This window comes from Populus euphratica, unplaced genomic scaffold, assembly GCF_000495115.2.
Source record: "Populus euphratica unplaced genomic scaffold, PopEup_1.0 scaffold181.1, whole genome shotgun sequence".
NCBI lineage: Eukaryota > Viridiplantae > Streptophyta > Magnoliopsida > Malpighiales > Salicaceae > Populus > Populus euphratica.
In genome coordinates, this window is record NW_011499958.1 from 622,222 (window position 1) to 764,314 (window position 142,093).

Consider the following 142,093-nt stretch of genomic DNA (forward strand, 5'->3'; position numbering starts at 1 on the left):
AAATTAACTTAGTTTTCAGGAAAATATTTTTTTTACTTGTTTTCAAGAAAATGGTTTTTAAAAAATTACTTTCCAAATTTTATTGTATTTGTTCACTGTTAGGAAAGTTGATCAATAGAAAACACTTTCCAGTTAAAGAAAACTTTAACTTGATTTTCAAGAAAGTATTTTCTTAAAAAATTTAGACAGAAAACACTTTCCGGAAGTTATAAAAAATTTAGAAATATCATTGTTTGTTGATTGTATCAAATTTGATCCTCAAACTTTTGATTGTTATACATATTTTGTTTTGGATATTTATTTTTTAATTTTATTTTTATATTAACTTTGATCATCATTTTTATAATTATTATTTGCTTTTCTCTTATTATTTTTTATTGGTCCTCGTTCTTTTTATTATTACTTATTTTATTTGAAATAATTTATGAAATGTTAATTATTATTATTTTAATTTCTTTATTTTTTTTAAATTTAAATTTTATTATTTTGATTATTATTTATTTTATTTGAGATAATTTATGAAATTATATTTTTTTCAATTTCATTCTCATTCAACTTTTTAATTTGTAAGATTTCTTCTTCATTATTTTAATAAATTTGAAAAAAATAAAATTTTAATAAATTATTTTTTAATTTATTTTTCATAACATAATTAAATACTGTAAAATATTTTTCAGTTTATTTTTCATATTATTATTAAATATTATAAAATAATTTACTTTTCAAAAATTTATTTTTCTTAAAATTTATTTTCTAAAAAAAATAATTTTTCTACGCACAAACAAAGCTTTAATCACAAAATTATCAAACCATCTCCTTATGTCTAATTTGACCACAGTTTTTGCTTTCGGGTTGTTCCAGAGCACTTCGACCTATCCTCGGAGAAAGAGGAGAGAAAAAAAAGAAAAAGCGGGAGAGAACAGTTTAACTTGGTTTCTTCTTGCCGTGATTCCTGCAAAAGCTTTCCCGCAACGTCTGAAAGCCATAATAAAATCAGGGAAGCTGATAATCCCACGAAAGAGAGCAGGGTCCCTCTTTAACGACTATGAACCCATTCTAGCTTTTGAGAAGCTGGGCATGGTTAACACGTCATGAATAATATAAAATAAATTTAAATTATAAAAATAACTTATAAAATTATAAAAAATTATTTTTGTATTTTAAAAAACTATTTTATTTTTAAATTAATTTTTTATTATTTGAGATTATTTTAATACGATGATATCAAAAATAAATCTTAAAAAAATAAAAAACTATTATTTATATTTACTATTTATCAAGTAAATATCATTTAAATTGGTTGATGAAACAACTTGATTAATTAATTGTTATATTATAAGAATAATACAAATCTTTATGTATAAAATTATAATGAGTGTTGTTTTTTAAAATAATTTTTTATTTAAAATATATTAAAATATTTTTTATATTAAAAATATTCTTTGACGTTAAAAACATTTTAAAAAAATCTAGAAATACAAACAAAAACTTTACCCGTTAGTATGAGTGATTTTAAAAACTTGACCTGACCACGTCATGCAATAAATATACTATAATTGTTATAAATATAATCTTTAGACTCTTTACAACTTTAAGTATAGTCTCTATAAATATAGTCTTTAAGGTACAGCCAAAGCTAGAGCCCAAAATATATTATTCTTAATAAAATTATAAAAATAGTTTTAAAACCATGATTTTATATGATTTCAAAATTTTAAAACAATTTTGTATATTAAATATATATTAACTTATAAAATCATATAATTATAATTTTAAAAAACAACTCGTAATTTTAACCATCTTAATTTTAAAACCTGATTTTACTTAATTTTAACCATTTTCAAAATTTTAAGACAATTTTGTATATTAAATATATATTAACTTATAAAATCATATAATTATAATTTTACAAATCAACTGGTAAATTTAACCATCTTAAAACAGGGCAATCCATGGTAGTAACAAGAGGGCTGAAAATAATACGAGACATTAATTACGAGAAAACAATGGCCAGGGCAATCACAAGTAACAAAGAATAAGGTGCCAAACAGCGTGAAGATTAGAGTAACAAAATGAAATCCTCATCAATTAAATACAGGCACAGAACGATCAGTCCAACAGGCGTGGCCCGATATAGAACTTCTCACTTAGTGTGCGTTTGTTAACAAACGGACCCTCGCATAGAAAGTGTGGCCAGATGCAGAACTCCTTTCTATGGTAACATTTCATATGCAACCAGGTACTCGCTTTTTCTTCAGCACAAGTCAGTTGATAGCCAGGAAAAAGCAGATGAACTCCATCAGTAGCAGCAAGTCCCGTGATTTGCCACGGCATCTTGAGAAAAACTGGGCACCCAAAAGTTTTTGGTAATTGATCACATAATCACGCACGAACAACTTCTTTCATTTCCATTCTCGAATTCATCATCTGATCCACCTGTTTCACTGCCATGGATCAAGTTTTCGAATCATTAACATGGTCATAATGAATATTCACCAGATGAATTAAAAACCTAAGCAAGAGTGGAATTAGTAAAGAAGGTCATCAATGTTTCTGCATAATGAATAACCAAATGCTTGCAAAAATCTTCATAGAAGTTAGTGGACTCCTTCAAAATTTAGGACCAGAAATTACAAAAAACATGTCACGTAGGAAACTCGCTTGCTGACTCCAATGTTACCATTGACACTCGTAACATTCTTCATGTCATATACGTACACATAATGCCTCCCCAATACAGCTATCAAAAGACATATCAAAAACACTTTGGTTGTGTAGATAGAAGCGAAACAAATAACCATACACACTGTGGGACTGACAGAAGATCAAGTATAACCAATCCAAGACAGATTGTGCAAAAACAGAACCAGAGCCAAAATAGGAAAGAGGCTTAAGGCCACATTGCTATTTAGGGCTGTTAATTCCAAGAGCTGCCACTCTCACATGACAAACATGCTCCATGGTCAATATAAAATTGTTTGGTATCAGAAAAGAAATATCTATTGGCGAATATCAGAGAGATGCATAAAATAGGATATATCATCAACTAGTTTGGTCAAATGCATGGAAAGCAAATAGTTTAGTCGAACAAAGCTGATTTACACAAAGGAATGTATGAGAGAGGTAACAATGTGCATGAACGAGTGGAATTCGAATCTAAATGAATTGGCAAGGAAAGAAAGGGACATGAGAAGAATATATCTAAATAAAAATATAGAAATAAACTCATAATAACCAGTAAAATAAGAACCCACTATAAATAAAACAATTCATCACAAGGACATGAGAGGAATTAATGTAAATGACATAAGAAATCATCCCCTGCTCTCTCGCTTTTGAAAGTCTGGTCTGGAACAAGGACACAAAGCACCTTCCATTATAAATACAGTCAATCACGATCATATATCCTTAATGCTCTGCCCCAGTTTCAACATCTCCAAACACATCCCATCCTTTTTATCACTTGAGCCAAGGCCCAAGTTAAATGATGACATTATCATATGGATTACTTAATTCCCTCGACTTGCTTGCCAAACTTACAGAAAATTTTACTTGTTTACGTATCAGGCAACCAAAATATAACCATCACATTTTAAGGTTGCGAGGAACCTGAGTCACTTGATACAAAACGACTCAAAAACAAATCTCTCGTAAGTATTCAACTGAAAGACTATGAACCCTTTTGAGAAGCAGAGTCCATACTTAGCAATATGGGAAATTTATAACAGCACGAAAACTCGTGCAGATGTCACATGGAAATTACAAAAGCGTAGTGGTAACACCAAAGGTATATACATATAACTGAGGCTTATGCCACATGCACAAGAGCACACATTAAAGAGATTCCAAAGGAGGTGTTAAAATCTCCTCAATATGCTTGAAACATGAATTAAATAAATTCAGAGCTCATAACGTCAAAACTAGGATCAAGATAAGGTACTCCCGTACCTTGGTTCAAATTCCCTGATTTCAGCTAGCTCACTCCCACAGACATCAGTCCACTGCACTTTTCTCCTTTCTGTATGACCAGGGATATCACTACCTTGGTCATTCAATGGCTCGCTCTGATTAACATCCTCAACAGGAACTGGAATTCTTTTTGATGCCTTCTTCAGATTACTCTTAAGAGTAATTTTTCTTGCATAATTATCAACTTCAAGCTCGGTAGTAAGATCTTTTTCCCTGTCGGCAACAAGAGGATCTGGCAAGACATCCTGCTGTTGGGCAGGGCCTACTTTGAGAGGTGACGGGGATTCATGTCCCGTGGAAGCGCGACCAAAGCAGATAAAAGAAGCGCAGCCGTGGGAAAGCCGGTTCTTCAAGGAAGCCAGCTGGAGGTCAGAGTCAGGTTCTTGGTCCACCAACTGGTACTGATTCCACGGCGTAACTCTCATGGGTTTGTCTTCGTGCTTCTGACCCAGGAGAAGAAGGGTCAAGCCCTTACTATACCCAGAAGCTGAAGATGAGAAGAAACCTCCTCCTTCCACTGCCAATAACATCAGTTCTAATCATCTGGGCATCAAAATATGATTCTTGTATCACTCCACCCACTGCCCCCTTGCAATAACTAACAAAGACACCAGCCCTTCATTCACCAATTATTCCATAGTTAGACAGGTTGCCATCAAAACATCACAAAAGAAGAAAATATTAATAAATAAAAAAACATATAGTTGATGTATCACTGTTATCTTCCGACTTTAAATCCCAAAAACAAAACCAAGAAAAAAAAAAACATAACAACCCACAAAAAGCTAACCAAAAGTGGCCAAGAAAATGACATTAATATCAAGAGTTAGATCACCAAAATCAACAATCTGATCAAAGTTACAAGAGCCCATTTAATACAGAGTCATCAAACAAAACGGTCAGCCCAAATTTTGACCATAAAAAAGGCTATCAATCATGAGATGCTTAAAAAAAGGACTTGTAAGCATCCCAAACAGGATTCAGGAATTAATAAATATAGCATCACAAACACGCTTAAATACTGCGTTTGTAGTCATTAATTAACATTGAATGCAAAATCAGGATAGTTTTTTGCACAGCTGATCTAAATTCAATACCAAAAAGAAAAGAAAATCGAAGGATACCATCACAACATTTCCAAAAAAAGTGACAAGTTTTTTTCTTTTTTTGTTAAAGATCTGTCTAACGAAAGAAAGATGGTAACATGCATCACTTCACTTCACACTTACTCCTTCAAAGGGGAAAAGAAAAGACAGAGCGAAACGAGAACAGTTCAGCTACTACCAACTTGACTCACTTTTGGATGGAACAGAGTGGTTTTTTCCTTTTTTCTTTTCTCGGGAACCAAACAGAAAATCTTAAGAGCACCTGAAAGCGACGCAATAGATCTGCGAGAGAATCTGGTGGCCTAAAACGGCGGCGCCGGCATGTCTGATCCAATAAATCGGCGAGGAATTGGAGAAATTGTCTATACGGCAAGTAAATAAAACGAGGATTATAGTTTTCAGTGAGTGGGAAAAGGATTTAATGAGAAAAAAAGAAAACAAAAGGAAATTGTACGAGAGGTTGGGTTTACCCCCCCCTGGTTGGTTCGGAGTAATTAAAAGGTTGATCCGGATTGTGACTCCATGGCGCATGATAGCGATGGGCCCAGCCTCCTTTCCTTCTTCTTCTTCTTTTTTTTTTTAAAAAAAAAATTATGAAGATTTTTTTTCTAGTTATTTTTGGTAAAGGTCATGGGAAAGCTTGCTTTTGTTTGCTTGCCCTCCCTCCCTGTGCAGATGATTTGAAATGCTTGTAAAACTTATTTAAAATTAATTAAATTGAATTATTTTTTGAATTTATTGAATAGTTTTGATTAAAAAATTTTAAAAAAATCCATTCAGTTGTGGACTTAAAAAACTGAGAAAAGCAAGCATATATAAATAAGATTTATTATTAATTAAAAGCTTATTAAATCAAAACTCATAAAAAATAACCCAACTGAAGGTATATTGATTCAAATTAAATTTATTTGATTTTAATAAATTTAAAACCAAATTAAACTAAAAAAATCAATTAATTTCAGTTCGGTTAAAAAACTAAAATAAAAAATCAATTAAATCTTTTATTCAAGTCAAATTGTTTGGGCCGATGCTGGTCGTCTGGCAGCTTTACATTCTTTGAACAAGTTCACTTCACGCTTTTAATTACTTGATTAATCAATTAATTGATTGATCGGCTGTCTTTCTAAATGACCCTTCTGCTCTTTCTACTTTCTTTAATGAGTACTCCTTTCATTCCTTAATTGAGTTTAATTGTTGGTGCTGCCTTTGAGATCAAACAAAAAACACCATCTATTTAGGGCAAAAAAAAGAAGCATGAGTAACACAGTGACTGATCAATGATTATTGGGAAATCGACAGTGAGAAGAAGGGACTGTGGGATTTTAATGCTTAGAGTTGTTTCGAACACAGTTCATGTTTGTTATCGGAGTTGCCTTGTACGACCAGGGCTTTGCTCTGTGCAAGTGAATTCGTGAATCAAAGCAGAGGTAAGAGAGAGCTGCTTTTTCATATGAGGTTTCCGCCGAGAATTCTATACAGAAAGGCTAGAGGCGAGATTACCATACCGGCCCAGACATGCAAACCTTGAGATCTTGGACGAGATCGAGAGATTTACCTAATATTCTTACTCCACCCACCAGCTTTCAAAACGATATTTTAAATGGAAAACAATTCTCTTAAATATAAAAATAGACTCGTTTTTATTTCGAAAATTCTCTTCGATTCTACCGAATTCGCATCAGAGAGAGAGGCTTTTTTAATTTAAACTTATTTTTTTAATTTTAAATTATGATAAAAACTTGATTTTTAAAAAATTATAAATTATAATTTTAATAAGTTTTAAAAAATTACAATTTATAATATCTTATTTAACACGTTGTTTCGAATCATATCCATAAAAGCTGTCATGCTACCAAATACACCCTATGACGGAAAGTCGAAGAGGACCCACACTTGATGCTTCACTGACGCTAGGAAGATGATCTCAGGATAGGTAATGAGAGCCATCAGACGAGAAAAGTCGCTGCTGCCAATGAATGGTTCGGCTAAATTTCGGGGTAATAGCTTTTCTTTATTTAATTTATATTAAAATAATAATTTTTTTAATAACAAAAACATATAAACAATAAAAAAATTTCTACACAGAATTTCAATCGCCCCTTGAAGTCATGGATGACTTGTTACTTTTCTTCTCTTTTATTTTTTTACATAGATTACAAGAAATATTACGAGACTTATTACGAGATAAAAAAATCAGGGTTTATGAGTAAATCTCATTTTTTAAAAATAATGCTAAACTTTAAGAAAACATAAGAAAATACTAAAAACACACATGAAATATTAGATTATAATCATACAATAAAACCATTAATTCAACCGTGCATAAGTTTTTTCTTATAATATTTTCTTAATGTATATCATTATTTTATCCTTAAATATCATCGGCCATAAGAAGTAATTTTTTTATGAAATTCTTTAAGCTGATTATTGATAGTCAGCTTAAGAATCCATCGAAAAAAAAGTTTATTCTTGATTTGTAAAAGCAAATAGAAAATATTTATAGCATGACAAGAAAAATGATTACTTCAATTTGGGTGATGATGATCTTTCCAGACCTTTTATTTCCACCTTTACATGTTCAAGTTTCTTGAAAAACAATTCACTTCGCGAGTTGATAAGAAATAATTCTTATTTATTTTTATATTTCAAAATATTTTAAAAAAAATTAATTTTTATTATTTTTATTTTAAATTAATATTTATTTAGTGTTTTTATATAATTTTGATTTACTGATAAAAAAATAATTTTAATATATTTTTATATAAAAAATACTTCAAAATTAATTATAACCATACATCCCATCTAAGCATGCCAGAAGTAAATTGTGTGTGTGTGTTTTTTTTTTGTTCTTAAATTAAAAACTAGGAGACCATAGTAGTAATAAATTGTCTGAATTTGTGAATTTGAGCTGGGCCAAAACTCTTTTCGAAACTAACGTTATGCAGTCGAACTCCCGCACCATCAACTTGTTCCTCGAGCTATTTGTCCCACTTCGGAGCAGAAGCAGACATGAGAAAAGAACAATAATCAGAATGCCTGACAGACGAGACCTGCTCAGCTTGCACCTTGAAGTATTAGTATTTCCGATCTTTGACATCAATCCAAACCAATTAGGCGACGGGATCCTTGATTTCCGATCGAATTTGGTAATGCTGCATGCCCGCGCATCCATATATAAACATTATCCCTCTTCTACAATTTTATTATCATCTGTCCTTTTCTTTTATTATTTGGCTCGGAAATGTTCCTCTTTTCAGTTTATCCCTTTTCTTACTAGTTAGATCTGCATACCAAGCTAGTTGACAGTTTAACATTATTGATCTAATCAGATAACGTAACTTCAAAGTTAAATAAAACCAAATGTACTCCAAGTTAAAGAACATAAATTAATCTAGTTATTGATGTATTAAAGTTTAAGAATCAACTATAAACTTATAAGGCAACCACTTTGACATTTTAAACCTCATCCAAACTTTTTAAATAAATAAATAAAAAGTGAGTGTTTCACACTCAATATATAATAATTTATCTTGTTAGTTAAATCAAGCATGTCAAAACTTACTAATAATACATATAGCTTATAATCAATTCATTTATTATATCAAGATTTTAATATTTATAAACTTAAATAATTTAAACCAATCATTTGAACACAATCATGGATTGTATATTTATATTCAAAGTCCCACAATAACAATGAATTATATTTTACTTTATAACTAAGCATCAAATTTTAAATAAACATGTCTACAGATGATAATGTATAACCTCTAAATATCAACTTCAAAGCTTAATCAATCAAAATCATATTCATATTTATATTTATATTCAATCCATAAATAAATTCACAAAAACAAAACATATTCATATATTTTTGCAATCATAAAGATACTTTCACAAAAACATGTACTGTTATTTACAAATCATTTATATTGTCCAATTCACCTTATTTACAAAACAATAAATGTTTTAATAAGGAAAACTAATTTAGTATATAAATATATATTTTCTAACTCAAAATAACTAATAAAAAAAATGAAAAATTACTTATATAATATGAAAATCCAATATTAACCTTAGAAACAACCAAGCATTTTTAACAACCTAACAAGAACAATCACCATAAGCTCACTAACATCTAATATGACACATGACTAATTCTTAATTTAATCAAAACTTAGATATATTATTAGCTTAAATGACCTTAAAATTCCCATAAAAAACTATCCAACAGTACTAAAACCATGTTATTAGATCCCCCTTTCTTACATATAAAATATACATTTTTAATAATTAAATATAAAAAATAATAATATAAAACATATGCCAATTATGATCCAAAAATAATAATATTATCGAATTTGATTAAAAAAATTTTAATTTAAGAAAAGAAGTATTTTTAGCATAATTAAAATGTTGGTATAAATAATTATTAACTTCATCTATTTTTAGAAAACTACATATCAAGAAATAAATTAATTCCTATAGAAATCAACTTCTTTATGAAATGCCTTCTAACGTATTAAAATTCTACGTAAAAATAAATTTATTTTAGTTTATTGAAATGCTTAAAATAATTTTTCATAAATTCTTAAAAATTCTTAAAAAAAATTAAAAATACACTAAAACTCTTTGGTAACATTAACAAAAACAATAAATTTTGGGGCCATAGATATTTGGGGTGAATTGTACTTTTCAATTAACCGAGAGTGAGCTTAAAAACATTTATATTCTTATAAATTTATAAATTACATATTTAAATGATATACTCTTAATCCACAACTATAGTTTAGGTAAATGACCTATCAAATTGAAGAACTCACAACATATTATAACTAGGTATCAAATTTCGACCGTAATGCTTATCAAAATATCAATTTTTGATGACCTAAAATTATCAACTCATCATCTATTTTTTTTTTATGTCACTATCACTTCAAATTATTCTATAAAAAAAATGTAAAATCACTAATGACTTCCTATCAATATAACACTCTATTAGTATCCATCATTCCTTAAAAGTGATTAAAAATCAAAATAGAATATAAAAAACATACACTTTAAATTAATAAAAAAAACAAAGACTTTGGTGGTGATTTAAATATCCTCCTTGATCTTCCTCTCCTTCTTTTTATATAGGTTTTAATGTTAGACAAAATAGAATATAAGTTCCCTAGAGTTTTGTTTTCTTTTTATTCTCAAAATTATTATGTAATTACTAATATATTCACCATTATTTAATTAATAATAAAAAATATAATAAAAAGCCTGATTAATTATATTATTTTAGTTATTATTATTGTTTTATTCATATATATTTGCCAATTTGTGAGAAACATCATAATTAATTATTGCCCCTCAACCATTGTCACTTGTAATTATTCATCAAAGGATAATCTTGGCATCTTCTATTAAATTCTCAGGGTATTATAAATCTGATACCACCCATTGAAATCAAATATATTTTTCTACAACGAGTGAAAGTAAATTGATCACAATATATTTTTCAAGGATATTTTTATAAATTTGATGGTCACGGCTGCACCCGAAAAGGTCTCAAGTTCATTATTACAAGAAATAATAAAAGGTCAATGGGCTGTGCAGAAAGTAGTACAGCCACCTCTCAAAGCAAAAACATTGTTACTTTAATGCATGGAAGAGGACCACCACCTTTATCAGAAGGTAACTTGTAACTTCCAAATAAATGCTGGATTCCCGTGAAAGGCAAACGCGACTTTCTTGTTGAAAGGAAAGGGTCAGACAGAAAACAAGGCAGTAAATGAAGCCCGTGGTAAACTTCTCACACAGGCAATAAAGCTTTGGCCATATTCAGATTCCACTCCACTATGGAGAGGAGTACTGTTTGGTAACATATTTCTACGATAATTTTGCTGGTTTTTCATTCTCATGTTGGGGACAGTATATCCAGTCTTTTTGAAGTGGATATACGTTTGCTTGGTAAAGCAGCTGGGGGAACGCAAGATGTGCAAATGATGAAAATATGCTAGATTGAATCAGATTAGTCGAACATGGAATTATCTACGTTCTATTCTTCATGTGGGATTCCCACTGGGAATAAAGGATCAATCAATAAGTTCTTCTAAGAATAAACTTGTGGCCTTGGAAGTTCTTCGATAATCTTCACCGAGACATTCTTTAATTTAGCCTCTTGTTACCCTCTTATTCCACTTTCTTGCGTGACTGTGGCCATGGTATTCTTTTTGTAGGTTCTATTCTTCCAGGTCAAAACATCCATAACCTAGCATTCTAGGTATTTAACCAGATACCTTTCTTTGTGTTGTCAAAAGATTTCTCCCTATAAAAGAAATGCCCTAAAACCAGCTTTATCAATTCTGTATATAAATCTGGGTCCGGGGATCAGATTTAGATTTCATAATTTAGATAATATTGGATGTGATTAGCGCCTAAAGTTGGAATATGATAAACTCTATAGGAAACGCGTGTTCGTCAACAAGCACTCAAAAGCATAATGCTACACTAGCTAGCATACTAATTGCAATGCAAACCCTACAATAAACTGTTAAGCATGGACTATGCCTTTGGTAACGCACCTTTGGTGATGCAATGGTGGTTGTGATAATTGTTAAAAGCCAATCTTGTTGGATCAATGATTGATGGAGTGGTCAAAAAGTTGTATAGCATATTTCTCTTCATCTGTCTTCTCAAATTTTAGATCAAATTGAAGTCTCTTAAAGTGATTTGTGGATGTGCTTTTGACAAAAAAAGACGAGTTGTGGGTCATGTAACCAACAACACCTTTATCTACAGCCGAGGAGTCCAGGAATTGCAGAGATAAAACTAGATCGAGGAAACAGAAACATCAATCATTTTCTAATGCAAGGTTAACAAGTTGCGTGGGATTCCTTAACGGAGGAACTGATTATGAGAGCGAGTGATATTGCTGGTAGCTAAGCTACATATTCATTTCTTGTCAAGCCAATGCAAGGAGAGGCTTGAGCATGTGGGATTGGAATGACTTTGGACCCCATGATCATTGTCTGGTATAAGATTACAAATCGCGCCTGACGCTTCTGCTCAAGCAGCTACGCTACTCTGGCAGCAATCAGAAGGTTCATATCTTCTTCTGCTACGTTATTTGTTTGTTTCTGAGTGGTGGTACAAAATACAACTCGAGGTATTATTGCAGCTTGAACTATGTACTCTGGGGACTCACCAAACAAGCATCGACGAGTTCTTGTAGCGGAAGAAGATACCTGCAGGGTTAAATTTTTTTCTAAGTTTAATTTTTTTTTTCAGGCGATACAATTATTTATAAAGAAGTTAGAAAAATCTGAAATCTAGATTAATGATTTGGTTGTGTTCAATAATTTATATTAATAATAAATAAAATTAAAAGAAAAGTAATAATTAACTATAAACAATAAGCTCTCAATATTATACTTAGTAAGAGAAGAAGAAAAAAATTATTATACACTCATCAACGCTATGTTAAAGACACCACTCCACCACCCAAAAGCTTCTTGAAACGGTTTTAATGTTACTAAAAAAGATTGCACAACATATCACACGGGTTATTATTACATTGACCCATAAAGCAAGTGAAATAACATATTATAAGTCAGTCTCATGTTTATAATTAATTAATTAATTTAATTTAATTTAATAAAAAACTCGAAATAACCCATATTATTTTTAAAATTAGTGAAACATTCTATAAAAAACAAATAAAAAAAATAATGGAGCTTGATCTCCAAATAAATAAATGTTAAAGGATAAAACTAAACAAACATAAGCTTATAAAGGCAAAAAAAAAAAATCCAAATAAATTTCCTAAATATGAGTTAATCTCTTAAATTAGTAATTTGTGAAATTTTAGACCTAAACGCAATTGAAAAGCTCAATTTTCAACCAAATTTAATATTGAAAATGAAATTAAAAAAAATATTAATTAAAAAATAAAAATCAAATCTAATAAAAAAATAGTTGAAGATTAGTCACAAAAAACAAGAAAAAAAATAAAAAAGACAAATAAAAAACAAAAAGATAATTAGAACCAACCAGAGGTCAATAAACTATATAAAGCACCTAAGAAAAGAGAGGATACTAAGATAATTTCAATACCATCAAGACCATCTTGAATAATATTAAACACCTTGTAATGCAATCCACGTTTAGTTTTTGAATAATATTTTATATTTATTAAAATATTAAATTATTACTCAATTAACTTGATTATAACTAAAAAAATCAAAATCAAAATATGAAAAATTTTATATCCTAGTTAATTTTTTTTTTAATTTTAAGAGTAATATAATTATTTTATTATTCTTAAAAAATTAAAAATTGAAAAAGCCCCTGAATATTAGTTAAATACATTTTAATTTTAAAAATAATTTAATAATTTTACTGTAATTTAAAAATATAAAAAGATTGTGTTGTTGTTAATTATTTTAATAATGATTAATAAATATTATAAAAAATTATATTTTTAAACTTGTTAAATCCACAGTTTAATAAATTCGTGCGAACAATAAAATCCTAATCCATTTTTTTTATTTTTTAATAATTAGCACTTCTAATAATTAAGTTGAGGTGCAAGATACCTTGGGCACCATGTAATGCTGATTTTGAAGGCATGAAACTGGGCGATGATGGGCCATGCCATAATCTAAGGAATGACGAGGACTAGCTGATCTTACTTCTTCTATTTAATTCTCCATGACATGTTGTGGGATAAACTATTATTTTTTTCAACAAAAAAAAGAAATTGGTATTGTTAATTATTTTTAACCATCGAGAAGAACTTTACTGCAAGCTAAAAAGTTTATAGGTATATTTAATAAAATAAATTGTTGATTATATATATTAATAAATAATAATAAATTTGTTAATCATAATCAAAACTTAAGTAGGAAATTAAAATAAAGATATTATTTTTTAAGATAAAATATTTGTTTTAGTTTGAAATTGAATCTGAAAATTTTAATTTATTTGAATCAATAAAATAAAATTTTATTTTATCAAATCGAGTATAAATTTAAAATCAAAACTTATTATTAACATTGTGATTGCCCTATATAAAACTAACTAAAATAAAACATCAAGTTCAATGAATAAATTAAAAAAAAAGGTCAAGTGAAAAAAAGATAAAGGAAAAGAAAAAAACACAACCCACTATAAATTATATTTTTTTATATGTTCTATTTTCATTATTTTTTGTACATTTCTTTTATCTCGCATGTTTATGATTTCAAATAATATTTCATGATATACCAACTATTATTTTTACAAAACAAAACAACTTTAAATTAGAAATAAAATGAACCACTAAATAAGCAAAATAAAAAGATTGAGGTTCGTTAAATGAGAAGCAAAAGTACCTAATTTTATTAAAAAAAAGGCTTGAAAAAAAGAAAAAGAAAACGACTAAAAATACCCTTCGAATGAAAAAAAGAACAAAATTAAGGTGGTTCGCCCCAAATTTTTTAATTAGGTTGATAATTATAATCGATAACAGTTCTGGAGGTGAAACGAAAAAATTAAAAATAAATAAATTTGCAGTTCGAAACGAGATGCCGACAGAGATTTTCACTCTACGCTAGTTAATATGATTTAAAGACTTTTTCAAGCAGCTCCCTTATTTAAATAGTTCATAACTTTTCTTACGAACTCCTTGATGGCATCATTGCTTCAGACTATCTTCTTATTTGCATTTTAGTTCAAGCTTCAATAGGATATCACGTTCTGAAAGTAAGACCATGGAGGCCTCATACTACACCTTTCTGAAATGATCATTTATCAAACACATCCTAATAAACCTGAACAACATGAAAAACAAAATAACAGAGGACAATGCAACAGCTAATACAAATTAATTTATAGGTAGTATAATCAATTCAACAAAGCACTTTACATAAAACATAAACCAAATTTACCATTTTAAAAGGACAACGAAAAGGATAAAATGATAGGTTATGGTGCTCATTATATAAGCATTCTGCTCCATGAGAACTCACCCACTAAGCCTTTCTTCTTCACACGCTTCACAATTTAACAGCATAAAGTGATTATTCTTGTATGGACTAACCATTCCATGTGCTTTCTTCCTAAGAAGATCAGGAACAACCTAAACAGCAACACAACTGCAACAGCCATCCAGATCCTTTAACCAAAGCATGGAAAGAAGCTTGCAAGACCTGCTATCTTAGATGTCCATCGAGGAATCATTGGAACTGGGAAGATTAGGATCCCTATTATGATTTTGAAGAAAGTTGGGCTCATTGGCGCGGGTTCCATTTCCTGACGGTGAACCACCAGGTGGACAGTAGCCTCCCTGAGCAATGTGATAGTTCTGGAGACTCCTGCGAACAGGGCTTGACAAAGCATTTGAGAAAACTGTATTCTTAGATTGTTGATCACATTGTTCAGAGCGAGTGCCCTGACCAGAAGCTGCCAGGCCAGATGACCCCGAAGAAACTAGAAAGGTGGAATTTGTGAATGGAATAGGTTGGGAACTCTGATGTTGGTGTGGCGTTCTAGGAGACACTGATGGTTCTTCTCCACAATAGTCCAATTCATTCTGCATCATGACCACAGCATCACTCAATTTAGATACAATCAAGTTATTATCAATACACATGAGCAAAATCCACTTCATTTCAGATCTCGGCTAAACAACATATCTAACATATAACTGTCTTAGTGACTCAACATATCTAACATATAACTGTCTTAGTGACTCATAACATGTGCAAGCACACCTACATACATGTGAATCGAGAGAAGAATATAAAACCAGCAAAACCAAAAGATAAGGAATAAGGAAAAGACAATTAAGCCAAGCCTAACAGGCACGCATCAATATTTATCTGATAGCTCTGTGTAGAGAAATATCTCTGTTACACCAGTGCTCAAATAAGAAGGTTTTACATGTTCAGGTGACTGGAGATTACTATTTAATTGACAATCAAGTTCATAAAGTTATCTTTTACGTTGTGTTAGCAAACAATGCCCGAATAAAAAGGATCTACAGTGTTCAGGTGGCTAGAACATGGTTAATGTCTAATAAGGCAAAGAAAAAATGGAAGGCAGTTATAAGAAATATTTTGGACACTTGACAATAATGTTCATCTTAATGTACCACAATATAAGTAAGATTTCCATGTTATATATGATGTTCTCTGTATCATAATGAACAATTAATTCCAAGAAGAGTATGAATTTGACTTTACATAGATATTTCATATATCCAACCGTGGTTTCATTGCTAAGGAAGTATCAATACATTTGCACAAACACAAGAAGCAAGCATATGGTGTGTGTTGTATGTCAGTACACACACAGAGACAGTAGATTGAAATAGATCCGGCAAGAAGAATAATTGACATGAACCTGTATGTAATTGATTATATCAAATGTTGTCACCCGAGATCCTCCCTCTTGTTGTCTCCAAATCCATTGATAAAGTTTTTCCTGAAAACAATATGACCCGGCTAAATAAGCAAATTCAACAAGATAACTAAGCTTGAAAGACATCAATCAAGGTCAGTAGATAAGTCTGGCTGAGAGTATATATGTGATGTGACTGCTTATACGGCATTCAACAAGAGATAATCTTCCAATTTGGAAGCTAAAAGCATCAAAAGAATAGGAGCAAGGTCAAGATCACGTGTTTTGAGTTATTCTGTAGGTTCTAATGAAAGAAAAATTGTAATGAGTAGCAGGGTGTGTTTTGAGCAGGTATCGGGAATGGCATACAAATCTTTTATTCTTCATTTTAGAGTTTCTCATGGTGCTGTCCCATTGTCTCTTATACTCTGCAGGTGAACAAGAGCAGCAGGCTGTTTTGGAAGGAAAGTCCATTGTTCTTCATGTTAACTGCATTTATTTTGTGAAATTTCATACTGAACTGAAGAGACTATCTTAAGTTGAAAAGAACAAAACAAATTTAAATGCAAAACCAAAACTGACCAACCAATTGCCCTACAAATCATTTTCATAACCAATCAGTCATTTTCGTCTGTAATTTTTAACATGAAACACTCTGATATAATCTCAAACACAGCAAAACGTTTTAGTTTTGAACCAAAACCACCACCAAGCTCCGTAACCACTCTCAGATAAGGAATACCCAGCTCAGGACTACTTCAAAGCTTGTTCACAGTCAGTATTCTTAGCAAACGCCCTATGTATGCCAAAATCATATCTGTATTTATTGAGTTATACAAACAGAAATTTATTTATGAGCTCATGCTCCACAACTTGAGATGCATGAGAAATGGGGAAAAGGCCTAGACACTGGAGAATGCGATGATAAATGGAGGTGTATGGTTAACATGAGAAAAAAGTTTGCAGTCTTAACATCTCACTAGAATCACCACAGAATGCATACCCAGTGATACATGCAGAGAAGGACCATCTTTACTGGTTTTACTGATTAATATATTATACTGCTCTAACAAGCAGGTGCTTAACCAAATTGAAGAAGGCGATCCCATTCCCTGAACTTAGAAGTAGCCAGCCTCACGATTATGCTATAGGAAAAATGATTTTAAACTTCTACATGAAAAGTGGAAAGGTTGCACTTTAAAAACATGTGTAAAAAGGCAAAGTACAAAATGAAAACCATGACAGATTTGTTTGAATTTCAAATATTTATATTTCTTTGATACCTTTATCTTATGCCACCATTTAGCTTCACCCCCACAGAAATTATAGTTCAAATTTTCACCTCGAGCTCTTCCATAAACTTTTTGTTGACTATCAAATAATCAATGAGTAGCTGTCATCCAAGACTGAGAAAACATGTTCAATCTTCAGGCCAGAGCCAATCAACAAGAGAACTACATTTTCAGCTTCACCAATCTTCCCAAGACAGACCAGTTCCATCCCAACTAGACTTACTTTACTTTTAACTTTCAGAGTACTGAAAAGTCTATCTCTTTGAAACCCATTGATCCAAAATTATAGGAATATGCTTTTCTTTCTAATCCTTATGCTGGCTTTTATAGGAATATGCTTTTCTTTCTAGTCCCTATCCTGGCTTTCTAACTGACTCATCCCCTTAATTAATTGGAAAACACATTCCATAAAAACTATCTATTTTGTCTTGTTAAAGTACTGAGCCACCATTTCATGTCTCTCACTCACATAAATCAAATTCAAAACTGTTATTCCTGCAAAGCAACTGTTTGTCAACATCAAAGTATCACTTGACACAACCACTTGGAAACAAGGGTGACCTTCTACACCACCAATCAACTAGATTACCGTCTACAAATTGAAACTATCAGAAGTTTACGAGCTTGTTTCTAGGTTCACAACAAAACTCTTCCATTTACAAGTATTACACGGCCATTAGCACATATTTACAAATTCATAATCCAAGAGAAAAGGTACTCCAACAACTCCAATTTAAAAGCGAAGTCCCTTAAAGACTAAAACCTTCTTTTCCAAGGCAAACGAGCCATGATTCTATTGTTTCTCCATCACACAAGGTATCAAAATACTCAAATCCCGCTTGCTTCCTTAAATGGGAATGTTTAAAAAATTGATGCTTCAACAAATCTACCTCCTCAACAGTCAATTATAACGCCAATCTATTATAACCATTCAAAGCGCAAGCCACTCAGAAAAAAGTGAAAAGTAAAGTACTACATTCAACTGCAATGATAATTAAAAACGCCAATTAACAAAAAAATAAAAATAAATAAATTAACAGACAACTCCAATGTGAATCCAATAACAAAACCACATAATGTATCCATCCAGCCATAAACTTCCCAAATCAACCAGAATCAAACCACCCATGTAAGTTTACACCAAAAAATCGAAAGGGGTAACCCCTGAACTAGACTAGCAATAAAAAAAAAAATAATCAGTGAACCAACAAAAGGAAATGAAAATGGTACGAGCTTGATTGATAAAAAACAATAACTTTTCCATAAAAGAAAACAACCACACCAAAAACAAGCACATATACCCACAAAACAAGCGCATATACAAACAGATATTCAATAAATCAAAGAGATAAAGAGGGAATCTTACAAGACCATGACGTTCACCGGCTTGGAAAGAGAGTTTTTGGTGGTTCATGGACTGTGTGTAAAGCTGAGACAGAGAGTTTGCAGCACTGCAAAACGAAGCGTACATGGTCCGATCCACCTCTTCCAGGCTTGTTGCTATGGATTTTCTCTTTTTTCCCATCGTTAATAACAGTTAGTTAATTAATTAGATTTTATATACAGGGATAGATTGAATTTTTTTGGCTAAAAAAGGAAAAGATGAATAAAAAGGGTCTCTGGTTTCTCCTTGCTCATTCTCTAGAGAAGAGGAGAATGTGGCGTGTTCTTGTGCTCCTTATTATTTATTTTTTTTATATGAAAGAGATTAGAGAACAAAACAAAAAAGAAAGGATTTTAAAGCGAGAAGAAAGGGTGTGTGGTAAGGATCGTGGGTGGTGGTGGCACGGTACCCCAACCCTTCGCCCAGTGTTCCTTCACGCGCATGCCATCTCCTGGTCCGTTTTTAAAACATGTTTAATATTTGAGTTGTTATTTTTTAAAAGTATTTTTGATTAAATATATATATATATATATATATTTATATTTTTCAAAATTTATTAAAATAATTTAAAATAAAATAAAAAATATTTTTAAAATGTAAAAATAAACAGAATGTTAATTTTTACCATGCCTTACGAGGATTGAAATCCAATTGACTATATGTATTCAACATGAAATAGTCTCTTTTTTTTTTTCTAAAATGAAAATTGTATGTGTAAGTTTTTTCAACATGTTTTTGTACATTGAATTTTTTTTAAGTATAAATCAAAAAACTTATGTATATATATAATCAAATAAATTAAGAATTATATGTGTTAATAAAAAATTTATTAATAATAAATGATGATTAAAAAGAAAAAAAAATAAAATATACATAAATCAAGATATTTAACTTCGTAACATGGTCATTTGACCTTATTGTGTTTAATGACTTTATTTACCAAAATTAAATTTTTATTTAATCAAATGATAATAAAAATATACACAAATAAAATTGATTTTATAAGAAAAAAGAAAGAAAAAATATTATATAAGGTTACACATATTAGAAATATTATCCAAAAATAAATATTTTCTATTTATACACAACATAAAAAAAAAATTATAGATGAATTAAAATAATCTTTTTAAAAACTAAATGTATACGTATTGGCTAAAAACTTAAAACATGCTAAATAAACAAAATAAAAGAGAGAATGGATATTAATTTAAATATAAATTAAAAAAATCATTTTGAAAAAAAATAAAAAGATGTGAAAAAAATTAATTTAAAAGAAAAAAAAAATCAAATATTATTGGACCTAACAAGTTATACCAGCAAGTTTGGGCCCTTTAATTTTTTTATAGGAGATGGAGCGGAACGTGTCATCTATTTTAATAAAACCTAGTATAATTTTTTATTTATCATGATGATTATAGTGGTTGTAATAAAATCCTAGCCAAGATTTTATTTGGTGAGAGTTAAAATAAAATGACCAAGTTAAAATTTAAAAGAGTTAAAAGGTTACGTAAGAGGTGAAGTTCAATAGGATTAAAAGTCACATAAAAAATTAAGCTAGATGGAAAAAAAAAAAAAAAAGATAAGTGGGTGTCATTTCTATATCTAGAGAGAAGTTGGAGAGAAAACCAAAAGGGACAACCTATATTTACCATCAAATATTTTCTAGAAAAACATTATACATGATATCTAGAGTTGTAAGACTTTTTCTTCTTTTTAAACCGTTAGATCATGCTAAATTTGAAATATGTGGTGAGATTATATATCCTTTTGATTTTCTTTTCTATGTTGAAGATCAAAAACAAAAACTCCGACAAGAAATTAACTTATCGTGAATAGAATGCCATCAATTTCAAGTCATTTTGGTTTATTCTCGATCTACAAAGATTGAACCGTTTAATTTTTAAAAATTTTAGGTGTGTGTTGCCAATTATTATGGTGCATGGTTTCACCGTTGGGTTTAGATTGACTCTTATTTAATTAGGAGTTATTGCCATCAAAACTTACTATTCAGTTTTGTGTGTATTGTTACAACTCATTTTGTTGCTATTTGGGCTATTATTTCAACATCATTACTATATCCTGTTACTCTAACATTTAAATCCATCATTATTTGGGTTACAAGGCGGTAAGGACCTTTATAACAATTAATTATGTAATTTTTACATGTTATTTATTTTTAAAATTGTTTATATGTTGTAAATGTTGAGTCAAACCTAGTGAAAGTATTGACGAAGAATTGATAATGGTTTAGTGTTTGAATGTGTGAAAAAGTAAGGGATAACCATTTAGTTTGTTATGTTTAAATATATTGTGATGTTTTAAGGTTTTTAATAATGATGAAAGTGTGATTTTGTTTTTTCATGATAGGGTGTATATATTGTTGAAATTGTAATTAAGTGTTATTATGGTACATAAATAAATTATCAGTCAAGTCTTAATATGATGAATTATATAAGAATTTTATTTATGTCATATTAAGGTTTTATTTAGTGTGAAGTTAAAGTTTTTGAGAATTAAAGTTTAATGATGTTTAAGGTCAAATGAACAAATTAAGTAGTAAGTTAATTGAGTAAATTAAAAATTAAAAATTTATCTTTTTATTTTTTTAAGATTTCAGCAATAAGGAAAAAAATTATTGTTATAGAATATTTGTTAGAATGTGTTAATATAATTGGATAACGAGTTAATTGTGAAAAAAAAAAATTGGTTACAGTATTAACTCTTTACCTAATCATCAATTAGTTACACTAATATATTATAACCAAGATTCCACAACAACAATTCTTTCCTTTAGTTATTTTATGTTCATATTGTTGAAATTCTAAAGAAATAAAAATATAAATTTTCTCTTTTTAATTTACTCAATTAACTCATTACTTAATCTGTTCACATGACCTTAAACATCATTAAACCACCTAATTTCTAATTTAAAGTTTTAATTTTCAAAAACCTCAACTTACGTTACACCAAATAAAACCTTAATATAACATAAAATATATTCTCATATAATTCATTAATTTGAGATTGATTCATTGTTTATTCATGTACCATAACAACATTCAATCACAATTCCAACAATCTAAAAACCCTATCATGAAAAAAAATCACATATTTATCTATATTGAAAATCTCAAAACATTACAATACATTCAAACATAACAAATTAAATTATTATTCACTACTTTTTCATACATCTAAACATTAAATCATCATCAATTCATTTATCAACACTTTCATGAAGTCTGACTCAACATTTACAACATATTAATAATTTAAAAAAATATATAACATGTAAAAGTTCCACAATAAATGGTTATGGCTATGAAAGGTTTACTACCTTATAATCCAAAGAAAAATGATGAATTTTAATGATGGAGTAATAATACATAGTTGATATAATAATCTAAATAGATGAGTTGTAACAGTACACATAAAACTAAATAGAAAGTTCATATGACAATAACCCTTAACCAAAAAAGAGTCAATCTAACTCAATAATGAAACTATGCACTATAATATTTTTCAGCACAAATCCAAAAATTAGAAAAACTAAATGGTGAGATTTTCATAGATCGAGAATAAATCTAATTGATCTAAAATTAACAATATTTTATTCACAATAAGTTAACTTTTTGTTGGAGTGTTTGTTTCCAATCTTTATTGTTTAGACTCAAAAGAAAATATAATCTCACCACATATTCCAATGTTAGCATGATCTAACTCTGTAAGAAAGAGAAAACATTTGGCGACGTAATTACCATGCATAGTGTTTTTTCAAAAAAACTTTTGAGGTCTATTTCTCTCAAATAAAAACTAATTACAAAGATCCCAACAACAAAAATATAGAGACTAATAAGAAAAATAACATATCTTAGTATGAACTAAATCCAATAGCAGATTAGTAAAGATATAACTAACAAGTAGGTTGCTCCTTTAGTTTTGTCTCTAACTTCCTTTTCGAAAAACACATAAATGACCCCAACTTATTATTTTTATTTATTTAGCTTAATTTTTTTAATTTTTACCCCTTACATGACCTTTTAACTCTTTAAAATTTTAATTTAGTTATTTTATTTTAAATTTTATTTTTAGAACACAATCCATTAAAGTGTTTTCACAAAGTGTTTGAAACAGTGATAAAAATTATTTTTAAAATATTTTATTTAAAAATATATTAAAATAATTAGTTATTTATTTTTTAAAATTTATTTTTATCATCAATACACCAAAACAATTTTAAAATACAAAAAAAAATTAATTTAAAATAAAAAATAAAAATAATAAAGCAGCGGTTGAACTACCATGCCAATCGGCACCTTAAAACTTTCAATTAAAAAACTCTTGAAAAACTTCAATTTTTTATTTCAATGCACTTCAAGTTAGTAGGCTCCTTGGCTAGATTTGGCGTGTTCAATTTGTTATGTCGATTTTCGAGTATATGCGAAGAAGAATGGCTATGAGGAGTCAAAACAAAAAAATGACGAGTTTAACGACTGGATGGATTTCAGTCAATTTTCATGTTTTTTCCCCCCCGGTTAAACCTAGAAACTTCTGATGCTGTGAAACTGTGCAAGTAATATACAATGTGCACAAGAAGAGAGGGAGAAATTGTCACTTAGATACATCAATGGTACATCTAGAAAGAAATCAAATTATTTGTAATCAAATGGAACATAAAGTAATCACTAGCAATTTCTTTCCCCTTTGACTCTAATAAATTACCATGAATCATATTCGTGTGACAGAAGACGATTTTGCAGGGAACCTAATCTTATCAAAAACATCATTTTCCCTGATAGGATCCAATACAAATAAAAGCAAAATAAGAATTACAGAATCAAGAAGAAAGAATTAGAATTGAATGGCAAGGTTTTCTAATCTCAAATGATTAAAAGTTCCTGGAATTAGCTACCCTTGTATGCTTAATTTATCCTACATAAACGCTTAGACTTTCCCATCATGTTCATCGGATTCTGACAAATTACTTTGTTTTTGTGGTCTGTTTGTAGGTAGCGAGAGGCTCCAGCGCTCCTTACCTCCAGGCTTAGATGAGGCGTTGCCATACCAAATCATCCCAACTACGGCTATGATCATGCCCAGAACCACATGTAGATTAAGACCATCTTTTCCAAAGAAAAAGAATCCCATTATCAGCACAAGGATCGTCTTCATATGACCAAGTACTTGAAAGGACACAGCTGTGAATCTGCCTATGCAGATGAACTGGCTTAAGTTGGTCCCTACCGCAATGGTGCATGATATAACAATAAACATCTGCAGAGACCAAGATTCAGAGAAAATGTGAGACGGGGTTCTGTAAACTCAGGTAAGAAAATCATGCTCGAACACACAAACACTAGTAGGTAAAGAAAGTAGGAAAAAATTGCCATCGGCCTTTTATAAGAAAATAAAAGGCATTCATGTACAACATTATGCAAAGCAACACTGCCATGTAAAATGGAACAGCAAACACACGAGTTAATGCAAACAGGAACCATAAAAAATAAGCAGCAGCATAACTTGTATGTGAGATTAAAGTCATCGCCAGACTTGATTGCAGAAAATGGAGAGGTGAAACTAATATTATACTTTTTAAGAGCACGGCCAGACTAGAAATTTTTCACAGCACAGATCAGGGTTGCTTCTTCCTCACTGTTTAACTTTTCTTGTTAAGAAAATGCATCCAGTTAGCTTTTAAGTCCTAATCACACATATATTAAACTGCATCGAGGACTTCATAGTTTTCTGCCCTTTCAAATTGGCTGCCTCAATTGTAAATCCCAACATAGCCAAATCATTCCACCTTGTGTGCCGACGTTCAAATTGGAGTGCACAAGGCAAGAACTTATTCAAGTGCAAATGTAAACATGAGCAACCATATAGGCACATCTGGAGATCACAATGACAAGCCATGTGTCCACAGCTATGTAGACAACTAGAAGTGCAGATGCATCTATAAGGCATGTTCATGCGATCCCTAAGCAAACATACGGTACAAAAATCTCAGCTACTCTACAGCATGCATAATAATATGCAAGAATGACAGATGTATCCAGATTGTAGCAAAATCATGAAGATGATTATTGAAAAAACATAAGTCAAATTTTGCTGGCTATCTTACCACAGAGACCGCACTATAGTCATAGGTATCAATTCTTTTGTTTGTCAACCAGTAGTCCAAAAAGGGGCCTAATAATAGCAGTGTTGCAGCCTGGGCTGGAGCAGTGTGACCCAGTAGGTTGAAAGAACTCAGTGAATACTTCCTTTGGAGGTAATGTACATACTGCAAGTAAATGATTCAACAGAGTTATTAGAGGAGTTACTTCTCAATGAATCATTTTAACGAGCTTGATTAGTTAGCTTTGCAACTTACAATGAATAAGCTTCTTTAAATTGAAATGGAATAGGATAACACATGTAAACAAATAGATGTTCATAAACACTTACATACTGTTGCAGCGAAGTGCTCCAGACTGCAATAAAGGCAGCAATGAAACCTTTGGCATTAACACTCACATCAGTGACAGTGCAAACACCAACGCCCAACAAAACAACTCCTATACTCAGCTTTGTGTCTCGTGAGTACCGAATCTTGTCAAACAACACTTCCAAAAGGCAGGATACAGGAATCATAGTCAGCTTTGCAATCTGACATTTAAAATAAACATGTGAGTAACATTATTGCAATAACCAACTGCCAAAACACAGCAAAACAACATTTACCTGATAAAATCCCACTGAATTCCACATTAGACTAACGTTCATTCCAACAATTGAGAAGTTTGCAAAGAAAACAAATTTCAAAAGCTCAGGGTAGGGTAGATGAGAGGCTTGGATGTAACCCAACCACCTTAAAACACCAGTCATCAAAGTTGTGGTAGCAAAATGCATACCAGTTAACGTTGTAGCTGCAAGAAACCATAAAAAAGGAAACTTCAAACTACGAAAACCTCATAAACGTACAAACAAATAAAAGAAAAAAAAGAGCATGAGAAACAAGCTCACCATAACTAAAACCATAAGTAGCCATTAAGGCTTTATTGACAATGATAATCCCAACAGAAGTGACAACATTGAACATCCAGGCAGCCGCATCGGCAGCTCCCTTTTTATTTGCCTTGCTGCTAGATGGAGCCATCCTAATTTACTTCTCAAAACTTAAATTTTGAAACGCCTTCAAACGCTTACCCTTCAGCCTCTAAAACTAACCCCATCCACATCACAATGACCAGCCAGCAACACGCTTCTCTGCAAACATCAAGAACGGATGGAAATCAAAATTGTGGTTAACACGTAAGTTAGCAAACACTCACTCTTCCTCCTCCTCCTAAATTAAGCTCTCTCTACTTAGGGTTTAACTAAATTAACCTAAGAATTTTTATATATAAAAAAACGACAGACAAAAGCGAGCTATTTTATAATTACAATGGAAACTGATAGTTTAACTAAAATCGTTAATCAATTTCCTTAACAGAAAGAATCAAAGGGTAATAATCAAACAATGCTGAGATCAAATCATAGAGGGCAGATCTCAGGTAAATCATGGGAAAACTACGAAAATTCTATAAACTCAGATCTGTATTACGTTATTATTTTTAAGATCGCAACATAATCCAACAATCACTGCAACAGATCGTAGAAAACAAAATCACGATTAAAGTCACTTTTTTTTACGGTGTGCAGAAAAATGTGCGTACCGTAGTAGCTCAAGAAGAGTGAAACGGAGAGAAGGAATTATGGAGGAGAGGAGGGCGTTATGATGTGCGTTTGAAGCAATTTGCAGTTACTCTGTTTTTTCTTTGCTTTGGAAGGTACTCTGTAATGTTTTTTTTTTGTTGTTCAAAAGAGTCCTCAAGATTCCGAGAGAGAGGGGGGGGAGGAAGTGAAATTCTGTTGCGAAATGTAAGAGTCGTGGGGCGGTGGGGAATGGTGTTTTCAGCAGGCAGGAGGAAGCAAGCCAAGCCAGCAACTCATAACGCGGACGTTTGCTTCCCTGCATATATGCTTTTATATATATATATATATATATATATATATATATATATATATATTAGTCAAAATAAGTAATCATTGCTGTTAATTGGGATTCGAATGCAACGCAGGAGTCCGAAAAAATAAATTAAAATAATTTATTTTTTATTTTTTAAATTAATATAATTTTATTATTTTTATGTCATTTTAATATAATAATATCAAAATAAATTTTAAAAAATAAAAAAATACTATTAATATATATTATAACATAAAAATTATTTTAAAAACAAACACAATTAAGTTATAAAAAAGCTATTAAGTATGAATTATATACTATATATTTATGATTGCATGTTTGAAAAATAATTTAGATTTGATGTAAAAACTAATGGATAGCATTCTTACACCTAAAAGTTAAAAAAAAATTGGTCATCGAAAATCCTAATTTTAAAAGCAAAAAATGAGAACAAGATTCTTTAAAGGCATGCTTAGAAAAAAATTTAGTCGGAAAGAAAAAAAATATAAACTAAATCTGTTTTAAAAATTAATTTTTCTTCTCGAGACATTAACCAATCCATCTCCATGCCCGTAGCAGCTCCAAAAATATGGTTCATGCGCACCTTTTCCACTGCAAGACCACAAGTGCCCTTCGGTTGTCTAAAATAACACTTCGAAGCTGCGTTCCATGGAACGCCGAAGCAAGAATGAATATCCAGAAGCTCACTCAAAAAATTACAAAATCAAAAAGGAAAGGAAAGGAAAAGAAAGAGCAGCAATATGCAGAAATCTGAAAGTAGATGCAAGTGAGGGCATCTTTCTCACATAATGAAATAAGAATTTGACACCGATTCAAATAGACATGGAGGTCATGAAAATAAAAACCTTTCCAATATGACAATATCACTTCTAGACTAGTCTACCACAAACATGAGGGGCAGGTTTCGGCCAAGCCATGTATAAAATATTTGTTCAATGCTGCAATTACATGCTCAGCGCTTCCTCGAGACACCAACAGTCTCTCCACGGCGGCCAGTAGTCTGTGTGCTGACCCCTGACAATAAGATCCCAGTAGTGCCTCAGAACGCGGTGGTTCCTGCATTACGAGGTTCGAATCAGATCGCAGGATTATGTTTCAGTGATAGTAAGTTTCATCAAGGCCATCCAACAGGCTCAGGGTACTAACTTTATCACCTAAGCCTTTAACAGAGATGCATTTCCCTCAAGAAAATTACACATGGAGTGGCATTACAGCTATTTGACATTAACATTAAAAATGAGTTGTAAGATGGTGCAAGAAAGATTTTAAAAAAAGTTCTCCAGCCACATGGCCAGCCTAAACGGGTAGGAATGCTGGCCAGATTTCTACCCAGATGTGCATGTCCCACGCCCAAAATGTGCATTTCTTCCCTTCCCATGAATTATAATGAACATTTGACAGCCTAAAGGAGTACGAAGATCCAATGACCACAGGGGAAACAAAGACGATCCTACAGCTAGAAAAGATGAGCAAAGAAATGAGTTGGCACCAACAACAATGGCAGGGAGAGAGAGAAAGAAAAAAAACGAATGGGAAACAAAAAGAATGAGGCACCAAAGATAAACTCCACCTCCCATGACAACAATTTCAATATCATTAAAAACATCCCAATAAAAGTAATTTAGGACACATCATGGAAAGTCATTATTATTGTTCAAAGTGGACCACATGTGCTGCCCCAAGGTGACAAGTGACTCACTCGCTATCCATTTGAGTCACGCCTAAATGGTTGAACTCTCTAACTGTTTGGGTTTGACCCTAGCAGCTAGACCTTCTAGTCATTCAGATCAAGCTCAAACAACTAAAATCTTAGTATTTCAAGCCCCTCGCTCAATCTCAACTCACCTCGGGCTATCCAATCTTACCCTAGCATATACATCTATGCTTTTTTTAGTTCCCAATAAGTCCCCACACATAATTCTTCAAGGCAACACCACATTTCTATGCCAATTACAACATTACTACTTTATGAGACTATAGCGGTCATCTTTCACATGGTAGTCAGTCTCTTGTGTCTACTTTTCATGCCTACAATAGCTAGCCACCCTCTCCACCAATTGCTCAAAACACCACGACAAACACTAACATCTCCACCAATAGAATAGTAAAATATCACAGCCAATGACAATAACAACAATCAACATCTTGATGTCTCTCTTTACCATCAACAATTAAACTGCTCCTCATATTATTTTCCTTCGCGTGTATTATTTTTTGCTTCTGCAATTACTAACTTAAGTATTGAAAGGTCCCTAATTCCTATAAGGAACTTGTTTTTTCACGTGAACAACAACTAGACCAAGGTTAAGACCACTCTGCCAGCCCAAGAAACGCCATTGAAAACCCAATTCTTATATGCAGTTTTGCACGACTTCATCACATACAAATGATGAAAACCTACTAAATACTAAAATTAATTTCAGTTCAACATGGCAGAAGCAAATAGTAATTTGAATGACAAGATAATTTAAAAAATCTAAAAAGCTAAACATGTTTTTAGTGAATACACTTGATCCTATATAAATTAGTTTATATAAAAACATAGCAAACAAGAAATTATTGAATCTTCTTCAAACACTCCAAATCATCTCTCAACTTCATGTTCAATGCATTTAACACGACCTGAGAATACTTCCCATCCGTGTAATCCTTCTGCCTATTTAAAAACCAGTCTGATATTTTAAACTAGCAAGGATTTGTAACAATGGTCATAAGGTTACTCTGCTGCTGATAGATCACTAGTCCTAAGAATAACGAAGAAAATTAAATTAGTTTTCTGGAAAAAAAACTAAAATTATATTAAATCATAACTTTTTCAGAAATTAAAACGCCTAACAAATCATGATCTATTAATTTATTCTCTCTTGCTTTAACACAGCAACGACAAATGATCTCAGATATTTCAACTCAAATTTCAAAATACACCATCTTTCATTATGTTATTTACCCTTTAGCATGTCATTAATGCCCCTAAAGCAAAATCTTACACTTCCAATCAATTAAAAAACAAAACGTATTTCCTTAAACGATATTTGATAACTAATATGTGATTAAGAATCTAACCAGTGAGTACAAGCCAAGATTTGAGGTAAAATCTGAATTAACATAACCTCTGATAGGTAAATTCTAATCCTCTATAACATAATACGTCATCTAAGGTATCTTTGATGTATCTCAAGATCCTCTTAATGGTATTCTAATACAAGGTATCTTTGATGTATCTCAAGATCCTTTTAATGGTATTCTAATGCTCTTTACCAGGATTTGTCATGTATCAATTAACTACTCCTACTATCTGTATAATGTCTGGTCTTGTTTATATCACAACAAACATCAAACTTCTCATTGTTGATGCATACGATACTCGAGACATCTTCATCCTCTCTGCTTCATTGCTAAAAGACATACTTGAGGATAATTTAAAGTTAATAAGAAGTAGGGTGGAAATTGGCTTACAATCTTTCATGTTAAAAAGTTACAAGATTTTCTTCAAATAAGTCTTCTAAGAAAGTCAAATCTTCCTCTTACTTTTGTTTTAGTACATGCCTAGAATCTTGTCTGTTAATCTCAAGTCCTTCATATCAAACTTTCTTGTCAACTGTGTCTTCAATTCTTGGACTTAAAATTTATTGAGGCCTATTACCAACATGTCATCCATGTACAATAACAAAATGATGAAATCATTATCTTCTTCAAACCTCTTGTAATACGTACAATGGTCTTAACTGAGTCTATTGTAACCAAAGCTAATTATAAAGGAATCAAATCTCTTATACCAACACCTCGACACCTGTTTGAGATCATTTAAGGATTTGTTCAACCTGCAAACCAAGTTCTCCTTGCCTGTTTCAACAAAACCCTCTGGTTAGAGCATATAAATTTCTTCTTCAATTTCTCTATGAAAAAATGTAGTTTTCACATCTAACTGCTTTAAGTGAAGATTAAATATAACATACATCACCAAGACTACTTTGATTATGGTAAGTCGTACTACCGGAAAAAAATATTTCATTGAAGTCTATTCTTTCTTTCTGAGCATATCCTTTCACCACCAATCTTGCACGATACCACTACACTTGATCATTGTCATTGCATTTTATCTTGTAAACCTATTTGTTGCCAATGACATTCCTTCCTTGTAGTAGAGGAACAAGATCCCAAGTGTTATTCTTGTGTAGAGCTTCAAACTCCTCTTACGTTGCTATTATCCATAGGGATACATATGTGCTTTTAATAGCCTCATAAAAAGTTAATAGCTATTCATCGCCTGTTAAAAGATAGTATGTAATTTTTCTCTTATTAATATAGTCTAAGTGTCAAGCTGATGGTCTTCTTTCACGAGTTGACCGTCGAACTTTAGGAGTTTTAGACTCTATTTTTTATTGTTCTTCATGCTCTGATGTAGCTTCAAAAGAAATATGATTCTGAGTATTTTCTATCTGGACTATTATAGTCTCTTTTAAAATGTTATTATGTTCTTCCATTTGCATTTTATCTTCTATAAATATGGCATCTTTATTTATGACTACCTTGTGGGCAGTAGGATCCCACAAACGGTATCTTCACTCTATCAGCATATCCCAATAATACATATTTTCTGGATTTTAAATCCAGCTTACTGACTTCTTGAGACATCACGTACACAAGACTTCTAAATATATACAATCGAGAATAATCAGCTAGCTTTTCAATCCACATCTCCATCGGTGTCTTCAGCTCAATTGCAGTTGATGGAGATCAATTTATCACATAACAGGTGGTATTGACTACTTCTGCCTAAAATAACTTTTCTGGAATTGCAGCCTTCAACATTGCTCTTATTATTTCCAATAGAGTTTTGTTTATCCGCTATGCCACTTCATTTTATTATGAAGTGTATGCTGTTGTGAACTGCCTTTTAATGCATTCATGTTGACAGAAGTTATTAAATTCATCATTGGTATATTCTCATCCATCGTCAGTCCTCAAACACTTAATAAAGACTACGAGCACATATGCCTTCCTTCTAATTGGATACATCCACATCTCCTAGAGAAGTCATCTATGAATAATATAAAGTATCTTGCTCTTTTTAAATATACAATCGATGCTTGCCAAGCATCAAAGTGAATCAAGTCTAAAGATGTCTTTGCTCTTAGTTGTTGATATGTCAAACTTTAACCTATATTGTTTACTTATAACACAATGCTCATAAAAGGGTAAAGTAATCTTTGTAAGCTCAGGGAGTAACTTCTTATCAGAGAGAATTTTCAAACCTTTCTCTGATATGTGGCTTTGTTTTTTATGCCACATCATCGTTTTCTCTTTTGTAGGATTAGCTGATGCGATTAACGCCTCTGCTTCATGATGTGTTTCTTCCATTAACACAAACAAGTTCATAACTATCTTACTTGCCTTTAAAACCACCAGCGCTCCTTTGATAATTTTTATGATTCAATTCTCTATTCGAATCTTACAGCTAAGACTACCAAATTATCCCACATACAGCTCCTTTGATAATTTTTATGATTCAATTCTCTATTCGAATCTTACAGCTAAGACTACCAAATTATCCTACATACAAGATTTTTCTTTAAGTCTTTCACATGTCGTACTCCTGAAATAATATGAATTGAGCTACCATACATCTTTAATTTGATGGTGCCAATGCCAGCCATCTCTAAAGCATGATCATTACCTATGAATAATGAGCTTTCAGATATGGGTTTATACATATTAAACTAATCTCGATTAGGAGTTATATGTTATGTTGCTTCTAAATTCATTAACCAAACCTCAGTGAGCTCTTTTATATATTTAGAGACTTTCGTTGATGAACATCATCAAAGATTAAATATCCTGAGACGATATTATTGATCAAGTTGATAATGAACTAATCATACGAATTATGAAGACTTTGAAGTAGAAGCTCTGCACGTTTATTTTTTTCTATTTGTTGACCCAACGTAATGAGTTATGAAAATAGAGTTTTTATTGTGTTGGTGTGGTCAGTCACCGACGTGGTTTTTGTCATTCGAAGGGTATAAAATCTCCACTTTAAGAAAATCTTATTGTGCAAAGACTTGGACTTGTATAGCTTTATCAGAGTATCTCATATCTCTTTAGTTGTTTTCTTCTCTATCACACATGATAATACTTCATCAGCTAATGCTAAATATATATTAGCAATAGCATTGTCATCCATCTTAATTCATTTTGCATTATCAGTGATCTCCGCGGGTCTATCTTCAATTACTGTCAAGCAATTGTCTTTTTTTTCTCCAATTACTGCCAAGCAATTGTCTTTTTTTAAAACTGTCTTGATTCTCATTTTCCATAGTAAGAAATTGCTCACCTTAAACCTCTCAATCTCATACTTTATTGTCATTTTATTCACTGAGATTTATTCAACTATCATCGTTTAACTTATTTGTAGCATGTACAGAAATAGTATCATGTGAATAATACTTCACTAAGTAAATTCCTATGAAAAATTGGAAGGGTCACAAACGATCCCGCTTAAAAGTCAATCTCTTTAGACAAAACTTCTTAGATTGTATTTAGTCACCACACTGACTTTCTTTATATGCCAACAGTAACGTGTGCGAACAATACCATATGGGTGAATAGTGTTGTATGGGTGAATAGTATAGTAAACGTGAATAGTAACCGTATACACGAATAACTTTTGTGTGTTAACAACATCAACCAGAAGGTTCTGATACTACTATTAGGATACTATTATATAAACTCGACAAGACAAAAGACAAGGGATAGGATAAAATAAGAAATAAGACACATAATAATTAACGTGGTTCACCCAATTTAGCTCCATTTACAGGCAAGTATAAAAGGATTTTACTAAGTAATGTGGTAATTACAATCTCTCTCTACTAACAGAAAAACAACTAAAATCTCTCTATTATTAGGAGAAAACACATCACTTACTCTCTCACAAATACCTCATAATTTTATGGGATTACTTTTCCTCTCTTACTTTCCTCTTTTTCTCTCTTGTGGTGCAATTAAAACTTGGATGTATTATCTATTTATAGATAAGCATCCATATAAAAAACAAAAGACATTAATTAATGCTGTAAGTGGCACCGAATTGGTGTCCAACATTATTGATTTTAGTAGTACTAATTAATGCCTTACTGCCTAACTGGCTTCATATTAGCATCCTCTATAAACGTATACCTGGTTTCCACGCTTTCATTTTCTTCTCAAACAAGTCCAACAATAATAGTAGTAATGCCCTTTTCTCTTTCTCCCACAAAATGCAAAAATGCATATGTTTGTCCACAACACCCCTGGTCTCAACAACAAAAGATCGATCGATTTTCCATCACTCCAACTCGACTCTTAATGACTTCTGTTCAAACTTGTTACTAGTACTAACTCGGAGGCCAGAAATGAAGACAGCTTGATTTATGTTTGCCTTCATTGGTAGGAAAGAGAGAGGATGAGGTGACTGGTGCACCGGGTATGCGTTGGGTTTCAGGTCTGATATAGAAGTAATTTGCTTGTACCCGATCCAAATATAAACATCCGACCAGCCCATTCAGGTTCATCTAGATGAATATCCATCAAGTTTGTTAACCAGTGACAACCACAGCAAGGCTATTATCGTCTCAGAGTTCATGAACCAAATTAAAACTCGCCAATGATGAACCCTGTGACCTTCCAGGTTTCCAGAGAAGAAAAATAAATTTTAGGGTGAGTAAAGAGTTTTGTCTCCATATCAAGGATCCCAACACCCATTTCTCGGTATGATGATTTAGTTACTTCTCGGTCTCTGACTGTGTCCTGGTGTCTGCTTTGTATCGTGTAACAGGGCCACGCCTGAGTCCAGACTTCCGAGCAAAACTTGTTCCTGCCACTGGAGATTAAAGTAACAAAAACAGCGAACCGAAACATAAGATAGAAAATTATGATTTAGCCCCGAAGTTTTCATTATTTTATAAGTTGACTGTCAATTCTTTAACAAAATTTTAAATCACCCTTTTTCAATGCATTTTTATATTCGCCTATAGTAATATTATAAATTTTCGAAGGATATTTTTTAGGGAGAAAAACAATAAATTGCCAGTAGATGGATTCAAGTTACAGATAAATATTAGGGTTTTCAAACTAATGGGACTGGCGAATTATTTCATTACAAATACAGAGACCAAACCCTAATTTACTAAACAAAACAAAGATAAACCGACTTATTATAACTCGGATGTAACCTTATTATGCCTTGTGCTATATACCAATCTGTAAAAGGAATCATCAATGTTAAAGTTTGGCAGGTAACATAAAAATCTAACCTGAACAAAGATAAAATTAATCACAACACGAGATCTTGTCATGGCCCTGTTCACTGGTTTCACTACACACTGTTATCCTCCGGGCTTTAAACCTAGAACAAAGTGAGAGTTAATTTTCTGGCCATCAGATCCTTAATCGTTAACATGGTCTACTTGTATCTGAAAGTCTCACTCATGGAAAGCGTAATGATAAACCTGAAATGGTTGCCATAAGCTAAGTAGTCAAATGGAAATAGTACAGCCTAACTCCTTGGCAGCAGTATCAAGATGATGAATGGGCATTCCTGTGGCAAGTCGGCTGTGAGCTTCCCAGGTTAAGCACTTTTCAATATCAGCTTGCCAGTCGATTTTATCTGGGCTGAAATATTGATACGAGGGTCCGTGGATTCCATTCCTGTCCGCACGCTTAGAAGAGGGTTTTATTGAACCAGTTCGAAGAATATCACGAAGAACAGATATGCTCAGAGCACGGACATGAGCGCTTGGATGAGAAAGGCATTGGATAGTAGCTGGTAGACGACACTGCATGAATTGGCCCAAAAAAATCAAATGAGCATGTGTCATATATATTTTCTTCCCAAGCGGCATTGAGTACTCCATTGCCTCTCTTCTTAGCTTACATGTAATCTGTAAACATGGTCGTGTACATGCGCGCACAACATCCATACAAAATGAAAATGGATATGTCAACAGGGTATATTCACCTTTAAGAGGTTTGAAAGGCCATCTGCAACAGCAAGTCCAGACTCTCCCCACTCCAGCACTGGCTGAACTGCTCTAGCTGTTGCTTCCAGTAGCTGCCAAATAGAAATTGATAGATTAAAATCATTTATTATAAGTACTTTTCTTTTGTTGAGAAAGGAGTGCTGACTACATCTTCGGGTGCCATAAGCCTCCAGTCAGTATTTTTGATGTGTAACTTCTTTTGAGAAGAAGGTGAGGGAACATTATAAAGATCAGGTCACATATTCCAATGTAAAGTGAAATATTCTTCAGTAAGTTACCTCAAGCTGTGGTAAAGTGCAAGCTTCTCCATCAACAAGCATCCCATCTGTGGCACGTAAAAGTAGGTCTGATGAACTAGCCAAAATTACCACAGATTCTGGGGTATCATGATTTCTCATCAGCTCAACAATCAACTTGATGATGCGCTGATTGACTCTCCACATCTTCTGACCTAAATCATCATCTTTGGCAATCCAAGGATGCAATTCCTTCTCCGCCTAACAAGAACACAGGCCATGAGAGTGACTAGACACTTGAAGCAACTGAATATTACAGGAAAACAGAACAGAACAAAAAAAAAGGGAAAAACAGGATGCTAGCTTGAACACCCAATAGGCAACACCTCCAAATTTGAGATCAAAACAATAGCAGAAACCATTTAATTAATAAGCTTCTTTTTGCACCTTTCCATTGTTTAGGTGAGTATGTTTTGTACTATCACGATAGGTAGTTCTGATTTTTTATTGCATTGCCCTACTCTGAAGGTGGTGCCACCTTTAGAAAAAATAGGTTGTTTCAAAATGATTAGCCAAACAGTAACAGGTAAACAATTTCATTTTACAGCTTGATTAAAGGCAAAACAAAATTTGGACCTGAAGAACAACTGCTGTAGTTGCTTTTGTTGGCGATGCTGATACAACATTGCATAGTGCGTCCACAACCTAAATACAGATTGACAAGTATTTAGAGAAGCATACTTAAGAGAACATAGTGAGAATCCAGATAAAATATAGGCAGTTGGATCTATCAAATCCATTTCCCCATAATTGAGCAGCGTATCATGCATCCCAGTCATATATGCTAAAAACTTTTAAATGTCTATTTTTTATACATATAGCATGAAGCATTTTACATTAAGTACATCAAAGCTTCTAATTTTTATTTTCAATTTGAAGGAAAAGTGATTAGAACATGGAATACTACCTGTCTCCATCCTTGTTGAGCAGAAGTGCTTTCTGCACTAGGTTGAGTTTCGGGTGATGCAATTAACTTGTGCCACAACAGAGAAACAACAGAGAAACATAACTCTTGCTTCTCTGGAAGCACTGATCTTAATAGAACTTGTGCACTGCAATTAAATCCAATATGCCTGTCCAATGTTAAGTAATTGGCCAAATCTGAAGCATCAAAGGGGAATCCCACAATACCCTTCCCCAAGGTGCTTCCAGAACCTTCTGAATGTGATGCTCTCTCACATTTAAGTTTAGTTTCTGAATGAACTAATTCTTCGCATTGATGGACAGATGATCGCCCTGAATTAAAGCAGACTGTGCTTGCACTTCTATTTTGCTTGTTACCATCAAAACACATAAGAGAATCTTTCCAAACTGGTGTATGCAAATGTGCTCCTAATGGCTCAGCCTTGTTAACTATGGATGCAACAGCCTTACTGTGAATATCAATGAGGTTATATAGTGAGGATGCCCTAGTGTAAATTTCATTATCCCACTTGCATCGCATCAGAACAGAGAGTGCATGCATGCAAGCCTTTGAACGTCTAAATAGTTCAGAAACATGAGCAGCAACCATAGCTGCAGCTACTATCTCAGTTGAACTATAACTCCAAGATGTTCCAATAGAAGATGGTTTCAGAGAAAAAAGTGCCTCCAAAATAGCTAAAATTCTGTGAGTATGATGGATTGCAGAGTCAAGACTAGTTTGGAACTCACTAACAGATCCATTTAGTTTTGCAGGCTTGGCTACGGTCTCTGCATGTTTAGAAGTTGAATGATTACTCCCCCTGGAAACAAAGGGGAACATTTGAAGCTCACAAGCCAGAGCACATACAGCAGCCAGAACATAAGAATCAAATGCTGCAACTGGACCTTGTTTCTTCGTCGTCCTAGATTTGATGTTTCTTGGCGTGTCAGATGTCGATTGTGAGTCCTCTGTGCCATCATCAGGTGGATTGTTTTCTTCACCACTTGGTCTCTTGCTGCCATTGGAATGAGCTTCATGGCTGACACACACAGTTAACACAACAAATAGGAGTCGTGATGCAAGCTCTACAGAGGCACATGATTCTAGAAAGAGAGAGTGGACCATTGTCCGAAGCTCTGCCACAGCAAGGTTTATGGAGGCAGGCCCTAAGCTAGAAAGATATCTTGTTTTTCGGGTCTGTGCTCTAGATGATTCTGGTGGAAATGTTCTCTGAAGAATTGCTTCCACTGTGGCAACAAATATCTTCATGAGGCATGCTTCAGAAGGACTTCCACTAGGAAGATATTCCAGGACCTTAAGGAGAGGTATATACAGATTCCATGACAATATTGGAGGTTGCAATGGTGTTGCAACTATGATTTCAGGAAGATCAACTGCAGAGGAACTTAAAGGAATCAAACCGTAAGCAGCTTCCCAAATGGTACAAATTCTCCATTCAACCTCAGGTCCATGGGCACATAGCATAGATGCAATTCCCTGGGCAGTTGCTTCAATAGTCGCTTCAGCTGCAGGCACTTCTATCTGTAACCATGTTTAAAATGAAATAAAGCATACAATTCAGATCTTTTTCGTGGCTTGAGTCCCAAAATGTCAACTGACATCAACAACTAACATTTCTATTACCTGCTTCCTGTAGCTTGAAAGATAACCAACCGAAGGTTCATGTTGAACTTCCACCCCTTCCACTTGCCTTAGTGGAGGAAAAAGCAATGCAGGCTGCGAGAGGATGCGGAAAAGTAAAGCTGCAGCAGCATCAGCTGCTATACCTGCTCTCATGGACATTGCAGTCCCTATTGCACGCAAGAAATGCAAGTGCATCCAATTCCGGGGAAGCTGCATAAATGAACACAAAAATTAAGAAGAATGAAATAGAAAGGCTATGGGAAAATAGATAACCATAGATTGACCAAAGAAATTAATCAATTACAAATATAATGTCTCAAGTAACTCTCACTTCTTTTGGGATTGAGAAAGCTTCCTTGTGATGGAAATAAGTGAAGACATCACAAACAGAGAAACAGGTGAATAAAAAAATAGGACTTTTGAAATACAATGTGTACATGTTTTGTTTCCAATGACAAGTTATTTCAGAAGACTCCAGAAAGGGGGAACAGTTATCTTTCATGGCTTTGCAGAAGCTAAGTACAAAGGACAGAAAAGCTGATTCTTAATTTAGGTTCTCTTTTGCATTCTATGGGAGAATGACTTGTATGCCTCGCAGTATTTACTCTTCTCTCGTTTAACAATACATTCTTCTTTTATAATAATAATAATATTTCGTGCATGCAGTCACTCTAATGATAAAATCAGTATCTTCATCTCTTGACAAGATCATATGGAAAATAGCATAAAGAACATCAACTAGGTAATAAGAAATCAACAGAAAACACAGCTGGTTGCCAAGGTGAATTACTGTAATAAAGAAGGTAGACACAGTCCAGAACAAGATTGGGAGAGAGATGCTTGTAAATGTACAATTAAATGTCAGCAATCAAAACTATGCAATTTACCCTTATGCCAGATGCATGATCTTCAGCAGCTCGAAGGAGTTCCACAAGTTGTACAGCAGCATCAAGAGCATCGGGAGCCCATGATGGCGGTGCTTCAAGAAGTCCAAGAAGAAGTCGTTGAGTGGCACTTGGAGTTGCAATGGCATAATACCTACCCAGAATAGAACACATTTAACAACCACTAATAAGAAGAATGCTTAAACCTACTAAAACTAGGATTGTCACACTTGTAGACAGAGGACTCGTGTCCTGCTGTCTTTAAGACCTCTATGATCAATTATATGCTAGACTACAACTTCGTTTATAGAGTTTTTCTGCATGCTAAAAAACATTGATAAAGATAATTCAATAAAAATGCATAAGGGCTGGAAAAGGCACACAAAGAAATGTGTCCCCACAATCAAAATAGCATGTCATTTATTCGAGTCCCTAGATGAATCAATTACCACAAACAAAAGTTAATTTAAGACGCATGTAGATTCATAAATTTTTTTTATAAGCATTTAGTTTCAGAAAGTTACCGGTGAAATAATCGTGCATATGGCTCAAGAGCAGGTAGCCCAGCAACTAGATGCTCATCCAAAGCTGTTGTTGGGGGAGGGAGTAGAAGTGCAGGAACAGCTACCGCAGTTAATGCAGCAGTCTCATAACGAGTAACTTCCTCATCGCACACACTTAATATAACCCCAGCACCATTTGCCACAGCCCACCTTGGAGTTGATGGCATGAGCTGAGGATGCTTTCCAGACCCACGAGAAGAAGCTAACATAATGAAAAAGAAAATCAGTGGATAGTGATATTTGTCTTAGAGTGTAGACTGCCATGTTATCCTTGTAGACTGTAATAAAACTTAAATTATCCTCATAATAGCTCCCAGCTATATTATACGTTAATGCTTACAACCCCAATGGGATCATTAGGAAATCAATGTTCCAAGGAAGCAACAACTTGTGCCTACAACTACAATCAAGGATTATGTTTACAGATGTTGTATGCTAGATCTTCACTTTCAAGGGAATTCTGACAATGGAAACAGTGCAAAGACAGTGCATTTCTCTGCCTTCAGTGAAACTTTTAAAGCATTGCTGATTGTTTTGTTGACAATTTGAGCTGAGCATACTATATCAACACTGATAATCTTAGAGACAATGGTGGAAATAACCATAAAAAAAAGGACAATGCTATCAAAGTAAAACATCAATCATTTTGGTGGGAAAAAAAAAGACAGTGGAATGCAAAACAGGAAAATGACATGTACTTTTCACTTTTCTAAATATGTTCCAGAGATGGAACTATCATTGTTCGCATCAAAAAGACCTGCATAAGAAAACAAAATCAGAATTGCCTTGCAATATTTCTCTTTAGACACTTATCATGTCTTCCACTATCTCATATTCATCTTCAACATTGCAAAAAAGAATAGATTCGCATGCATTTTACATGTAACGCATGCCCGTCAATTTCAAATGAATAAATAAATGATCTTCACCATTCTCTTCATCCAAGTTTAGGTGCTTACTTTTAGAATACACCTATTCCTTAAATGAGATGTTTGCCATTCAGTAGCTTAACTACCTGTACAATACTACCAACTTTTCTAGTAAAATCACTATCAAGGAAACCAGAGCTCGTCTATAACATTTGCACCTTTTCTGGTAAATCTCCTTAACATTGAGATTTCACCTCATCATGCAGGAAGCACCCCGGAATATTAAAAAAATGAAACAAACCATAGTAACTTGATTAGATGCTACTGGAGCAAAAGGCCAAATTTTCACATGCTATATTTCTAGAAAAAAAAAATTAACTTACTGGTTGTTGGTGGCTTGAGCTCTCCAGCAGCATATTTACCCATAACACCACTGCACCTGAAAATGCATGACGACATTTGAGGTTAAGGGAATCCCCGTGACGAGAAGTTGATAAGAAATAAATATGATTCATTGCATTCCATGACAAGTTCACTACGAATTCACTACAAACAGTGTCAATGCAACATTGCGAAGTTAACAGTGCCAATGCAACAGGGGATAGACACCCCCCCGGGGGGGGATTGCGATTGACTTCCTGCCCTGGATTTCGATCGTTGTCATCATTGGATCTGCACTTCCATGTGGAGATCACCATATGATAGAATCCTAGAGTGGCTTCAATACCACATGTGACAGTCTTGGCTCAGTCCCTATGAGGTATTGTCTGCTTCTGCCATGTGGCATACATTTTTATCCCATAGAAGGCGCCTCACAGGTTTAAAACTTTGGCCATCTATATAAATCCAAGATTATTCTAGTGCACATCCTATATGGGATGGTGAAAGGATCTTTTCCAAACCAGCCTCATTCTTCTATATCATGTTTGAGGGACAAAAAATTTCCATCCAATGCAAGGAGTTCACATTTTTTGTTATCTATAGTTTTAAACCAGTAAAAGAAGAGTGCAGTTCGAGATATTCAATATTTTTAGTTGTTGCACAAACCATGAAAAATTGTCCCTTTTTTTTTATCCGAAGGAAGTAAATCACTCTCTACTTTCAGTGATCTCCTGTGATTAAATTAATTTTCTTTAGATATACATCATCATGTCCATTCTGATCTAGGACATTTTTTTATGTCTAGTTTCAATCTCAAAGACTAGTTACTAGGGGGGGAATGGAGGAATGTGCACCATTACAGAGATTATTTCTGATGCCAAATAACTTGAGCCTTTCTAGATCAGGACCAAGGAGTTGCAAAGCACTGAGCAGGGAAAGCAGGACTGAAGATTATCCCGCTAAAATTTAAAACATGCAATTAAGTCCAGTTTTAGAATTAAAATGTAAAGAAATCATACTGTATCTTTACATTTCCTATCATGTTGATTACTTCCTAACCAAAACACAACAATTAGCCCAAATAAAATATTGCACTCACCAACGAAAGTAGTCACTTCTGATACCCAGAGGTGCAGCAAGCAATATGTCAGTGATCCAGGGAGACAGGGGCCTGAAAGGTTTCCTCTCATGTTGTACCAGAGGTATGGTGGAGGATTTCCCTTCTGATTCAATACTTGTAGAATGGCCATCACTACTGCTTCTGTCTGTTTCACTATTCTGTTTTTCCAGCTTGTATATTGGGCGATTGTAATGAGTTAAGATCCGCAAAATCTCTCCACACGCCAGAGCCCATTGTTCAGAATATTCATTCTGTACAAGTATCAAAAGATATGTCATAAATATGAAGCTTCTTTTCAACCCATACAGAAATTGCATGCTGTAAACAAATTAGAAAAATTGAAGACAAAAGCATAACTTGTGAAATGAAACATGAATCAGAAATTATTGTTTTGTTTAACGAAGAAAAATGAGAAATTTCTACAATAGAGATAGAGAGAAACTTAAAAGGTAGTTCATGGTTTCGCTTTGCAGACCTCGCTGCTAGGGCAGACTAGGGAAATGAAAGAAGCAAATGGAGGGCTGCTCCCATCATAAACTAGTGTACCATCTATAATACATGAAATAATTGGAAGAACAACAGCATGTCCATGCTCCGGATGATGAAGGACAAACGTGGCTGGGAATTGACAAAAATATGTAAATCAATAATAGCACAGCTACCAAATATTGAAATGATACTCAACAAATGCAATTAATTATTTTTATATAATAGCATTGGCAAAGAATCATTACCCAAAACATCATCAAATAGGTGTTTGTCCTTTGATGGATAACGATTGCGGATCAGCTGTCAAAAACATATCCATATCCACAACCAATATATGTTATTAACATCATTGACAGTAAAAGTCTATATAGAATTCAGTATATATACCATGCAAACAAGAAAGACCGGCTCAGAGAGTAGTTATACCTCAGCAATGTCATCGGGAAACTGTTCTGATGTGCACTGCCCAAAGTACTCCACATAAGCAGTAATTTGTGCCTGCAGAGGAGGAAAAACATCAACAAACATGTGGATCACTTCTTGTAGGAAATGAACCTCAATAGAAAGAAATGTCATAAACAGAAGACAAACAAGTAGCAACTGTACATGAGAGTAATTTCAAAAACAAAGATAAGATGCAGATAGGTCATTTTCCAAGTCAAATGAACATATCCAATGCTATAACCATTGGAGCAAATGAGATGACTGGGAAACAAAATTGACAATGGAAGTTTTCACTTCAAACCCAAAATTTTTAACTGTCCAAAAGTAGTGACGTCTAATGACTGTCAAAAAGCGCTGGTTCTGTAATTTCTGTTTGATGTCCTAAAAAACAAACTCTCGTAAAATCTGGATGATGGAAAGAATGGAGTACAGAAATGGTGAAATGGAAGGTTGCAGAGGAGAAAGGATGGAAACTAACCCTCCCAAATTGAGCAGATTGCAGATTACATTTCTGTTAGCCTAGGAAGGAAACTAACCCTCCCAAATTAAGCTTTTTTAGTAAATAGAAACCCATCTTCCATCTCCATTTGCCCTCCATTTCCATTTTTCTTTTCCAATGAAAAATTGAAAAATTTGTTCATTTACTGAAAATATAGAAGAATTTTTCCACTAAAAAAGAATAAAAAACATGTTAGGATTATAACTATTTTCCATTAAAAACCAAAACCATAATTTATAATACTCGATTTAATTTTTTTGTATTTGTGATAATCTAACTCTAAAATATTGCTTTTATTTTTTTCAAATTCAAAAATATCATGTTACTTGTTAACTCTAAAAAGAACAAAAAAAATTATTTTATATTACTTAAAATAAATAAATAAAAAGTATGGCATTTACCCTATATGAAAATGAAAATAATTTTTATGTTTTATATTGATAAAATGCTTTTAAATAAAAGAAGAATATTTTATTATTCATTATTTTAGTTTTTCTTTAATTTGGGAAAGAGTGAGATAATTGTAAAGAAAAACTAATGAAAACATCAAAAATATATTTGTCAAACTCTGAAAACTAATTTGGAAAACTAATTTTTTAGTTCTCCAGATAGAGAAACATCGCATCGAACATAAAATTCTAATTTTTATTTTCCTTATTCTAGTTATTTAGAAAATTGAAGTTCTACTATGTTCTGAACAGTCCCTTGAATTTCAAGCTAACATGGAAGTGTTTATAGGGTAAAAAATCATGAAGAGTGAACATAGCTGCATGTTTGTTTTGCCCACAACTTTTACTTGCCAGGAAGGGAAAAACCAATCGTTGCTTAGAATATCTAAATTCAGAGGAATGTTGTGTAAAAATCCAACTTCTGTTAACTGTTAGCACCATTTCAGAAGACAGTACCTTTCCTTGTGAATAACTCAGTATGTCCTCAATATGGGGCAAAAACATATCAAATTTCCTGATCACGTCATAATTTTCACATCTTCCTATACAAGGACCTAATTAAATAGTACTGCCAGGGTACAAAGAAAGAGTATCCCATTAATTGATCCCAATGCAGTTGATAATGGCCATAAATAGTGGAAAACCATAAGGTTTATAGTTAGAAATGACTACAACATTTTCCACCATTTCGTTTGTTTTTTTTTACAATTCAATTTCCAGGTTTCTGATATCCTTGACACTAATAGCAATATAATTGCCCTCCATGATATACCTCCTTGTCAAAACACTAAACCGCAACAACATTTGAAAGTCTGTCAAGAGACAGCAAGGAATTTGATCAAGTACTAGATATGAGAAGCATATTAAATTAATATAAAATATTAAATCATGTTTCTGCTCGCTAACACCTAATTATTTATGCATAATGATTGCTGGGAAATGGAAAATATAAAGATATTGCAGGAAAGGGCTGGTTTTTATGTAACATACTACTGAAAAAGGAGGCGTTGATTGATCCACCAATATGAACTAAATGTATTCTCTAATTAACACAATCAGTCTAGAAACTATGCTCCATTTTTATATCTCCATTCAACCGAGAAGAAATTTACTGGTTCTTTAAATCAAGCTATTCTGAATTTTGGCACCCTATACACCTTAGAGACAATATGCTGATGCAAACATATAATAAGTCTTGCCACCTATTTCATGAGCTTGATAAGACACTTAAAAAAATGGGAAAAAAAAATATACATCGAAATCTGTTTAACTACCACAGAAATGCAATAGAATGCCTCAGGATTTGTTAAAAAGACAGAAAATAGGAGAGAATGTTTCAACTGACCTTTCTTTGCTGGGCATCTTGAGGAGGGGGACAAAACAATGAAGAGAATTGAAGACCATCAATCCACCTCTCAGAAGAAGAACTAGCCATTAAAAAGTTATCTGCCCTTCAAAATACCAAAAACCAACCGCGAACGTTTTTACCCTTCCCACCACTACCAATCAAGAATCAATATATCGTAATTCAACATCCCCCTCGGATTACTACTCTCTGAATCCCCCAGAATTTCCCAACAAAAAAATCAACTGAAAATAAAAAACACGAGAGATTTTCCTTAGTCCGCTGGCCTCGAAATTTAAACCTCTCGCCCAATATGCTTCTACAGTATCTTACAATCCAAACAAGAACTTGAATCTACTGCTCTGCAAGAACATGGTTAGCTCTTAAATAAGAAATAAATCTTGAAATGATTTAGCATGCAAAAATCAAGGACAGCAGAAAACAAGAAACTACAAACAACTTTAACTTAGATCCAAGAACCCAGAAAATAAATATTTTACTAAACATGACATCAACAAAAAAAAAAAGGACCAAAATACCTGGTAGTTGTGTCTGAACCGAAGCTGCTAAGTTTGATTTTTGCTGATTTGAGTGTTGGTGTATTTGATCTCTCTGTATGCGTACTCTTGTGACTGTAATGTTTTTTTGAGATTTTTTTATCCAGCTACGATAACAGACTACTACAGTTTGATTATTATTTTTTTATGTCTAATTTCCCTGAGGGGTTGCTTCTTTTTTTCTTTTTCTTTTTTTTTATTTTTAGCTTACAAAAACATTAAGAGGCTGTAGTTTTGGTAGAGAAGAAGAGGAGATCTTTAGATGGTTTCTAGTTTCTACTATGAGATCGTGTTGCATACGTGGCAATGATATTTTCCTCTAACCTCAGAAGCCCACGTCATGTCAATCTTTGCCGTGTTTACACATGTAGTAAAGTTTGCCGTGTTAAGGCACACACGCCGTGACGTGATTAGGGTAATGTTTTGTACTGTAGTTGAGGTGTTTTTCATATAAAAAATATTAAAATAATATTTTTATATTTTTTTAAATTTAATTTTAATTTTTTTTATAAAAAAAATTAAATATAAAAAAAATAAAAAATACTTAAAAAATTCAAATAAACTCTACTTGTACTCTTGGTATTGGTGTCTTAAGAAAAAATCAAGCAAAGTTTGTCCATGAGCACCTCCTTTATCAATCCATTGCAATTTTAAAAAAAATTAAATTTATTTTATTAAAAATTGATTTCTTTATATATTATGAGTCATTTTAATGTAATGATTTTAAAAATAAATTTTAAAAAATAAAAAAATATTATTTTAATACATTTTAATATATAAAATATTTTAAAAAATAATCATAACTATACTTTTAAATAAAAAATATATGAAAATGGTATTTCTTAAAAATTCAAAGCTTGACTATACTTTCCCCAACACATAATCAGGACTTTGAGCTAAGTCACTAGTCTACCAAAGTTTAGTTATTTTGTTATGTAACAAGTGTATCGGTAGATCCGTGTAAATTCCATTTATTAGGTTATATTTTATATGAAATTTAAAAAAAAAATGTGTAATTCGTTATTTCAATAATAAACTAATAGTCTTCGAGGATTACAAAATTATTTTTTTTGAAAATATTTATGATATTCATAAATTGAAGAGTAAAGTATCATTAAAAATAGAGAAATAATCTATTTACTAGTAATGATCAGCGACAGTTAATTGCAAATCAAATCAATATGTATCTTGAAACAAAACTTGCCTGGAGAAGTGTAATAATTCACCCATTTTTTCTAAAAAAAATTACCAAACAAGCTTGAATATAACCTCCTTCGATAATCTACCAAGCATAACCTTAAGATAAAGATTAATAGATCATTGTACTTTTCTTTTTTCTTTTGTCTTAAATTAAATTTTATAAACAATATTAATTCCTGGTATCTTAAAAATTTAAAATACATTTTAATTTATTTTAATTTGTAAATAATTTTTATACATATGAAAAATCTGTCAATCTTTATAATCTTAATTTTATTATGAAAAGACTTTTTTTTAGAGAAACTTTTTTAAATTTTTTAAAAAAATTATTTTAATAAGTTAATGTTAAAAATAAGTATAAAAATAATATTATTTTAATATATTTTTAAAATAAAAATATTTTAACAATAAATTACTCGAGTCTATAAGCACAAAAATAAACTAATATGTATCAAATATTTATCTATAAATTATTTGAAGATATAATTGTTGTTTTTTTCAAATATTTTTTAGTGTCAAAATATATATTAATAATTTTTATTTTTAAAAAAAATTAATATCAGTACATCAAAATTATTTAAATATACTAAAAATATAATAACTTAGAATAAATAAAAAATAAAATTTTATAATAAAATTTAAAACACATAAACAGGTATTTTTTTTTATTTACGTGGGGTGTCCGGGCCAGCTTACGCGCACCACGACTAATCTCCACAGCCCACTGAACATCCTGCAAGCCTAGTGAGCAGGTAAGGCACCGCGAGATGACAGGCGTGCATAGTGAGATTCAAACCCAGATGCAGAGGAAGGGAACAAGCCCCTCCCACCGCTAGACCAGAACCATGAACAGGTATTTTTTAACTGTAGAGGTGGAAGCGTGGAACTGTGCTAGAAATTTTTGACTGATATTTATTGTTTTTGGTTGATGGCTTACCGTGTGTCTGGGTGGATCGGGTTCCATCACAGACTCCATTGCTGCACGTGATGGAAATTAACCTTTTTTCAAATAAAAATATGACACGTGTTGATGTGCAGACCAAGTTCACCGTGAATGCTTTATTGTACAAAATATAAACAGCTGTTTCAGTGTAGTATCGATATTTTTTAAGTGTTGAGTGTTGTTTATTTAAAAAACTGTTAAAATAATATTTTTTTACTTTTTAAAATTTATTTTTTATATCAATATATTATAAAAAATTCTAATATAAAAATTTAATTTTTTTATAAATATAAAATTAATCACAAAATCTAAAAAATACATGACACGATAAAAATATTGTTATTTATGATATTATTTACTAAGAGACAAGTTATTGAGGATTGCAATGTTTATTTATTATTATTTTATTATTATTTTTAATTACATATTTATATATTTAAATTAATTTTTAATTAAAGTATATTTGTTCCAAAAGAATAATATTAAAAAAAAAACTTAAAAGGGCATAAAAAATATAAGTTTTTTTAAAACATGGAGTGAAATGTTTGTTATAATCCTTTTAACGTTTGAGATTATAAACTTTTGATCCCTCAACCTACATGCAAATTAATTTTGGACCCCACACTTTTTTTTCCTTGCTTTTGGTTATTGGTTTGAGAGATGGGGGAAAAAGCAATAGATTTCAGCAATAGAAAAAAACAAATATTAATTGACACCAATTTCAGTCATGCAAAATAATGATTTTAGTGATACTAGATGTATTTCAATGGAGAAAGTTTTATCCCTAGTATTATTTCTCATTAACTTATTAGCTTTATGATCATGATAATAATTTATTTATATATTTTGATAATAATATATATATTTGATATAATAAAAATATTGTTTTTATATAGTTTTGATATATGGATATCACACTACTAATATCATAATATACTCCGCGCTCAAATTATTTAAATAATAACATGTTAACATGCTTTACAAATATAAATATCTATATTACACCTTGCATGCACCTTTGCGGTGATATAGATATATTTATAATATTCAATAAATCATTAAATAAGCAAGGAAATGATATGAAAATGTCAAGAATTAAAAACTTATAAAAACTACAATATTGACTTTGATAATCATGAATTTGTAATAGAATTTAGTCAAATAACACTAAACTTATTCAAGACACCTTATAAAATCCACACAACCCAAACAAACAAATAAAAAAAAACCAAAGAAAACTAAGCAAGGATCAAAACACAAAAATATAAATAATAACCAAAACGGTATCATTTTTTCAAAGACAACAAAGCAATAGCTAAAACGATCAAACTATTTTAAAAAATAGTTAAATCATTTCTTTAATAGGTTTGGCAATTTCTAAAAATTGCTAGTTCATTTCTGAATAATTTTTAGAAACTTTTAGGATTCTTCGAAAAAGTCTAATCGATTCTAAAATGATCCAACCATTTCCATGAACGATGAGAAAATTGTGTTTAAAGTTAAGTTTTTTTAAAAAAAAAGTTTGTAAATAACCTTTTACTTGCCAAAAACAAATGTGGAACGCTTAATGAAAAAAAATATAAGCATGCTCTTTAAAAAAAAAAAAGCAAAAAATACTTTTATTACACTTGTAATCATAAAAACAAAAAAATGTTATGTGTGAATTGGTAAAATTCTCATAAAGAGTTTAATTATTATCCAAATAACCCTACTAAAAAAGTTACATCGTGAAAGGTGTAAGTGACATTCTAAACACTCTAAAAATTCTTTCAAAGATAAAATTATAAGTGATTCAATACTTTTCCTTTAACAAGTATTAGCGAAAGGTTTTTTAGTTTTTATCCCATCAAAAAAATAAGGATAACAATTTGACCCTAAGTCTGCTAAAGGATTATATTTAATCTTATATTCATAAAAAGATCGTGCAATGGTTTTGTCTCACCTATTAAAAAAATTGGCATGTGATAATGAAACTCTTAAACAAAAATTTAATGAAAGAAATAAACAGTTTCTCGACCCTCTATAAATCCTGGTGTAATCTTTCTAAACTCTCACTTTTTAATTATTGTATTCATATTGTTTATGGCTTCATGTTTAATTGAGTATTTAAAATTTTATGTTATTGGATAAATAATTTTTATTTTAAATTGTTACCTTGTATACTCAATTCACCTTTTTTTAGGTGTTTATAAAATGGTAAATATGAACTTGAAAAGAATGCTGGTTTTAAGTTAACTGTGGGTTTTCAAGCTAATTTTTAGATTATTTGATGCCATGGGTATGTTTTACAAGTTTATGAGATTTTTTTTTATCATGATATGGTTAGAAATGAATTTTTTTTATTTAAAACATCACAACAATACTTTTTTATGAGTGGAGTTGCTAGAATCTTAAAAAAACAGGTAATGTATCACCTATTATTTTATTTTTTTAAAATAATAGATAAGTGATAGGTTATTTGCCCTCAAATTTTTTTTTTTTAAAAAAACTAACAATAAGACACAAACACTTCAGTACTCGAGGCCAACACACTTAGACTTTTTTTTCTTTTCTAGTTTTATCCACCACAATTGTATTTTCATTGGTTTTTCTTACTCTTTTTTTTTTCAATCTAACCATTTAATATTTTTTCTATTATCAATTAGGAAACATAATTTATTTAGGTTTTATATATTTTTTCCATTGTCCTGATTAAATCAATTCTTGATTTTATAGGTATTCATTTTAGATTAAAAACAGTCATTGAAATACATTAAATTTAATTAAGTTTATGATTTAGGTTACAAATTTTAATGTTTTAACTAATTAAAAATCAAATTTCATATTTTTAAGTTGAATAGATTGCTCCTGGTTTATTAATTAAATGCACTAAACTTTTAAAATTATAATTGATTTCTTTTTATGTCGATAAACATAAACAAACATGTAAGAAATATTATTGAATTAAAAAAAAATATCCAGGCCATAACAAAACATGGATAAGATAGCTAATATATCACATCCATATACATTCAATTGAGGTCACGCATTAGTTCACATTGCACGTGGTTATGAAATCTTAACATCACATTAAAATTTTAAAGGTAATATGAGAGTTTTGTCGTTTTTTTAAATCATGGGGACATGTATTGAGTTATAAAAAGTAAAATTATTACAAATTAACTAAATAAATACAAATAATATGTTTTTACCAAGTAGTAAAGTGAACTTCATTTTGATATGCTAAAATAAAACATGCTTATAAAACAAACAACCAATATAATTTATCACTACAACTATGCAATCAATGTGATTTTAAATTTTTTTTAGCATATTTACGTTAAAATTATTGGTAATATAGTTTTGAAACTCGGTCTGATGGGGTAATCTTAAGACTAAGTTGACCTAGAGTTGAAATTGAATCAATTTTTTTTTTAAAAAAAATCATAACCCGAAATGACCCGACTAAACCCGATTAAAAATAACCCATTAATTAATTTTTTGTTTTTTTACTAAGACGAAGTTGTTTTGATCTATTAAATAAAATAGAGTTGACTCAGATGACTTGATCAAAACCTGTGACTCGGGCCTTGGGCAAGGTTTACCAACGGGCTGGGTTTCAAAACTCTAATTGGCAAAGTAATACTATTTAAAAATTATTTAGTGAAATAATATATTTTTATTTTATAATGATTCAGAAAACATGATAACTATCTTATTACGCTTAGAAATAATGACATTTAAACAAGTTGCATATTTTAAATACAATAACTTAATATGTAGTATCATTGTCAATTCCTTGGTTCAATTGGTCGGTTGGTTGATTTATTTGCATGAATTGGTAGAATATTTCATATAAAATTATAATTTTATGATTTTTTTTAAATATATTTTTTTAACACACACAACACGCTTTGGTTTGCTGGATAACGACTGTTTGATCCCAATACATGCAGAATTTGGAGATTTTTTTTCCTGGTTACTATGTGATTTTTTCTGGCTGATTAGCATCGGTTTCTCTAGTTATCGTCTAAAAAAAATAAAAAATTCATAATTAGGATTTTTTTTAGCAAAATAACACTGTTTGAATTCTTTTTAATAAAATAATTTATCATGTTTTAAAAAATAATAATTAACAAACATCATGTTTTGAAAACACAATAATTTAATATATTGTATTTTTAAAATGTGACATCTACTCTAAAATCGTATTATTTTTTTCAAAAAGTGAAAGGAAAAGGATTTGTTTTATTTATCAAAATCAAATGAATATAAAACTCAATTTTCATGTTTCTGACTTGTTTGATTTGAGAATGTGATGACTTGTTTTAAAAATTCAACATCCTTTAACACAAATCACACTTTTAAAAACTTAAAAAACATAATTTTTATTTAAAAAAACACAAGTTACCTTCTATACAAACACACAATTTATGTAGTGTTTGGTAAAAATAACTGTGAAAATTAGTTTTTATTATTAAAATTACAAAAAAGATGCCTGTGAAGAGAATGTATATTTGTCACTTCTATATGCCAAAATATGCATACACACATAGCAATGTAAAATTAATATTAAAAGTAAAAATAAAAATAAAAATTCTTTTGATATCAGTCTTGAATTATTTTTTTTATAGCATATCATTAATTCAATGCATTGCATGGTCAAATTGAAACAATAAGGGCTACATACTTAATTTAATTAATATTTTCTATTAAAAGAGAAGCAATGTTAATTTATATTTCCTCGGAATCCTTATCCTCATCCAACAAAGCACCCGAAGAATGTGTGCAGGCAGCAAATCCAGTAGCCACGATATTCATGAACATTCTCTCAAATTTTTAAACATAAAGTTTTATCAAGACTAGCTTTGCGTTACTTCTCACATTTGGAGCAGACTAGAATGAAAAAAAATAATCATATATTCTTACCTAAAAAACATGTATAAAGAAAATTCAAATCTATAATATCACACATTAACCTGAATCATCTCTGTCCACCATTCTTCCGAATCAGTAAAAGTTTATCTCCGAGGATCCTAGCCAAGAGCAGTAGCATTATTGACAAGGTGTGTCCATAATTTCCAATCTCTCTCACACCCATCCCATTTATTTTTTTTTAATTTTTTTCTGTTATTATTTCCTGTCCTTTTTTTAAGTTATAAATAATATAACATTATTTTTTTATTTTATTAACGTGGGTATCCGGGTAAATTTTCGTGTACTTTAACTAATTCCAAAATTTTTAAAATTAATAACCATTTAAATTTTTAATAATCATTATATTAATAACTATAAAATTTGAATATGAGATAACAGAATAAGCAAATTCACTGATCCCAATCTTTTATTGTAGAGTCACCTACTAAATAATTAATATAACACTATCCTTGCGTGCTAAAGTAGTTAACACATGACATATTTGATAGCTTCAATATATATATCATAAAAAATATCTTGTGATTATGGTGTGTTTGATTGATTGAATTTCATTTTTATAAGTTGATTCAACTTCCAGTCATTTATGAATTTAATTTTGTTAGGAAATTTAACTTTGTTGAAAACAAATTGCAATTCTCAAGATTGACTAATAAGATAATCTATCGATTATTTTTTCTTAAATTCACTTTGAAACCCAAATCCATTAAAATTTCGCCAAGATTAAACAAGATTTGATGCAGACAAGGAGGTGACACAATAACAAATTAAAATATCAATCCCAATCCACACCATTGACAACCTTACTGCTAATCAAGTGTTCATAAATTAATTTTTTTTTCCTGGGGTCCCTTTCTTTTTCGAATATACTCTCTCCAATAACATGACATCAAATCGAGAAAAAGACTCTGAAATAGAACAATCTGGAACGACAAAAACAATGGCAAAAAAAGTTTACAAGGTGAGATGAAAGTCGGTTACGCACTCACAATTAAACATCGAAAAAGAGGCAAGGTGGGCTCTGTCGGCACCTCTTTATGGCAGTTCTATATTCACCAACGCAATCAAGCATGATAGTTCCGTTGTTCCCAGTACGCAATCAAGGCCTTAATCCCCGAGTTGGTGACCCGGTGTTCGTTTATTAACCGTACACGCGTCCAACTCCGATCATGGTGGGTCCACTATAGGTAGATCCATTGACTAGGATCTTGTCCTGAGCCAATAATCTATCATTTTGACAGGCCTGGACGGCGGGATCATCGTCAGACTTTATAATCAGCCCCCGTACCAAGAGCAGACGCCTTAAGAAAATAATTCCTTGCTAATTCTGGGTGATGGCGGCCTGATGGGTTTCGATTTGCAGTGGGATAAGTAGCTAGAATCGGTCTTGATCGTCAATGGGTTTTGTGCTACCTTATTTGGATCTTGCGTTGCTGCTTTCAATCTCATTGAGGAATGGCGATTTTCTTTTGTAATTATTATTATTCGTAAAGCTAAAAATTTGGGGAAAGTCTTATGCTTCAATATTCAGTGCATTATAAATTGAAATAGTATTAGCAAAAATCTTGTATTAAAAAAAAATATAATAATAGAGTTATTATTACAACAAAAAATTACAGGAAATGATGGGGTTGTCTTTTCATTGAGATGTATTGACTATTTAGTATTAAAATGGTAATTTGAGAAAAAATAGCTAGTGTAAACTATTATACATAAAATTAAATTATATGAGAAAAGTTTTGTTCATTAAAATTGATTGTATTGTGATTTAGAATAGTGTTAGCAAAAATCCTGTATTGGAGAAGTGTAATGACATGACTGTTTTTACCATAAAAAGTTGCAAAAATTACAAAAAAAAGATGATGTTACCTTTTTTTCATCGGGATACATTTGATATTGAAGAGATGATTTGAAAAAAAAAGGTTAGTGCAAATTTTAGTGGAGCATAATGAGACTACAGACATCAAGTTGTAGATAACTAGCGTTGGGGTTGTCATGCCTTACTATAGAGAGTTCCATAAACAACAAAGGGTGGGGGTTGTGTCTCTGTTTATAGACACCTGGTGTTAGGGTTACTATACCATGATGCTAGGGCTAGACCCACATGCTGGGTGCATACTATCAACCCTGGGTCTGCAGACCCCCCCAGGGTTCAAATTTATTGGTAATGCATTTGCGTCCTGAATCAAGGTTAATGAATCTCGCTTTAGGATCCAATCCGTATTTGGACCCAAGGCTAATGTCTTAAAAAATTATGATTTTTCTTCAATAGTAATAATAGTATATTTTAAAAATTTATTAATGATAAAATAACATCAATAATAATTTTTAATTTTATCCTTAAAAAAAATCTATGATTTTTTTCAATATTTATAATAATTTTTTCCAAATCTATTAATTATTTTATTAATAATATTAATTATAATAAAAATAATAATATCAATAACAAAAATAATAATATTTTTTATATTAATACTTTTAATTATAATAAAAATAATACTATTTACAACCCAAATAATAATATTTTTTATTGATAATTTTAATTACAATAAAAAATAATAATATTTACAACCCAAATAATAATATTTTTTATTAATAATTTTAATTACAATAAAAAATAACAATATTTATAATATAAATAATAATTTTTAGAAATATAAGACATAGAACCTTAGGTCTTGATGCAGGACTTAAAAAAATTGGATTCTGACATCGAATCCAATAGTAACGAGTCCTAAAACAAGACCCAAAAAAATTGGATCATGACGTAGGACTCATGGAAATTAAATCCTCACATAGGACCCATTTTCCTTAGTTTTGACTTAGTACATAAGAGAATTGGGTTCAATATCATGATCAAATGGTAATAGATTTTACATTAGGGTCCAATGCCTTTTGGATCCAGGGCCAGTGCGTTCAGAAATTATAGTTTTTCTTCGATTGTAATAATATATATATATATATATATAAGTTTTTAATGATAATAATAACAATGACAAGAACTTTTATTTTTATTTTTATTTTTCAAATTACATCTATGGTTGTTTTTCAATATTAATAATATTTTTTACATTTATTCTTTTAATTATAATAAAAATAACAATATTTATAATACAAATAATAATATTTAGAAACCTAAGACCTTAGAACCTTATGTCCTGACGACGGACCCAAGTCTCTGCATCCAGACCCAAGGCTAATGCCTTATAAAATTATAATTTTTTTAAATAATAATAATAATATTTTTTTTAAATTTATTAATGTTAATAATAACAATAACATTGATAATTTTTATGGTCAATATTAACAATAATTTTTTAAAATCTATTAATTATAATAAAAATAATAATATTAAAGAGACAAATAACAATATTTTTAAAATAAATTATAATAAAAATAATAATATTTTTTTTTATTTACTTGGGGTTCCCGGGCCACCTTGCTTGCATCACGACTAATCCTCACGGCCCACTGAATACCCTGCAAACCCAGTAGACATGTAAGGCACCGCGGGGGTGATAGACATGCACGTCAGGGCTCGAACCCAGGTGCAGTGGAAGGAGATAAGCCCATTCCACCGCTAGGCCAAGCACTGGAATGCAAATAATAATATTAATAACACCCAAGTTGGTGACCTGGTCACACGTGAAACGCCAATCATGGTGGGTCCATTATAGGTAGGTCCATGGATTAGAATCTTGTCTTGAGCTGATAACCTACCATTATCTTTTTATTTGATTAATATAAGTATTTAAATGAACTTGTATGTATCTTTATTAATATTATGAGTTTTAAAATTAATAATCATATAAATTTATAGTAGTTATTATATTAATAATCATAAAATTTAAATCTAAAATTATATAAAAAATAAAATTTTTAATCCTAAACTCTTACCATTTGCAACATCAAATATCAGATAGTTGGTTCACAATCTATTATTTTTTTTTTGATTTATGTGAGGTGTCTGGACCAGCTTGTACGCATCATGACTAATCCTCACATCCCACTGAATACCTTGCAAACCCAGTAGACATGTAAGGTACCACAAGAATAACAAACATGCACGCTAGGGCTCAAACCCAGTGCAGTGGAAGGAGACAAGCGCCAAGAATGACAAACATGCACGCTAGGGCTCGAACCCAGTGCAGTGGAAGGAGACAAGCGCCTTCCACTGCTAGACCAAGCACTGGTTTTGATAGGCCTGGACGGCGGCATCATCGTCTGACTTTCGCTTCCATTATCTTTAATCTCACCCTGTACCAACGCCTTAAAAAAATAATTCCTAGCTAATTATGAGTTATGGCGGCCTGATGGGTATCGATTTGCAGTGGGATACGTAGCTAGAATCGGTCTTGATCGTCAATGGGTTGTGTAGGAGGCTTTTGTGCTACCTTATTTGGATCTTAAGTTACTGCTTTCAATCTCATTGAGGAATGCCGACTTTCTTCCATAATAGGAGTTAAAACACGACGAGCAGCATACTGACAAGGTGGAAGCTAGTAATGGAAGACAAAATACAAGCTTCCTGTTCAACTTTTGAAACAGATAAATATTATTTTTATTATTATAATTCAAACATGGTAGATCGTCCTCCTCCTGCGTCCTATGTTCCTTCTGGAAATTACTCAGCCCTGCTCTTGACCGTGCTCGGACACCGTGCTGAAGGACATCTGACGGCTGCATAGAACAAGTCGACCTTCTCCAAAACTTGCCACACCAATAGTCTATTCCTTGTAAAAAAGCAATCAACAACAGCGGGAATTCCAATCCTCGTAGGCCTTTATAAAACAGGAAATACCACCTCAGTTTGCATTCCTCTCAGCGAACCTTACAGCTCCACTTTCTTATACATTACTTCAAGTCTTCTGCCTGAAAGTATTCCCACATGAATAGTTCCAGAATGCTCACCAAGTTGGGAAAGAAGTTGCAGAAGTTAGCTTCTATCAACAAGAAGAACAATTCGCTACCAAGGACAACTTGGAATGATGAAAGATCATCTGTGCTTGCTGACAAGGGTCATTTTGTTGTCTACACAGTCGATCAAAATCGCTTCGTAATTCCCTTAGTATTTCTTAACAGTTGGATTCTCAGAGCGCTATTAGAATTATCTAAGAACGAGTTTGGGCTGCCAAGTAACGGACCAATCACATTACCATGTGAAGCGTATTTCATGGAATACATAATCATGTTAATCCAGAGAGGCGTGGATAAAGATCTGGAGAAACCTTGGCTTATGTCAATTGCCCCATGCTGTGCCTTGTCATATTCTCTCCCATATGAAGAACCACCAACCCTGTAATTCCATGTTAGTGCTGAGTGTGGATATTGGATTCCTTAAATACTCATCTGGAACTGAAAATTGTTTTTCGATTATTGATGTATTCTTTCTCATGGCGGAAAGTACCATATTAATGTTAAGTAATATTCTTGGTGACTCGTAGACTAGAAGCCAACAAGTAGTTATCTGCAGCTTCTGAAACAGATTATACTGATCATGTAATGATCTACACAAGTGTAAAGTTATACCCAGCGATCAACTTTTTTGATTTTTTTCTTCAAAGGGAAACGGAACTTATGAATTAGCTCTAAACATTAAGGATCCCAAATATATCGAAATTAAGTAGAATAACAACATTCATTGACCATATCAATCAGCAGATATACCTGCTCAAGCACTAATTCGTTTTCTTTTTTCCCAGACACTAATTTAGACACCGGCAATTTTCATCATAGAGACCTTCAGATACTCATTTTTTGATGCTGGTTGAAAGCAAATCTGAGGCAGATGTGCTTATCAAGACCAGTGACTTGGCTCATCTAACAAATTAATATCGCGTAGAAAATTGCTTCCAGAGGCACCTGTACGAGATAGCAATCACTTTCCAAATAAAGGTCATAGAAAGCGGACTGTTTTAGCATGCATGATCTACGCAAAACCTGAACTCGATATATACACCACGAATGTGGCAGTTTCTCGCCGGTCTAAAATTATTGGGTCCGGCAGTATTACATGATTTAAACCAGGAAAAGCTGACACAATTGTGATGTACAGTAAAGATTCTTGATGTAATCCAATCTTTTTTTTTTCCTAAACCAAAACTCATTTAACTATGCGAATTACTGCATATAATCCGTGTGTAAACCAAGGAAAAAGCTTCTCAGCTCAAACGGTCTTCGGATTCTCTTCTTAATGCAAATATCATTGATGTATCATGTAATCCTGTCATGGCCATCCTATTCCACCAACTCCATTAAGTCGCAGTTGCTCCGAGTTAATTGCATGTATATAAGATCCTACTCGGGCTGACCCGGCCAAGGTTCGGGTCATGAGTCAGGGACTAGCCCGGGTTAGCGTAACCTTTGTCTTTTTTCTTTTCCCTGAAAAAACTTTAAACAGCTTCGTTTTGGTAAAAAACCGGACGTGGTCATGAGTCAATGAGTCACCATGTTAACAAACAGGGCCAGGCCAGACCGAGTCTCGTAACCATGGTTAATTATCTACATGTTTTCTATGATTCCTAAGACTTTAAGTTCACAGGTCAACTCTACAAAATCCAGCAGTATATAGGCGTAGCTGGATGCTTACATACTGATTCCTGAAACTTTGCATTTTATTTTATCTGTAAGGGCAGGGAAATTCAAAATCCAGCAGCAATTTTCCATTTGCTCCTCAATGGACCATCTGCTTCCCACTTCAATCTCGTTCGGCAGCCGAAAAACTTTGGTGTCTTATCTTCACACCTTATATATTGATTCTGGTACCATAACCACGTAGTTACTGTGGTTCGTAAAATTGCTCACAAAATTGGGCAAAAAAAGAACGCTGGCTCAACAGATTATAAACTTTTAATATATGACAGCGACCTAAGCATCTTATCCTTCCATCACACGGTTTTGCTCTCCATGCATTCCTGCAAAATGAAAGCCACGTTTAAGGCACTGTCTCTGCCTTGGTGAGAATATATACAACCTCCCCCTTCTCTATCGCTCTCATCCGTGAACAACTTGCACCTCATTGTCTTCAGTATTACTTTCACTGTCACAGTCACTATCTCAAACATTTCATCTCTGGCACACAGGTCGACAGCATGATCACTCCCAAGAAGCTAATAAAAATTGCAAGAAAATGGCAAAAACTTCCTGCTACAAGGAGGAAAGGAATGTCATTTCCAAGGAATTCCGGTTACGGAGATGCGGTGGTGTGCAGCAGCCGACCATCGATGGCCGAGAAGGGCCACTTCGTTGTGTATAGTGCTGACGGGAAACGGTTTGTGCTTCCTTTAGCATATCTGAAAAACAAAATTATCGGACAGCTATTCAGATTGGCAGAAGAAGAATTTGGACTGCATAGCAATGGCCCTCTAACATTGCCATGTGATGCAAACTACTTGGAGTATGTGATCTCTTTGGTCCGTAGTCATGTATCCAAAGATGTGGAAAAAGCTTTTCTCCTGATATAATTTCAAGTTAATTTAATTTTAGATTAAAATTATATTTATCAAATTAATATTTTGAATTATTTATATAAACAGTCAAGATATGCAACACCTAACAGAGTAACATTTCCCGTAAAAAATGACAATATGCCGACTCATGTTATTATACTCTTATTTAAAAAAATAATAATCATATAAGTTTCGTTAGGAGGGAGCCTATGCTTGTAAAATATTTCGAGGTCCATTCCATCCAAAAGCCCAGATCCACCCAGAGGCGTCCTGAACTCCCTCCCACCCCCACGCTCACGTGACTTGCGCCTCCCACGCGCAAATCGCACCTTCCCTCCCTCCCTCGTCCAACGTTCAAAACCAAAAAAAACAAAAACGAGAAATCGATCCAATTCACGGTCATCAGTGCCCTATATATATATATATATAAAACCAAACGTCTCCTCTAACTAGAAGAAACTAAAAATCCAGCTGCAAACTTCAAACATCAGATGGTTGGGCCTAACTGGCACTTTGTTTGCACTAATGAAATTCTTCCTCTACGCTTCCCTTTTTCTCTTTCTCATCTTCCTTCGCTCGCGGCCCTCTCCATTCTTCTCTGCCTTCAGGTCACTACCCCCTCTCTAAAATATCTGCTCTACGATTGATGATCGTTGTTTTCTGTTTTGATTTAGGTTTTTAGTGATGATCCGCAGAATAGTTGTAATTTTTTTCTGCAGGTTCAAGAAATGGTAGTGGAATTAGTTATTCGGGTTCTGTTAGGAGGGAGTTATTTCAGGATAAACAGTCTTAAGTTAAGGTACTTTACTATCTCAGTTTCTCTTTTCTTTTTCCCTTTTAAGCTTATTTTATAATTATAATTGTTTTTTTTAAATATGTGTAGTTTTTTTAATTAAAATGTGGAAAAAATTGTTGGAACAGCGATGATAGAGCTAAAGGATACATAGCTTTCTTAGTGGGTTATTGAGATCTCGAACAAGCCTGGGGAGGAAGAGCCTGAACCTGCATTCGAGGTGAGTGAGCTTACCTGTTTGCAGCCATTTATGCATGTGTAACTTACAATATTTGCTGCGATCGACTAGGTGACCGGTTTTTTTTTCTTGTTTTCTTTTCAATCTTTCTGTTCATTGGAAACGTCCATGGGGATAAACCTGTAGGTCGTGAGCTTCTGTTACGTCTCGCCGATTGGATATGCGACAACTATGCGAAGGATTCGTTGGTATTTCTGTTCTCCTTTCATTGCGTGTCTTCATCTAAGGATTTTGAACTTTCTGCTGCAAATTACTTTCATGTTCTTATTTTTTTTTCCATCTAGTAGTAGCATCTTGATTTTTTTTTTTGTTTTTTAGTAATGTTTTCTTAAATTTCCCTATCTAGTTTCATTATGTTTTTTTCCAAATATTTGTATTTGTTGTAGTAGAACCATCATAGTTTCCATTTACTTCTTCACTATCTCCTTTGCACTTACGAATCATTGACAAACTCTATGCGTCTTCTCCAACAGTAATCCATCTATTTTTTCCAAATCAAGCCAAATTTACTGCCATTAAGAAAGGCTAATTAAGAATAGAGTTGCCGTGTGTGACTGTTGCTAGTCACATTTTTTGAATATTTACAAAACTTTTAAGAAAAATGAAAATAAAAGAAAACTTTCGTTGTTGTTTGATATCCAGAAGCTCTCACGGGTAATATCATACTTGCAATCAATTTTTCTAGTGAAATAATCCTGATTAATACAGAAATTTTCCCGTTGCTTTGTTGCCTGTGAATAAACTTGAAGTGCTACAAAATATGTTTCACAGCAAGGTCTGGTTCATTTTGAAGTCTTATGTTATCTTACACGCCAGATTGATTGTTGAAAATATTCACCTTCATATTCTTCCATCCATGAATCCAGATGGATATTTTTCAAGGAGGCATGGTAATGCTAACAATATTGACCTCAATCGAGATTTTCCTGACCAGGTGCTCATTTTTGTTGCTGCTTTTGTTATTTTTTTTGTCAAATTCAGATATAACCTAAATTCAAAATTAATTAGACTACTTTGACGATGATGAATACCAAAATGTATAAAATGAAACAGTTCTGCATTTTTTATATCCTATGTCACAAGTTGCAGACCTAACTGAAAAAAAACCTGTAGAATCTTTGAATCATTTTACCATGACGAAACAAATTCTAGTTGGAGTAACTTTTGCAATATATTTTACATGGAAGTGCTATGTTTGGATTCCTGTTCTTTTAAGAGATAGACCAGGAGGAGATAGAAAGAAAATAGTAAACAGGTTGAGATTCATTGCATTGGTAAATAATTTAGCTGTCTGATTAACAATATAATTGTGGTTTTGGTAGTATTTTGTCCAATTATTGGATCTGGACCTTTCAGGCCGAGATTGAAATTCAAATAATACTCCTATACAAAACATATGTTGGAACTTGATTATTTTTTCTGTGAGTGAAATGATCTTATCAACTAGTGTTTAGAACTTGCGTTCAAATTGTTTGGCCTAAATTCAGTTAAAATTATAAAACTGCCATTACTGTGCAATGAGATGTTCCACCGTGTTGCTTTATTTAATGCACTAGTTGAATCTGTGGTTTACAATTCCTTTCTAGACTTGGTTGTGACTGTATTATGATAAAAGTATTACCGACATGACATGCCAGTTCTTTTCACTCAATAATGAGATAAATGCACGTCAACCTGAAATGAGCAGTTATGAATTGGCTGAGAGAGATACAATTTGCAGCATCTGCCAGTTTGCATGGGGTAATTCTTCATCTTCTTTTCCTCTATGCTATGAACTTGGTGAAAGTTGTATACATACACTGCTTTTTTGAAAAAATAATTTCCTTGCTTTCTCTAAGCTAAGATGATAGACACTTATTTACCTGGTATTCTCGACATGACAGTGTACACTACATGTTGTGATTCAATCAAAATAAAATTTTCAATCCACAAGAAGAGGGATGAAGATCATATGGATACATGAACATCTGCTAAAGGGGATGAAGTAATCATATGGGTACATGAATGTCTGCTGATTCTTATATCAATATGTGCAGAAAGTGGCTATCAAAATCTTTGAACATTGCGAGTGACATTCTTCTTGATCAGAAATGGAAAACCTGCTTTTCTTCATTCATTCTTATCTGTTCATCCCGAAACTAAGAACTTGTCTCTCCCTGCTTCTTTCCATCTCCATATTTTCAACTCAACTTTTTAAGGGTTGACTCGTCCAGCTAATTTCAGCTGATTTTAAATAAATGAATTTTTTCATGGGTTTCGTGAGTGCTACTAAGCCAGTTGATAAACACGGGGATGTGGGCTTTTTCTTGATTAATCATACTTGTTAGTCATGTCTCTTGTTATTCTCAGGGATTACTAGTTGCAAATTACCCATGGGATGGCACCGAGGACAACATGCAATTATGGTTATTGAACAGATTGCTGTACCTCTTCATGTTTTGTTATAAATCCTTTAATTCCTCTGTAAATGTTTCCATGTTATCCCTTTGGAAATTGTTAGACTATGCCATGCTGATTCAAACCCAATCTGCTTATTTCAGCATTGTTGCCCAACTTTTTTTTTTTTAATTTGGCCATTGATCATCGATCTCTTAGATGGGTATATTGATTCACATTTCTTATTATATAGTTCAGGTTTCCATCTTAAAAAATGATATTTGTATCTTTGGCAGCATCACCATGATGTGGTTCCTAAACAAATCTTTCCTTTCAATAGTTTTCTTGTGGCTATATATCAGGCTTGGTGAATGTAGTTTAGTTTCTACCAGTATATAATTCCTTAAAAGATGCCACAAGTGATTTCACTAAGTGGATTTCTTGTTTTATCTTTTGTGATTTTGTCCCCCTAAATGCTCTTACTAACACCGAGGATGCTGTAATTAAGTTGCCTAATTTTTTATGCCCTGCTTAGGATTTCCTTTCTGTTCTCTTGCACACATAGCTTTATCTTGTTATGTGAACCCAATTTCTGGAGAAATTACTATGCATGCCCTGATGATGATACGTTCCGGTTCATGGCAAGTATATATAGTCAGTCGTTCTCACCATAAAATTCTCTGAGTGAGGAATTCTTTGGAGGAATAACAAATGGAGCATCTTGTTATGGCAAACTCAGAACTATTTCTCATGCACAAGAAGTGCACTGTTGTAAACATTCAAGGCTGTCAAAATTTGCACGTATTTAATTTTTGCTTTTCTTCTGTTGTCTTTCCTTTATGTGTTTCTCAGCGACATTTTTAACCAAAACTTGCTGTAGGTACCCAATATATGGTGGAATGCAAGATTGGAATTATATACATGCTGGGTGTTTCGAATTGATTTTGGAGATTAGTGACAACAAATGGCCTGATGCAAGCGAGTTCAGATTTTTTTTTCCAGACTGTATTTGCGTTAATTGTCAGTAAATCACCCCTTTCCTTCATTCTTTCTATCCTACAGTCTTCCAATTGCTTAATATGTCTTGCCATGTACCTGAGCAGCTTCCTACTCTATGGGAGTACAGCAAAATGAGTTTACTAAACATTGCAGCCTTGTGAAGGTAGGCCGCAGTGTTGCAATTAATTTGTTTATCATGTATTCATGTATCAGTTTTATTCCACTTTTTGTAACATCTATAATACGAATCGTCATAAATGATTTTCATGTTGAAATCACATGCAGTCATGCATATGAGGGTTTTTAAAAGTTTTTTTACTTGAAATATGTAGTCACTTTCAATTTAGTAACCAAACCAGCGGGCGAGTCCTTTAAGGAAATGTTCCTCCATTGCTTTGAAACTCGGTGCTTTGACTTGATGCTTCCCATGTAACATATGCCTTAGCAGTTTAACTTCAATTGACAGGTTAAAGCTGGCAGAGGGTTTGCTGATTACCATCGGCTCCTTGCCCCCGGAGAGAGATATGAAGGTATGTCATATGTTGATATGTTAAGATCAGGATCAAACTCCTAGCTATTTGGGTAAGACATCAAATCTCTTAAAAGTTCAAAGTGATCAAATAGTTGAAATTTTCAAAACTTGCCAGTAAGAAAAATTAATGAATATTGTAATGTTAGAAGTGAATCCGTTCCTTGCGTGGCAAGACAACAATGCCGAGCCAAATATCAACCAGAACATTACTCCATCCAAAAGTAAAAACTTAATCGAATTAATCTCATGAATCTTAAATCTTATTCTAAACCAGGCAATCTTCATCGCATAATCCCAACAATTTTACATATAACCTTTGATTTAGTTATTAGTTATATTAGTTGAATATATTAACATTTGTTGGTTCAAAATTCAATATGATCTTGAAATATTATATGTTTGATTTACTGGATAGTTTAAGAGTACTGTTCTGTTCCTGCTTGGAACTCTGATATCAACGGGACAACTGTGTCTGTATGGCCAGTGCGCCTGGATACAAACCAAAGACCACACATATTTCTCTGGAAGAAGCAGCCCCATGGATCTGGACTTATTCTGGATCCAGAGGTCACAACCAAGGGGAATCTACGAAGTATTAATGATTGTAGCTGTGAAAGCAAGTGCGGCTTTCAGTTCATGTGTACCTTAACATCAAAAAGATAAATGTAGATTCATTATCTGCAAATCTCCTGTCAAACATATAATATTGATGATGCAGAATTCACTAGGGGGCCTAGAAACAGAAAATGCAAGTAGACAAACCTCCCCAAACAGGACCCAGCGAGTTATAAAGATACGTCAAGCATCAATTCTCCTAAACAACAACAGAAACATATGGCAAATCGACATTATTACAAATACACGAAGCAGTGTTCTGCAGTCTCAGCATTACCAGAAGCAGCCAACCTGTGGCATGCGAATTCAAGCCACCTACGTAGACTTTCATGAATAGGACGCGTCAATAGACATGACGTCTCCTTTCTAGCTAACGATACACAAAAGTCAAAACAGGTAAACAGAAATTACCTCAATGACTATCAATAAATCATAAAAAAATAGAGGCACAACCAGTAATTGATGAGCGTGCACAGTTATACACAAGGTCAATAAACATGACCGTCGTAGCTATGATGTGGGCCACATCCTTCACATGGTTCTAGGACCTTCTTCTCTTGCGACTAACCTGTTTAATTTGTCGAGCAGTAAATCGAAATCATCTTGGCTTTTGATGAGGCTGAGGCGCACATAGCGATCTTCTGCGAAGAAAATACTGCCTTCACGGCCAGTGATATTGGCAGCTTGCAGGACTGCATAACAGTGTTGATCTTCTTGCTTCTCACACTTCAACCACCCGTAAGCTGCAATGCATAATGTATTTGAATTGGTTAACAAGATGTGATGTACATGGAGGTAACTGTTGCTATTTAAAATATTTTTTAATTTAAAAATATATTAATATAATAATTTTTTATTTTTAAAAAGTTGTTTTTATATTAATACATAAAATCAATCTAAAAACATTAAAACAATATTGATTTTAAATAAAAAAATCAAAATTTTTAATAGTATGACCTGAACCGTATTTCCAAACACATTCAAAATAGAGCGTGAATACCCTATACTCAAAAACATCTCGTTTATTCGGCTGAGAGTTACCTGGTGAAGCTCCCCTGATTTGCCGGAAGTAGGTGCAGTACTTGGGCGTGATTTTTTGCAGAGAGAAGCGTTTAGACGTTGAAATGACCTTGTTCAAATTTTCCCAGCGTTTCCTCATTGTCTCGTGTCCAAATTCAAATATCTCCCTCCCTCCCGTTGCAAGAACTACTTTTAGAAGTTTTAAAGCTCTCAACTGACTATCCCTAGAAACTCCCATGGTATTTAAGGTTAGGTAGGTTAATATTCTCTGGTAGATGTCCTTGTCCTTGATGATTGCCCACCTGTATAAAACAAATAACAGACACGCTGCTACCATAAGGAACTGGCAATAGTAATGGCATTACAATATTTCACAGAGAGACAAGTGATATTCACACATGTTTCCAGGAACAACTTCAGAGAGACAAGCTACCAAACTAAATGAGGAAAGCATGATCTTGGGAATGTTTAACAACAAAAGGGTGATGCGTTCCATAGAAGTAGTTTAAACTGAACTAAAAAATAACAGGGTGCGTATATACTGTTGGGCACAAGAGTGTAATATCTTTGTTGTTACCCGAATCTAGATCCAGCATGACCAGTAAGCTTAGAAAGAGTGAATATCATCACATCACCATCTGCCGGAGCTGGAATTGCTGTAAAATGGGGCCAATAATACGCATGGTCATAGATTTCTTTGACATTTGGGCCATGGAGGACAGCCGTATTCAGCTGCCCATCAGGATTGTTTGGTGAAGTTACAAACTCGATTATTTCTGTATCAGTGTCTGAATTGTTCTTCCAAAAGGATGTATCCCCTTGAAAATGGAAATCTACTGATTGAAAAAAGTCTGTTTGCTTTTCATAAATCTGCAAGGTTTTAGTAGCAACATCAGAATCATCACCGGTATCAATGAAGCATCTAGAATGTCCACCAAGAAATTAACGAAAATCAAGAATCTGAGTGGTGCAAACCGGATAAAAAGGGATTGAAGCCACCACCCTGGCAGGCGACGAGGAGTTATCTGGAGATAAAGCATAAACCACAGCACTAAGTAGTTGGGTTGAGCCGGCACCAAATACAACATATCTTCCTTCCGTGGCTGCATTTCCTACAATATCATGTAGTTTGCGGATGTGTCTCTCGAGCTCTATAGAGATGGTAGACCGATCAGCATACGAGTAGCTCATCCGGTGCCACCCTGCTACTAGAAGTGCACTGCTGGCTGCATGCTGCATCCAGAAGGGCTCCAAGAATAAAGGATCCCCACTGCATTAACAGAGATGATATAAATGATGGTATTGTTACTTCGATCAAGAAAAAACTAAGTAATGCTAGTGATTGTCAGTTATATATTTTGATCAAGTAGTACTCACGGTGGCATTATATTATTTCTCAGGAAGATTTCTGATGTGTATTAGCTGCTAACTATTTAATTTTATTAACTGTAAGTGCATAGAATTGTCACCAAAACGTTTCATAACCAAGCAGCGATTATAAGAGGAAACTTTTTTAAGCCTTCAAATTTCGTTTCTCTGTTGCTATGGAGCCTGCAGAGAGAACTGGCAGATTATGGTTCATTGAAAACATCTTCTTGATAAATTCTAGGTGAAACAGAGTCTCTTGGCCTGAAAAATAATAATTCTCCAGGGGATTTCAGCTCTCAAACATACCATCAATGTTTATATCTTCAAGAACCCCCTTTCCCAATATATCCCAAGAATAAAAAACAGCTTCACTAATATATTTACAACTTCATGTTTACAAATTTTCAGATATATATTTCCTTCTTTCATCATCTTGATGATCACCAAACAAATTTCTCACATACATGGCGGGGATGATCGGTTATTTTGTCTTAATATATTCTGAGTGATAAATGTTTGTTGGGCAAAATTGATCAACCTGACAAACGGGTCCAGCTATTTTTCTTTTCATCAGAATTTGTATATGAAGAAAATAGATTCGATACACACGAGCTATTTCTTCTTCTTGTTTCCTTTTCCTTGATGCTTTAAAACTATCGACCTTTGCTCTCTTAAACTTTTGAAGAATCAAGCAAACAACTGAAACAACAATTTCCTTACAGTTCATCATTATCTAGGTTTCTCTATAATCCTAAAAGAAAAATTTTAAAAAAAAAGTAGGAAAGAAAGAAAAACGAAACAATAAAGATAGGATGTGCGAAATCATGAAGTTAAAGTACTTAATCAGAAGTTTAAGCCCAAATCTGGTTTTATCACAACTAAGTGTCTATATTTGAAACCTATTCAGCACCAACTCCCAGAATTGACAAAGAAAAGTTTTCATTTTGGGGTGTATGTAACTGTGCGTGGCTGAGAGAGCAAGAGGAGTTAGGTACCCGTTAGCGTCTGCAGAACAATCAGGGAAGAACTGAGAACAGTCAGGGCCTCCATAGCAAGTGTTGCACTCACAAACTGGTCCTTTATTTCCATCAAGAACCAAACCATCCAAGTAGGCTCTTCCATGTCCCGAGCATGATATTGCTGCCACAGCCTCAGCTTCGGTCGCTGCCCTTTTGCTCCAACTCAGATTCCACTCACCACCCACTTTGAAAAGAAAGAAGATATTGAGAATTATAGAACAAACCAAACACAGCACAAGTTTGAAGCTCTGGGTCTTGACCATATTTGATTATACTTTTCCGACCCTAAATCATCATCGAGGAGAGTTCAGTCCTTGCTGGAGGGAAGAGAGAGAACAAACAAAATGGCCTATCCCATTGGCTGGTGAAGATTTATGTAGTGGTTGAAGGGTCCACTCCTATGCAAGATTCCAGGTTAAGATGCGAGATTCACAATAATGCATGGAATTAGTTGACTATGAAAATAAAATAAAAAAGTAATTTAATGTTTTACGGTGTTCGTACATAAAATAAAATTATATTATCCATCATTTTAGTTTTTTTTTTATTTGAAAAACAACGAAAAATATAGAAAGAAAAACTATAGAATATCTCTAAAATATGTTTTCCAAACCCAATATAGATTTAAGAAATAAAAAAATCTAGTTTTTCTTAGTTGTATTAGGAGAGAAATATTATATTTGACATGAGTTTTGAATTTTTCTTTCCTTGATTCTAATTTTTCAAAGAATCACAATGTTACTTTGTTTTTAAGCAAGTTCATCTTCTCATCATGGTATTGTTTTTCCACGTTCGTCATAATTTTAAATTAAATTATTCTCAGATCTAAATCTCAATCTGGATTTGCGTACCACATATTGAATATCCCTCCGAGCTCATTGACATCATGGTGTGTGTCATCAATGGCATACTTGTTATCATCGTCTAAGATTTCCCTTTCAATATCCTGGACAAGGGCAGGAATTTAACTCGCTGAAATTACCAATTTCTGCATTTGACGGCTACATGCCAACGCCATGGATATTCTAGGCCAATTGGTCGCCCCTCATCAAAAAAGAACAAAAAATAAAATAAAAAGATATTTAAGTTTAAAACCATCATGGAACGAAACCTTTCGTTATTACAAATTCATAGGTACCAAAACCTTGCGCCATTTCATAACCACAATTAAAAGATATTTAAGTTGGGATTTTTATATTTAAAAAAATTTCAAATTGAATTTCATGCTGACTTATTGTTTAAAAAAGGTTTATGATATTAAAATTGTTTAGAAGTGTTTTTGGATAAAAATTTGTGTTAGTTTATATTTACAAATAGCTAGGCCTCGAGGATATAATTTATTTTTTTTTGGTTTTTTCCATGAGATTTTTCTTCAACTTCTTATAGTTTTTTTTTTAAAATACTATAAGTGTATTTAATTTCTTTTTAAAGAGTATACGAGTCATGTCATTTTTTTTTCATTTTAAGTTATTGTGTATTTTCCAAAGAAAAAATATTGCTATTAAAAATTAAAAAAAATATGCATGATGCAGTGATAAAGAAATTACAGTAAAAAGAATATCAAAACCACACAACAAACATAACATGGTCAGTGGTTTGGCAGCCAACCGGAAAAAAACAAATATTTATATCGTCTTACCTGCACTATATTTTATTTTCCCATGCTTTCCAATATGATATTAAATTAAATAATCAGAATTTTATATTCTTAAATTTGAATTTATATGTCGTATATTGAATATTTCATGGCTGAAATTTTCAATTTCTTCATTTGAGGGCTCCATGCCGGCGCCAACCACTCCATATCCCTCGACAATGGAAACGGGCGCTCCCATCGTCCAAAAATATCACAGGAAAAAAATTAGATAAGTAAAAACAAACATATTTAACATGTAAAAACATGGTAATTATATAATTATTATAAAAAACTAGTATGAATACTGAAAAAATTATAAACTTGTAAAAAAACATATAGGAAATAATAAGTATTGAAATTAGACTTAAATAAAACTAGTTTAAAATATTTATTTAACGAGTTTCTTTAAAAATATACAATCTAAAATTTTATCGTTAAGTATTAATTTTTTATTCTTGAAGTTCATTACTTTTTATTTGGTGCAAAAAGTCCCTCTTCAGAAAGTCTTCCAGTATTCCACCAACTTAATCTTATTTAATTGCAATCCTAAATAAGCTTTAACAAACTTAAATAAATTATACCAAATATCTATCCACAAAGACCTAATCTAAACTTTAGAGTAGAAATAAAGATTAGAAGAACAAGTCTTAAAAAAATCATTAACAAATAAAGAAAATAACTTGAGAAATTCCATTAATCCCTTTCCACTCATCCAAACACCTACTTGTAAAACTAGAAAACCAAAACATTAATACAAACTTTCTATATCCAACCATTGCAATTGCCAAACGATAGTTATTACTAAAAAAAAATTTTAATAGTAAAAATCAAAATATTTAATTAAAACATAATGTTATCAAGGAATTGTTAAGAAATGAAATTATTTCAATTAATTGATTATATGAAGTTATAAATGAATTTGGATGATTATGACTAAACCACTTATAGAAAGATGGTATTAGAAATATCTGAGAGGAATGAGACTAATACCTAATGAGAAATCAATATAATAGTAACCTAACCTATTTGATTGGAGATTCCATGAATTAGATTAATGTGGATAATAACAAAATCATTTGTGATCATGTAGCACTATAAAATAAATTCTTTTCTACAATGCGAGAATAATGCTAGTATGTAATTAAATGGAGGATGAACTAAAAAGTTCTTGATGAGTTCCATATTCATTATGGATAATGTTTAAATTGTAATGAATACTTGATGAAATCACTTATATGAGTGTGAAGTGGGCCCGCTCCTATAGATACTAGCAAAATCTCTAGAGCACTTATGAATAACTAGGAGCACGCATGACATATTATGCAAAACTAAGTCAAATAACAAGAAATTATAGGGATATAATATGAGTGGTGAGATACCTAACTTCCAATAATAATTTTTGGTTCATAGAAATTAAAAAATTTCACCAATAATTCTGTAAGCTAAATCTCATTTTTTCTATGATTTGATTTATAGTTTAAAAGATACCAGGTTAGATTCCAGAAATCATTTGAAATGTGCAGGAAATTATTGTAAATAATATACTTTAATATTATTTAAGAAGTTATTTCAAAAGATTTTTACCCTATATTGAAAATGCAATATCTTCTAAATGTATTACACACAATAGATAGAAATCCAACAAATATATTTTTATTCCAGAAATCATTTGAAATGTGCAGGAAATTATTGTAAATAATATACTTTAATATTATTTAAGAAGTTATTTCAAAAGATTTTTACCCTATATTGAAAATGCAATATCTTCTAAATTTTAAGCTGAAGTATTTAAATTTAATAGACTTCCAATCTTATAATGAAAAAAAAATATTTTCTAGTGTTTATATAGTGAATTATGATATGAGCTAGCAATCAACTAGAAAGTGTGGTATGTTCGTGCGTATAAGATTGAGTTGAGTAAGAGAAAAACCTCTATTTTCCTTTTGTGTGTGAAGCAATATCTATATTTTTTGAACCTTTTGTTTCCAATAATAATTTATTTTTTAACCTTTAAATTGAAATCAAAATTCTTGAAGCTCATTCAATTTATTTTCCTAACAACTATATATTTTTTTCAAGAGCTATTTATTTTCTCTAACAACTATATTTTAAAGGCTAGTTGCACTCTTTAATTTTATTTTGATTCGCTATTTAATTTCTTCATGGGTGATATAAATTCTATGCCTATATATAAACACATGCACTTTTTTAAAAGGAATATATAATTTATTTTAGATGGTTGGACTTTTTTTACTTTGCTTTGCTTTATTGTTTTTACTTCCCTTAATTTTAAAGGAGGAACCTGTTGAATCCTATGTGATAGCTTTTTATAAAGGAAATATCCTTAAAGACAATATTAGTACCATGCCATAGGTTTTCTATTTGTTGTCTCTATTTTGTTTTTGTTCTTTATTGTTTCTCTATCAACAATCTTAAAGATACTATCATAGATAAAAATACTGACTCCTATCATCACCATTGTTATTGTAGACAACATTGTTGTCCACGATACTATTACTAATGATAGTTTTGTTGTTGTTATGACCACTATTGTTTCTTTAAGCTGTTTTGTTAGCTAAGTATTTCCTAAATATTTCAAAAATTAAGGTGTTTGTTGCAGAAAACTTCAGAAGATATCAAATGTTTAATTATAACTTGTGAGTAAAAACACTCTAGATTTATATAATTTTTTTTATATTGATCGTTGATTGAGCTTGATGATTTGTTTCATATTGTTTTATATTAGATTATCATAATAAAAAAATCTTTGATATTAGGTTGATTCTTGATTTAATAAAAAATAATTATATTTTATTATTTGTGAAAAATTAAAAATAAAGAGAGCAAAATTAAAAGTTTGGCAAAATGGCACCCTTTAAAAAAAAATGGTGTGGGCTTTTTTGAAAATTTAGGCTTAGGATTTTGTTAAAAAAAAAATCCTTTTAATTTAAATACTATACAATTTAGCTCAACACTTTAGCTCAAAACTTTATTGATATGTAAACTAGACTACGTCGAGTCTACAAATTATACTTTCTAATTTCTTAAGTGATTTTTTAAATATTTAACGAGACATATTATGAATATTTAAACTTTTTTTATTTATATCAATTGAGTATATAACTTCAATCTTTCTTATTGTTATTTCAATTAAGTACTTCGTTCAATCCTTCATTTTTTAAGGTAGGTTATTTTGGTTTAAAAACCCTCCAAAACATGATTATATCTAATAAATACAAGCATTTTAAATTAAATTGAAACTTAATTTAACACACGATTCTCCAGCAACCAGTTATTTCAAATCTGTGCTCGTTAATCATGTTAAATCGGTAAGAAATAATATTTTCTTGAACGTTTTTATGATTTAAACATTTACATACGAAGACCAAGAAAAAGAAACACGTGTAAAAAGCCCCTCGACCCAGAAGCTTCGAGCACCATTTTAAAAGCATTTTAAAAGAACAGATGGAAGGACGATGGAAACCTTTCAACGGACTAGTGGAGCTGACTGAAGGAGATGCGACTGTGGACGATGGAGACCTTTCAATGGTACTCTCTGGTCAAAAGACAACGCTCGTAGTTTCAGTGGGGCGAAATAATGCATATGTGTGTGTGTGTGTAAATAGAGAGAGGGAGAGAGGGGGAGAGAGAGAGGGTTTTTGGAATAGAGGGGTGTTTGGTTTTTTTGATAGGACCAATATAGAAAACATTTGTTTTTTACTTTTATGAGGTGAGGTTTTTATTTTAAAAAATTGAACATTTAAACATCTCTAAACCAAAACAACACTGAATCAGATTATTTATTAAGACGTTACTTACTATGTTTCCACTAGAGAAGATTTTGAATTTTGAACGATGAGAAAAAGAAGGGATCTTAACGTCATCTTGAAGATGTGGATGACGATCCACATTGTTCGTGTTCAATCATTTTTTCAAATGGCTAGGCCTTGAGGATAGCCCTGATCGATGGACTCAACTCATGCCCGTTCTATTTTCAGTGGTCCAACACCCCGCAGCAAATGGTGGAGAAGGAAGACATATGTAATCTGCTGCTACCTGCTATTTCATTAAAATTTACTTCCGAAATTTCGAAATATTCTCATCCTATCATTACTTCTAATTTATTGCAAGACATCTAATGTACGCATACTAGTATTTTGAAACCTTGTAACTCAAGGTGTTAAAATAATTAGGTGGCATGGAGTTGTTGGGTAATCAAGCTTACCCGAGTTCGGAACATAACACTAACAAATAATCAGGTTCAATGATAGATTTTCACACAAAGTCGAGGTTTATATGCAGCAGCAGCAATTTACATTCAATTCTTAATCATTTCTGCTTAAGAGTTCAGACAAGGCAGCTTCCGATCGTTGTAAAATAGAGTTAAGATACACTAGTAAATTGAATTTTCAGTCTTTAGACGAGGCGTGGATTTATTACTACCCCTTCCATTTTAATAGAATATCGAATAAAATCTTGGAAAGAAAGGAACATCAAATAAGAAAATTATATCCTCAAAGGAAAGGGATGAGAAGGCGGCAGCAACCGCAGCTCTAAACAGCTAATACATCAGTCAAAACAAGCCAAGGCCAAAAATAATTTATTTAAGTACTAAAGCAGCAGTGCGAAAACCAGAAATTCAGAGTTAAGTGAACTTAAGCTTCAGAAAATGCTTCATTACCATCAAAAGCACCATCTATAGCAATCTCAGGATCCTTCAGATCTGTCTTTGCCTAAAGAAAAATAAAACAAAACAGTCATTAGTGCTTAAGGTTCATTAGTTTCCTCTTAACATGATGTAGAGAAAAGATTTAGATCCATAATACCTAGGGAACAGAATTATCAAAAAGATATGCAAATAAAACTAAATTATGGAATTTTGAGGGTCTCTAGCTCTAGTAAGGAAAATAAATACTACCGCTAGCTTATGTCCCATTAGCATTTGCTCATGGATGCAAAACTGAATTGCGTCAAATGGCAAGTCTCACGATAAAAAGGATCCATATCCCTGGAAGTTTAAAATAAACAACTAAGTTCATGAAATATACTTTCACATGCATAATCACAAGAGGTTGATTAGGTGGCTTAAAAAAAATGATTATTGTTAGAATTAACTCTACACACCATCATAACCTTGTCTCATGAATGCGCCTGTGATATTCTCCACAGAAATTATGAAGCTTATGCCCAAAACTGAATCTTGCAGTGCTTAATCAAAATCTTAAGATCTGAAGCGTTGCGCACCGCGTAGAGACCTTGAAAACCCTCCTTAGTGACAATAAGATGAACAGCATCAGGGGCTGAAGCAAATTGCCCGGTTTGCATCCTTTTCTTAACAACCTGACATTTTTCACGGAGAGTAGACCTGATAAGAACCAAGAAAGGATGGAGAGCAAAGAAGCAGAATTAATTACCTCTGCCGGCACATGAATAAAACAAGAAGCAGCACCCTCAAAGGCACCCTAGTCTGAACGAAGGGATATTGGGAGACGTAGTGCAAACCATGTTTCAAAAAACTTTACTGTTTGTGACATAATTTTTTTTATAATACTATTGAATTAATTTCAGTGATATGATAAATGAGCTATTCAATATAAATTAACTAATTAACTTATTTATTTAAAATATATTATTTTTTTAAATTATTTTATTGTTATCATCTTCAATTACTTGGACATGACTTTTAGGTTTTATTTTGATATTGAATAAATAATCAACTTTATTATAATCCTTTCTAAAAAAAAAATTGTATATATAATATGCTAGTTGGTATTGTTTAAAAAAAAACATTGTTGAAGAAAATTAATAAAATATAATTGATATTTATTAAATTACTTATAATTTCTTCAATTACAATTAGGCTGCCAAATCAAATATAATTTTATCAAGTAATAAATAAAATTCATTTCTCTAAGTCCAAAACCAACCCTAAAATATATATCATACATATAAATTTGTTTATTTTGTGAGGTGAAGTTTGACAATAAATAAAATCAAGATAAAAAAATTAACATAACTGATAGATGTTGGTCGATACCGACAGGTTGAGTGACTAGATTTGGGAGTGGTTGAATTTGCTACTTAATTAGGAAAGAGGGGTTGCTGTTTTGAAAAAGAAGGAAGAAGAAAACACAATCAGGAGAAAAGAAACTATCAAGTTTTAATTTATTTAAAATTATAGATAGAATTTTTATTAGCAATTTTTTCAAGTGTTGTTGGCATGTTAAATTGTCAATAAAAATTTTATTAAATTTTTTATTGCATCACCATTTTTGTTAGAAATTACTGATATAAATGTTTTATCACTATTTTCATTAAAAATTACAAATAGGATATTTTTTATCAGCATTTTCATTTTTTTTTCTAATTTTCTGGTGATGAACACTGTAAAAGTTTTTACTTTTCTATTTTATTTTGGGTAAACAACATGGTAGAAGTTAAGTACTTTGTTATTTACATGATCTAAGAGGATGCTTATAATTTCAAAAGAGTTCTTATTTATTTATATATTTCTGTAATTGATATGATTACATGATATGGAGGTTTGAAGAAGTCCAACATCCGTGCCAATTCTGGAGGAGAAAATTACATTAAGCAACATGCTAGCTCGCTATAAAACCCAGGGAATTAATGAATAGGGGGCGTGCGAAACTACGCATCCTGATAAGGTATATACATACGTTCGGGTTGTGCTGTATAGAAGTAAACAACTAGGATTAAACAAAGACCCGATCGGTCAATAAAAACAAGATAAATTCACTGCCTTAAAGTCCTGGGAGACTTCAAGTTTGCCTGAAATTTCTGAGAACGTGAACAGGTACAGGTAATTCAGGAAAAACATGCTAGTCCTGGGATAATCTAAGATAAATTAATGGAGACGTACATAAAAGATTAAGATGCAACATTGGATAGAAAGAAACAGTTGGGATTAAACAAAGACCCGATCGGTCAATAAATACAAGATAAATTCACTGACTTAAACTCCAGGGAGACTTCAAGTTTGCCAGAAATTTCTGAGAATGAGAACATATACAGGTAATTCATGAAAAACGTGTCAGTCCTAGGATAATCTAAGATAAATTAATGGAGAAGTACATAAAATATTAAGATGCGTTGAGTTTATAAATTTCTATGTGCAATTTACATGTTTTTTATGTTTGCGGTTCAATTTTTTTTAAAATGTTTCTGAAATTTCTTTTTATCTATAAAAATATTAAATTGGTGTTTTTTAGATATTTTTTAATAATTTAAAATGTATTAATATATATAAAAAATATTTCATACATTTTTAATTGAAGAAATATTTCTGCAAAATCAATCTGCATAGAATTACCAAACACACGTACTTCTTCATGGACAAATTATTTCACAACCCAGTTTCATACTACAACGTTTACAAGACCACTTTGGAGTTTTCTGCAGCCTCTTTGCAATAAAAGAAATCAACCCTGCTTAAGCAAATTGTCAACCCAGTTTTATACAACGTTTTACGGACCACGTGGTAGTTTTCTGCAGCCAATTTGGAATTAAAGAAATGAACGAGCAAGCACTTGTCTTTTCTTGGTTTTACGGCCAAGAGTACTATCTTTCTGATCAATGTAGATCATCCATGTCAAGATTAGAGAATTGGTGGAAATTTTTTTCTCCTTATTGGCTAGGGTTTTGGATTCTAACAGTTCTGAAAGATTATATATATATGCCCTTTTTGGTGATCAAAACAACCTCCAAACATATACGTTGTCCTTTTGTGAACATTCAATGAACAAGTACGAGTCTTTGTTAGATTCTCGTATGCGAGCCATTGTTTATTGATGATTAATTCTTATTGGCCCTTCATTTGTACACGTATATCTTTCTTTGTTATTACGGACGCAGTCCACTTAAAGCGTGTTATGCAAAGTCCCCGATCTGGTAATATTCTAGCAATTATACGACCAGTATATATAGGTGACAGATTCATGCTGCAAAGTTGCAATTAAGTCTAAGAATCAATCGAGAAAGATGACTAGGGTTCGAAGCATTACTTGTATGTTCTTCCTAATTTGTTCAATAACACTTAATGTCTTAATGATCACTTTGTTTTTTGGTGGTGGATGCGAGAAAAGATGGACAAAGTTGGCGGCTGAAGAAGCCGAAAATGTTGCATCTATTTCTTGCTCAGGCCACGGAAGGGTATTCTTAGATAGTTTAGGTGCTGGTATTGGCAAGCCCATTTGTGAATGTAATGCTTGCTTTAAAGGCTCTGATTGCGCAGAGTTTGTTCCCGATTGTGTGGTGGATGCAGATAGGTGATTCATCACTCATCAGTAATCTCTAGATCTCATGTAAATTAAATCATCTATCAAAGTTACCAAAAATATATTTTCTAACATCTTGAGGCATTGTTGGCTGCAGTGGAGATCCCATGTTCTTGGAGCCCTTCTGGCTGAAGCATGCATCTAGCAGTGCTGTTGTGGTTCCAGGATGGCATCGTATGAGCTACGAATTCAATGATTGTTCTCTCATCTCAAAAGAACTCAAGATGCACATCCGAAAACTTCATGCTACTGTAGGAAATGCTAACACAGATGGAAGATACATGATTTTTGGTGCTGGGGCGACCCAACTTCTTAATGCAGCTGTGCATTCTCTTTCCTCTCATGATTATCCATCTTCCCCTTCAAGGATTGTAGCTTCAGTCCCATACTACCCGGTGAGTTTTATCAACTATATATATATATGATGTTGTCCTTTTCTTTTAGGCCTAACTTATTAATGTTATTATTTAGTGGTGGAACCCTTTAACTTGTTCCTTTCAGTGTGATGATCTGATTTCTATATAACAATAATAATAAGTAAAATAGCTTACAATTCCTTTTTCTCTCGTGATTTGGTTTCTACAAAACATGATGGATATATAAATCAACAAGAAAATCAACTTGTTATTTGTTGACATAATATAAACTTGAAAGTGTAGCTAGATTGATTAATTATCTGGCCTTAATTAAAACAATTTATTGTATGTTTTTTTGTGCTAAATTATTTCTCAAACTTATTCAATTTTTTTTTTCTTTTTAGAAATAAACGACAAACCAAAATTATATATTACTCTCTATAAGAAAAAAACTAAGGATATTTTGATGGAAAAAATATTTATATAAAAATAATTTTTTAAATTAAAAGGACTAAAATTTTCTCTTCATCATCAAAACCTTATCAAAATTGTCTTTTTATGTAGACAATTATAACAAAACTCTGTCAAAATTTTATCTTTATGTAGATAATTATGACAATTAGCTTAACGTCAATTTTTAAAACTAAGAGACACATCCTTTTGAAAAAAGACACAATTTTATTTTAAATATACTTTCAATATACGCACAACTCTTTCATTTACATATATAACTTCAATTTCATTCAACCTAACAATTGACATGGATAAAATTTATATTTGATAGGTTTATAAAGAGCAAACACAGTTCTTCCAATCTAATAATTACAAGTTTAGTGGAGAAACTTCGATGTTGAAAGACAATATGGATTCCTTGAGCAATTATATTGAGTTTGTGACCTCACCGAACAATCCTGATGGTCAATTAAAGAAAGCAGTTCTTCAAGGACCATCAGTAACGACAATTCATGATCTTGCCTACTTTTGGCCTCATTTTACACCAATCCCAGCTCCAGCTGATGAGGACCTCATGGTATTTACAATTTCTAAGCTCACCGGCCATGCTGGCAGTAGATTCGGGTAAGCATCTATCAGAACTCCGTTGTATGTTAGTAAAATGGCAAATTGTTCTTCCACAAATACTGTTTTCCATGCCTTCCAATGTAATTAATTCGCAATGTTTTGAAGATAATTCATTTTCTTTCTTTTCCACAGGTGGGCACTGATAAAGAATGAGGCCGTGTACCAAAGAATGCTAGCATATATGAGTCTAAGTACACATGGGGTCCCTCGAGAAACTCAATTACGAGTTTTGAAGCTTCTAAAAGTAGTCCTTGAAGAAAAAGGAAGGGAAATGTTCGAGTTCGGATATGAAGCAATGAGGAGTCGGTGGAAAAAACTGGGTAAAGTCTTATCGATCTCAAAACGATTTTCTCTCCAAGATCTTGAGCATCAAAATTGTTCTTTTTCCAAGATATTCCGGGCGCCTTCTCCAGGTAATTCTCACCGGTGAACTTGTTTCATTCATGCTTCATGCAACGCTGCCATTTTACAGGACTAATTAATTTATTGCAGCATTTGCATGGCTGAAGTGCGAAAGGGAAGAAGATAAAAACTGTTTTGAAGTCCTCAAAACATCAAATATCATTGGCCGCGAAGGTAGCTTGTTTGGCGCGGAAAGCCGTTTCGTGCGTCTAAGCCTTGTCAAGAGCCAAGATGATTTCGACTTACTACTTCAACGAATGGAAACTTTAGTAGCGTTTGAAGAAAAATAAGAACTGATGTTTTGAAAAAAATGGAAGCAAAATCAATATATCAATGGCATTTGATGTTGGACGCCGTTTGGATCGATCCTGGTCGATTAATTGATCATGCAGTTACACATTTCGTAGGAACAGAAAGTCTCCCCCTTTAACCTTGGTGTAAATAAAATTGTCCACCTCTACTGTATGAAGGAAAAAAATCTAATTAAAACATGAATAAATATTTTTTATTTTATTTTATCGTTGAATATTAAGTTAACTGAAAATTATGATTTATATTTTTTTTATTAAGTTATCTTAGTATTTGATATGTTAACTCGGAAAATTATGATTTATATTTTTTTTATTGAGTTATCTTAGTATTTGATATGTTAACTCGAGTTAACTAAGTTATTTTTTGGTTTACTTTGAAATTATCATGATCTCATAATTCAAGTTATAGATATGACAAGTTAACCCAAGATGACTGGAATTATTTTTTATATTATTTTTTTAATTGAATATTTTTCAATGTCATGGTTCAATATTGTGTTGATTGAGAATTAATTGAGTTTTATAATTTATTTTGATTTGTTTTCTAGTAGATTATCTCAATGTTACAACCTAGGTCGGAGTTTGATATGTTAATAAGAACTAACTCGGATTATTTTTTTCTTTTAATTTTATCATTTAACGTTGAGTTTAATTGAGAATTAAACTTTATAATTTATATTTCAATTTATTTTTTAATAGATTATCATGATCTCATGAATATGGTTACGAGTCTGATAAGTTGACTCAGGTTGATATAATATATTGTTTTTTTAATATTTTTAGTGAAATTATATTTTTACCATTCATCCAAATTATTTTTTAATATACCTGATTGAGTCATATCAGAGCATTTCCCACATGATTTAAACAATTTGTTTTTCTAGAAAACACCTAGCAATGCTTAAAAATGTTTTTCAAAGTTTAAATTTTTATCATCAAACCCGAAACATAGTGCCGGCAATAATACAGTAACTTCCATAAACTGAGACGAAGGATTACCTCATTAATTTCCCTCAAGTTTTGAAGGAATGGTGCCTTTAACGATGGTTGTTGCCAGGCACTCAACGATGACAGTTCTTCCGACTCCAGGATCACACCTATAAGATACGCTCCATCTGTTTTTGCCGTCCTCCAACTTGCTCCAACTTGTCCTGTAAAATGCCATTTAAACAAAACAAGTTCAGTGTATAATGGTAGCTAGTTCATGATCAGTCATCATTGATTCCACAATAACATGCGAGGATGAGAAATCGGATTTACCTCTTGTTAGCATATCTACCTTCAAAGGTTGCGTCTCTCGAGCTTCTTCATTGTAAATTTAAAATAAGATTATAAAATGATCTTTAAAAAAAAAATAGTGTAAAAATACCCTTTAAAAAAAATTGGTGTACCAAAACAAAAGATTAAAATTAAGTTCATATATATATTCGATTAATGAAAAATGAGAGTTGGTATACCAACTCATAATTTTCCTTTAGTAAGTGTCAACAAAAACGAAGCAATTAGCTGAGTTTGGAGGTAAGAATTTAATTAATTAGAAGTTTCGAAAACATTAGTGTACTTAAACAAAAAGAGTAGCTAAAATTCATATAATAATTAATTGACAAATGATATAAGATCAGAGTATTAATTAATATATAGTGCAATCATCCGGCTACAAAAGGAATGCTAAAAAGTCAACACAATTGGTGGAAATATTGAAGTCGACTCCCTGTAGCGATGACAGCTGATGCAAATGGATAAGCACGATCGATGGATGCCCTAATTACTTAAATGTTCTTTAATTATTGGCCTTTGCCTTGCGTTGATCGAATAAAATTGATTTTTTAAAGTGAATTTTGTTTAACAATAATATTCGCGGAACGATGGAGATGCGAAAGTGGACGATGGAGACCTTTCAATGGTGCTCTGTGGTCAGAAAAAGGAACACTTTTAGTTGCAGTGGGGGGCACCTTGGCATGGTGGTAGGGCTTAGGGCTCATAGAACCATTGTAAGTGCCTCTATAATCTAACCAAAGTTCGTATTCTCTTCTACACTCTACCATACAAAGAGGAATAACACAAGCATACTTCTAACCAATACGATTTAAATCTAATATTTAATTGACTAGTATTGAAGGAAGGGCACGAGTAGAAAAAAAATAGCTGTTACCTTGCTTGTTGAGTGTATAAATGCTACAAGATTATTTTTATGGAAAATTTTACTAGTTTCATTTTATTAATTATTTTTTAAAGTTTTATTTGAAAAAAAAAGAGACAAATATAGGTAGGAAATAGAGAATAAAACTCAAGATTTGCTAAGATTAATAAGAATATCTCTACTTAGAATTTTTATTTTCTACTTTTATCTAACTATTTTTTTTAAATATACTAAAAAAATTAATTACTATATATCACTATAAAATATATATATATATTAACTTATTCATTTCCCATCTTCACATAAACAAAGGTCAAATCCCTTCAGTGCTTTCATCTCCCTTGTTTCCATTTCATGCCTCCTCTTTGCTATTGAGCACTAACGTAAGACATCATCTCCTCCACGATTCATTTCACCCATTTTAAAAGCACGTTGGATGGATTTTATTTATTTATTTTGCCAACAACACGTATTTTTTCTGACAATGTCTAAACTGAAAATATGCATACTCGATCTTATCTAACCATGGACAATAAACAATCTCAACACACAAAAATAAAATGCATTTTAAAAGTTCTACATAGTTTTTTAATACAGTTTTCCAAATAAAAAAAATGAACAGTACGATTTTTTTTATATACAAGTACTTTTTAGTATTGTAAAAAATTAAAATTATTATTTTTTATATTTTTATATTTCATTAGTATCATAAATTTATTTTTTATTAAGAATATAGTATTTTTTCTGAGTTAACAATATAAATTTTTTATAATAATTTTTAACTTGAATGTAATAAAATCAACATTCTACAATTAAATTATCATAAATAAAAAATATTAAGAGGATTATTATAAATTATGAATTTCTATGAAAAATAGTTTTAATTTTAATGTATATTTTATTTTTTCAATGAAAAACATATTTTTTTAAAAAATAAACATGTTATCCAATTTTTCATTTATAAAAAAATACAAAAAAAAAAGCTATTTTCTATTACTAAATATATCCCAGAATCGGGGAAAACAACCCTTTAATCATCTCGAACGGGCTCATCATTGACAAAGACAAATCAACACGTGTCATATTGTCAATCGGCAAATACGTTGACTTTTGATATCGTTCCAGGACCGTCACCGTCCTTTTCTGCCGTACCTCACCATTAAACAAGGTCTCTGCGTTGCAGTTAAAATCCGCAACAGAAGATTCAGTTCAGTTATACCACGTGTCAGATCATGATTCGCTTGTTTCATGGACCCAATCTCCGTGTGTGACTACCACAGAGAATCTCACACGCAATGCATTCGGATTCTACGCGCGACTTTCATTAAGTATTAGCAGAAAAAATAAAGGTAATGTGTGTTATACATATTGATATGCAAATACATTAATGATTATAATAATCCAATATTTAATTAGTGGGTATTCCTTTATTTGCGCTATAAATTCTTAGTTTCAACGATCTTCGGATTGCATTCCATCTCTTGCTACTTTCCTGGACCTCATCTCTGTTTCTTGGGATCTCTTTTTCTACTTCACTGATCAGTTCTTTTGTGTTTCTTGAAGGTGTTGTTTAGATTCTTGTTTTTGGTTTTATTGATTTGTTTTGGACTGCGATTATCTGAAAGTTGAAAAGACTGGAGTTGATTCCAATTATCAATCTTTCTTGCAGGTTAAACTTCGTAGCTTTTTGCCACAAAGATGGTGATGAAAACAAATGGATTCATCAAAGGAGGTTTCCCAGATGAACTAAAGAGAGTCCTTCGATCAGTAGGATCTGAGTGGGGAGATGTAGTAGATGACATGGAAGCATTGCAGGTGGTGCCTTTGAAGGGGGCTATGACTAATGAGGTTTTCCGGATCATCTGGCCTACAAAGTGTGGTAATCTTAATCGAAATATATTGGTTCGGATTTATGGTGAAGGCGTTGAAGCTTTTTTCAACAGGGATAATGAGATCAGGACTTTTGAGTGCATGTCGAAGCATGGACAAGGCCCTAGGCTTCTTGGCCGGTTTGCTGATGGAAGGGTTGAAGAGTTTATTCATGCTAGAGTGAGTGAAAATGAACTTCTTCCTTAAATTAATGGTGATTTTGAAGTTCAATTATTATATTTTATTACCAGTTGGCATGTATAAATTATTGCCTTCATCATTATACGTTTCTTTCTTTCGTTTGCTGAAGTATACTTCTGCTTCACATAAGTTTGTTGAACAACATTTCTGCTCCTGGAGGTTCTAAAGGTGCCCTTTGAACTAAACGAAAGGACACAAATGGAGTTTCAGAGCACTGTTCCGTAGGATATTGACCTTCTTTCTCAAAAGTCGATCACCAGTAAAGCTGTTGAATTAGTCATTAGAGGTTAAAACAAGGCTCTTATGTACCGTACTGTAGTCTCATAGTGTTTTTCAACTTCCATGAATTTTGGGATTTTCCCATATCTACTTGTATTTTCTTTGCAGCAAACATTTCATATTTCCAGTATGGGATCAGAGTCAAATGAATATTGTTGCCAAAGTAAAAGTTGTAGCATGATTGGATTTGGGACCAATTGCAATGTGTTCTCGGGATTAATAGAAACAAGCTCCGTCATTTGACTAGCAAATTGACACCAAGAATTGTAAAGAGCTTATCTTTAGCCCGAATTCCACGTATTATCGTAAATTATCTGCTCAACTGATAGAAATTTTTTAACCTGCTCGTGATTCTGTTAGTTTTTAGAATTTAGTTGAACCATGGCTTGGAATCTTGTGTTGGTCTTCTTAGATTAGATTTCAGCTCTTAGAGCTTCTAAATTGTGTCTTCATAGTAGACTAAATAGTGAAGTCCAATCAAGAATTATTAGGAAACCAGTGCTCAAATAGACACTTGTAATTCTTGTTATGCATCAACTGATATTCTTTCTATTTTCCTCTTTTTCCTGGTTGGATGTCCAGACACTATCAGCTGCTGATCTTCGTGACCATGAAATATCTGCTCTGGTGGCTGCGAAGATGAGAGAGTTCCACAATCTTGAGATGCCCGGTCCCAGGACTGTACTCCTCTGGAACAGGATGAGGTATTGATATGTGATAAGGAGTTAAAGTATTTTCTTTTATCAGTGAATGTATCTGATGCCTTTCTTCTGGAATTCCCTAGGGGCTGGCTGGTTCAGGCTAAAAGCATGTGTTCAGCCAAAGATGTGAAAGAATTTTGTTTGGATAGTCTAGAAAATGAGATCAATATGCTAGAGAAGGAGCTGTCGCACGACTATCTAGATATCGGGTTTTGTCACAATGACTTACAGTATGGTAACATAATGCTTGACGAAGAGACAAGATCAATAACCTTAATCGTAAGTTTCCTTGTTCTGTGAAATGAATTATGTAAGTTTATACAGTATCATTGCTTTTGGAGTTAAATGGCATAACATATCCAAATTCCAAGAAAACGTACAGTAACATCTGGTTTAGTTTGAAACTTTTTTTGGAAGAATTTGCAAACGACATGTGCATGGTGACAGTGCATTTTACTGTTAACTAATTGCAGCAGAAGTTGTCAACTACACAAATCATATAAAAGGGAAAAAAAGAAAAAGAAAAATAAGAAGTGGACAGATCTGCCTTTTCCTGGGGTATTACTCCTCTTCCATTCAAGTGATACCTGATGATATTTACTAGGCCGTCCGTTCTCCATTTTCATGACTGAATTATTCTATTTTATCATACAGTTTTCCCGTCGCTTTTCAAGTTATATACTTGGAAAAAGTAGCCATCCGATCCTTGATTAAAAATGTACTTCATGATTTATTTAGGATTTTCAATTGCCAGGCTTCTATGAACAGTTCTTGAAAGTGCTCTGTTCCTGCCTTTTTATACTTGCTTTCTGTCAATACCTTGAAGCATTACTGCTAAGCTATTTGGTGTATGCCTTGTTGTTAGGTTGACTCAGTATGATGATTATTGAAATGCAATTCCTTTTCTTATAAATTGCTCATTCTCTTATAGGATTTTGAGTATGCAAGTTTCAATCCTGTTGCATATGACATTGCAAATCACTTCTGCGAAATGGTAGCAAATTATCATTCCGAGACGCCACATATTTTGGACTACAGTAAATACCCAGGTGTGCAACTTGTCATATTTTCTTTTCTTGTATTCTGCTGTCTTCTAAATTTTATCTGTTTTTTATTCTTGTGGATACGTGGATGTTTGAAAATACAGTGACGGTTATTTTTTATTTAAAAATATAATAAAATAATATTTTTAAAAATTATTTTTTATATCAACATGTAAAAACTATTAAAAAATATAAAGAAAAACAATTTTAAAGAAAAAAAATTAATTTTATGTGAAATGTTGTTTGGGGCCGTGTTTTTTCCCAAACAGCACCTTAGTATATTGTGATCCATGCCATACTCTATCCTCCCAACTAATTAGTTTGCGTTTCTTAATATTGCATCTGCAAACAGAAGGGGAGGAGCGCCACAAATTTGTCCTTGCGTATCTATGTTCTGCAGGTTGGTTTATAAATTTCCTATTCATTTAAATTTGAATTTCATGAGAAAAGAAGTTAAATCCCCAAGTGTTTGATTGATCTATATGTTGTTGAACATGAAAAAAAAATTAAAAAACAAGAAACCATGTTGGCATGAACCCTGTTTTCTTCTAAGCTTAGGTTTGCAAAAGCTTACCATGTTTTTAATGATGCTTGACCATGGTTGTTCCAATTTGACCTTGAAACCATGAATTATTGATTGGTAATAGAATGGGAAGGAGTGGGTTTCCACTGAGGTCATCAAGATCCATTAATAGACACGCTTGACCATCTCTAGTAATGTTTGAGAAATGGAGCACAATGACTTCGACAGCAGCACGTCCAGTAAAATTCGTTATGATCTATTGTATCTCTTTTTATGAAATACTAGTGAGTAATTGAATTTTAAGGAGAAAGAACAATGCTGCTGTCTGCTTGTTGCAAATTATATGAATACCTCATTTTCCCGTGGCAAATCCCCATCATTCATGCAGGGAAGCAACCCAGTGAAGATGAAGCGGAGTTACTACTTCAACAAGTGGAAAAGTACACTCTGGCAAGCCATGTCTTTTGGGGATTATGGGGAATAATCTCGGTAAGCATCCAGCATATTGCTTTATCCTTGTCATCCACAAGCAGGCGTGAGAGATTTCATGGAATGTGTTTCTACTTGTTGCAGGGCTATGTTAACAAGATAGAGTTCGACTATATGGAGTATGCTAGGCAGAGGTTTCAGCAGTATTGGATGAGAAAGCAAAAGCTCTTGGCATCCTCCGATAAAGCCCCTGATAACCATGTAGACGGATAAGTAGTGTACGATAGATGATAAGGGTACTCCCTGGTCAAATCTGTGGAGGAACGCAGCACTTGGCTGTTTATTCAGAGCAGAATCTGATTCACAGCTTCTGTAATTGTGTTACGGTATATGCTTGCCTAGATGTTATTTCGCAAACAGAAAGTGTAATTCTATAGAAAAAAGATGACGCTATTGTACATAATAAGATGCAGATAGACGTTTTGTGATTATGAAGACAGAAAATACACTCAATGTTATGATGCGACCACCACGGCAAGAAGTCGTGAAGACACAAGGAGAATTACTTTCCTCTCCACTCCAACTGAAGTTATCTTCCGTTTTCAAATTTGACTTGAAACCAATCTGAAAACAGAATCTTGTTTTAAGCATTGAACTGTCCAGCTATGGTTGTATCAAGAAAATCTCGACATGGAATGAGATCCGCCTCAATGTAGTTGATCGATGGATGATAGCCTCTGGTAGCTTATACATGTGGGTCTGGGCTAAAAAGCCCATGCTCCTAGGTTGTTTCTTCTAAAAGCTCAATGTGTCGAGCCGAGGGAAAATGTTTTGGACATCTTTTTTTAAGAGATAGATTTATATATATATAAAAAAAATTAACCTTTTTAATTTAAAATTTGGTTTATAAGAGATAGATTTATATATATAAAAAAATTAACCTTTTTAATTTAAAATTTGGTTTATAAGTTTGATAAATTATATCACAATACTTAGTTTATTAATTTTTTAATATTTTTTTATCTCTTATTTAAAAAAACTATAATCTCATCATTTATTATTAATGATTGTTTTAAAAGTTCAAAGAAAGAAAAATATAGTTTCATCTATCAAAATTACATGCGTTTTATTGGTATATAAATTTATTAAATTTAATGACATATATGATTGGTATTAAATGTTTAGTTGGTTAACTAAAATTCACTTAAAAAAATAAGATTTTTTTTATTAATTTTATCTTTTAATATTAAATTAATTTAAAATTTAATTTTCATTTATTTTTTTAATATTATTCCCATAAGTTAAAATTTAATTTTTATTTATTTTTTTAATATTATTCCCATAAGTTTAACATGTCAAAATGATGTAATATATTTCTTTTCGATGTTGAATAAAAATATACCATCTGAATTAGTCAAACCCATCTTAATACTTGACTCTTTGTTTTTTATTTCTAAATTTAGATTAAATGACCACGAAGGCAACAACAATTTTATCAGATTTTTTTCGTCAAAATAACCATTACAGTCGTATGTTTTTAACGTTGGTGGTCAATTGCCTTAAAATTCTTCCTTGACGATCAACATCCACCACTGTGGCATACAAAGCTTTGAACAAAATTCGAGAGCCGAAAGAGAAGAAAGAAATTCATCAGGATTCTTACATTGTAACGACAAAAGAACCAGAAAGGTGATTAGAATAAATGACAAAATGATACATCATGCCCATACGAGATCCCTCCACACAATTTCCTGATATTTTATGCTAATAACTAAAATAGTATTCCCCCCGAAAGCTTCAGCCCGCAGTAAAAATGGAGCACTGCGCTTGAGGCAATCAATTCCAGAACGCAGAGAACAAAGTAATGCAAAGGTAAATCAGGCACTTACTGCTACTGCTACGTAGAAGATAGCAACAAAACCTTCATTCTCCAGTTTAAAGAAGGTTAGTAACAGCAGCAACTCTAAAAAACATGCAATTATTCTCTTCTTTTATAACATTAAAAATATGCATAAACTCAATGGATTAACCTTTGATACACGAATCATTGAACATGTATGAACAAAATGCATAATAGCAAGTGAGCTAGTAACCCAGTGAGCGATAGTCAAATGATAGAGAGTTAACTTGGGGGAGAGGATATTCCTGATTTGAATCCTACCAATTACATTTCTCAACCCATATGTAAGCGTGCGGTTAACTAGAAACTCAACTTGATAGGCTCTCTCCCATGTTTTGGCTTTTGAGAGTAGCCACTCGTCCGTGGCTCGCGTGCCGGAGTGTGTCCATGATTTAAAAAAAAAAAAAGTTATAACTAAAGACTCCTATATATGATTTTCTCTCTATAACATATAAACTCCTACTCTGAACACAGTAACACAAGAAGTTCAGTACACAATATCATGCAAAAAATTGCAAATCAATGAATGAACATAAGGTAGAGTAGTAATAGCATAGTTCTCAGGGTCTCACTTCCAGCCCCTTCATGACAGGGTATTCCTCATAAACGCTCCCACCAAGAAATATCCTGCAAAAGCTATGGTCAAACCACGACCACAATAACTACCGCAACAGCAAATACACATTTAGTCAAAATCTTGATCATGGCTGGTGAGACCTAGCTGAGGTTTTAAAGTATAAGACTGGTACCGATTCAAGTTCAGAACATGAGTACCATTTTAACTGTGGCCAACCTCAACAAGAAAACAAACAGAAGTCGCACTCACCAAAGTGAGCCCATTCATGCATCATTCAGCTTTTAGGAGCCAGAATCCAACATCAAAGTCGTCTAACTTCCAATAGTTGTCCAAAACCTGCCCCGGTGACTCGTGTAATCTAAAATGCTTGCTGGATTTGCCTGCTATACTCAGGGTCCTAGAAAAAGAAAGATATGGAATGATAATTGAACTCGCACCAACATTAACTTCTCTTAGAAATTGTAAGAGACAGGATTTACACTTCAATCTAAATTGTGAACAAGTAATAGTTTTCAGAGAGAGACAACTTCAATAAAAACACCACAAGTGCTGAAAGATGAAGAACAATGCTGTGAAATGAGTTCATTGAACGTCCTCCAGCAGCATAAGGTCTATAGTTCAGGGGCACGAAGAAGAAGCAGAAGAAGAAGAAGCAACATCATTAAGATAAAAATTCTAGATTTCTTTCCCTGGATATGTCGCACCCAGAAATGCTAATACTACACCCTTTAAGACCTACATAGATTTAACCCATTAACACTTACGCAGTTCACATACATGGCTTAGTTCTCACCTGCTCCAATCTCAACTGGCTTATTCTAACATCAATTCCCAAGCCTGCCACAACTTCCTCATTTTCAATCTCTGCATCTGTGAATGTGAGCGCCTTCTGTAGCTTCCTAGGAGAAAACACCTCAACCTCAGCCATATATGTGGCAGCCACAGGCCGGTGATCAGAAAGTTTTAGCTCTTTCCTCCTGTAGTTCAGTAGCTTCATTCCCTTTCCATATGAAAGAATGCGATCACACCTAAAAGATAGTGCACATTGGTGTATAATTCATAGAAGAAACTGATAATCACACAATTAGGTAGGTGCTATTAAGCAAAAAACTGAGAGTTGAAGCATTTACTGGTATAATATAAAAATTTACATAAATAATATTCTAAATCTATCATGTTCAATTTTCTCTGGAGGGTCAGAAATATGTTGGCTGTGACGGCAAGCACATTAATGGTAAAAATCTAGAGGATGCAAGAGGAAATGAATGTTTACATGAGGAGAAAGGATGCAGGGAGGGGATGATGATACTTTTTCCATTCATGGTTGAGTAATTTGCAACTTATTTTGTGTTAATACAATAGCCATTCCCATACTTTACATGGTCATCTTCCAGCATCTTCACCAAATGATTGACAGAAGACACATTTTGGGATGGCCACCAAATGACCCAAGTTGGGCACTGCAGTTTCAACCATTCGGAATGCTTGTGTATCCTTTGGTATGTTTTCATAAAGCTGTTGGGGATATATCTTAAGTGCATAAGAAAAAACGTTAGCCTCCAAAAGAAAGAATAAAATGAAAGACGTACAAAGAGAAAACCACAGCATGCCCCGGACACAAATGTAAGCATCATTTCTAAAAGATGAGAGAACAGCAGACTAGCAAGAAAAACCACGTAACCTCTGACAATCCTATATACTGAATGAACTAACAAACAAATTGGTGGGGGAGTCTTCTAAACCCAGAAACATTAAACACAGAGTCATGTGAAGGGCTGTTTTCAACAGAATAAATAATCCCACAACACAATAAAATATACAGATGCAGATGAAGAGTTAACAAAATGAATTAAGCAGATGAGTGGAAAAGCTATTATACCACTCAAATACTGCAGAATCATACCATGAAGGAATACGCCTTCCAGCCTTTGGATCTTCTCCGCAGTATTTCTCAGAATTCATCTCATATTTGTATGTTGGTGCAAAATCCAATATACCCTCTGACCATCCATCGAATGCACGGCCTTTTCTTAATTCTCGTACAAGCTGTACAAATAACTCGAGGTTCAGAAACCTTAGCAGGTGAGTACATTCACTCATACACATACAAAATCACTCATAAGGGAAGGTACTTCAATCTCTTACTACATAATTAGCTTAAAAAAATTAACAATTGCTAAGGTACCTGGTCCGCTTCCACTAACTTGGACCACTCCTTTTTGGAGATGAGTTCACATGTTTGGTCGTATGACAAGTTGATGCGGTAATTCAAATCACCTAACCAGATAATTCGTCTGCATAGGTGATAAAGGTTAGTGTTATGTTACATCTTCTATTAAAGAGACAATGAAAACAACCAGCAACAAGAACTTTCCTGGAGGCTGGAAAAAGAAAAAATTCTAAAGTATGAAGGATGTCAAATATGGGGCCAAAACACTCGAATCACCCAGAGACATATTGCATTTTTATTTAGATGCCATATACTCACTCATGATCATAGATGCCTTTAGGAAGTCCAACATTGGAAAAGGGACGAAATTTAGTCCTCCTTTGTATTTCATGAACATCGGTATTTCTTTTGAGTTCATCTCCATCCTTGTCACCTGACGTGAGGTGTGTGCACACAAAACAGAAAAATGTCTGATATATAGACATGCTGACTGATATTGATCCCTGAAAGTTTGAAAAACAGTCATACTATGTGAAGGATTACCTTAAATGAAAAGGATTAGAAGCAATTCATATTTGCAGTTCAAACATGAAAATTCTGAAAATATTTTCACCAATTTCTAGGCATGATATCATATACAAGACATCAGGGGTAATAATTAAGCATTTGGCTTTCTTGAAACAAGATTCCACATTTCATTATCTGATAGAGTTGCCTATAAAATGAGATTTGCAATCTCGAACAAATGATAGTACAGTGGAGTTTTTCAGAGAGAATCACTAGTTTTCCAATACTATCAAGCCGTACATGCTCAAACCATGAAAGAAAATTTAATCTAAATATGAAAGGAACTATCACTTGTCAAAAGTATGCAATATCATAACCTTCAAACTGATTGAATTGAAAAGAAATGATCAAAATGCAAGTAAAATTAGGTTAGGAAACGGACCTTGTTACCAATATAGCCCATAACACCAACACCAACCGTGGACACTTTTAAGTTATGAATATGCTTACGCAAGCTCCTACGAATCCAAATAGTGAGGAAGATTCCGACCATCTGCTTGCTCACTATCCTTACATATGATGATCTTCTATTCCGTTTCATGAGAGATTCAAAGTCAAGCTCGGCAAACAAAGCTAATCTTGATTGTATTTCACTTGAAACAGACTTTAAAGAACTATATCCTCCAAAAGATTTGGTTGCTTTAAATGATTTAATTGATTTGAAGGAAGTTGGTCTCTGCAAAACATGCTGAGATAGCAAGTTTAATGGGGGCTCTGGCCAACTCAAGCCAATCCATTCAGAACTACTAAGAATTCTAGTTAATTTTTGAGGAGCTGCCGATGCTTCTACATCTCCTGCAGAATCTTCGGTCCGCAAGCAATTTAATCCATCTAGTTTTTTTGGAGAAGAAAATTGCTTCTGTAAATCCAGAGTTTGATTGTCTGGAACTCCAGAATTTGAGTTCACGTCACCTGTAATTGATTTGTCATTGAGTTCATCAAAACCATTGGATTCTTCGTGAAAGGGATGAATTTCTTCACCAATATCACTATCGCTTTCAAGTAATATCTCCTCTTCTATAGTGGGCACATTTTCAGATGACATAAATTTTGATGGAGATGGATGATCACTGTAGCATTTAACCTTGGTCCTTGCTGGTCGAATTCTGTTCAGTGTTTCACGGATAATGTTTTCCCACTTAGGAACTGGGCGGCTGTCTTCAGCGCCAAAGATATTCCCAGCGTTTAAGGGTACAATCTCCTGAAGCCTGAAGAAATGAAGCATTTGTCCTATTTCTCAAGTGAACTAACTTGGACGAGAACCAATATAAGACAAGGATTGACAGAACCAGGAAGAAAAATTATGCATTTTATGGAAAAGAACAAACAACATGCAACAAGTTGAGGCAATAAAAAGTAAATTAAATTGCTGGAGTCTTGTCGAGTGGATATAAAACCACATCATATACCTTCACTGACATGTTAATGTTTAGATGTCAGCTAAGAGTAGGTTTAATTATGGGAGGCAATTTCAATTTTCGTGCCAAAGAGTAGGGGTTCGTACCTCCTGTTTTCCCTCTTTGGCCTTTACCAATAACAGTTCGAAAATCAACATGTTGCCTCGCTTTCCTTTGTTAAAAGTTCTGATTGCCTTGAGTTCTATACATATAGACTTCTCTTTAAATTGATCATATTGTTTCTTAGCAAAAGAGCAAGGTTTAAATGAATCAATGAAGATTAATGTTCAGATCTTATGCTGGCATTGTGGCAGAGATAGCAGATTACCTTTTTTAGGTCATGGATAGCAGATTACCAATGGATATGCTGAGTTTGGTATTGGACGTGGTGCAGTGGTGCAGGGAAACACTTACCCAAACACGTAGATGTCAGCAGGATCATCAGTATCAATCCAGTCATCGATATCTAGGTCATCATTTGGAAGTTTTCCTCCAACATTCCACGTCCCAACGCATATTCTGAGGTAAGGAGTTTGGCAAAATCCAATTTCTTAGTTAACAGGAGGCCAAACAGGTTTTTCTTTTTTTCAATAACAAAGAAAGCACCAAGTAACACAAAGTGGAAAAGAAGAAGAAGAAGAAGAAGTTCAGCACGAGTGTAACTGGAGTTTGCTCTTATGTTACCGGGATATAAGGGAAGGATATTGGACCTGATTTCCTTTGTGTTTATATACTGAGCTCTAAAGGTCTCTGACAATCTTCTCCTTATCCTTGGAATAGAATCTGGAGTTTTAAAACATTTGTCAAGGAAATGAGTCAAAATGAAAAGGCAATGCAGCATAATGAAACTTCTCATCAATGCAGACTCAAGTTTGAAGCATCCATGACTGCTTAACTTCCAAACCACGAAATACTCGACCTAACTCTTTTTATAGCATTCGCAAAACAAGGCTAATGCATCCTAGAGAGAGAGAAAAAATATTGACTCATTCCGATATCATGATATTTCCATGCGGGCACACCAAGGGTCTACCAAAATCTGAACCAAGCATAAAATTGAAGAGAAAACCAAAATGAACGTCACATCAAACAATCAATGCCCTATCCATGGTTTAGAAGATTTCTTTGAATATTTAAATAAAGTAATAGAAAATGCATCAGTGCCTACCTCCAGCCAACTATCAGTCAAGAAATAGCAGGCATCTTTACCAATTTTCAGTTATGCTTGACAGCTCTTACATGGGAAAGTAAACACGGGAATCAATATGGAATTCTTTGAGTTACATACCAAAATTGAAATCTTTAAATCCCCAGAACTATAAAATTCAATCCCACCAGACTACAAGAAGAAAATATCTCAACGTTCCAGAATCAATAGAATTCTAAACCGAATAGAAAGCCACAGTTTAGACTATGTTCAAGAATCAAATGTTTCCATGGACAAATTTGCAACTAATTCAACATAATATCGTGGAAAAGAGTCAATAAACACACTAGTCGAACTCAAAGCGCCAAGAATCCAGCTGCGAGTAATTGAAACTTAGAAGAAAGAGAAGAAGAAGCGATAAAAAGCAAATAAAGTTGGGATCACCTTGAGCATCCTCCCCTCTTTTACTTCCAGATTGTGATCCTCTCGAGCATTCATCAAATTCTGCACCAAAACACAACCAAAAATCTCTTCATAGAAATAACCAGGAGAAAATAATTTAGAAAACAGAAAGACAAACAGTTCTTTTTCTCATTCAGAGAGTGTGGAATTTTGGTGTTACCATTGATATCGGAAGCAGAATCAGAAGCGTTGTCGTCGTCAGAGTCGGCGCTGTAATGGCACTCTTTGGAGCTGATATTTAGCAACTTACGAACCACCACTCTTGGCCAAAATAGCTGTATATATGCACCGACAACCCAAAGAACAACACGTTTCAGCTCTACTTATCTGCCCCAAATTCACTCTCAGGTTTCCATATAAATATTCAAAACTGAAAAGAAGAAGGGGAAAAGAAAGGAAAACGAGAGACAGTCACCTCTGGTTGCTGCTTCGTCCTAGAATACTTCATGGTCTGTGGATATTCACGTTGGGAACTAAAAACAAAAAGAAAGCAATGAAGTGCAAGTTTTCAAGGAGTTCAGAGAGAGAGAGAGAGAGAGAGATCAGAGTAGATATTGCTGAAGAGAAATGGAGGGAGGGAGGAGAGGGAAGGTAGGCGGGTTAAGAGTTACTTTCTAACGACATGTTTCGTTCCGAGCAATGGTAGTGGGATAAATTAACACTACTGTTTAGAGGTTTGACTGCTTAGTTACGCGTAAGGTAATTGGGAGTTGATTGCTTTAGAAACTAGAGGTTATCATTGAAAATAATAATTAAAGTATGCCCTCACGTGGCATTCGGCATGCTTATGTTGTCATGTGAGTTTTACTCGGATAGTGTTCGGTATGCTTACGGCTCGTATATTCATACACCCTCGTACATTGCAATTTAACATTAGTAAGAAAAAGCTGAGAAATTGTTGTCTTTTTTATTTATTTAATTCAATATCTCAACTATTTTTAAATCGATACAAGATTTTAGGTTTCATATATAATATATTTAGCATGACTTAGGAGGGGATAACTATTTAATGAAATAATTAATTAGATCGAGCATGTTTTTCATCTCCTCGTAATAATATACTATATAATGAATATAAGTCTTAATTTTTTTTTTAAGGTGGTGATTAGGAGTGTTCTGCTAGTTTTTTTTGTTTTAAAATATATTAAAATAATATTTTTAAAATTAATTTTTATATTATCATGTTATAACAATTTAAAAATAAAAAAAATATTTTAAAATATTTTTTATTTTTTTTTAATATTATTTGTAACGGTAAATTGTTAGAGATTGGAAATACTTGTTTTTCACTTAGTACCTTTTTGAGAAGCGGAAAAGAAAGTCAATTTAGAGTAATCATGATCATGGATCAATTAAATATTATGATTTTTCAAAAAATAATTTATATAATATTTTAATATTTTTTTAAAAATATTTTTTAAAATACATCAAAATAATATATTTAAAAAATAATTTATATCAGGAAATCAAAACAATTTAAAAATATAAAAATTATTTTTTAAAAAAAAATAATTTATATCAGGACATCAAAAAAATTTAAAAATATAAAAATTATTTTTTAAAATATTTTTAAAATATTATTTGAAATCCAATTCTAAATAATAAATTATTAGAGATGAAAAATTATTTTTCAACATTCAACATAAAAGGTGAGATATTTATCGAAGATAAAAGGTGCATGGAATTCCTTTAAAGTTTTATCATCAACGGATTGTATCTATTAAAAATAAATATGGATTGATAGATTTTTCAAAAGTATCATTCCCGAACACTTCCAGAAAAATCTTGAATTGGATCCCAGTTGATGGGAAAGGCGACCATTGACTTTTTAAATCGTAATTCAAGCATAAATAACTTGTAATAAGTTAAGCTGACTTTAAGTTATAAGTATATTTGATAAAAAAAAGATTTAGAAAAAACATATGTGATATGATTTAGAATTTATAAGTTAAAAATTTAAAATTTTTATTTTTATTTTTATTAAATCAATATTTTAACTCAGTTTTACATAATTGTTTTCAAATAAGAAGTTGCGCTCTTAGAATTTATACGTTTTACAATAATTTATAAGTATACAGCAATAAAATTAAATCAGAAGTTGGTGATGATGAAATGGTGGCTCTTTGATTCTGTAAATTAAATCAGAGTTAATTTGGTATTATAATAATAGTTATTTAAAAAAATTAAAAAAATATATTAAAATATTTATTTTTTAAAATTTTACTTTTAACATAAACATATAAAAATTTAATTTTTTTCAAACATATTTTTAACTTAATAACAAACAGGTTTTAAAATTGGGGTGGGAAACGTGTGGATAAGAATCATTAGTTATTGAATTTTGGCCAACTTAAATTCAAAAATCTTGTAATTAATTCAAAACTTAATTTGATTCAAATTTTAATATGAATAAAAAATATTAGTTGGGTAAATGTTTAATCCCACTAGATTACTTAAATTTTGACAAGTTAAAAAATAAAGAATTATTTCAATAAAAAAAATATTGAACTTGAATTGATACAATTACTTAGCTTTATTTTTTATAATCAGACCGAAATCAGGTCTGAGAACTGCAGTAAGAACTCATGATAATGGAAGTCAAACAAAGAGGTTTTGTAGGCTCCAGCTTGAGTGGTTCGCATATGTCCCACGATAGGAAGGTCCCAAATATATACAAAATGGACGTTACAATCTTTGTGACACAAGTGGCAAAATCACGGCATGAATCTCAGCCATGTAATACTTGGGATGGAGTATCTGGCAGCTTCCCTCACCGGTTCCTCCACAAGCTTCCACCAACAGAGCGGAAACCCAGCACTGAATTGAAAATGAGCGTTGCTTTTATGATGCAATGATGATTTACTTGGTGGAAAACACAATCAATAGATCACGTCAATCTTCGTATGCTTTCTTTGAGTACATTTCCCAACCAGTCTAGGGTCAAAACAAAAGGTTAAAGAGTATACAATAAATTCAGCAGAGCATGGTGAAAAAGAAAAAAAAATAGAAGTTTTTTCTCACTTCCGACTTTTTGAGTAATGCTGACAGGGATCGGGAACGAAAATAAACCTCCTTGCACTTTGAAGATTGACCCCATAAAACATCTGAGTCAAACAATTTCAGTAAAAATGAATCAAAGTTTGGGTTATAGATATTAGCCCAATCATAGAAGCATTTCAACATGTCGTATATGCATAACTTGCTGGTTTACTATCAATTATATTGATGAAAAAATGTAGCTGGTTGCGAGAAAGAGTTAAAATAAGGGGAAATCTCAATGCACAGAACATACAATTGAAGCTCGGAAGATTATAGGGTTTGAATTGAAGCTTTGAAGTAATTGAACCAGCTCTAAAGTGCCTTTTACACTGTTGAATATTAAAATTCTCCTCCATTTAATTTTGCCGGAATCAAGCTTAGAAATTCTAGTTTCTCACACTAGTTTTTGGAATGGGTGATATAACTCTAATTAACGATATGCTGACTGCCGAGGTAGCCAGGATTAAAGCCTAAAACTACGGGGCAACTTAATTAATCCCAGCAGACCAGGACCGACCAAGAAAGAAAGAAAAAAGCTTAGAACAATTAATGGGGGCCCTGGACACTGGATCGATACCCGTTGGCTGTCATTATCGGAGGGAATTAACGATTTCGGTTTTGGCTCCTCCTTATGAACTGGTCGGTCGCTCGGTTAGGATCAACCCTATCGTGGAGAGTTTCAGAACTGTAACTTAGCTATATATCCAAGGTTTTCAGACCATGTCATGACCAGTTAAACTCGGGTGCTTCTAATCCAGCAAAATCCATTTGGCCAGACCGACAATCAATAATTATCCTGCAGTTTTCAAAACGGCCTGGTATGGAAACCCATGGCTTGTATAGTACCATGCCAGACGCAAGTGGAGACGCACATGGTATTCAGAGTGGCCATCCAGGAAGAAGAATCATAATGGACAGTAGCATGCAACATGATGAAGCTTGTCTAGACCTAGGTGAAAATTAAGGTCCCACAACTCGAGCTCCCTGGCTTTCTTAGAATACCATCTGTCTGCCATGACAACTCACTTCCAGAATACTATCAATGCTTTGCAAAGAAATAGGGGGATTTTCAATCTTGTACTGTTCCACTTTTCTATATATTGTCCAAAAATATCATTGGTACTTCCTAGAGGATCTTTGAGTTTCTCTGGGCCAGCTTGAAATTAACCTATACCTATAACCTAAACCCTCCCTGCATCTGCATGTGGGCATGCTTTTCATATGGTTTTAGTAAACCATACATGATCACTTTTATTAATTGAAATTCTTAAAAACTATGAGGATTAGTTAATTAGTTTTATTAAATTAGAAAAAAGGCTTATTTATAAAAAAAATCTAAGTTATATTATAGTCCCATGCATGCATGATCGCCTTATAGAGAACAGGATTAATGGGCTCCAATACTGAACAGTATCGATCGGATACTTTTACTTTTTGTATGGGTAACAATTCATTTAACCAGCACTGTTAACGAAAGCTTTTGGTCACATCCATGCGCGACTTTAGTTAGTGCATTGTGGCTAAGATCGAGCGACGACGGCTAATTATGGCATCGACTCTTTCGTTAGAATTAATGCCCTTCCCGCTATCATTATGCTCCAGGAATATATTTTTCGAAAGTAACATGTTATTAGTTGAATTTTATTAGTAATTATATATGCCCATCCCTCTTCCAGAATACCGTTATACCTCATCTTTTTCTTTTCTTTTTTTTCATTTTTTGGATAAAGCATCTAGCCTACGGCCTCGAGGCAAACCATCCACAGGATCAAGTTTCCTAGCACCTTAATAGCACTGAATTATCAACTTGTATTTCTTGAAAATCCTGGGACAAAACAAAACCACAGCACTTCTTCAATAAATCTTGTCGTAAATAATTGTTTCTTTAAAATTCTCAGAGATTAATTATAACTCAAGGTTTGCTTTTGTTTTTTTCATATCTACTAAAATCCTACCCACCTCGCCACAAGTCAATAACATAGTCCAGAAATTATTGAATCTGATGAGCCATCAGGTCTATGCACACATACATATACCCACATATACATATACTGAGCACATGGTGCAGCCTATTACTTGGCTCATGTGTACTTAAAATTAGATGATCACCATGCCTTTGATCTTTTTTTAATATCCTGCTTTTTGGTCTATGGGCTTCTTTATCTAGTTTCAATGGGCAAGTGGGACTCAGGAACCGGCTACCTGTGTTTAAAGAAAAACGAAACGACGGCAGAGCTGCTATCAGGGCTGTTTATAAACCGCGGTCTGCAAGGAAATAACCCTCCATCTCCTTTCATCACCTCATTTCATTCCACGTGGCTGTGCCACGTGTTCCGATTCGTACTTTTGGTTTTTGTTTTATATCAATTCCCTAATTCTGCCACTAATACCGGCACGCACCAATTCTATTTCGGCTTTTAATACGGTAACTTTACTCGTAAATAATGGCTGGTTAAGGATTTTAATTCTCCGTAAAAAAAATCATTTTTCTAGTTTATCTATAATCCTCTATTAATTATTAATTAATATTGTTGTTGTTATATTGCAATCTCAATTATACATTGAAATGAGTATAGTAATTCGTAGTAAACAACCTCCTCGTTAAAACTTGACTAGTGAATTTGTCTTGTGATTTTTTTATATGTAGGTGTGATGTGAGAATAAAAAACTTGTCTTGTGACTTTGAATCACACCTTGCTTTTGCTTTGCAATACGTCCATCAGTCATATGCTAATTATTTTAATATTTATTGTTTGAAAATGTAGTAAAGGTTAATTTAAAAAAAAATGAAAATATATTAAAATAATATATTTTTTATTTTTTAAAAATTTATTTTTAATATCAAAACAATTCAAAAAAATAAAATAAAAATTATTTTGAATAAAAAAATAACAAAACAGCAAAGAGACCCTTAATCAAAGAGCTTGCAACAAGGGGCTGAATGTGCTTTTTATATTGATAAAAAGGTTCTCTCTCCTGTAGCCTCTATGGGGTATTTTTTTTAATGTCAAGTAATGCTAAAGTTCAAGCAGTCAAGGATATTTTATTTTCTTTGGTTTCTTTTAGAATGGGCATCTCATATCTTTTGTAAGAATCTCTATGGGACCGTCACAATCTTGCCCATATAAATTGAGGTGTTTTGGCTTACACTTTCTTATAAAGATCGATGACATATTTGAATATACATACAAACACTGTTGAAAACACTATTGGGTGTTGTTCAATGGTGGGTCAGCAGTCTGTGGCTAGAGATCAACAATGGTGGATAATAGCAAAATAAGGCACCGGAGGAACAACCCAGGCAGCCTGGAGCTAGAGATCAACAAATTCAGGCGAAGTCAATGAAAGATATTGATGTGGTTAAGAAATTTGATGAACCAAGAAGTTGGATCTGTAATTTGATGAACCCGTTAATTGGAGAAGTTTGCAAGTGTTTGAGATTTTTAATTTTTTCCTGTAATTTTCAGTTTCACATTTTTCCTGTAATTTTCAGTTTCACATACATGCCTCTAAATGGATTGCTATTTATTTTTAATTTTTTGAAAATTGGCACAGATAAAATACAGGATATTTTCACAATCTTAAAATCTTGACGTCAATTTTCGGTAGACAATGGCTCGGATTCAAGTACGTACCCGATCATTGTTTTTCTAATTTTAATTTACATTTCTCTTGTTGTGGTTTTTCTAAAAATTAAGTTAAAAGTATATGAGCTTTTATTTTTAAAAAAAAATCTGAAAAGTGCTAGGAGGCTTCTTATTTTATTAAAAAAAATAAAAAATAACCTTAGAATGTTTTAAAAAGTAATATATTAGCTTTAATTATTTGACTTCGACACGGATCTTAATTGTGTTATTTTAAGGAGCGAACTCTATACTTTCTCGAACCTTCCTAATCAATTTTATTTTGATGAATGAACTCTATACTTTCTCGAACCTTCCTAATCAATACGATGCTTGTGGGGTCAGTCTGGCTGGACAGCCACAGGGACAAATTTTTGAAAAAAACATCAGCGAATCTGTATGGACAACCACGGGGACAAATTTTTGAAAAAAACATCAGCGAAGCAAATTCCCCAAGCAACTTATTCTGAAATTTCAAAGGGATTTGATTTGAGAGTGCCAACGAAGAGATGAAAGTGCCTAGAACAGTTGTTAATTATGTAATAAAGACACCTCGTCGACTTATTCTTTCTCGGTCGCTATCGATATAAAACCAGGCGATAACATTTTAGTGTTAGAATAACTTATTGCCACGGCATCGACAGTCAACTTCATGAAAGCTAATTAACATTCGAGGATCAATTGAGAAACTATACGTGTGTGGCCGGAGAAAGAGGTAGATCATGGTCCACTGATAAAGGGAAGTTATGACCGATGATTTGATTACAACCAGGCGATAACATTGCTGAATTGTTTTTATGTGTTAAAAAAAAATTATTTTTTTATTTTAAATTTATATTTTTAGATCATTTTATGCTGATTTTAAAATTATTTTTTAAAAAATAATATTATTTTAATATATTTTTAAATAAAAAATACTTTAAAAAACAATTACAATTATATTTCAACCAGGAAAAAGAATCACACACCTAGCTTCCAACAATATTTTCATATAATTATTTATATGTATAAGATAATAAACTTAATTTTTGTATGTATATTCATAGATTTTTCTTTTATTATTGTAAACATTATACCTAAGATTTTTCAAAAAGTTTGAATGTTGTCCAGAAAAGAAAATTTAAATGAAATCCACTCTATAAATTGTTATTTATTTAGATGAAGATTTTTTAATTGATGTTCATTTTTTATGTTATACTATTATTAGGTTTTTACCTTTCATCTCTCTTTATTTATTTTCTTTTAATTTTAGCATATAAAACTAGAAAGTAATTTGAATTGGAGCCCTCTTAGTAGGTTTTGATAGAATAGTGAAAACTTCAAATTTAATTTGGTTTTTTGCTACTTTGTCTTGGGATAAAGTGATTGGTTTAAGTTTCTTGCAAAACATACCTTATGATAGCATAGAAGACTATATAATATTTAAATTAATAAATATAAATTCATAAAAGAAGATAAGTAAATAAATAAAAAGAAAATGTACGCAACATGTATGGTTTTGGGTGACCCTATATAAACCTATATTAACTTCTCTACTCTCTTTTTCTTTACCTAATGACTTGTGATATTTATGGATACTTCATGCTTCATAGGGCTTATATGGTAGAGGAGAAAAAAATGATGAAAAGTATTTGTTTTTATAGAAAGTTGAGTTATTAGTTGTTGTATTGTCTATGTTATGGTTGAAAAGATTGTCCTAAAATATAGTTATTGGTGAGAGAGGATGGTCAGATCAAGAGAGTTGCAAGAGTCGGGTCGAGAGATAATTACTGGTGAAAAGGGTAGTCATTTCAAGAAAAAATAGGAATTTTATATTATAATGTGTGCAGAGAAAGATAATTATTAGTGAAAAAACAAGCATTCTTTAAAAAGATATGACGAGGAAGGTAATTATTAGTGTGCAAGGATGGCCTTTGCAAATGTGTTTTATTAATAAGAAAAACAGAGGATTTTTTACATTATGGTGTGTGCTTGACAAGATAGTTAATAACCATTTATGACTTCGTGAGGTGAGAAAAAGAGAGAACTCGATTAGGTCTCCTTGAAAAAAAGGTTCAATTATGCTTCATTAAAAAAGGTTTTGATAGGCTTCTTGAGAGGAGTGTTTGTTGGACTTTCTTGGATCAATGAGTAATTAGTTGGGTTTGGCTTAAAATAGCTATGGTTTGTTTTTTGATTTCACACACCATCAAGTTTCATTTAATATTAGTGATGATACCATCACCAATAAAAAATTAGAAAAAATCAATAAAATTTTTTTATCAATAATTTTAGTTGGAAACAATAATAGAATAAAATGATAAAAAAATTCATTGATAATTTTTGCAATATTTTTAATGTGTTGAATGGCCACTAAAATTATTGATGATTGTAAAAAGAATTAAAACTCAATAGTCCTTTCCTTTCCCCCATTTCATCCTCCAATTTCAAATTCTAATTTCAAAAATTATGACAACTCCTGTCCTTCACAAATTTGACCACAAGAACTTATTAATGCCAATGCAACATCTTATTAAAGGCTTAAACTTTCTTTTCTTAGTTTCGTTTCTTGTCGAGCTTCACTTTACTAAATAAGCAAACTTATTTATTTATGTTTTAATGTAATTTATTAAAAATTATAGTATTTATAATTTGTTTGCATATTTAAGTGTTTATTTATTTTATAATGATAATTTTATTGAATTAATGTATGATTTGTATTTTAAGGTTTATTTGGGATTTGAAGAAATTTAATTTAATTTATCACTTGTTAAAATTGAGTGTGATTTGGTCATGTAGATGTGTTGGAATTGAAAAGGCGGTGAGTAATTTAATGAGTACTAATTATTTGGTGTCAATTTTATTGTTAAGTTGGAAATTCAAGAAAAATACTTTTGTGTGGGATTAATAATAATTAAATTTACTAATCTAGGTTGAATAAGTTTGAATTGAAGAAATGAATGATAATTAGCTGGGTCCAATTAATTTTAGATTGTTATGGGTTTTGTTGAAAATTTTAAAAATAAATAAATTAATGTGTAATTGAGAACACTCAGAGTATTAATTGATGTTATTTATTCTTAAATTGAGTAAATGATAAGTAGTTAATTATGTACATATTATTTTTTGTTAATTTTATGGTTTAGTTAAAAATTAAGAGGAAATTAAATTTACATGAAAATAACAGTTAAAGGTTAAGCATGTTTCAGCTTTTAAAACATTTTATAGTTATTATTGGGCTATGAATTACATTTTTCTAAATTAAAAGAATTTATTTACTTTAAAATTAAAAAAAATGATGGATTATTAAGTTATTAGTTGGTTTATATAAGTTGATTATGATTCATTCTTAATAAATAATTGAATTTATATTTAATAGCATGTTTCAATGTTTTTCAATTGTTTTCATTATTTTTTTTAGATACCATATATTCAAGAAGAAATAAGTTCATATCCAACAAGAATACTCATACTTCATCAAGTAGTTGATGATCGTGTTGTGAATCTAGAGCATGATTATGAAAAGGTATCCAATATAAAAGTTATTAGTTGAAGCTCAACCACTAAAAATAACATATCAAGTATTATTTATTTGATAGTACTCATTTCAAGAAAATAGACAATAAAATGAAAAGATAACTCTTTATTTAATTATTTCGTAACATGATATTATTTAATTTTATTGAGTTATTTTAATTATGTTTTACAATTATATGAAAATAGCTTTCTTAAATTATTTTTCAGGTTTATTAATATTAAAGTTGTTTGTTTATCATCTTTTTATGTGAGCATGTTGCGAATCTAGAGTATGATTATAAAGAGTTATCCAATTATAAAAGTTACTAATCCAAACTTAATCACTAAGAATAATAGATCAAGCATTTTTTATTTGATAGAACTCATTTCAAGGAAATAAATAGCAGAATAAAAAAATAATTTTTTATGTGATTGTTTTGTAATATAATATTATTTATTTTTATTGAATTATTTTTCAAGTTTATTAATATTAATGTTGTTTGTTTATCATTTTTATGATGAAGTGATTATTTAAAAAATCATTATTTTAATAGTGTCAATTTCATGACTATTTTAAATGGATGTATATAGTGAATGATTGGTAGGAAAAATTTGAAATTAGATAAATAATCTGTAATTTAAATTACTAATTTTTTAATTCAAGAGAGATTCATATATATTACATAAAACTTAACAATAAACCTACCTTTTTGAGTTTATTTCTTGAAGTATTTATTACCTTCTATACATGATCACAAAATGTTTACAGAGAAACAACACAAAACAAAACGGACAAAAGAGGTGACTTTTATGGTTAGAATCCGTCAACTGTATAAAAGTAGGGTATAGGTATCGAAACCTTTTTGAAAACCACAGGGATATTGCCGAAAGATTATAATTATAGGTATAGAAATGGAGTACTGGCGATTTTGATACGAGCATACCCCATCAATAGTATTAATGTATTCTTACGTCGAAGGTCTGGACAAACTATCGATTCTTGCTCAAAACACTGCTCCCACCGAACTGTTTATAGACATGTTAATTCTGGGTTTTAAGTGAACATCCACGTCAAACACAGTCCCTAAGCTGCCTTGGAACCAATGGTCGATAGACAGAGAAAGTCGAGGACGTGTGTTTTTGTCGTCGTCACTGTAATCCACTCCAAAACTGCGAGGTGGCATGGAAACATTAATGAAGTTGTGACAGGTTTCCAGTTTATTTAAAATTCAAGCTTTTCCTGTCGGTGATGCTGCATCGATGACCACCCTTGCAATATGTGGTAATATATTTTATTAACTGAAAAGGAAAATGTATTGATTCCCTAATATTGCTCCATTGCCCCCAATGGCTCCTGGGCGCGGCCGATAGAACAATTGTATTAAAAAAGACCAAGATAGGTCAAATATATCACCTCGGTGCATCCAATGCTGGCCACGCAATTCAAATCCAAAATCAGGCTCTCAGACATTGCATGTGTTTGAGATAACAAGAGTCAACTTATTGTTACTATAAACTTGACTGTCTGGTTTCTGATTCGGGCCTCCTGGTGGAATGTTCGGGCTTGCATTTCTAAATAATTTAGCTAGAGAATTCTTATTTGAATTTTATTCGAAGCACTCGACAGGCACCATCATTGTTGTGAGTTTGCAAGTCGGCAGTTGCTCCCTTGTCTGGGATTGTTCTGTTCAATTATCGCAAGTTCTAGCAGTAACCCCAACTGTGTACAACATGAAGGTTTTGTCTGAAAATCCGACTCTTCATATTAATTCTAAATGGCCGAACTTTGTAGTTTTCCTACAAGGAGGTTATAGAGTTGAAATGTTTAATTTTCAAGTTCTGGTTTTACATTAATTACTTGTGAAAACATTGAAAACAGGAATGATGATATCACTGACTCAAAAAAAAAAAAAAAAACTGTTATGCAATCCAAAATTTAATTGGCCTTCGAAACTAAAGCATTCCTTGTCGGTATGAATAAACAAATAAATCGTTTCTAAACATCAGAGATAGCTCTGTTTGATAGGAAGGAAACTCATTGGTCTATGGTTTAGATTAAACTCCCACTATTGATAAAGACACATCTATCTTGTCCTAACTTATTCACTGTATTGTTTATTTTTGTATTTAAAATTATATTTACGTGTGTTTTAAAAGTTCATATAATTTAAAAAATATTAAATTGATTTTTTTTAATATTATTTTATAGTTTTGATGTGCTAAAATAAAAAATATATAAATCTGGAAAAAAATTATTTTACTATATTTTAAAATAAAAAATGTTTTTAAAAAACGTAATGCATCACAGTATAAACATGAAAACATTGTACAAGTCTCTCTCACAAATATATATAGTTAATTTATTAAAAAGAATATTTGTAGCACAAGAGGTCAAGATCAAACCTTTTTTTTAGCAAAGAAAAAGATGGCATGCTTTGTCATGATCATGGTAGCATCTCCACATTCGAAATTGGGAAGAGAAGATACCATTTATAATTAAGTAGTGACTTTCATGGGTCATACAACGCATGTTTATCCATGGTCCCTTGAGATTGAGTGGAGTCTCCGACAGAGAGATGATAATTTTAAAAGCTTCAACTTTCTTGAGCTCATCATGTAGTGGAACATCTTTGCTAGCTCCAATCCATCAGAATAGCAGAGAAAAGAGAAGGTTTCCTCGCTCCAAACTTGTTTGTCCTCGGTTGCTAGGGTTCAAAAACGAAACGGAGCTTGGGCTGATCCATCTTTGTTTTGATGTCAAGAGAATTAAGGACATAAGGCTAGAAATGCAGAAGCGTTGAGCCCAAGTAGATAAGTAAATAAGCTCACTCCAAATGTTTGAAGAGAGTAGCCTAGCAAAATTCTTTCAGTCCCAAGCCTCCACGAACAATTTCACTAGGCCTTCCTCGATCCAGATCCTTTCAAGGCGACGCCGTGACCCCTGCAAACCCATGCAAACGTCCCCTTTTCTCAGAAGCACGGATATAAAACTCGGTCGCAAAACTTGAACATATTATCATATTATAAGAGAAAGAACTTGTGTTTATTTATTTTTAATTGTAGATTGTAGTTATTATCATTTGAGTGTTTTGAACTTTAGATTGGATTTATATTTTGAGTATTTGAATTATATTTTTCAATTCAAAAATTTAAATTGTTATTTGTTAGAAGTTGTGTTGAGATTTATATATATATATATTCAACATACTAAAAATTTCTAATATGGTATATCATTGGCCTGCAGGATTAAATTGATAACTCATATATTAACCCAGTAATCTAAACTATTTGTCATCATATTAGAAACTTTGCTTACAGGAAAAAAATCACATTATTACGTAGTTATTAATCATCGAGAAAAAAAGAATTTTTCTTAAAATCTCAATCACTAGATTATTAGTATTCAAAATAGCTCACTCTTCTACATTTTAACAATAATATAACTAGAAAAGTGATTTTTAAAAATCTCTCTCTGTAAAACCAGACAAGCAAGGGTAGAAAATCACTAATGTATATTAGATTAAATACTATACTAAAACTCCTAGGTAAAAGATTGTAACAATGTGTTTTTTTCCTCACTTTTTTTTTTCAATTATAGTCTTTTATGCCCAATTTGTCAAACTTTTATTAAGGATTGAATCAATTCAAAAAAAATAATCAAAATATAAAACAAGGAGAAAACACATGATGAATCTAAAATTACATGGAAAAGTTTTTTATTTACCCTCACACTCTCCATTTTATTCCTTGTATAGCTTTGCAGTTTTTACCATTATAATTTTGATTTGAAAATTCATTTTATTTTCATCATAATCTTCAAATTTTTGAAAGGAAAGGGTTGTCATATCATAATACTAATAATAAGAGAAAAGTCATCAATTTGACCATATTTTAAAGATTGAAAATTTTAATTTTAGTATTAACATAATTTATTTAATGAGCAGGTTCTAATTAAAAAAATTTAAACCTTGATCTTGTTTAAAAAAATAGTTTAAAGTCAGAAAAAGAAGACTGATTTGATTTTGTATTTATCAATCATTTTAGGGGTTTTTTAATTTGTTAAATTGATTTTGAATGATTTTAAAAAAGTTTATTTATTATTTTTAGATGAAAATATTTTAAAAACATATTTCCTTAATAATCCACGAAATAGACTAAATAGATGATGTGTAGTCTTTTTATATATATATATATATAAAAGACTACACATAAACTATTTCATCTATTTCGTGGATTATATATATAAAGAGCATTTTAAAAAAAATAGATGTAAATAATAAATAATATTTTTAATATATTTTTATATATAATTATATCATGATTTTTTAAAATTTTACCCCTCAATCATATACAAAATACTATCATACATTTATTATATCAGTTAAATCGATTTAATATATTATTTTTTTACTTTTAAAATATCTTGAATTTATTTATTATTAAAAGCTAAATCAGTTATCCAAATTTCATCCGAACTCACACAATTGGATTGTTTTTTTTTCTTTTATCATCTAGGTTTTTGGCTGTCCCTTTATTATTATGTTATTTCTTTGCATTTTAAATTTTCTCGTGTCCAACCTGAAGCGGATGTTGAGGCAATAACCTAGTAATATTTGAGCTTTCAAGACCAGCCGGAAGCATGTCAGCGAAGCCCAATTAACTTGGGCCTAGACACTGAGCCTGAGCATAGCCTGGCAGCATCTTTCAGCCCAATGAAGACCGAACATGATAAAACACACAAAGTGGATAGAGTAAAAACGGAAGGAGGTGTAAGCAGAGAGCTACGCTCATGAGGTGCAAAGAAACAGGATAATTAAAGATGCAAATCCTTCTTCAACCCTGTAAGTCTCTCACTCTCTTCAGCTATTCACTACCATCCAATACTAACAACTTAGTTATCACACACAAGAGGAGCATAGTCCATCATAACAAGTGTGCAAAACCCCCCTGTTTTCACTCATTTTGTAGTCCTGGGACACTTAAAGCCATTTTTTTGTCTAAGAATTCCCAACTTTGGAAAAGTTCCCTTGTTACATTATGCTCCCAAAATGATGTCTTTGATGATTTTTCGAGTACCCAACTGCCTGAAAAGGAACGGGATGATAGAATTCAAGTGAATGAGGAGCTTGAATTGTTAAACAAGCCATCTCCAGTGGTTTTTAATAATGGTTTGGATGTAGAAGTTGATAAAGAATCTGAGAAACCTGGTAAAGATGAGGCCTTGGCGCCTTTTTTGAAGTTCTTCAAGTCTAATGATTCATTGGATGAATTTGGTGACGATGAGCGTGATTTAGGTGTTGTAGAGGAGAGAAGTGGTGTGGATTATGAAGAGAAGGAGGCTAAGAAGATTAATGTGGACTATTATGAGCCAAAACCTGGTGATTTTGTGGTTGGAGTTGTGGTTTCTGGTAATGAGAATAAACTTGATGTGAATATTGGGGCAGACTTATTGGGTACAATGCTAACAAAGGAGGTGCTGCCTTTGTATGACAAAGAGATGGAATTTTTGTTGTGCGATACAAAGAAGGATGTCAAGGAGTTCATGGTTAAAGGGAAGATGGGGATTGTTAAGGACGAGGTTGCAATGAGTCCAGGCCCCCCAGGATTAGGGAAGCCGGTTGTGGAGACAGGAACAGTGCTGTTTTCGGAGGTTCTTGGAAGGACGCTTAGTGGAAGGCCATTACTTTCTACCAGACGGCTTTTCCGGCGGTTAGCTTGGCAACGAGTGAGGCAGGTTCTTTTCTCGCTTTCTTCCTTGCCACTCTTTTTTTTTTTTTGGTGAAATAGCTTCTTGGTAAAATTCTTTAGATGATTCAAAATGAATTTTCAGACATAAATAGGAATCCCTTGTTTGTTGTTTGCGTTTTTCTTTCTGAGAAAAAATATGTCGATTGGCTTTGTAATTGAGTAAAATAATAAGATAGTTTTTCGTTCAACGCATTTCTTCGCAGCTTCTTACTGGAATAAAAACAATCAGGTTGGAATTGGTCCTTCAGAAATTAACTATGAAATTGAGGATTATTGTTGACGTCTTACTTTGTGTCAGCAGATCAAAGATCTGAATGAACCTATTGAGATTAAAATTTCAGAATGGAATACCGGGGGCCTACTTACGAGAATTGAGGTCTGTGTACCCTTTATGTATTTGATTTGTGTGTAAATGCATTGCATGCATAGTAATGATAAATTTTTGGAATTTGCTCTTTCAGGGATTGCGAGCGTTCCTTCCAAAGGCTGAGTTAATGAACAGAGTGAACAATTTTAAGGAGTTGAAAGAAAATGTAAAGTGCAATACCCTGGAATTTCTGGTTCTGAATTACTTATAATTTTTGTTTTTGTTAGGTGTTGATGCTTTAATCATTTAATAGTTGTTGCCACGTTGCATCAATCATAAGAACTTGTTCCTGGAATAAAATTGTATAAAATGCACAATCTTATGCCTTTGGATTTACATTTCCATATTATACACTCTTTACAATGATTTTCTGAAGGCTGGTGCATGTTTGTGGTTATTCAAGGCGCCTGTGCGGATTAATTTTCCAGGGAAAGGCATTGATGTTTCTATTATTAGATAACCTATCTGGATTTACCTCTGAATTTGATAGTAAAATCCTTGTCAATGCACGTAAAAGGGTGTTCCTTTTGGTCCACTTCATCAACTGTCTTGCTACAGGCCTCCCTTAGGTTGTGTCTTGACTATACTCGTTATCTATGAATTTTGTTCTTGAAATTTTTTTTTGGCCAATCATGTGCTTTATTTTGTTGCATCTGTTGGATGCTTCTTATGGATCACTGGTTTCATCATGGTGTAGGTGGGTCGACGAATATACGTGCTGATTAAACGAATAAATGAATCAAATAATGAGTTGATACTCAGTGAAAGGGAAGCTTGGGTCGGTTTCCTTGTGGCATTCTATTTTACTTTTCTCCTTTGGTTGTTTGAGATTTTGATTTTGGCTAAAAAAAATTTCTAATGAAGAAGCTCTATGAATTTGTGTACAAAATTGCAGGAAATGATAAACCTCCGAGAGGGAACACTTCTTGAAGGAACCGTTAAGAAAGTTTTTCCATATGGAGCCCAAGTAAGAATAGGTGAAACTAACCGTAGGTGAGTTCTTTATACTTTTAGGTTGCAATTTGGTTTATATATCACAGCGTATTGCTGCTCTTCACTCGTAAAGAAGTACCCTAATATTTATTGATGCATTTCAGTGGGCTGCTGCATGTCTCAAACATAACTAGGACTCGCATTTCATCTGTCAGTGACTTGCTTAAAGTTGACGAAAAGGTTAAAGTCCTTGTTGCAAAGTCAATGTTTCCTGACAAAATATCTCTCAGGTAATTGAGGACTCAACTTCTGGGTTTCTTTCTCTTTTCATCCCATGCTTGCATGACGCATCTAATTTTCAGAATACTAGTTAGTCCAATGATAGAAAGGAACCATCAGAACCTTTTTTCTTGATAAAATACAAAAGTGATGTATGCAAGACTTTTCTTTCTCTCTTTTTCCATTTTTGGAAATGTACAGACTCTTCAAAAATAACATGTGGTACCAGTTCTGGAGAAAGATTCGTAATTATCATCATGAGAGATTATTTTCCTTAACAATTTAGGAACGTTGCTAGAGTGGAGTGACTTCAATGTATGGAAAAAGAAAAGGGGTAATGAAACAGTTTCGGTCCACCAAAAACTCAATTTTTCGATAAATTTTGGTCAGCCAGCAAAATCAGTTATGTTTATTTTGCCAGTTATTTAGTTACAGAATTTTGTTGTTCATTGAGTTGTGCATTGCAATGGTTACATAAGATATGGAAGACACTTTTTATGGGCCTCGTATTCTCCTATGGGCAACAATGATTGCTATCTAAATAGCACAGAATATGTCAATGTAATATGTCAATGTATGCTTTTTTTTCCCCAGAACATCCTAAATTTACTGTTTTTTTTTCCCCAGAACATCCTAAATTTACAATTTAATTGCTAAATGAATCATGCATTTAGACACCAGATGGTGCCCTTCACCTCTTCAAATGAGTTTCCTCCTTCCTCTTAGTGTTTAGCTATTTGTTGCTGATGGAAAGTCTTTTAATTCCCTTTAGCAAATTTGACTCTGTAGGGCTATGGATCTTTGATTAGTGGAACGATCCGATCTTGAGTCCTTAAATCTCTGTGAATGAATCTTGATATTGCACCCCCTACACATTGAATCTGAATTCTTTTGTTTAGTTTATACACCTCACAACTGTGCTTGCAGCTCATTTGAATTTCTTTCCCAAGGAAGCTCGGACGGATATTAGATGGCTTTTACTTGGTTTAAATTCTGTGTTTATTGTGCCTTCTATGGGACTGTTCAATTGTTGCCAACCTTAACATTCAAAATCTTTGAAGATTTATTCGCATATTTTCACCAAATCTTTCTCTCTTTTCTTTTGAATTTGTAAAAGTGCCAAATAGGGGTACCAAGGTAACGATGTATTTTGCTTGCATGTATCATGCAGTATTGCTGATCTTGAAAGTGAGCCTGGTCTGTTCGTATCAAACAAGGAGGTAGGATATTTTCTTGTTTGTTTACATTTTTCATTTAATCCTGTCTAAAATGAGACTGAGTAAGAGTTTCATTGGTAAAATTTGTGTTTTTTTTTCTTGGACAGAAAGTGTTTGCTGAGGCAGAAGAGATGGCAAAGAAGTATCGGCAAAAGCTTCCAGCCAGTTCAACAAATTTGAAGCCAGAAATCCCACCAAGCAAGAATGCCCTATCTTCTGACACTGAGGCAACATTGTATGCAAACTGGAAGTGGTTCAAATTTGAAAAGGAGTGAAAGAAGCGGGATTAATTTTGAACTTTTGTACCATCCAACCAGAACCTCGGGGACTGAGGCCCGGCTCTTCTCTCACCCTCAACTTAAACACGGCTCATCATGGAAAAAGGGAAGAACTCTTATCAGGCCATTATTCTCTACGGGCAACGCAAAATAATATTTTGTGGCTAGTGACTTTTGTGTTTCTGATTCAAAATCAGACTGGAAGGTCCACGACAGCATACGGCGATCTCAGCATGGAAGCGCATAGTTCTGTCCAATATGTAACATGCATCTAATCATCCTTTTCATATTTTTTTAGTACCATACGGTTTTATTCTTATACAATAAATTATCATATTCATTCATTTCCTCGGGTTTTACCTATTCAATTTGTCACTGACCAGAAAAAGGGCAAGGATAGTTTGAAAATGGTAGTCTCTTTTCATCTATATGAAATTACCCCGATGAGGTTATGTTTGAGTTGGTTATATATATATATAGACGCGCGCGCGCGCGCGCGCACACAAGTTCTTAATGTTTCTTTTTGGTCCGTTTGATGGTTTTACTTATTCAATTTGTCACTGACTGGAAAAAGGGCAAAGATAGTTTGAAAATGGTTGTCTCTTTTCATCTACATGGAATTACCCCGATGAGGTTATGTTTGAGTTGGTTCAACCGTTTATATATATATCGTTGTTCTTAATGTTTCTTTTTTGTCCGTTTGATTTTATCATGCACGTTGTTTTTGCCTTTGCTGTGAAAGATCGTCTATGTTACCCCACCTTGATTCCATCAAGAAAGTGATATTATAGTACCAGGGTCATAAGAATGGCCCTTTAAAATCTGAGTGTGCACCGTCGATATCCATTTGTTAAGAAAATATATAAAAAATCGACGTATGACAGCTTGACTCCATGGTATGATGTGACAGCTTCACCGAGTTTTACTTGTGCTGATGACCAGAAGAGAAAAATCGGTGTTCAATCTTTGTTTAGCAGAAAGCTACGAGGACTTGCCAACCCTAGCCTGATCTATTTTTGTCTTCATGCTTTCTTCAGTTACTAAACAAAGAATGTCTTTCTTTTGTTTTCAGGCAGGGGGGTTTACAAGTATTGTTTGTAATCCAAGTAAGTTGAAATGACCTAGTTAAATAGGGTTTGGGGCTCCAGGACAAGTTGAAATGGCCTAGTTAAGTAGGGTTTGGGGCTCCAGGAATTTTAAAGATGAAGAAAACATATAAAGTCAATCTGAAAAGGCCATTGCTGCATAATTATCTGCGCAAAGGATCTGTTTGCTAGCAACGGAAGCAAACTTTTGCTTAAGGATCATCAATATATTTTAATTTTATCCTTTTTTTTTCTTGTTAATTCGAACCAACACTTGCATGTTAATCATTTTCAAGATGCCTGAGAACGAAATATCCTTCCGGACAGCTAGCCTTTTTGCACAAAACAAAATTAGTTCTAACCAAATTAAAAAATAAAAAATTCCATCTTCCTTGTATCCAGCAGCTCAGCCGAGTGCAGACCCATCTCCATGCCTTGATTTATGCTTCTTTAAATCTCAGTGAAATGTCGAACACAGTAATGGAATACAAGCCAAGCATCTATATGCTTTCTGCTTACAGTTACTTACCTTGTTCCCTGGTCTGTTTGCCTTGCCATCTCTCTAATTATTTAGCTAACAAAGATAAATGAAGAAGGATAAGAGAAATCCCTCCGATCAATTTTCCTTCTTATCAAACTAAGAACACACTCAGCCCCTCCCCTCCATACCCTTCTCGTTCTCGCTAACAGAGTCTAAAACATATACTATATCTCATCATCAACTGCTTCCTATTCCCTTCATAATGAACCCTAACTATTTAATTATTCATAGATGCGTGATCGTCCGAGCTCGTAAAACATAATCAAGGGTGGAGAGACGAATCAATGAGATAAATTAGATTTCAAATCAGATTTTGTATATTCTAATCATGGCTTGCATAATAAAGTATACCTTCATACGGCGCCTTAAATTAGAAGTCTACTTTTGGACCCCTTTTTTGTGAGGCTTGCTTGAAAGGGAGCTAGCTGGACCTCTGCACCACAGTTTTTATATTATATGTGTAATAGTTATTTGAATCGTGTTTTGTCATGGGTTATGTTTTTTTTTTTTTTAATATTGGATATATAATTTATTTTGATGTATTTTTTTATATAAAAAATTTAAAATATAAATTGGAAAGTTTGTATAGATATCTAATTAAAAAAATAAAAAAATCATTTAAAATAACTAAAAAATTAAAAAGAAATAAGATTCACATAAAATAAGATATTTATTCGGCTATAACGTCAAACCAACAAAAATATTAATAATATTAATAATAATATATAACTTGTTTGATCCAAGATCATATATTTTTTAATATATTAAAAAAATTATGGTTTTTCTTCTATAGTAATAATATTTTTTTAAATATATTAATGATAACAATAATAATTTTTAAGTTTATCCTTTATATTAAATTTACAGTTGTTTTTCAATATTAATTTTTTTTCAAATTTATTAATTATTATATTAATGATACTAGTTATAATACAAATAATAATATTTATAATAATAATATATATATCAAGTTTAAGTGGGCTTGACTAAAACACCATACCTAAAAGTTTTGGATCCTTTTTAAATACCAAACTCAAAAGTATTAAATCTAACTGTAATTCAAAAGTCATTAAAGTTGGGTGAAAACGCAAAACCCAGGAATATTGGGTATTAATGTAGACCTACCTAAAATCTGGATGCCTGACCTATGTGTATTGGGCTAACGAGACTATAAGACTTGAGGAATTTAGGTTTGCGTCTCTGTCACTTCTAAGTAACTTGGGTTAAACGCTCATTTCAAACCCCAAGTTAATAATAATAATAATAACAATTGATTTTATCCTTAAAAAATATATTTTTTTATAGTAATAAAATTTATTTTAAATTTAATAATATTAATGAATTTAATAATATGAAATTTATATAACCTAAGTTTTTATAGTTTTTAATCCTTTTAAATAAAACTTATTATTTTTCTTCTATACTAATAATATTTTTCTTCAAATGTATTAATAATAATAATAATTTTATTTTTCAAATCAAATCTGTAGTTGTTTTTTAAAATTAATGATATATTTTTTAATTTTCTTAATTATGATATTAATAATATTAATTATGAGAAAAATAAAAATAAAAATATTTATAAGATAAATAAAAATATTTTTAATATTAATAATATTAGTAATTTTAAAATTTTAAATATAATTAATAATATTATTAGATATAATTGCACAGTTAAATCTAAAAATATTGAGTCAAATTACCTAGTTAGACCCCAAATCAGTGGCATCCATGCACTAGGAGGTCCTGTCAAACAACATGAACCACGCTAGTGTCACCTTTTGGATGTGTTTTGAGTTTGGTTTGTTAGTCAAACCAAATAAAATTGGCTCTAATTATCAAGTCAGACACAGTAGTTTTTGGCAAAGAAGACAACACTCCTAGCTGTAATTTTTTACCCTAAACATAGTAGAAAAACCCTCCCAGAGAGCTACAATAATGTCCACAGTGAAAATAGTCAATGGCTACAGTGTTCATAATGTAATGTGTTTGTATCCACCTACATGTGTTGTAAAAAAGCTAATTAGAGCATTCACGGACTTGATCTAATGGTGGCAGGAGTCTCGCTCCTTCCGTTGCCATGGATTCGAGCTCTGGAGTTGCACGCCTGTCAGCCTCGCGCTGCCTTACCTGCTTGCTGGGTTTGCATGGTATTCAGTGGGCCGTGGGAATTAGTCGTGGTGCGCGCAAGCTGGCCTGGACACCCCACATAAATAAATAAAAAAAAAAACTAATTAGAGAATCAACATAACCTTGTTTCGGTTCTAAATCAATCAGATCCTAAATCGACTCGATAAGCTAGGCCGGTTTCAACACTTTGCATTGAACCTGAATAATAATAAATTATGCTATTATGTCTATATGATACACATCCCTTTTTATTATTGAAAAAATATAAATTAATATTTATATATATCAAATATATTTTTAAAATGAATCTAAAAATAAAAGTTACCGCGCACCCCTGGCACTCGCTTAACTGGCTAACTTACAGGGCGCGGGATCGATCATCCACTGCAAAACATTTGTGACATTAATGAGAGAAGTGTCTTGTGCGGCTAAGCTGCTAGGGAAACGCAGTCAAAACCTAAAACCCTAATAAAAACCCTAATCGTTACCTGTGCCCTAATATATTCCAAATCCTCACCCATCTCTCTCTCTCTCTCGTGTGACTGTCTGTGTTTCATTATCTTTAGATCTCCACTCCCAATACAAACCCACCTCCTCCTCCTCGGAAACCAAATCGCTTGGATATTCCACCACCCCACAGTAATTACACTGTAAAAAGAAATATTTGGGCCTCAAGCCCACTAGACGACGCTACCGTGAAACTTCCTCTGTATCCACGCCACACTTAAGCCTAACCCCTTTATTATAACAGAGGCCACATTTAGGACCATATAGTTTATGCAATGTATAGTAGACAGCATAGTGTGAGGAAAAAGACATTGAAAATGGTTGCTTACTCCGAAACCCTTTTACCTTTCACAATCTCCTAAGCTGCCTCACTCCTATTATCATCAGCCTCTTCTCTTCCCTAGGCGCCCTCACCATTTTATTGTTTACTCTCTTTTTCCGGTGGAGTTAAGACGGATGGTGGATTCCGATACTCTCGAATCTTACCCACTGACATGTCCTCTTTCACTGTTGGGAAGGTTATTTCTAGTATTTTGTTGGACTGTTATTTACACGTGTCGACCATGATTGCTATCAGGTTGAAGTTTAAAGCAATCCTAGCCATCGGTTTGGTATGACCCATTTGTCTTTCTGGCAGCATGTATTTATATTGAGCTATTTACTATTTAGACGGTCAGGGTTGTGCCATGTCAGCATCCGGGTGGCCCACTGACCCGTGCACGTCCCCAACTATTGCCAGCCCATTTGTCTTTCTGGCAGCATGCATTTATATTGAGCTATTTAGACAGTCAGGGTTGTGCCATGTCAGCAACGGGGTGGCCCGCTGACCCGTGCACGTCCCCAACTATTGCCAGGTGCATGTATAAGGATGGAGGAACTGATGGGAGCACCCAAGACAACAAAAGGTCAACACTACCCCACTTGACAACAAAATGCTTCCATGCTGAAACAATGGCAATTTGGGCTATTCACAAAGAAGCTGAAGCGCCCGCCCATGTGAACTGCTCTGAAATAAGAACTACCTATTTAAATGCCAAAGCATAAAAGGCAACCAGAAGAAGATTGTTCAAACTCCAACCTCAGCCACCATCCACCATCAGGTCCACCACAACCACAACCAACAACATCTCAGCCACCAACACTATCTGCACCCAGAAACCGATCATAGATAAAATGTGCAGTGTCAGAACTTGGACACAAAAAGCTTGATGATATCTTCATCTGGCTTAAAATACTAGCACCATCACCACCGGTCACCACCTAGCTTTGGTTGCCTTTAATATCAGAGAGGGAATTTTTTCGGGTAACGTTTTCTTCACTTTGACTGTATCAGCTACTCTTCCACAAGAGATCTAGTGGCACTCTTCTTTTTGTATAGTTCACATGCATGGTTTCAACACTTTAGTGTAAAACTCAAGCATCCAAGCCTCCACGGGAACTGCTCTCACATGCATGTTGTCTCCTGAGTGGACTTTCTTTCATCATCCCTGTACCTCCATTCACTATCACCACTTTCAAAATCATCAAAAAAACCTCCTTTCTATTAACCCAAGATTCCTCAAATCATCATCGCTCTAATGGAGAAGCCAAGCCACCATTCCCTCTTGTTTTGCTCATTCTTGGTAATGATGATAACCAGTACCAAAACATTTTTTGTAGTCTCTCTATCTTCTGATGGAGAAGCCCTTCTTTCTCTTATCTCAGCAGCAGAGCAATCAGCAAAAGCATCATCATCAATCCTCTCCTCATGGAACCCATCAAGCCCAACTCCATGTTCATGGCAAGGCATTACGTGCTCTCCACAAAATAGAGTTATTTCCCTTTCTCTCCCTAACACGTTCCTTAATCTTTCCTCGCTGCCCTCACAAATCTCCTCTCTTTCCTCTCTACAACTTGTCAATCTCTCCTCGACTAATATCTCTGGCGCTATCCCTCCTTCATTTGGCCTACTCACCCATCTTAGACTTTTAGACCTCTCCTCTAACTCTCTTTCTGGTACTATACCACAGGAACTTGGCCAGCTCTCTTCCGTTCAGTTTCTTTACTTGAACTCCAATAAATTATCTGGTAGGATACCTCCCCAACTCGCAAACCTTACTTCTTTACAAGTTCTTTGCTTACAAGACAATCTCTTCAATGGTTCAATACCATCTCAATTGGGTTCTTTAGTCTCGCTCCAAGAATTTAGAGTTGGTGGCAATCCTTTTCTTACAGGAGAAATACCGTTACAATTAGGACTGTTAACCAATCTCACAACATTTGGTGCTGCAGCAACTGGTCTTTCAGGGGTATTACCACCCACATTTGGGAACTTGATCAATCTTCAAACTTTGTCTCTTTATGATACTGAGGTATTTGGTTCTATACCACCTGAGCTTGGTTTGTGTTCAGAGTTAAGGAACTTGTACTTGCACATGAATAAGCTCACTGGTTCAGTCCCTCCTCAACTGGGTAAGTTGCAAAAACTTACTAGTTTGCTTCTCTGGGGAAATACACTATCTGGAGCAATCCCAGCTGAACTTTCAAATTGTTCATCACTTGTTTTGCTTGATGCTTCAGCTAACGATCTTTCTGGCGAAATACCTGCTGATTTAGGAAAGTTAGTGTATCTCGAGCAGCTTCACTTGTCTGATAATTCACTTACTGGTTTAATACCCTGGCAGTTGAGTAACTGTACAAGTTTAACTGCTCTCCAGCTTGACAAGAACCTACTGTCAGGTACAATTCCATGGCAGGTTGGCAATTTGAAGTATTTGCAAAGTTTATTCTTGTGGGGTAATTTAGTGTCCGGTACAATACCAGCCTCTTTTGGGAACTGCACAGAATTATATGCTCTTGATCTTTCAAGAAACAAGCTCACAGGCTCAATTCCAGAAGAGATTTTCAGTTTGAAGAAATTGAGCAAACTTCTGCTTCTAGGGAATTCATTATCAGGGGGGTTGCCTCGCACTGTTGCAAATTGTGAGTCTTTAGTGAGATTGAGGCTTGGAGAAAACCAGCTTTCAGGTCATATTCCCAAGGAGATAGGCCAATTGCAGAATTTGGTATTTCTGGACTTGTATATGAATCATTTTTCAGGCGGTCTACCTTTGGAGATTGCCAACATCACAGTTCTTGAGCTGTTGGATGTGCACAACAACTACATTACTGGAGAGATACCATCTCTACTAGGAGAGCTTGTAAATTTGGAGCAGCTTGATCTTAGCAGGAACAGCTTCACAGGTGAAATTCCTTGGAGTTTTGGAAACTTCAGTTACTTGAACAAGCTCATTCTCAATAACAATCTGCTCACAGGGGCAATCCCAAGGTCCATCCGAAACTTGCAGAAGCTAACGCTGCTTGATTTGAGCTATAATAGCTTCTCTGGTCCAATCCCGCATGAAATTGGTTATGTCACAAGCTTAACAATTAGTTTGGATTTAAGCTTAAATGGATTTACTGGTGAACTTCCTGAAACGATGTCTAGCTTGACACAGTTACAGTCACTTGATCTTTCCCATAATTTCCTTTATGGAAAGATTAAGGTTCTTGGTTCCCTTACTAGCCTCACTTCCCTTAATATCTCCTACAATAACTTTTCAGGCCCAATTCCTGTATCACCATTCTTCAGAACTCTATCGTCAAATTCATACCTACAAAACCCAAGACTTTGTGAATCCACAGATGGTACTTCTTGCTCTTCGAGAATAGTTCAAAGAAATGGATTAAAATCTGCCAAAACTGTAGCTTTGATTTCAGTTATTCTGGCTTCAGTGACCATTATAGTCATTGCTTCCTTTGCTATAGTGGTGCGGAACCATAGGTATGCAATGGAGAAATCTTCTGGAGCATTAACAGCATCGTCAGGAGCCGAAGATTTCTCCTATCCATGGACTTTCATCCCATTTCAGAAGCTTAACTTCACCGTTGATAACATCCTAGATTGCTTGAAGGAGGAGAATGTTATCGGGAAAGGCTGTTCTGGGATTGTTTACAAGGCTGAGATGCCAAATGGGCAGTTGATAGCGGTGAAAAAGCTTTGGAAAACAAAACAAGACGAGGATCCGGTGGATTCTTTTGCTGCAGAAATTCAAATTCTTGGACACATTCGACACCGGAATATCGTGAAGCTTTTAGGCTATTGTTCGAATAGGAGTGTCAAGCTCCTTCTGTACAACTACATTTCAAATGGCAATCTGCAACAGCTTCTGCAGGGGAATAGGAACCTGGATTGGGAAACGAGGTACAAAATAGCTGTTGGTTCAGCTCAGGGTCTAGCTTATCTTCATCATGATTGCGTGCCAGCAATTCTTCACAGAGATGTTAAGTGCAACAACATACTTCTGGATTCAAAGAATGAGGCCTATTTGGCTGATTTTGGCCTGGCCAAACTGATGAACTCTACAAATTATCATCATGCCATGTCCAGGGTAGCTGGGTCTTATGGTTATATAGCCCCAGGTAAGCATCCCCGATTTCTAGAACTCCAATATATTTGTTCGTGTTTTTTTTAGTTGATTTGTCATCATATGCTTGATGGAATCTTGTCGTGTGCTGTTCTATTTGTAATTCTTATTTCATTTGCTAATAATAAATATATTTCCATGTTCATTGCAGAATATGGATACACCATGAACATTACAGAAAAGAGTGATGTTTACAGTTATGGAGTGGTATTGCTAGAGATCATAAGTGGCCGCAGTGCTGTTGAGCCTCATATAGGAGATGGATTACACATAGTTGAGTGGGTGAAGAAAAAGATGGGAAGCTTTGAACAAGCTGTATCAATACTAGATGCGAAGCTTCAAGGTTTGCCAGACCAAATGGTGCAGGAAATGCTGCAAACACTAGGAATTGCAATGTTCTGTGTGAACTCTTCGCCTGCAGAGCGCCCCACCATGAAGGAAGTGGTGGCATTGTTAATGGAAGTAAAGAGTCCACCGGAAGAATGGGGAAAGACTTCTCAACCTCTAATAAAACAGTCATCGAATCAAAGTTGAAATAATTTTGGTCCTTGTTTTTCTTCGCTTCCAAGGTAATCATTGATTGATTCTCTTTTCGTATCCCAAGAACACAAAAGAGGAGACTTGTTGGAAAAATTGAAGAGTGTGCTTTGGATATTGATATCAGATTTAGCTGGTGGTCCTGGGTGGGTTTCTTGTACAGTAGTAGAAGCAATGTGGTTGAATCTGCTTCATCCTTTGCCTTTCTCCCATTTACAATTTTTTATTTGCATGCAACTCTATGCATTTCCTTTTTGCCCTCGTCGATGTTACTAAAGTTCCTGAATTTCTGTCAAATGTGATCTGCTGCTTATGCCCACAGGATTAGATTCCCAAATGTCAGCCAGAATTTGGGCTTGTGTGGTGCTTGCCACAGCAGTTGGCAGTTGAAACAGCATCATAAAATAAATTTCAACTGGTAACTTCGAAACATTCAGGCCAAATTTACTGACAGCACATAGTGACATATATGCAAGTAGCACGATTCATGCAAGAGCAAGAGAGCACGAGACCGAAGTAGATGAAAATAGATCCTCAGAATCATATAAACATTCGAGGATGTCCAAAACGTGGGACAGGGGGATTGTGTCTGGCCCTGTTCGATTGAAGAAAACAGAAACGTTAAAACTATTGCCGGTGGAATTGCTACTCAACTCAGAAGGACTCCCCATAGATGTTTTTGCATGTAGGGCCTATGGTGCAGATAAAAGCGGACAGATAGAAACAGGCCATGCTTTCCTCTTCCTCCCCCCATGCCTCAACAGGCTAATTTGTGTCCCCTTTCTCAACTATTCTTCACACGGTCCACATCCCCCTTTTTTCATGAGACGAAGTATCAGGTCAAAAAGATCTAATAAGATAATAATCAGCAACTCCTTACAACAACATCCTCATTTCCCTCTTGCTCAATGCCCTTTTGGCTATTTTTTTTTCCTGATAAAGAGAAAGGAATCCGTCGTTTAACTTAAATTCAGAACCTCAACATGATAATACCTTGATGTAACGTGAATAAAGAAATAAAAAGATCCATGATTAGTTCAATAAGCTTCCCTTTTTGTTTCTTTCATGGCCAGGTCAATCTTTACAATCCCAGGTATTAGGGGCTAAAGCAATTTGAAGTAGAAATGACGTATGCAGACCACACTCTATGGAAACATTCATCATGTATTTGCATTGGAGCCTCGGCAATGGTAGGTGATGAAGCTGCATTAAACTTCAATTAAGTATTTTGGGTTTTTCATGGGCTGGACTAGAATGTTTAGGTTTAATACTGAGCTGTACTGGGATATTTGGGTCTGGATCTTCCCCTTCAAAACAAGTCTTGTATAGTTAATGAACCCTCGTATACTTAAAAAAAGGTAAGAGAAAAACAAAGTTAGTAGAAAAAATAAAAAGTGTGAGTAATGTTAGGTTTATTCCATATTAAAAATATTTTTTTATTTTTAAATTGAAGTATTTAAATAAAAAAAAGTTTATAATTCTACATTGAAAAAACACAATCTTTTTACTTCTAGTGTTTATATAATAAACTTTTTTTTATTAACATAAATGTCCGAGCGAACTTGGACACACCTCGACTAATCTTATAAGCCTTAAAGTTAATGATCATGTAAATTTCTAGTAGTCATCATATTAGCAACCACATGGTTCAAACTTGAAACTACAGGAGAATCAAACTTTTTAATTCCAAGTTTTTATCACTGAATATCTACTAAATAATTATTTATATAATAAGCTTTGATTTGTGGTAGACTTCCAAGCATAAAGTTAGATTAAACACAAGAAAAACCTCTGTTAGCCCCCTATGTTATACCTTTTATCTTCAACAAATCATGAGAGATAACCTTAGATAGGGTATCATATAAGAGAGCTTTTATTATTGTACTTTTAAATTTGACAAATTGCTTCTAAAATATTTCAAAAAAGGTGAGAGAAAAACAAAGTTAGTAGAAAAAATAAAAAGTGAGTAATGTTAGGTTTATTCCATATTAAAAATATTTTTTTATTTTTAAATTGAAGTATTTAAATAAAAAAAAGTTTATAATTCTATATTGAAAAAACATAATTTTTTTTACTTCTAGTGTTTATATAATGAATTTTTTTTTTATTAACATAAATATCCGAGTAAGTTTGTACATACCTCGACTAATCTTACAAGCTTTAAAGTTAATGATCATGCAAACCTAATCTCTGGTAATCATCATATTAGCAACTACATGGTTCAAACTTGAAACCACAGGAGAATCAAACTCTTTAATTCCAAGTTTTTATCACCGGAACATCTACTAAATGATTATTTATATAATAAGTTTTGATTTGTGGTAGACTTCCAAGCATCAAGTTAGATTAAACACAAGAAAAACCTCTGTTAGCCCCCTATTTTATACATTTTATCTTCAACAAATAATGAGAGATAACCTTAGATAGGGTATCATGTAAGAGAACTTTTATTATTTTACTTTTAAATTTGACAAATTGCTTCTAAAGATTCAAATTGATGAATTTCCTTTAAAAACAATATTATAACCTTGTTTCAACCTTCCAATAAAATGCAACTAGATCTAGAATGAGGTTGCAATGAAAACACATATGGATAAAACTTATAGCATGTTCTCAAAAAATAAGTAATTTCTACTGGGCTATTATACCTTTTTTAAGTTCATATGGGTTTTTATTGATTGAAATTTCCAGTTATCTTGTTTTCAGCTTTCTAACAGCAACAACCTTGTGTCTATATGCGCTAGAGATTTTTACATGTTAACGAGTATCATGCAAACTGTTACTCTTGAAACAAGCAATAAATGGCGCAGCCGATTCTCTTGGAAAATGTACAATTATACTTGACCCGATCGGCTAGAATATGTGTGTGTGTGTGTCTATATATATATATATAGAACGTGCCCCGACAAGAGGCGACCCTAACAGAATAGTTCCGAAAGAAAAGAAGAGCTAGACAAGAAGACAGTCATTCCATGCTCACCACATGAGAATCGACGTCCTCTTCTTTAACTAAAAAGGAAAAATCCCGTTGTCAAAATGGTTGCAACCGGCGCCTTTTGTGTCTTCTCTGGTCCACTTCAAGTTACTTGGTTTTATTTGTAAATAAAATGAATGAACCTACTAGTTGCATTTGGTGCTTTTCAACTTGAACATGGCCTCTGGTGACATCAAGTTGCAGAACTTGCTACTTGTCCATACTTGCCAGACGCTGTCCTGAAACATTGCAATCAAAGAAATATCATATAGAAGTTAGGGCTCACAACCTCCCAATACGAGTTCAATTTCTTAGTGACCTCTTCTTTTTAGACCACTAAGCTTGTCCCCAAAAGCCACATAATGGAATTTCTTTTCTCCACATGCATTTTATCTGTTTCTGATACCATTGTTCTTTTGCTCTCTCCTTTCCTTGTATGCTTTGCTTTCTATATGGGCTGCAATTTCGCACATCTCTTCCCGTATCAACCATATAATCTTTGAAAACCATGGACTGCAGTTTAACACGCCCTACTGTAGTAGCACACAGCCATCCCTGAGAACCAATCGGCAAACACCTGACAAATTACTTGGATATTCTGCTCCTGTATAACTACCGTTAGTGAAACACCGTGTTACCTCGTCAGCGCCTAAACAATACATCCAGTAAATTCCCATTACATGTCAGGAGACATTATCTCACCCCTCACCAACTACAGATCTTCGCTCTTCCGAAGAGCCATCCCTCGCTAAGGTTTCTCAGCATGCCCTCCTCTGATTGAGTAAATTATAAATGAGTCCCTATAGTTTTGTATAATGAAATGAATAGTCTCTCTAGTTTCAAAAATAATTAATTAGTCCCTATATGTTAAAAGTTGTATGTAACTTGATCTTTCCCCCCATTTTCTGTTATTTCTCAATTTATTTTTTTATTTTAAGAAATAGAAAAAAAGAATTGGATCATATGGAAAGTTTAATGAGAAAAAAGGATATTAGATTGTAAACTCCATTGCTTTGCAAGGAAGACAATGAAATTCAGTTTCCATTATTGTGTTGAACAGGAGTTTCCACGAAATACTGTATGATTTATTAGAAATATTTTCCAGAAAGTGAAATTTCTAGTCACTACCAATGGGCAGCCTATGAATTGCTTGCTAGTTCATGGATCTAACTCCAGAAGAATACTCTAAATTCTAATTTGACGCAACACTTAGTTATGCCAGATAACTAAAAGTAATCAACTACATATCATGCCATACCAATCTACAAAGCAACACACCTTCGTCAAAACAACAATGGCATTGCTGCCTTCCAAATTGAGGTCCACAATCTTTCCCCTCTCCATCTCAACTTTAACCAGTATTGGAAGTATAAAGAATAATAACGCTAAACATATACTCCATAAAATGATTGCGTGAAAGCATCAGAAGTAAATTGTGGATCAGCTATAAGCAAGTTATTTCAGCATGAACTAGGAAATCAATAACATGAAAAAAGCTCTAAAGAGATGAAGCCTCTAGTTTATCAAAGAATTCAGGTGCTGGCTAAGGAAAATGGAAGGGAAATTGAATAAGTTTAATGTTGTTGGCAATTTCTATCACTGGTTACTGAAAAAATGCCCCAATTGGCAATATCTATCACTGGTTACTGAAAAAATGCCCCATTCATGAACTAAATTTACATCCTGCTGATGTATTAAAAACTTTCCAGCACCCGTATGGATCTACCTGTCTCAAAATGAAAATATAAACACTGCTATTTGAGCAGTCTCTGTCACATCAAAGAGACATCTAAAGGCAGGCAGTTTGAATTTAGTCGTTTCTTTTTGCTATTATTGCATGAAATTGTAACAGGCTTCAGGAGTGTACATGCTTACAAGTTGCATTTTTCCATCTAATCTCCAGCGTTTTGGGGCTTTTACAGGATATGTTCTGCAAGATTTCGTTGCCCGCACCATGGAAAAAAGGACAATAGATGGTTAAAGACATTCCTAGTCCTTCGAAATTAAATGTGGCTTTTAGCCTGCCATATTGGTTGGACAAATTGAGATCCAAGCCCAATTGTTGAATAGCTACCCAAAACTTAACTCCCTTGTTAGAGGCCACTGTGTGGAAGAGAGGAATCTATATCCATTGTGTCTAAAAATCAGTCTTCTTCAATAAACAGACTACAACTCCAGGGTATGGTCAAGTCTACAAGTGGGAGATAACTGGGACAAAGAGGTGAGAGCAGTGCAAAGGAATAACAAGGACCATTGATCTCTGGATTGAAGAAAACTGTAAGAATTCAGTGTTTGACAGTAGAAAACATACAACTCTGAATAAAAAGTACAAGAAACACGCAGTTAGTGCCTGTTAATCCAGTACTAGGAACCTTGATGCAGGCAAACTTTAATGGAATTGAATGTATTTCTTCGGCATTTCAGAGCACTCCATGGCAGATCCCTTCTCCTTGCATATTACCTATGAACATGGCCTCATTGCCACTAAACCACAAAATGCTTGAGTTGAATGTGGCAAAATGTGGGCTCTTAATATTTTCTCCTAGCTCTCAATTTCAACCTTACATATGAAAGTATCATCCTAATCTTTGGTGGGTTCTTATAAGCAAGAAGCTACTCATTGGATATAGTTAAAAGCATCAACTGCAATGGTGCATTCTCAGTTCAATAACAGCAATATTTCCCCATAACATTTATCCATTTGTTTTGCTCAAAATAAAATCCGTAACATCCATAACAAGAGAGGCAGACTTACCCAAACAAGCTCCAATTCGTCAGTCAAAGCATGAACATAATAGAAGCATGTGACCATTCATTGCATAGGCCTCATATTGTCAAAAAATGATTCTAAGCTACATAAAACAATATCTTTTAAGTCAGAAGGTAACAGAGTTTCCACTATTAGTACCATTGACATTATTAAATTTGAATTGATCCATTATTCAAAATCATCTTCATTTCGTACCGTAAACATCCCATGCATCATAACAAAGCCCTTTCCACCTATAACATCAATATCAAAATTATCCTCAATGAGAACATAATACATTGCAAAACCCCAAAAATGGAAAGCACTAAAGAGAATTTAAGCGAAGACTCATTATCACAAACCTCGTTAATCATCTAACTGCTGAAGCTCGGCCTTTAACTGCTCCATCTTGAGCCCCATTGACCTTTGCAAAGCTGCCTTTTCACTCTCTGGCAATTTCCCTAGTAGTCCTTCAAACATGTCCATAACTTCCTTCACTGCAGCCCTTGCACACTCAGCCTCTTCATCAAAATAGACAGTATCTTTTGACTCCGAAGCCATGTCTATCTCCTCTCTTGCGTCTGCAAACTTGAGGTTTATCATGTCAACTTCTCTGTTGACATCTAACAAGGGCACCGACTCATCTCCAGACTCAGTACTGTGTCCTCTCCGATTTTGGTCAGTCAGGGACCGAGTTCGAGTGTAGGGTCTAAAAGGGTGTGTGAAAGTGTGGAGATTTGAGGCAGGGGAGTGGAGAAATTTGGGGTTTGAAGAGTCGATTGAGTTCGGAACGAAATAGGTTGGAATCAGAGCTCGCGACTGGAGGGGGAACGGAATTGTGGGTTTCGGGGAATGTTCAAAAGGGCGTCTCAAAAGCAATTTGAAAAGAGAAATCTGCAATCGCTTCTGCATTTTCACTGAGCAAGAGAGCAGACACCCAGAAGAAATTCTCTAGGCTAAACTCTAAAAACCCCAAGTCCCAACTCCCTTCTTTTACAGGTTTAGACTGGGCCTAGGCTGTATAAAGATTGAAAATGGTCTGGATGAAAGGTGTGGATCTTTTTTAGGTATGCATCGTAAGGCCCTTGTCAATGTCAAAATGGATCCTTATCAAACCACCGACGAAAAATTAAAAAAAGCAGCAGCTAGGTATAGTTGGAACGATGCATTAATGCTGTAATACGGTGATTAGGCGCTTGTTTTGAAGTAAAATAGACGTTGTTTTTTTAAAAAAACAATTATTAAAAAAATATTTTTAAATTTTTAATAGTATTAAAAAAATTTAAAAAAAATTCAAGAAAAACAATTGAACCGTAATTTAAAAAAAATGTTTTTTTGCACCATGTTTTAAAATTCCTTTTTAAAACTTAATTTTTTTAGATTTTTTTTTACTTTAAATTTTATATATATTACAAGAATCATGAAGAGTCAAAAAAATTATCTCAATCCAAACTCTAACAAATCCTTCAAATCCAGCAATCCCATTTGGCAAAAATGAGCCTTATAAACTCTCTCAAAATCACAGAGAACCAAACATCAAAAAATTACCATGGCTAGCCAACTTCACTTGAGACAAATACCACTGTTCATCAGAAGCTGGCCTGGATGCAGTGATTCTTCTCTTGTGTGCATCTGCCTTGTTCGTGTGTGCTTCACGTTCACGTAAATGGCGTCGATGGAGTGCTTGTTATGGATCCTTTGACCACGATCCAGTAAGACAACTCAACACTGAAGATACGATGTTGGGCACAGGAGTTTACGGCATCTATGAAGGCAGTCGTGATGATAGCACGTTCATTGGTGAACAAGGAGATTTGAGATTTGAGATTTGAGATTTGGTCCAATAGACCCTCTCCATCCAAAGACATCAATCAGTACCGAAAAGAGAGGGATAAGAGCTTTTAATTTTGAGTGCTGGGGTTTGGCGATGTTGGCCAGGGGTTTAGGAGAGCATCTTTATTGCGACTTGCGAGGGCCAAAAATAAAAAGGCTATTTTTTTGGCATTTTGCTCTCTAATTTTGCAGCTTTACTTTAAGAAAAACAAATGAAAAGTTAATGTTTTTTTCCAAAAAAAGTAATTCTTATTTCAAAACATTAAAAATAAATTATTTAAATATTTATTTTTTATTAATTAAACTCTTTTCAATATCTTTTCAGAAAAAAAGAGTACAAAATGTTAATATTAAACATGTTAAACATAAATAGCTATTGAAATATACGAAATGCACTGCAAATTTATTTACTTGAACCATTGCCACTCAAATTCCCATTATTTCGTGTGGGATTTGTGGCTGCCTATTTACGTTGACTTATTCAAGTGATCAAGAACAACCCTGAGCTAATATTTTTAATTGATTATCTTTTTCCATTCAATTTAAGTATTAAGACAGTTTTAAACATATTTGAAATCTCCTACATGTTTTTCCATTCAATTCAAGTATTAAGACAGTTTTAAACATATTTGATATCGTGTTACAGGATAATTTTTAAAAATATTTTTTATTTTTAAATAAATTTTTATATCAATATATAAAAATAATTTTAAAAAAGGATAATTTTTAAAAATATTTTTTATTTTTAAATAAGATAATTTTTAAATAAATTTTTTATTTTTAAATAAATTTTTATATTAACATATCAAAATAATCTTAAAAAATAAAAAAATTATCAATTTAATATATTTTTAATTTTTAAAATGAACTGAAAAACAAGAATTATGTTCTTCTGTTTTTTTTAAAAAAAATTAATAGTTGTGTGTAGCCGTATGCGGTGGCAAATCAGGCCACGGGCCCATTTCCAGCAGCTGGCCCAAAATTCTAAATATTGGCGCCAAACACTCAAAATTTAAACCTCCAGAACCCCACCTCCCCGCCTAAAAATAAAAAAACCATTTCAAAACCAAACCCCAAACAGATCGAGAAACAAAAGCGAAAAATTGCTTTCCACCCGGAAGAAGATCATGCAGATGATTTTCATCGCCCTACAGTGCTACCAGTGCTCCACGATGCAGGCACCCTCATCTCTCTCTTTCTCTCGTTTTTACCAATCTTTCTGTTCATCTACTCATCCCAAGACAAACATTTTTTATTTTTTTTTGCGTGTCCAGGTGAAGCAAAAGAAGAAGAGCAGCAACAAATGGACATGCGCAGTTTGCAACCAGAAGCAGTCCGTAAGGAAAGTCTTTGCTCAAGGTTGCATGGCTAAAGACCTCCGCAAGTTTGTCCAATCATTCAACATGTCTCGCAAGATCGCTGACGAACAAGACTCTTTCGATCAAGATGCAGCGCTAATCCCAACATCAGAAACTGATCATACTGGGTTAAATGAAGATTGCCAGAGAAAGAGGCGCTCTGATTGGACTGATTACCTTGATGCAGAGGAAGATTATAATATTAAACAAGAGGACGAAGGTACCTGTACGTGTTTCTTTTTAAGTGTAATTGTCTTAATTTTGATCAATTAATTGAATGGTTGAATATAATTTTGGGTTAATGTTGATCATGGAGCTCTTGAGAGGGAAATTGGAATATGGTAACGCAGGAGAGGAACCTGGGCCAATGGTCGTGACAGAGTTTCCCAAGGAGATGTTTAAGAAACCCAGATTGAAGAATGATTTTGGGCAGAATAGTGGAGATCATGGCGATGGAAATCCGTACAAGCCGGTTTTTTCAAAGAGAGATGCGAGCAAAATTCCCATGTCTCGAGGTACTGGAATCGTAGTAAATGAATCCAAGATATTCCTCATGTTTTAAGTTTCATAGTTTTAACTGTTCTGGTTAACTTTGAGTTGCAGGCAAGGAATCAAGGAAATATCAGTCTACAAAGGCTGCTGGCAATTCAAAATGGAGTGATAGCATGACACAGGTTGAGGAGGAAAGGATTTCCCAGCCGACAACGGGGAAAACCAAGGCTTCCAAATGGAAAGATTACATAACGCAAGATGAAGATGGTTTTAACTCTGGGAGGGGGAGAAATGTTGGAGCTCACCACCAGAACTGTGGTGATTGGGAGAACATATTGGATGACGATCAGAAGGTAGAAGATGATGTCCACCCAGACTTCATGTAAACATCTTTCACCCTGTTCAATACTCTTTCTATATAGGTCAGGGACCAAAATTAACTGAAATTTGGAAGCTTTGAGCTACTTGTCATTGATTTGGAGTGCAGTTGATCTCGTTTGAGATCATGCTTTTACTTCTTTTGGAGGTTTAATTCTTCTACGGGTTAGGAACATTCGATACTGGAAGCTCATCCTGTTCATTGCACACCAGAGAAGATGCAGGGAACAGTGCCAAAATCTGGTTTAGAGTTTAGACCTTGCAGCTAACAAAATGAGGACAGATAACGCGCCCTTTAACTCCGTTGGCTCTTATCCTTTATTTATTCAGTTCCCATTCCGTTTTCTATACATCATCTTGTGACACAAATTAAGTTTTCACTGCCACGTTTTCAGATTGTGCTTCGATAATTTTGTGGTTTCAAGATTCAGAAAAAAACCCTAAAAATCGCTGTCATGCTCAAATTCGGTAGTCTAAGCTGCCAATCCACTAAATAAAGTAAGGTCCTATAATATTAGTTTCAGAGAAAATTCTAAAAAAGGGTGGGGTCATCAAGCCCATAAAAACTGTGCTCATAAACTCCAATGTATCAATCATTGTATTTACCCACGAAAATAAGCTATGCTTCATTCATTGAGTGCCAAGGAGCCAGGTTGATCACCAACGCTAGAAGCACCAGCTTCCTGAAGGACTTGCATTGCCTCAGCCACCTTTTTCTTGAGAGCATCTGGAGATTCAATAAGATGTAGCACCTCTGTTTGATCCATCTCCAATAACATCCCAGTCACCTTTGCCGCATGATCTGGCTCCAGACATTCCACAAGGGGATAAAGCTGTTCACCCAGCATCTGCCAGAGATATATAAAAAGATGAGAAGTTATGTTTCATACATCTATCTTCACCAAATAAAACGCATTCTCCCGGAGTGGAGGAGCAATGTGGTGTTACATACCATCATGCGGTTCTCCGGTGTAGCAGAAGCCAGAGCGGTTGTGAGAGTTGAAATGGGCACTGGAGTGGTTGGCTGGGCATGACCAGGAGTTACAGGCATCCCTGAAGCCTCAAAGGACAATGGCATCACTGGACCAACAAAACCTTGTGGAACCACAGACGAATCTATGCCATTTCTTGCGCTGCCCACGTATCTTAAGCCCTGATTAGTATTCCGGTGCAATAGCTGAATTCAAAATGAACCGGAAATCAGACATGGGCGAACACTTGCAGCAGAGTATTTTTTGAATCAACTACAAGTTACATATCAACATTAGGAGCAACACCGAATTGAGTACCATTAACCCATGATATGAAACACAAATGAGAATAGTATGATGCAGTCAGCCAAAAAAGCTCAAGTAATGATGAAAATAAAAGCGACCACTCTCACCATGCAATTAACCATCAGAGGAAGAAAGTTTGGACAAAACAATTTCAACAGATTGAAGTGCAATAATATCTCATAATTTAGTCGTGAAGTTTCAATCAAGCAAGTGCCTCTTTGCAGTAAAAACTAGGTAAAATTAAAAGGTATTTGCTCATGTAGAGCAGTAAAATCAACATGTGAAAATTACTGACCACACTTCTTGGGTAAGGGGAAACATGACATTTTCTTATATAACAGGCAAAAGAGGGAAATATGATGTGTTCTTGAGTGACAGATAAAGGAAGGAAATGTTGCAAGGCATGTAAACAATAAAGCACCTGCTGCTGCTGCATATGTTGCAAGACATGTAAACAATAAAGCACCTGCTGCTGCTGCATCTGTTGGTGGTTCCCTCCAGGCCGCATAGCTATCCTCTGCCCCTGTTGTCCTTGCCTTTGCAGCTGATACGGCATGACAAAGTTGGGGCCAACAGCAGCACGCATTCCAGGCAAGAGTTGCGGCTGGAAACTGTAGCCTGCAGGCTGAGGGGGCATCATGCCAGGAGTTCCTTGGCCAAAATAGAGCTGGTGTGGTGCAAGCCTAGGTGTGCCAGGATGATATCCAGGAAGTCCTGAAGGTAAAGCTGGCAGTCCAGGTGCCTGAATTTGAGAAAAATGTGCCTGACAAGAAACATCGTTTAAGATAATCCATCTACATTTCCCAAATAAAATGAGTAAATAGGCGTTATATCAGATTCTACCCTTGTATACTTTCAAACTATTGAACTTTTGAATAAGTGTAACACTCATCTCACTATACACTACACTGATATTTCAGAAAACAGTGATGGAAAAGATCAAATTCGGGTGTTGAAAAGTAAATAGTGAGTTTAAAAGTAACCCTCAGATTCCTGCATTTATCTTGCTTTGTCCAATTGCATCTGGATCGTGGTTTACAGGGTATCTGAATTATTTCACTCCCCAAAAATCCTAAAAACAGAAGCAAAAAACTAGCTATTTCTGCTGTAAACCAAAATCTTCATCCAGATTACCAACAACAATGATACAAAGATATTGAAGAGCTCAGTAGTCATTTTTTACAGGTGTCACTGGTATAAAACAGCTCTGAGGACTATGCAAGTCATCTACAGATCATATAAAAAGATTAATAAATAAATACATGCTTCCCAGCAACAAATGCTTTCTTATTGAAACAAAAAAAGAGAAAAGTAATTGTTTGACAAGAAAAATATGCAGTGATGAAGATCACCTGCAGCCGAGCCATCCTTTCTTCTCTGCGTTGGGCAATGGCTACATACAGGGGTTTCTTTCCTATCATCTTTCCATTCATTTCACTCAACTGAAAATAAAAATTGGTGGTAACAAATTAATATACAAAAACTGCAAATGTAAAAGGCCAGATGGCTAGATCTAATTAGCAATTAAAAACTTACAGCTCTTGAAGCTTCCTCAGGTGTAGAAAATGCAACAAAACCAGAGCCCTTACTCAACCCTTGTTGATCAACCATGACCTGGAAGGAATATCAGCACATGAATAACAAAATTGAATTTATTTGCATGGAAAAATAACCCAGTTATCACTTCCAAAACAACTGCACTGTAACAATTACTTGTAAATAGATTATACCTTGCATGATGTTATAGATCCAAACTCAGAAAATAATTCCTTCAATCTTTCTTCGTCAATGGTGTCGCCAAGATTTTTTAGGTAGAGATTAGCAGCCTTCATTTTCTCATATCTGCTATTTCTTTCCTGTTCAAACTTGGCTTTCAACTCTGCCTCCCTTTCTCCTTTCCTTTGGGCCCTTCCAACATACCAAACCTTATCACTGAAGGTCATCCCATTCAACTTCTCAACAGCGGCAGCAGCAGAATCTGGGCTCTGGAAGGTCACAAAAACAAAACCTCTGGATTTCCCATTTTGGTCCTTCATAACAATTGCACCGGTGATGGCACCATAACTGCTGAAAATTTTCTTAAGGTCCTCGTCAGAAGTTGTCTCAGACAAATTCTTAACATAAACATTAGTAAATTTTGGTGACCCATTAGCCTCAATCCTTTCTAGACGTCGAACAAAAGGTCCAACATAAACTTCTCTATCGTTTACCAACATGCCATTCAACCGGTTGATTGCACTCTGAGCATCTTCCTCGTTTTCAAACTGTATGAAGCCATAACCTTTTGATTGGCCATTGTTGTCAACAGCTACTTTGCAGGAAAGGACAGGCCCAAAGGAAGCAAATGTTTCGTGCAAAGCCTTGTTATCAATTTTAGTGTCGAGATTCTTGATAAAGACATTTGCATGTCCACTTCTCCTTGTTGTAGGATCACGATGAGAAAACATAATTCTGATAGGTTTCCCATTCAAAGGGGTGAAGTTCAGAACCTCCATTGCTTTTGCAGCTGCGGTTTGCAAAATGACAATCAGGGTCAAAATGCTAAGAAGTTTGTTTTGTTAGCAAAACGATTGAGGAAAAATGGTGTCTGCCTCGTATTTCCAGTCGCAAAGACATTATATGCACACACAAACTTGAATTGACATCATTTTCAATGTCATTGAATTAACATGTGCTACATTCAAAGGGTGTGAGGGAGGGTGCCGGAGAAGAGTATCAGAAACATTGGATAAACTAGCACAACGATTGAACTAACATGTGCTAAATTCAAAGGGTGTGAGGGATCGTGACGGAGAAGAGTATCAGAAACATTGGATAAATCCCAGAAAAATCTTTTTTTAATAAAGGGAGTTGTTATTCACTTTGGCTGGCATTTATCAACTCTGCACAAAAAGTTTCTGAAGGATAAAAAAAACTAAGATACAAGAAGAAAAAAAAGCAAGCATCAATTGAAGAACTCCAATCTCTTCTAGAAAAAAAAAAAAAAGCAACCATCAATTGAAGAACTCCAATCTCTTCTCTCCATCTTTGCAGTAAAAAAATGACCAGATTGATCTTAATAAATAGGACACTACAAAAACATTGGCACCACCCACTCAAAAAAATTAAAAAACACACAAGCTGATCACAACAACAACAAAGAACACTCGAATTAACAACTAGAAAAGCTGCAGGACAATAAAAATATATAAAATTTAATGAAAAAACTTGAATAAAATTGTCAACACTGATGCATGCACTCACACCTTGACTAACACGTGAAAACAGATTGCTATCACAGAGAAAACAACAAAACAAGGGCCAAAGAATCGTATAAATGGGAAGAAAATTACCATCTTGAGGATTGCTGAAATTGACATAAGCATAGCCGAGCGAGGTTAGCCCAGCCTGATCCCTACAAACCCTAGTGGAAACAACCGGCGCCACCTGGCTAAAGAGATCAAACAGTTGTCCTTCTTTGACGTTATGCTCCAGATCCCCAACGTAGAGCGACCTGTTCGGAAACTGTTCGGCTGCAGGCGTTTCCGCCGCAGGAGCAACCACTGCCGCCGTTTGATCCGTAACCACTGGAACCACAACCGCTGCAGCCATTGTTTTCTTTCTTCTCTCGCAACGGAAAGAATAAATTGCAAAAAGTATATATTTGTAGAGTGATTGGGGACAGATGTAAATAGAGAAAATAGGGTCGGCTGCGTAAACGGAATTGAATTCTTTATTTTTATGTTTTATGTTTTATTTTTTATTTTTTTGGGTTTGTTTCCTCTTTAGAAAGGGAGAAGTGGAGGGGAGCTGGGGGAGAGGATGGAGAGGGAGGCAGCGAGCGTTATATATATGTGTGCGTGGGGAAAAGAAAGGGACTTGAACCGGGTTTTTTTTTCTCCTTTGGGTTGGATTCCTTCAGGAAGTTAAAAAACATGTGAAGAATCGCACGTGTGAGCTGTTGCTGGTGGAAGAGTCCATGCGTGGCATTCGAGGCCTTGTTTGTGGGGATCCTCTCCCTGCAAGTTGTTTCTCTTCTTTCTTTTTGGATGGATTTTTTATTATTTTTATTATTTATTTTTCTGTGACGTCACGTTGGTGATCTTACTTCTGGAAGTTTACTGGGAATATGGAGAGCAGAATTGAAAAATAAAAAAACGAAGGGAGAGTAAACGGGTGATTTTTTTTATTGGTGGGATCCCATGATCAATAATCGGGAAAGAAATACATATTGTTAAACAAACATATGGGGCTGAAAAGTCAAGAATATATAAATAAATATGTTATTAAAATAACTTTTGAGTTAATTTATATACTTTCAGAGGCATTAGGTACATAAAAACTTGTTTTTATAAATAATTTTTTTATTTATAAAATATCCTTATAAAAAATAATTATAAATTTATTCAACTAAAATATATAAAAATAAAATATTTATTATTATAACTTTAAAAATATATAAATATAAAAATGTCAACTCTCTAACAACCTTGTGTTATTTAAAAAGATTTTTCAAAAAAAAAATAATGAATTTTTTACTCTGCTTTACCCTATGTTAATCAATTTACATGTTAACTTGTGTTTTTTTATTGAATTATATTACATCACTATTTAATTTATTTTTTAAATTAGAATCAAGATCTAAAATTGTCTTAAACTCAGTGCCAAGACCATCCAGGATTAATAGTTAGGATTACTAATTTCAACACTCGATGTAAACTAAAATAACAATAAAAAATAACATTTAATTATTTTTAAAGAGTATATATAAATTTGACAGTGTTATATATCAAAAGACAAACTAAATTGTTTTATAATTTATTTTGTCTTGATTATCATTAATCAAATAAAAATATAGAGACAATTAATATATCTTATACACCAATATTATATATAATTATATATTTATCTCTTATTTATATTGTGTCCCAACTCTCATCATCTTTTTTATCGTGATACAATAAATAAATGCTATTACAGTGATAAATTTAGGTTTATAATGTCATCAAACTTAACTTAGCAGTTCAATATAAAAATCACTCTATCAAGCTCTTGGTTTAGTTGGATTTCAAGTTAAATGAAGTGGAAATTGATTTAATATGTTTGAATGACTTAGCTACTTTAAATGTGATATAATAAATTTGAATTAGCTTGAAACATTAGTATTATTTGAGTTTTTTATATATATCAAAATGATAATAATTTATATTAAGTCGGGCTAATTTAAATCAATTTTTTTAATTAACAATCTAAATTATGAATCTAATTAGATTTAATAATT

The 142,093-nt window shown here is 33.1% G+C and overlaps 13 protein-coding genes and 1 long non-coding RNA gene across 37 annotated transcripts; 6 read left to right on the forward strand and 8 right to left on the reverse strand.

The window, feature by feature from the left end:
• Window positions 1-1,968: 1,968 nt before the first annotated feature.
• Window positions 1,969-5,559, reverse strand: LOC105138503 (uncharacterized). Of its 4 annotated transcripts, none has more exons than XM_011044593.1 (3): window positions 5,338-5,559; window positions 3,949-4,585; window positions 1,969-2,444 (listed from the first exon to the last, which is right to left on the reverse strand). In XM_011044593.1, the coding sequence occupies exons 2-3, from the start codon at window positions 4,497-4,499 to the stop codon at window positions 2,375-2,377; spliced, it is 621 nt and encodes a 206-aa protein (XP_011042895.1). In that variant the 5' UTR covers window positions 4,500-4,585; window positions 5,338-5,559; the 3' UTR covers window positions 1,969-2,374. The 4 variants fall into 4 exon arrangements, with proteins under 4 accessions (XP_011042895.1, XP_011042892.1, XP_011042893.1 ...); XM_011044590.1 differs by having other exon boundaries at window positions 5,267-5,559; XM_011044591.1 differs by having other exon boundaries at window positions 5,258-5,559.
• Window positions 5,560-14,897: 9,338 nt separating this feature from the next.
• On the reverse strand, window positions 14,898-19,472 carry LOC105138502 (uncharacterized). The gene is made up of 3 exons (XM_011044589.1): window positions 19,104-19,472; window positions 16,449-16,529; window positions 14,898-15,636 (listed from the first exon to the last, which is right to left on the reverse strand). Exons 1-3 carry the CDS (start codon window positions 19,260-19,262, stop codon window positions 15,262-15,264), a joined length of 615 nt encoding a protein of 204 aa, XP_011042891.1. The 5' UTR covers window positions 19,263-19,472; the 3' UTR covers window positions 14,898-15,261.
• A 4,328-nt stretch (window positions 19,473-23,800) lies between these two features.
• Window positions 23,801-27,141, reverse strand: LOC105138504 (UDP-galactose transporter 2-like). The gene is made up of 6 exons (XM_011044594.1): window positions 26,819-27,141; window positions 26,127-26,369; window positions 25,845-26,029; window positions 25,569-25,769; window positions 25,243-25,404; window positions 23,801-24,395 (listed from the first exon to the last, which is right to left on the reverse strand). Exons 2-6 carry the CDS (start codon window positions 26,257-26,259, stop codon window positions 24,066-24,068), a joined length of 1,011 nt encoding a protein of 336 aa, XP_011042896.1. The 5' UTR covers window positions 26,260-26,369; window positions 26,819-27,141; the 3' UTR covers window positions 23,801-24,065.
• Window positions 27,142-35,207: 8,066 nt separating this feature from the next.
• On the reverse strand, window positions 35,208-46,868 carry LOC105138505 (protein GIGANTEA-like). 3 transcript variants are annotated; one of them, XM_011044596.1, is made up of 16 exons: window positions 46,579-46,868; window positions 46,040-46,401; window positions 43,729-43,800; window positions 43,548-43,602; window positions 43,289-43,431; window positions 42,793-43,064; window positions 41,696-41,751; window positions 40,405-40,645; window positions 39,884-40,034; window positions 38,997-39,206; window positions 37,356-38,894; window positions 37,025-37,093; window positions 36,431-36,649; window positions 36,131-36,223; window positions 35,622-35,948; window positions 35,208-35,518 (listed from the first exon to the last, which is right to left on the reverse strand). In XM_011044596.1, exons 2-15 carry the CDS (start codon window positions 46,127-46,129, stop codon window positions 35,649-35,651), a joined length of 3,510 nt encoding a protein of 1,169 aa, XP_011042898.1. In that variant the 5' UTR covers window positions 46,130-46,401; window positions 46,579-46,868; the 3' UTR covers window positions 35,208-35,518; window positions 35,622-35,648. The 3 variants fall into 3 exon arrangements, with proteins under 3 accessions (XP_011042898.1, XP_011042899.1, XP_011042897.1); XM_011044597.1 differs by having other exon boundaries at window positions 35,208-35,948; window positions 46,040-46,396; XM_011044595.1 differs by having other exon boundaries at window positions 35,208-35,948.
• A 14,655-nt stretch (window positions 46,869-61,523) lies between these two features.
• Window positions 61,524-68,641, forward strand: LOC105138507 (uncharacterized). Of its 7 annotated transcripts, none has more exons than XR_844785.1 (9): window positions 61,524-61,709; window positions 61,821-61,900; window positions 62,023-62,114; window positions 62,259-62,320; window positions 62,999-63,066; window positions 63,770-63,872; window positions 64,482-65,670; window positions 65,974-66,089; window positions 68,552-68,641. It is a non-coding gene; the product is annotated as an uncharacterized LOC105138507 (long non-coding RNA). The 7 variants fall into 7 exon arrangements; XR_844787.1 differs by lacking the exon at window positions 68,552-68,641 and having other exon boundaries at window positions 64,482-65,232; window positions 65,389-65,670; window positions 65,974-66,740; XR_844784.1 differs by lacking the exon at window positions 68,552-68,641 and having other exon boundaries at window positions 65,974-66,740.
• On the reverse strand, window positions 66,852-70,453 carry LOC105138506 (tryptophan aminotransferase-related protein 4-like). The gene is made up of 5 exons (XM_011044598.1): window positions 70,038-70,453; window positions 68,650-68,944; window positions 68,252-68,544; window positions 67,696-67,976; window positions 66,852-67,397 (listed from the first exon to the last, which is right to left on the reverse strand). The coding sequence occupies exons 1-5, from the start codon at window positions 70,322-70,324 to the stop codon at window positions 67,186-67,188; spliced, it is 1,368 nt and encodes a 455-aa protein (XP_011042900.1). The 5' UTR covers window positions 70,325-70,453; the 3' UTR covers window positions 66,852-67,185.
• A 9,245-nt stretch (window positions 70,454-79,698) lies between these two features.
• Window positions 79,699-82,160, forward strand: LOC105138509 (tryptophan aminotransferase-related protein 4-like). The gene is made up of 5 exons (XM_011044599.1): window positions 79,699-79,985; window positions 80,092-80,389; window positions 81,135-81,427; window positions 81,563-81,843; window positions 81,923-82,160. Exons 1-5 carry the CDS (start codon window positions 79,699-79,701, stop codon window positions 82,120-82,122), a joined length of 1,359 nt encoding a protein of 452 aa, XP_011042901.1. The 3' UTR covers window positions 82,123-82,160.
• Window positions 82,161-85,699: 3,539 nt separating this feature from the next.
• Window positions 85,700-89,832, forward strand: LOC105138510 (probable choline kinase 3). The gene is made up of 8 exons (XM_011044600.1): window positions 85,700-85,846; window positions 85,953-86,332; window positions 87,215-87,336; window positions 87,417-87,612; window positions 88,265-88,382; window positions 88,729-88,776; window positions 89,288-89,388; window positions 89,473-89,832. The coding sequence occupies exons 2-8, from the start codon at window positions 85,982-85,984 to the stop codon at window positions 89,599-89,601; spliced, it is 1,065 nt and encodes a 354-aa protein (XP_011042902.1). The 5' UTR covers window positions 85,700-85,846; window positions 85,953-85,981; the 3' UTR covers window positions 89,602-89,832.
• Window positions 89,833-90,963: 1,131 nt separating this feature from the next.
• On the reverse strand, window positions 90,964-98,244 carry LOC105138511 (type I inositol 1,4,5-trisphosphate 5-phosphatase 1-like). Of its 11 annotated transcripts, none has more exons than XR_844791.1 (12): window positions 97,964-98,242; window positions 97,709-97,823; window positions 97,531-97,590; window positions 96,650-96,722; window positions 96,354-96,458; window positions 94,925-95,750; window positions 94,294-94,478; window positions 93,991-94,099; window positions 93,685-93,851; window positions 92,599-92,833; window positions 92,055-92,202; window positions 90,964-91,855 (listed from the first exon to the last, which is right to left on the reverse strand). XR_844791.1 is itself a non-coding variant. In XM_011044602.1 (11 exons), coding segments are annotated over exons 1-11 (1,926 nt in total). In that variant the 5' UTR covers window positions 97,997-98,244; the 3' UTR covers window positions 90,964-92,200. The 11 variants fall into 11 exon arrangements, 7 of the variants coding, with proteins under 7 accessions (XP_011042904.1, XP_011042903.1, XP_011042905.1 ...); XR_844792.1 differs by having other exon boundaries at window positions 90,964-91,890; XR_844793.1 differs by having other exon boundaries at window positions 93,709-93,851; window positions 97,964-98,239.
• Window positions 98,245-112,464: 14,220 nt separating this feature from the next.
• On the forward strand, window positions 112,465-116,874 carry LOC105138512 (uncharacterized). Of its 2 annotated transcripts, XM_011044608.1 has the most exons (8): window positions 112,465-113,439; window positions 113,755-113,829; window positions 113,915-113,986; window positions 114,518-114,598; window positions 114,716-114,813; window positions 114,918-115,043; window positions 116,204-116,252; window positions 116,357-116,874. In XM_011044608.1, the coding sequence occupies exons 1-8, from the start codon at window positions 112,525-112,527 to the stop codon at window positions 116,522-116,524; spliced, it is 1,584 nt and encodes a 527-aa protein (XP_011042910.1). In that variant the 5' UTR covers window positions 112,465-112,524; the 3' UTR covers window positions 116,525-116,874. The 2 variants fall into 2 exon arrangements, with proteins under 2 accessions (XP_011042910.1, XP_011042911.1); XM_011044609.1 differs by lacking the exon at window positions 116,204-116,252 and having other exon boundaries at window positions 116,357-116,513.
• A 4,955-nt stretch (window positions 116,875-121,829) lies between these two features.
• On the forward strand, window positions 121,830-126,029 carry LOC105138513 (probable LRR receptor-like serine/threonine-protein kinase At1g34110). Its single transcript, XM_011044610.1, has 2 exons — window positions 121,830-125,230; window positions 125,387-126,029. The coding sequence occupies exons 1-2, from the start codon at window positions 122,368-122,370 to the stop codon at window positions 125,767-125,769; spliced, it is 3,246 nt and encodes a 1,081-aa protein (XP_011042912.1). The 5' UTR covers window positions 121,830-122,367; the 3' UTR covers window positions 125,770-126,029.
• A 2,777-nt stretch (window positions 126,030-128,806) lies between these two features.
• On the reverse strand, window positions 128,807-132,554 carry LOC105138514 (uncharacterized). Of its 2 annotated transcripts, none has more exons than XM_011044612.1 (2): window positions 131,858-132,554; window positions 128,807-128,985 (listed from the first exon to the last, which is right to left on the reverse strand). In XM_011044612.1, the coding sequence occupies exon 1, from the start codon at window positions 132,405-132,407 to the stop codon at window positions 131,862-131,864; it is 546 nt and encodes a 181-aa protein (XP_011042914.1). In that variant the 5' UTR covers window positions 132,408-132,554; the 3' UTR covers window positions 128,807-128,985; window positions 131,858-131,861. The 2 variants fall into 2 exon arrangements, with proteins under 2 accessions (XP_011042914.1, XP_011042913.1); XM_011044611.1 differs by lacking the exon at window positions 128,807-128,985 and adding an exon at window positions 131,498-131,749 and having other exon boundaries at window positions 131,858-132,549.
• Window positions 132,555-134,320: 1,766 nt separating this feature from the next.
• On the forward strand, window positions 134,321-135,859 carry LOC105138515 (UPF0544 protein C5orf45 homolog). The gene is made up of 4 exons (XM_011044613.1): window positions 134,321-134,506; window positions 134,603-134,906; window positions 135,037-135,201; window positions 135,290-135,859. Exons 1-4 carry the CDS (start codon window positions 134,456-134,458, stop codon window positions 135,562-135,564), a joined length of 795 nt encoding a protein of 264 aa, XP_011042915.1. The 5' UTR covers window positions 134,321-134,455; the 3' UTR covers window positions 135,565-135,859.
• Window positions 135,860-136,012: 153 nt separating this feature from the next.
• Window positions 136,013-140,616, reverse strand: LOC105138516 (polyadenylate-binding protein 3-like). The gene is made up of 7 exons (XM_011044614.1): window positions 140,166-140,616; window positions 138,564-139,339; window positions 138,370-138,447; window positions 138,186-138,275; window positions 137,300-137,596; window positions 136,509-136,733; window positions 136,013-136,404 (listed from the first exon to the last, which is right to left on the reverse strand). Exons 1-7 carry the CDS (start codon window positions 140,422-140,424, stop codon window positions 136,183-136,185), a joined length of 1,947 nt encoding a protein of 648 aa, XP_011042916.1. The 5' UTR covers window positions 140,425-140,616; the 3' UTR covers window positions 136,013-136,182.
• Between the last annotated feature and the right edge of the window lie 1,477 nt (window positions 140,617-142,093).

Excerpts from the sequence above, each read along its gene's own strand:
- LOC105138512 (XM_011044608.1), top strand. The coding sequence starts at position 112,525 with ATGCAAATCCTTCTTCAACCCTGTAAGTCTCTCACTCTCTTCAGCTAT. Across the intron at positions 114,814-114,917 it reads ATAGGTGAAACTAACCGTAG|TGGGCTGCTGCATGTCTCAA; the intron begins GTGAGTTCTTTA and ends GATGCATTTCAG. Across the intron at positions 115,044-116,203 it reads CCTGACAAAATATCTCTCAG|TATTGCTGATCTTGAAAGTG; the intron begins GTAATTGAGGAC and ends TGTATCATGCAG.
- LOC105138515 (XM_011044613.1), top strand. The coding sequence starts at position 134,456 with ATGCAGATGATTTTCATCGCCCTACAGTGCTACCAGTGCTCCACGATG. Across the intron at positions 134,507-134,602 it reads ACCAGTGCTCCACGATGCAG|GTGAAGCAAAAGAAGAAGAG; the intron begins GCACCCTCATCT and ends TTGCGTGTCCAG. Across the intron at positions 134,907-135,036 it reads TATTAAACAAGAGGACGAAG|GAGAGGAACCTGGGCCAATG; the intron begins GTACCTGTACGT and ends ATGGTAACGCAG.
- LOC105138502 (XM_011044589.1), bottom strand. The coding sequence starts at position 19,262 with ATGGGAAAAAAGAGAAAATCCATAGCAACAAGCCTGGAAGAGGTGGAT. Across the intron at positions 16,530-19,103 it reads CCGGTGAACGTCATGGTCTT|GAAAAACTTTATCAATGGAT; the intron begins GTAAGATTCCCT and ends TATTGTTTTCAG. Across the intron at positions 15,637-16,448 it reads ATATAATCAATTACATACAG|AATGAATTGGACTATTGTGG; the intron begins GTTCATGTCAAT and ends GTCATGATGCAG.
- LOC105138514 (XM_011044612.1), bottom strand. The coding sequence starts at position 132,407 with ATGCAGAAGCGATTGCAGATTTCTCTTTTCAAATTGCTTTTGAGACGC.
- LOC105138513 (XM_011044610.1), top strand. The coding sequence starts at position 122,368 with ATGGAGAAGCCAAGCCACCATTCCCTCTTGTTTTGCTCATTCTTGGTA. Across the intron at positions 125,231-125,386 it reads TTATGGTTATATAGCCCCAG|AATATGGATACACCATGAAC; the intron begins GTAAGCATCCCC and ends TGTTCATTGCAG.
- LOC105138504 (XM_011044594.1), bottom strand. The coding sequence starts at position 26,259 with ATGGCTCCATCTAGCAGCAAGGCAAATAAAAAGGGAGCTGCCGATGCG. Across the intron at positions 25,770-25,844 it reads ATTCAGTGGGATTTTATCAG|ATTGCAAAGCTGACTATGAT; the intron begins GTAAATGTTGTT and ends TTTAAATGTCAG. Across the intron at positions 25,405-25,568 it reads GCACTTCGCTGCAACAGTAT|TATGTACATTACCTCCAAAG; the intron begins GTAAGTGTTTAT and ends ATTTACTTGCAG.
- LOC105138509 (XM_011044599.1), top strand. The coding sequence starts at position 79,699 with ATGACTAGGGTTCGAAGCATTACTTGTATGTTCTTCCTAATTTGTTCA. Across the intron at positions 80,390-81,134 it reads CTTCAGTCCCATACTACCCG|GTTTATAAAGAGCAAACACA; the intron begins GTGAGTTTTATC and ends TATATTTGATAG. Across the intron at positions 81,428-81,562 it reads CATGCTGGCAGTAGATTCGG|GTGGGCACTGATAAAGAATG; the intron begins GTAAGCATCTAT and ends TCTTTTCCACAG.
- LOC105138506 (XM_011044598.1), bottom strand. The coding sequence starts at position 70,324 with ATGGTCAAGACCCAGAGCTTCAAACTTGTGCTGTGTTTGGTTTGTTCT. Across the intron at positions 67,977-68,251 it reads CATGCTGGATCTAGATTCGG|GTGGGCAATCATCAAGGACA; the intron begins GTAACAACAAAG and ends TGTTTTATACAG. Across the intron at positions 67,398-67,695 it reads AATCAGGGGAGCTTCACCAG|CTTACGGGTGGTTGAAGTGT; the intron begins GTAACTCTCAGC and ends TATGCATTGCAG.
- LOC105138511 (XM_011044601.1), bottom strand. The coding sequence starts at position 97,996 with ATGAAGTATTCTAGGACGAAGCAGCAACCAGAG. Across the intron at positions 95,751-96,353 it reads GCTGACATCTACGTGTTTGG|GCTTCAGGAGATTGTACCCT; the intron begins GTAAGTGTTTCC and ends TCATTTCTTCAG. Across the intron at positions 94,100-94,293 it reads AAAGGCATCTATGATCATGA|ACGAATTATCTGGTTAGGTG; the intron begins GTGAGTATATGG and ends TCACCTATGCAG.
- LOC105138503 (XM_011044593.1), bottom strand. The coding sequence starts at position 4,499 with ATGTTATTGGCAGTGGAAGGAGGAGGTTTCTTCTCATCTTCAGCTTCT. Across the intron at positions 2,445-3,948 it reads ATCAGGGAATTTGAACCAAG|TGAAACAGGTGGATCAGATG; the intron begins GTACGGGAGTAC and ends GATCCATGGCAG.
- LOC105138516 (XM_011044614.1), bottom strand. The coding sequence starts at position 140,424 with ATGGCTGCAGCGGTTGTGGTTCCAGTGGTTACGGATCAAACGGCGGCA. Across the intron at positions 139,340-140,165 it reads TTTCAGCAATCCTCAAGATG|CTGCAAAAGCAATGGAGGTT; the intron begins GTAATTTTCTTC and ends TGCAAACCGCAG. Across the intron at positions 136,405-136,508 it reads CACCGGAGAACCGCATGATG|ATGCTGGGTGAACAGCTTTA; the intron begins GTATGTAACACC and ends TATCTCTGGCAG.
- LOC105138505 (XM_011044597.1), bottom strand. The coding sequence starts at position 46,129 with ATGGCTAGTTCTTCTTCTGAGAGGTGGATTGATGGTCTTCAATTCTCT. Across the intron at positions 39,207-39,883 it reads ATCATGCATCTGGCATAAGG|CTTCCCCGGAATTGGATGCA; the intron begins GTAAATTGCATA and ends TCATTTATGCAG. Across the intron at positions 36,224-36,430 it reads GCACTTTACCACAGCTTGAG|CTACTGGAAGCAACAGCTAG; the intron begins GTAACTTACTGA and ends TCTATTTGGCAG.
- LOC105138510 (XM_011044600.1), top strand. The coding sequence starts at position 85,982 with ATGGTGATGAAAACAAATGGATTCATCAAAGGAGGTTTCCCAGATGAA. Across the intron at positions 86,333-87,214 it reads AAGAGTTTATTCATGCTAGA|ACACTATCAGCTGCTGATCT; the intron begins GTGAGTGAAAAT and ends TTGGATGTCCAG. Across the intron at positions 88,383-88,728 it reads GGACTACAGTAAATACCCAG|AAGGGGAGGAGCGCCACAAA; the intron begins GTGTGCAACTTG and ends ATCTGCAAACAG.